Source organism: Eimeria tenella, genomic scaffold (genome assembly GCF_000499545.2).
Source record: "Eimeria tenella Houghton genomic scaffold, Eth_scaff9, whole genome shotgun sequence".
Lineage (NCBI taxonomy): Eukaryota > Apicomplexa > Conoidasida > Eucoccidiorida > Eimeriidae > Eimeria > Eimeria tenella.
The window spans coordinates 280,091-416,464 of NW_013543465.1; the positions used below are offsets into that span (position 1 = coordinate 280,091).

General features: G+C 49.4%; 25 protein-coding genes across 25 annotated transcripts; 12 read left to right on the forward strand and 13 right to left on the reverse strand.

Moving 5' to 3' along the window:
* Positions 1–1,177: 1,177 nt before the first annotated feature.
* ETH_00008695 (uncharacterized protein) lies at positions 1,178–2,611 on the reverse strand (the record flags this gene model as incomplete). The annotated part of the gene is made up of 5 exons (XM_013378552.1): positions 1,178–1,286; positions 1,429–1,629; positions 1,882–1,979; positions 2,184–2,288; positions 2,501–2,611. 5 exons carry the CDS (start codon positions 2,609–2,611, stop codon positions 1,178–1,180), a joined length of 624 nt encoding a protein of 207 aa, XP_013234006.1.
* Positions 2,612–3,697: 1,086 nt separating this feature from the next.
* On the reverse strand, positions 3,698–5,302 carry ETH_00008700 (SAG family member; the record flags this gene model as incomplete). The annotated part of the gene is made up of 5 exons (XM_013378553.1): positions 3,698–3,806; positions 3,954–4,154; positions 4,390–4,487; positions 4,629–4,840; positions 5,107–5,302. The coding sequence occupies 5 exons, from the start codon at positions 5,300–5,302 to the stop codon at positions 3,698–3,700; spliced, it is 816 nt and encodes a 271-aa protein (XP_013234007.1).
* Positions 5,303–6,773: 1,471 nt separating this feature from the next.
* ETH_00008705 (SAG family member) lies at positions 6,774–8,401 on the reverse strand (the record flags this gene model as incomplete). Its single annotated transcript, XM_013378554.1, has 5 exons — positions 6,774–6,882; positions 7,029–7,229; positions 7,465–7,562; positions 7,704–7,915; positions 8,206–8,401. The coding sequence occupies 5 exons, from the start codon at positions 8,399–8,401 to the stop codon at positions 6,774–6,776; spliced, it is 816 nt and encodes a 271-aa protein (XP_013234008.1).
* Positions 8,402–12,915: 4,514 nt separating this feature from the next.
* ETH_00008715 (SAG family member) lies at positions 12,916–14,500 on the reverse strand (the record flags this gene model as incomplete). Its single annotated transcript, XM_013378555.1, has 5 exons — positions 12,916–13,024; positions 13,169–13,369; positions 13,610–13,707; positions 13,826–14,037; positions 14,305–14,500. The coding sequence occupies 5 exons, from the start codon at positions 14,498–14,500 to the stop codon at positions 12,916–12,918; spliced, it is 816 nt and encodes a 271-aa protein (XP_013234009.1).
* Positions 14,501–15,990: 1,490 nt separating this feature from the next.
* Positions 15,991–17,608, reverse strand: ETH_00008720 (SAG family member; the record flags this gene model as incomplete). The annotated part of the gene is made up of 5 exons (XM_013378556.1): positions 15,991–16,099; positions 16,251–16,451; positions 16,697–16,794; positions 16,938–17,149; positions 17,413–17,608. 5 exons carry the CDS (start codon positions 17,606–17,608, stop codon positions 15,991–15,993), a joined length of 816 nt encoding a protein of 271 aa, XP_013234010.1.
* Positions 17,609–22,133: 4,525 nt separating this feature from the next.
* On the reverse strand, positions 22,134–23,734 carry ETH_00008725 (SAG family member; the record flags this gene model as incomplete). Its single annotated transcript, XM_013378557.1, is given in 6 exon segments — positions 22,134–22,242; positions 22,395–22,595; positions 22,835–22,932; positions 23,064–23,275; positions 23,547–23,673; positions 23,675–23,734. Coding segments are annotated over 6 exon segments (807 nt in total).
* A 1,196-nt stretch (positions 23,735–24,930) lies between these two features.
* Positions 24,931–26,523, reverse strand: ETH_00008730 (SAG family member; the record flags this gene model as incomplete). The annotated part of the gene is made up of 5 exons (XM_013378558.1): positions 24,931–25,039; positions 25,191–25,391; positions 25,611–25,708; positions 25,863–26,071; positions 26,331–26,523. The coding sequence occupies 5 exons, from the start codon at positions 26,521–26,523 to the stop codon at positions 24,931–24,933; spliced, it is 810 nt and encodes a 269-aa protein (XP_013234012.1).
* A 1,486-nt stretch (positions 26,524–28,009) lies between these two features.
* Positions 28,010–29,621, reverse strand: ETH_00008735 (SAG family member; the record flags this gene model as incomplete). The annotated part of the gene is made up of 5 exons (XM_013378559.1): positions 28,010–28,118; positions 28,268–28,468; positions 28,709–28,806; positions 28,949–29,160; positions 29,426–29,621. The coding sequence occupies 5 exons, from the start codon at positions 29,619–29,621 to the stop codon at positions 28,010–28,012; spliced, it is 816 nt and encodes a 271-aa protein (XP_013234013.1).
* A 956-nt stretch (positions 29,622–30,577) lies between these two features.
* On the reverse strand, positions 30,578–32,185 carry ETH_00008740 (SAG family member (sag21); the record flags this gene model as incomplete). The annotated part of the gene is made up of 5 exons (XM_013378560.1): positions 30,578–30,686; positions 30,838–31,038; positions 31,281–31,378; positions 31,520–31,731; positions 31,996–32,185. 5 exons carry the CDS (start codon positions 32,183–32,185, stop codon positions 30,578–30,580), a joined length of 810 nt encoding a protein of 269 aa, XP_013234014.1.
* A 1,831-nt stretch (positions 32,186–34,016) lies between these two features.
* Positions 34,017–35,589, reverse strand: ETH_00008745 (SAG family member (sag20); the record flags this gene model as incomplete). Its single annotated transcript, XM_013378561.1, has 5 exons — positions 34,017–34,125; positions 34,277–34,477; positions 34,719–34,816; positions 34,957–35,168; positions 35,394–35,589. 5 exons carry the CDS (start codon positions 35,587–35,589, stop codon positions 34,017–34,019), a joined length of 816 nt encoding a protein of 271 aa, XP_013234015.1.
* Positions 35,590–39,796: 4,207 nt separating this feature from the next.
* Positions 39,797–42,292, forward strand: ETH_00008750 (uncharacterized protein; the record flags this gene model as incomplete). Its single annotated transcript, XM_013378562.1, has 1 exon — positions 39,797–42,292. The coding sequence occupies one exon, from the start codon at positions 39,797–39,799 to the stop codon at positions 42,290–42,292; it is 2,496 nt and encodes an 831-aa protein (XP_013234016.1).
* Positions 42,293–44,407: 2,115 nt separating this feature from the next.
* On the forward strand, positions 44,408–51,752 carry ETH_00008755 (uncharacterized protein; the record flags this gene model as incomplete). Its single annotated transcript, XM_013378563.1, has 18 exons — positions 44,408–44,560; positions 44,743–44,869; positions 45,090–45,149; positions 45,526–45,754; positions 46,076–46,272; positions 46,456–46,697; positions 46,823–46,906; positions 47,277–47,394; positions 47,604–47,728; positions 48,305–48,523; positions 48,711–48,831; positions 49,316–49,531; positions 49,655–49,852; positions 50,119–50,312; positions 50,415–50,476; positions 50,597–50,883; positions 51,029–51,069; positions 51,201–51,752. 18 exons carry the CDS (start codon positions 44,408–44,410, stop codon positions 51,750–51,752), a joined length of 3,225 nt encoding a protein of 1,074 aa, XP_013234017.1.
* Positions 51,753–54,252: 2,500 nt separating this feature from the next.
* On the reverse strand, positions 54,253–54,976 carry ETH_00008760 (caltractin, putative; the record flags this gene model as incomplete). Its single annotated transcript, XM_013378564.1, has 2 exons — positions 54,253–54,480; positions 54,692–54,976. The coding sequence occupies 2 exons, from the start codon at positions 54,974–54,976 to the stop codon at positions 54,253–54,255; spliced, it is 513 nt and encodes a 170-aa protein (XP_013234018.1).
* A 923-nt stretch (positions 54,977–55,899) lies between these two features.
* On the forward strand, positions 55,900–56,656 carry ETH_00008765 (postsynaptic protein CRIPT, putative; the record flags this gene model as incomplete). The annotated part of the gene is made up of 4 exons (XM_013378565.1): positions 55,900–55,960; positions 56,127–56,184; positions 56,382–56,456; positions 56,578–56,656. The coding sequence occupies 4 exons, from the start codon at positions 55,900–55,902 to the stop codon at positions 56,654–56,656; spliced, it is 273 nt and encodes a 90-aa protein (XP_013234019.1).
* Positions 56,657–58,410: 1,754 nt separating this feature from the next.
* ETH_00008770 (leucine zipper-like transcriptional regulator, putative) lies at positions 58,411–63,626 on the forward strand (the record flags this gene model as incomplete). The annotated part of the gene is made up of 13 exons (XM_013378566.1): positions 58,411–58,830; positions 59,041–59,167; positions 59,366–59,512; positions 59,690–59,747; positions 60,018–60,195; positions 60,387–60,445; positions 60,609–61,090; positions 61,481–61,630; positions 61,823–61,955; positions 62,155–62,248; positions 62,482–62,577; positions 63,000–63,155; positions 63,429–63,626. 13 exons carry the CDS (start codon positions 58,411–58,413, stop codon positions 63,624–63,626), a joined length of 2,298 nt encoding a protein of 765 aa, XP_013234020.1.
* A 2,711-nt stretch (positions 63,627–66,337) lies between these two features.
* Positions 66,338–68,094, reverse strand: ETH_00008775 (sarcoma antigen NY-SAR-97, putative; the record flags this gene model as incomplete). The annotated part of the gene is made up of 5 exons (XM_013378567.1): positions 66,338–66,419; positions 66,908–66,966; positions 67,347–67,442; positions 67,677–67,778; positions 67,927–68,094. 5 exons carry the CDS (start codon positions 68,092–68,094, stop codon positions 66,338–66,340), a joined length of 507 nt encoding a protein of 168 aa, XP_013234021.1.
* Positions 68,095–70,708: 2,614 nt separating this feature from the next.
* ETH_00008780 (vacuolar proton-translocating ATPase subunit, putative) lies at positions 70,709–76,997 on the reverse strand (the record flags this gene model as incomplete). The annotated part of the gene is made up of 13 exons (XM_013378568.1): positions 70,709–71,260; positions 71,420–71,701; positions 71,882–72,284; positions 73,064–73,365; positions 73,769–74,233; positions 74,483–74,560; positions 74,737–74,826; positions 74,994–75,213; positions 75,460–75,701; positions 75,981–76,247; positions 76,312–76,419; positions 76,766–76,858; positions 76,977–76,997. 13 exons carry the CDS (start codon positions 76,995–76,997, stop codon positions 70,709–70,711), a joined length of 3,123 nt encoding a protein of 1,040 aa, XP_013234022.1.
* A 1,047-nt stretch (positions 76,998–78,044) lies between these two features.
* On the forward strand, positions 78,045–80,408 carry ETH_00008785 (proteasome subunit alpha type 1, putative; the record flags this gene model as incomplete). The annotated part of the gene is made up of 9 exons (XM_013378569.1): positions 78,045–78,176; positions 78,393–78,504; positions 78,723–78,821; positions 79,069–79,196; positions 79,400–79,496; positions 79,743–79,809; positions 79,974–80,029; positions 80,169–80,212; positions 80,355–80,408. 9 exons carry the CDS (start codon positions 78,045–78,047, stop codon positions 80,406–80,408), a joined length of 789 nt encoding a protein of 262 aa, XP_013234023.1.
* A 551-nt stretch (positions 80,409–80,959) lies between these two features.
* Positions 80,960–81,703, forward strand: ETH_00008790 (uncharacterized protein; the record flags this gene model as incomplete). The annotated part of the gene is made up of 3 exons (XM_013378570.1): positions 80,960–81,073; positions 81,272–81,319; positions 81,464–81,703. The coding sequence occupies 3 exons, from the start codon at positions 80,960–80,962 to the stop codon at positions 81,701–81,703; spliced, it is 402 nt and encodes a 133-aa protein (XP_013234024.1).
* Positions 81,704–84,144: 2,441 nt separating this feature from the next.
* On the forward strand, positions 84,145–86,426 carry ETH_00008795 (uncharacterized protein; the record flags this gene model as incomplete). Its single annotated transcript, XM_013378571.1, has 6 exons — positions 84,145–84,376; positions 84,479–84,797; positions 85,159–85,281; positions 85,434–85,602; positions 85,975–86,134; positions 86,254–86,426. The coding sequence occupies 6 exons, from the start codon at positions 84,145–84,147 to the stop codon at positions 86,424–86,426; spliced, it is 1,176 nt and encodes a 391-aa protein (XP_013234025.1).
* A 237-nt stretch (positions 86,427–86,663) lies between these two features.
* On the forward strand, positions 86,664–88,708 carry ETH_00008800 (uncharacterized protein; the record flags this gene model as incomplete). The annotated part of the gene is made up of 6 exons (XM_013378572.1): positions 86,664–86,873; positions 87,012–87,089; positions 87,285–87,419; positions 87,515–87,658; positions 87,751–87,858; positions 88,304–88,708. The coding sequence occupies 6 exons, from the start codon at positions 86,664–86,666 to the stop codon at positions 88,706–88,708; spliced, it is 1,080 nt and encodes a 359-aa protein (XP_013234026.1).
* A 124-nt stretch (positions 88,709–88,832) lies between these two features.
* Positions 88,833–97,283, forward strand: ETH_00008805 (uncharacterized protein; the record flags this gene model as incomplete). Its single annotated transcript, XM_013378573.1, has 21 exons — positions 88,833–89,006; positions 89,135–89,329; positions 90,006–90,380; positions 90,542–90,730; positions 90,938–91,127; positions 91,244–91,535; positions 91,710–91,887; positions 92,030–92,206; positions 92,400–92,549; positions 92,742–92,860; positions 93,024–93,181; positions 93,288–93,415; positions 93,528–93,791; positions 93,895–94,170; positions 94,319–94,531; positions 94,814–95,023; positions 95,333–95,404; positions 95,546–95,752; positions 95,979–96,178; positions 96,271–96,475; positions 96,552–97,283. 21 exons carry the CDS (start codon positions 88,833–88,835, stop codon positions 97,281–97,283), a joined length of 4,704 nt encoding a protein of 1,567 aa, XP_013234027.1.
* Positions 97,284–97,404: 121 nt separating this feature from the next.
* On the forward strand, positions 97,405–102,767 carry ETH_00008810 (uncharacterized protein; the record flags this gene model as incomplete). The annotated part of the gene is made up of 15 exons (XM_013378574.1): positions 97,405–97,826; positions 97,936–98,325; positions 98,426–98,627; positions 98,738–99,066; positions 99,260–99,476; positions 99,585–99,885; positions 100,069–100,218; positions 100,409–100,584; positions 100,778–100,917; positions 101,014–101,182; positions 101,337–101,696; positions 101,839–101,947; positions 102,111–102,204; positions 102,280–102,543; positions 102,638–102,767. The coding sequence occupies 15 exons, from the start codon at positions 97,405–97,407 to the stop codon at positions 102,765–102,767; spliced, it is 3,453 nt and encodes a 1,150-aa protein (XP_013234028.1).
* A 235-nt stretch (positions 102,768–103,002) lies between these two features.
* ETH_00008815 (uncharacterized protein) lies at positions 103,003–103,827 on the forward strand (the record flags this gene model as incomplete). The annotated part of the gene is made up of 2 exons (XM_013378575.1): positions 103,003–103,307; positions 103,506–103,827. The coding sequence occupies 2 exons, from the start codon at positions 103,003–103,005 to the stop codon at positions 103,825–103,827; spliced, it is 627 nt and encodes a 208-aa protein (XP_013234029.1).
* An 81-nt stretch (positions 103,828–103,908) lies between these two features.
* ETH_00008820 (uncharacterized protein) lies at positions 103,909–108,641 on the forward strand (the record flags this gene model as incomplete). The annotated part of the gene is made up of 12 exons (XM_013378576.1): positions 103,909–104,133; positions 104,275–104,523; positions 104,817–104,991; positions 105,167–105,435; positions 105,562–106,012; positions 106,056–106,519; positions 106,757–107,005; positions 107,140–107,340; positions 107,521–107,622; positions 107,781–108,005; positions 108,102–108,244; positions 108,374–108,641. 12 exons carry the CDS (start codon positions 103,909–103,911, stop codon positions 108,639–108,641), a joined length of 3,021 nt encoding a protein of 1,006 aa, XP_013234030.1.
* Positions 108,642–136,374: the final 27,733 nt, after the last annotated feature.

The following is a 136,374-nucleotide window of genomic DNA, read 5'->3' on the forward strand; positions in this document are numbered from 1 at the left end:
GCTTCTGGATATGTCGAAGCTGTACAAATTCCGTTTGGAGAGATTTCTAAAGCTTCCCGGATGGGTTTCTGATGTTTTGTTCTAGGTACTTTAAGTGGCTGGTGAGAAAGAGCTCCGGCAAAAGGGCAGAATACATCTCTCCCCCCACTACATCTTAGTACCACATGCAACTTTATCTGGGGTAATGTTAAGTCGTCAGATGCCTGTTGTGGTTGGATTCCCCTCACATGTATGCAAACAAACAACACCACAGGTCTCAGTCCCTCAGTAACATTCACAGCGGAGCCAGTGACTGTTTACGCCTTATGCTACAATTAATACATGCAAACAGTGAGCGCATCCATTGTTTTGGTGCTAGATGCTCACTATGGAGATTCGATGTACGCACCACAAAAGCATTTAGCGTCGCAGTGGAAGGCGCGGCATGTGTGAATGAAGTCGTTATATCCTAGACGCTAAATCCTGAACCCTTGGATATGCCGAACTTGTGTTCGACTCGAAGTTATAAAGTGCCGCTTTGATAAGCGAGTCTGGTCATGCAGCTGAGCAGCCAGCGGCTTTCTGAACTATATGCCGCTTGCTGGCGGTGCCGACAGTCACTCTGGAGCACGCAGGGGATCATGTTGAGCTGCCTGAGTGGAATCTCTTATCAAGCCGGCAATTTATATCACTTTGGGTCAAAGACATGCTCGACATATCTAAGGGTTTATGATTTAGCGTTTAGGATTTAGCAGCTTCATTCACATATGCCGCGTTCCCCACTGCGACGCCAAATGCTTGTGTAGTGCCTAGATCGAATTTTAGTAATGAATAACAAGCACCAGCACAATGCATGCTGGCGCTCTTTGAATTTACTAACCGTAGCAGAAAGCATAAACGGCCACTGGATTCAATGTGAACGTTCATGAACAACTGTAACCTGCGGTATTGTTTGCTTGCATGCACATAAACTGAGGGGAGTCCCACCACAACAGGCATCTTACGTATTTAAATTCTCTAGATAAAGTTACGCGTATTACTGAGATACAGTGGAGACAGAAACATATTCCACATTTTTGCTGGAGCTCTTCCTCACTAGCCGCTCGAAGTAGGCTCCAGATCAGAAACGAGCTTCCAAACAATTCAGAACTTCTTCAAACGCAATTTTTGAAGATCTTCTCCTTTTTCCTTGTTGAGCTCAATTCCGAATGACCAAAGCGAGGACAAGAAGAACGGTGGCGGCGCTGGGAACCGAAATGAACGCTGCGCCTGTTTCTAATCCCCAGAGGGCATTGTAAAGCTCGGTTCTGCAAGCGAAAGTAGTAAGTGTAATTATTTTAATCGCAGTTTTCAATTACCATTCTCTACCTTTTCGTGCTCTTGTAGCTCATTTGCAAGTGTGTTCTGCCGCTTGTGCTGCTGGCTAGTCACATGACTAGTTCAGCGTACGTGAAAGGCTTGTCTCCAGTTTGAAGTGGATCTATGAAGTAGCAGGATAAAACGTCGTGGCCAGCTTTGCAGTCTTTGGTGGCGGCGCATGAGACCTTTGTGCTTTTCGCCGACAGCAGAAACGCCACATTGCTGGCCGCTACGTTGTCAAATGGAGCATTTTCAGCGTTATATGTTCCTGTTGAGGGTTCGAAGTTTGATCTGCAGCATGAAGGCGATAAGATTCAAAACAGAGTAGCTGAAGCCAGGCTGTTGCCAGGAAGCTTTCTTTGGCAAATACTGCGACTGAGGCAAGCACCACCAACATGCACACCTGGAAAACAACTTGGACTAAGGGCATGATCAGCTACCTTGTGGACGCTAAAGTAAACACGGCACCCCGGCATACGTACGAACTAAAAGGTGTAGGCACTGTGCTGCCAGGCAAAGAAAATGAAGCAAAAAATAACGGACTGTTTGAGGTGGTCAAGTCCGGCTGTGTAAGTCGCCTGGATCAATGCGTTGCAGTCGAAATCCTCGTCATGGGCGAATGGAATAACGAGTCCGGGATACTGTAGCACAAACCAGGGTAGTCGCCATAGAAGCCTCTCTTATGCACAGAAGAACACAGGGTTTTTGCTTTGCCCTGCGGTGCTTCACCGCTTTGGCCGGAAAGCTGCTGCTGAGCGATACTCAAAGCCAAATAGCCCCACCTTCTTCGCATCCGCTTTCACGCCTAATTAACACTTTTCGACATCGGTGCCAGCGAGCGTTACTGCGATTTTAGCGGTAGTAAGGCTGTCTGGCTCCGTTTTCCCGATCTCTGTGAGGCTTTCAGTTGCCTCCCCGTCATTTGCCGCGGTTAGGGGCGAAAATGAGAACTAAGAAGAAAGGGGCTAGGAAAACAAACGGCGGGAATGCGTGGGACTGTGTGGCAAGGATGTGGGTTGTGTGCGCTGCGCTGAGGTAGTGGGGTGCTCTACGACGCCCTTATCCCGCAGTACAATTACTCAGGAGCTTGTTTCGACTCTTCCGGCGCATTCATCAACCTTTTAGAGATACGGTACAGCATTTGCTTACATTTTTAATGTACCTTTGACAAAAATTTATGCTCCGGTTGCTGCGATGGGAGGAGTGACCGGCGGTCAAGGCACTCCCTGCTCACGCCAACCAAATTAAGCAGACGGAAATGGGCAAAGGACATACATCTAATTAGAAACCCTTAAAAATATGAAAGTGCTGTAAAGATAAAGATTGTGAAGCCATTGCCTCGAAAGGAAATGCTATTCATTGTAGCGGGGTGCCGCGAAGGTCACGATGGCGAGCGGTGAGCCGATGGTGACCTGGCTACTCGAAGGGCTTCCAAGGCAAAGCCTCCAGTGTAAACTAAAACGCAAGTCGATATCTTTGCTCAAAATTAGTCTAGGAAGGCTAGAAATTGTGAAAAATTGGCACACGCTGTGCACGCTGGCCACAAGCCGTGTTCGCTCGCCTATTTCGGTGGCCGTTCACTTGTGCCAATACCACCGACGCTTCCACTGGCTCCGGTCAAAGAATGTCCTGGCTTCCTATTTGCATGCATTCTTCAAAAGCGAAAGCAGTACTTGTTATAAATGGCTGGATTAAAGTAATACCTGCCAATTTTTGTTCCGCTTCGACACACGTGTGTACTCGTGTCGGCACCGGAAGCAGCCGCACAGAGTTCTTGCTGCCTGAGCGGATTCACTTACCAGGCCGACAGTCTATTTCTTTGAGCCAGGGGCATGCTCGGCATATTGAAGGGTATGGGGTTTAGTGTTTAGGGTTAAGCGGTTTCATTCACACAAGCCGCTCTTCCCACTGCGGCGCCAAATTACATGCTTTACTGGTGCGTATATCGAACCTCAGTAGTGAGTAGCTAGCACAAAAACGACGCCTTGCCGCGCTCTTTGATTACATTAACGGTAGCAGAAGGCATAAACAGCCACTTGCTTCGCTGTGAGTGTTCATGAAACTCTAAAGCCTGCGTTGTTGTTTGCTTGCATGCATATTGAGCTGAGAGGCGTCCAACCACAACAAGCATCAGGCAGGTTAAAATTACTCTAGACAAAGTTTCGTGTAGTACTAAAATGTAGTGGAGAGAGAAGAATATTCCGCATTTTTGCCGAAGCCCTTCGCCAGCAGCCATTTGCAGTGTTGTGTAGGAGTAGCAATCCGAATTCAGCTTCTAAACGATTCAGCAATGCCTCCAAACGGAATTTTTACAGCGTCTTTACCTCCGAACGCTGATCCTTTGGCTGTTTATTTAATCTCAAGTCCGAATAATTAGAGCGAGGATAAAAACAACAGTGGCGACGCTGGGAAATGAGATGGACGCTGCGCCTGCTTCCAATCCCCAGAGGGCATTGTAAAGCTCCGCTCTGCAAAGCAAAATCAATTCATAATTGTACTTATTTTCACCGTACCTTGCAAATGCCGTTCTGCAGCGTATTATGCTCTAGTAGCTGATTTGCAAGTGTGTTCTGCCGCTTGTGCTGCCGGCTAGTCACATGGCTAGTTCAGCTTACGTGAAAGGCTTGTCTTCTTTTCGAAGTGGATCTATGAAGTAGCAGAATAAAACGTCGTGGCCAGCTTTGCAGTCTTTGGTGGCGGCACATGAGACCTTCTTGCTTTTCTCCGATAGCAGAAACGCCACATTGCTGGCGTTCACGTTATTAAATGGAGCGTTTTCAACATCATATGTTCCTGTTGAGGGCTCGAAGTTCGATCTGCAGCGTGATAGCGATGGGGGTCAACACAGAACACCTGAATGTCAAGACGTTTTGTTTGGCAAGTACTGAGCCAGGGACAAGCACCTGGACATCTGGGAAAACTCTTGGACTGAGAGCATGATCAGCTGACGCGCGTGTGCGAAAGAAAACACAGAACCCCGACACACGCACAAACTAAGTGTTGTAGGCACTGTGGCACCAGCGAACGAAGACGAAGTAAAGCGCAACGGACTGTTTGAGGTGGTCGAGTCCAGCAGTGTAAGTCGCCTGGATCAATGCGTTGCAGTTGAACTCCGTGTCATGCGGGAATGGAATAACGAGTCCGGGATACTGTAGCGCAACACAACAAAAGTTGCCATAGAAGTCTCTTGCATGCTCATGAGAACAAAGGCTTTTAGCTTTGTGCTGCGGCGATTCATGACTTTAGCAGAAAGCTGCTGCTGAATGATACTCAGAGACCCAAAGCCCTACCTTCTTCGCATTCGCGCCTTCGCCAGATTCGCATGTGTCTACATTGCTGCCAGCAAGTGTTACTGCAATTTTCGGCGCAGTAGGGCTTGCTGGTTCCTCTATTTTGATCGCCTTCAGGCTTTCAGTCACCTCAGTGCCCTCTGCCTTTGCGAGGGTTCCCAAGAGGTCCTTGAGATTTTCGCTCCTCAGCTTGTTTATGATGGCCAGGCAATCTGCAGATGGCATGTTAACACTGGTGCATTGCCAGTGCAACTACGTAGTGCCATGCATTTCTACATTACCGCCCACTAGCTACGGGTGGGGCTTCACAGAAGCGCCACCTGAATGTCACTCCTGAAGAAGGGGGGGATTTGCTCTTGAATTGCGTTTGAAGGAATAAACTCATGAGTACGCATAATGTCTGGAGGCCCGCGGATCTTCACAGATCTGTGGCTGTGGCCAGCGTAGCCCCATTCACTTGTTCACACGAGTAGTTTACCTTCAGTTTTCTCATCGGCTTGGGGAGGCGTCGGCGTCTGCGGCGAAACATCGCCAGATGCAAATATGTTTGTGCTGAGGCTGTTTTGCTGAGATGTCGCCGTGCTAGAGCGAAGGGAAAGTGCCGATGAGAAGTCTGGTGCGGCGGCGCCGGCGAGAAGGCCAGCATAACATGCCAACAACCCGACGTGAGTCATTGCCTGGCTTATCATAAAGTAAATTGCAGTAGCAGAAATCCAAACAAAATGAGCACGAAGGACACGAGGGATGGGAAAACAGAGAGCGGCAATGCGTGGGAGCTTGTGACAACGATGTGGGTTGTGTGCGCTGCTGGGGGGAGCTGTAATCCCACCATGCAATCACGCAGGAGCTTGTTCCGCTCGTTCAGACACATTTATCGACCTTTGGAAGGTACGCTACTTTATCTGATTACTGTGTGATATTATGTTTCTTTCACAGAGATATATTAGGGCGGTTGCTGCGATTGGAGAGTCACCGGCGGTCAAGGCACGACTTGCACACGCCGTCCAATCTAGGGGGACGGAAATAAGTAAAGGTCATAAACCTTTGTAGAAACCCTAAAGGATATGAGAGACTAGTAAAGGAAAACATTGTGATGTCACTGGTTCGGAAGAAAATGCCATTTTGGAGTCTGGCGAAGGTCACAATGACGTGGTGAGCGGCCGTTGACCGGGTTACTCGACGGGCTTCCAAGGCAAGACTTCAAGTGTAAAGTAAAATAAACGGCAAAATTTTTGTTTTAAGTTAATGTAGCAAAGCTACAAATTCCAAACGACTGGCGCACGTTCCGTACGCCGGCAACACGCCGTGTTCGCTTGCGTGCTTCCGACAGCACTTCCGTTTCTACCTATTTCACCGATGCTTGTACTGGCCGATTTCCCGATCAAAGAATTTCCCGGCTTCCTACTTAACTGCTCTCTAAAAACAGAGAAGCTGAGTCCTACAAATGGCGGGACTGAATTAACTTCTGGGAATCCCCGGTTCCACTTCGACGCACCCATGTGCTCCGGAGTGGTTGTCGGCTGCGGCAGCACTACTACATTGCTCAATAACTGCTAGCGACGCCAGATGCTGAACTGCCTGAGCGGAATCGCTTATCGAACCGAGAATTCATTAGTTTGAGCCAAATACATGCTTGGCATGCCAACAGTTTAGGGCTTAGACTTTAAGGTTTGGCAACTTCATTCAGGCATGCCGCTTCTCGCACTGCGACGCCAAATGCTTACTTGGTGCGTACATCGAACCACAGTAATGAGTATCTAGCACTAAAACAATGCAAATGGTCGCTCTTTGATTGCATTCACTGTAGCAAAACGCGTAAACGGCCATTGGCTCCGCTGCGAACATTCATTAAGGGCTGAGACCTGTGGTGTTGTTTGCTTGCATGCATGTGAGCGGAGAAGATTCCAACCACAGTAGGCATCTGACGGATTTAAATTACTCTAGGTGGAGCTACGTGTAGGACTAAGATGCAGTGGGGAGAGAAACATATTGTGCCTTTTTGTCAAAGCTCCTTCTCACCAATCGCCTGCAGTACGCAGCGCTAGAGGTCAGACACCAGCGTCTAAACGACTCAGGAAAGTCTTCAAACGTAGCTTTTACACCTTCTGCATCTCCAGCAGCTGCTCTGTTGTTTGTCTGTTGAGCTCAAGCCCGAATGATCAGAGCGAGGGCCAAAAGAACGGTGACAACGCTGGGAACTGAGATGGACGCTGCGCCTGCTTCCAATCCCCACAGAGCATTGTAAAGCTCCGCTCTGCAAGCAAAAATAATTAATGATTGCAGTCACCTTTATCGCGCCTTGAACTCCCTACTCTGTTGCATGTCGTGCACTTGTAGCGCATTTGCAAGTGTGTTCTGCCGCTTGTGCTGCCGGCTAGTCACATGGCTAGTTCAGCTTACGTGAAAGGCTTGTCTTCTTTTCGAAGTGGATCTATGAAGTAGCAGAATAAAACGTCGTGGCCAGCTTTGCAGTCTTTGGTGGCGGCACATGAGACCTTTTTGCTTTTCTCCGATAGCAGAAACGCCACATTGCTGGCGTTCACGTTATTAAATGGAGCGTTTTCAACATCATATGTTCCTGTTGAGGGCTCGAAGTTCGATCTGCAGCGTGATAGCGATGGGGGTCAACACAGAACACCTGAATGTCAAGACGTTTTGTTTGGCAAATACTGAGCCAGGGACAAGCACCTGGACATCTGGGAAAACTCTTGGACTGAGAGCATGATCAGCTGACGCGCGTGTGCGAAAGAAAACACAGAACCCCGACACACGCACAAACTAAGTGTTGTAGGCACTGTGGCACCAGCGAACGAAGACGAAGTAAAGCGCAACGGACTGTTTGAGGTGGTCGAGTCCAGCAGTGTAAGTCGCCTGGATCAATGCGTTGCAGTTGAACTCCGTGTCATGCGGGAATGGAATAACGAGTCCGGGATACTGTAGCGCAACACAACAAAAGTTGCCATAGAAGTCTCTTGCATGCTCATGAGAACAAAGGCTTTTAGCTTTGTGCTGCGGCGATTCATGACTTTAGCGGACCGTTGATGCTGAACGGTACTTAGAGCTCAACAGGCCTACCACCGTCGCATTTGCGCCCTTGCCCGATTCACATTTCTGGACGTCGGTACCTGCGAGCTTCACTGCAATTTTCGCAGCAGTAGATTCTGCTGGGTCCTTTATTTCAATCTTCTTCAGGCTTTCAGTCGCCTCTTCATCCCCTGCCTCGGTTAGGGTTCCCAAGAGGTCCTTGAGATTTTCGCTCCTTAGCTTGTTTATGATGGCCAGGCAATCTGCAGATGGCAAGCTAACACAGACATAATGCCAATGCAGCTGTATTGTGGCATGTGTTCAGCAGTCCAGCCCACAAGCCACGGGTGGGGCTGTACAGAAGCGCCACCTGAATGTCATTCGTGGAAAACGTGGGCTTTTGCGCTTGAGTTGCATAGAAAAGAATGGTTTCATGTGCAGGCATAATTTCTGGAGGCCCACAGAACTCCACAGATCTGCGGATGAGGCTAGCGTAGCGCTATTCACTTGTTCACAGTTCAGCGCTATTCACTTGTTCACACGAGTAGTTCACCGCTAGTTTTCTTTTCGGCTTGGGGAGGAGTTATCGTCCGCAACGAATCTCGACCGGATACAAATAAATTTGTGCCGAGGCTGTTTTGCTGAGACATCGCTGTGCCAGAACGAAGGGATAGCGCCGATGAGAAGTGTAGTGCGGCGACGCTGGCGAGAAGGCCAGCGCAGCATGCCAACAACCCTACGTGAGTCATTGTCTGAGAATTTTCTTGTCATAAAGTGAATGACAATGGCAGAAATCAAAACAAATGAGCAGGAAGGACGAGAGGGCTAGGAAAAACGAGGGCGGGAATGCGTGGGAGCTTGTTGCATCGATGTGGGCTGTGTGCACTCAGGTAGGTCGTCAGGGGAGCCCTTCGACGCCTTTATCCCATCGTATAATTACTCAGGAGCTTGTGTCGGGTGTTCTGGCACATTTGTCAACCTCTGGAGAACAGGGAACGGTATCTGATTACTTTGTTATATTACATTTCATTCACAAAGATGCATACGGATGTTGCTCAAATTGGGGGAGTAACCGGCGGTTTACGCCGTCCAGATTAAGGGGACAGAAATAGGTAAGGAACATGAACGTAGTTGAAAACCATTACTAATATAGAGGAGCTGTAAAGAAGGACATTTTGAACCAATTAGTTCGAAAGAAAATGCAACTCGTGGTAGCGGAGTCCGGCGAAGGTCACGATGTTGTGCGGTGAGCGGATGGTGACCTGGTTACTCGAAGGAATTCCGAGGGAAAACTTTCAATGTAAACTAATCCATATGGCAAAACGTTTGTTTAAAATTGTCGTAGGAAAGCTAAAATCTCTAAGAAATTCGCATACACTGTGTAAGCTGGCCACGCACCGTGTGCGTTTTGCGAAATTCGATGCCCTGCCACTTTTACCGCTTTTACCAATGCTTCTACTGGCCGATTTCTCAGCCAAAGAACTTCTCGGCCTATTAATTGACGGCTCAAACAGTGCTTATTATGAATGGCTGGATTAAATTAATTGCTGCCAATTCTTCTTGAACTTCGATACACCTGTGTGCTCCAGACTGGCTGTCGGCACCGACAGCAGTGTCACATAATTCACTACCCACACCGGCTGCTGAGCTGCCTGATCGAACTCGCTTTCCCAACCGGCAATTTATTACTTTATGTCAAAGACATTCTCGGCATATCCAAGGCCTAACAATTCAGGGCTTAGGGCTTCGCGACCCACACACGCTGCGACTCCCACTGCGACATCAAATCCCTGTATGGTGCGTAAATTAAATCTCAGGAATGAGTAACTAGCAGTGGCATAATGCATGAGAGCGCTCTTTGAATACATTGAGTGCAGCGAAAGGCGTAAACAGTCACTGGTTCAGGTGTGAACGTTCATGAAGGACTGAAACTTGCAGTGTTGTTTGCTTGCATACACATGAACTGAGACGAATCCAACCACAACAGGCATCTGAAGAATTAAAATGACCTTAGATAAAACTGCCTGCAGATAAAACTGCCTGCAGAACTAAGATGTAGTGGAGAAAGAAACGTATCTCGCACTTTTGCCCAAGCTCTTCCTCACCAGCCACTTGCAGTGCGTAGCACTAGACATCAGAAACCAGCTTCTAAAAGGTTCAGGAATGTCTCCGAAAGGGAATTTGTATAGCTTCGATATATCCAGGAGCTGCTCTGTCGTTTACTTGTTAAGCTCAAGTCCGAATGCTCAGAGCAAGGACCAAAAGGACGGGGACGACGCTGGGGACTGAGGTGGACGCTGCGCCTGTTTCCAATCCTCAGAGGGCATTGTAGAGCTCAGTTCTGCAAGCGAAATTCATCAATAATTGTAATTTCCCTTATCGCACTTTGCAATTCCCATTCTGTTACATCTCGTACTCTTATCTTGCTGGTTTTTTGCAAGTGCGCTGTGTTGCTTTTGCTGCCGGCTAGTAACGTGGCTAGTGCAGCTTACGTGAAAGGCTATTCTCCATTTTGAAGTGGCCCTATGAAGTAGCAGAATAAAACATTGTGGCCAGCTTTGCAGTCTCTGGTGGCGGCACATGAGTCATTTTTGCTTTTCTCCGAAAGCAGAAACGCCGCATTTCTGGCGTTTACGTTGTCAAATGGAGCGCTTTCAGCATTATATGTTTCTGTTGATGGCTATAAGTTCGATATGCAGCATGACGTCAATACAGTTCAAAACGGAATAGCTGAAGATCAAGAAGTCTTTCTTGTCAAATACTGAGTCAGAAGCAAGCACCACCAAGCTAAATATCTGTAAGAACTCTTGACTGATGACGAGACACCTTGTGCATGCTAAACTTAACATCAAACCCTGAAGCACGCACAAAATAAAAAGTGTAGGCGCTGTGGCAGCAGTCAAAGGAAATGAAGTAACGTTGAAAGGAAATGAACTAAAGAGCAATGGACTGTTTGAGGTGGTCAAGTCCTGTTGTGTAGGTCGCCTGCATCAAAGCGTTGCAGTTGAACACCGTGGACGGCGCGAATGGAATTACGAGTCCGGGATACTGTATCCCAAGACCACTATGGTTTCCATAGAAGCCTCCCGCATACACAGAAGAACACATGCTTTTAGATTCGGCCTGAGGCGGTTCATCCCTTTAGCAGAAAGCTGTTCTTGAACGATACCAAAAACGAAAAGCCCTACCTCCTTCGCATCCGCCTTTTCGCTCAATTCACACGTTTCTGCATTATAACCTGCAAGCTTTACTGCAATTTTCGCGGCAGTGGGGCTTGTTGGGCCCTGTATATTGATTGTCTTGAGGCATGCCGTCACCTCTTGGTCCGCTGCTTCGATGCGGGTTCCCAACAGGTCCTTAAGATGTTCGCTTCTCAGCTTGTTTATGATGGCCAGGCAATCTGCAAATGGCATATTAACACCGGCAAAGTGGCAATGTAACTACAGCATGGCATGCATTTCCACAGGACCGCCCACTAGCCACGGGTGGGGCTGCACCTGAATGTCATTCCTCAAAAACGTGGGCATTTGTGGTTGTGTTGCATTGAAACGAATAAAATCATGTGCAGGCATAATCTCTGGAAACGAACAGATCTCTACAGATCTGTGACTGGAGCTAGCGGAGCGCCATTAACTTGTTCACATCAGTAGTTCACCTGCAGTTATCTAATTGCCTGCGGGCTCTCTCCGCAGCGAAACTGTGCCGGATGCAGATAAATTTGCGTGGAGGCTGTTTTTCTGAGAGGTCTCTGTGCCAGAGCGAAGGGAAAGCGCCGATGAGAAGTGTGGTGCGGTGGCGCTGGTGAGAAGGCCAGCTAACATGCGAGCAACCCTATGTAAGCCATTGCCTGACAACCAGCTTATCATAAAGTGAATGACAGTAGCAGAAATCTAACAAACGTGAGCATGAAGGACGAAAGGGCTGAGAAAACAGAGCAGGAATGCGTGGGAGTTTGCGGCAACATTGTGTGGGTTGTTTGCGCTGAGGTAGTGGGAGGAGCTGTGATCCCACCATACCATTACTCAGGAGCTTGTTTCGATTATTCGGAAACACTTATCACATTTTTGAAGATACATTACAGTATCTGATTACTTTGCTGAAACAAAGATACACATGATGGTTGTTGCCATTGGGGAGTCACTGACGGTCAAGGCACGCCGTGTCCACGCCGTCCAATTTAAGGGGACGGAAATAGGTAAGGAATATGAACCTAATTAGAAACCGTTAAGGATATAAACAAACTGTAAGCAGGGACATTTTGAATCAGTTGGTGGGAAAGAATATGCTATTCGTCTTGGCGGGGTCCGGCGAAGGTCACACACAATAGCAGTCGGTGAGCGGGAGTGACCTGGTTACTCGAAGGGCTTCCAAGACAAAGCTTCAATGTAGACTAAAGCAAACGGCAAACGTTTTTCTTAAAATTAATTCAGGAAAGCTACGAATTCCAAGAACTGGGCACACCCTGTGTAGGCTGGCCACACGGCCTGTGCACTTCGACGCCTAACCGATTTTACTGATGCTTCTACTGGCCGCTTTCTCAATCAAAAGACCAGTCGGCATCTTATTTGACTGTTCTCTTCCAAACAAAAACAGTGTTTATTATAAGTGGCTGCATTTAATTAACTCCTGCCGATTCTTGTTCCACTTCGACACACATGTGTGCTCAAGACTGGCTGTCGGCACCGGCAGCAGTACCACATAGTTCAGTAACTACCAACGATACCGGTTGCTCACCTGCCTGAGAGAACTCGCTTATCAAGCGTACAATTTATTACATTGAATCAAAGGCATGGTCGACGTATCAAAGGGTTTAGCGACTTCATTTGCACACGCAGCGTTTCCCACTGCGAAGCTAAATGCTTCTTTGGTGCGTGCATTCCACTAAAAGAATAAATGTGGGAGCTATTTGAGTGTATTAACTGTGGCAAAAGGCGTAAACAGCCACTGGCTTCTCTGTGAACGTTAATGAAGGGCTGAGACCTGCGGTCTTGTTATCAGGCACGCACACGAGCTGAGAGGAATCCAGCCGCGACAGACATCTGACGGATTAAAATTACATTCGGTGAGGCTACGTGTAGCACTAAGGTGTAGTGGGGAGAGAAACGTCATCTGCGCTTTTGCCGAAGCTCTTCCTCACCAGCCACTTGTAGCACGCGGCGCTGGAGATGAGAAACCAGCCTCTAAACGATTCAGGAATGTATTCTAACATAATTAGTACAGCTTCGAGATCTCGAGAAGCTGCTGTATCAATTGTTTGTTAAGCTCAAGTCCGAATCATCAAAGCGAGGACCGAGAGAGCGGTGAAGGCGTTGGGAACTGAGATGGACGCTGTGCCTGTTTCCAATCCCCAGAGGGCATTGTAGAGCTCAGTTCTGCAAGTCAAAATAATCAATACTTCCAATAAACTCTACCGTGCCCTTCAAATCCCATTGTGTAACATTTCGTGCTCCTGGAGCTCATCTGCAAGCGTGTTGCCGCTTGTGCTGCTGGCTAGTCACGTGGCTAGTTCAGCTTACGTGAAAGGCTTTTGTCCTTTTTGAAGTGGCTCCATGAAGTAGCAGAATAAAACGTCGTGGCCACCTTCGCAGTTTTCTGTGGCGGCACATGAGACCGTTTTGCTCTTAGCTGATAGGAGAAATGCCACATTGCTGGCGTCTATGTTATCAAATGGAGCTTTTTCAGCATTATATGTTCCAGTTGAGGGCTCGAAGTTCAATCTGCAGCGTGAAGGCAATAAGGCTCAACGCAGAATAAATGAAAATCGGGAATATTTCTCTGGCAAACACTAAGACCGAGACAAGCACCACCAAGCTGCACAGCTGGAAAAACTCTTGACTAAGGGATGTTCAGCCATCTCGCCCATGCTAAAGTTAACACAGAACCCCGGCACACGCACAAACCAAACGGTGCAGGCTCTGTGGCACAGGCCAAAGACAATGAAGTAAAGCTCAACGGACTGTTTTAGGTGGTCAAGTCCGGCTGTGTAAGTCGCCTGGATTAAAGCCTTGCAGTCGAAATCCCTGTCGTGCGCGAATGGAATTACGAGTCCGGGATACTGAAGCACAACACCGGGACAGCTGCTCTAAAAGCACTAACGTGGACGTATACTGCGGTGGTTCATCACTTTGGCGGAAATCTGCTGCTGAATGACACTCAAAGTCTAGGAGCCCTACCGTCTTCGCATTCGCGCTCTTCCCCGATTCACAGCTTTGGACATCATTACCCGCGAGCTTCTCTGCAATCTTCGCCGTAGTAGGTTCTGCTGGGTCCTCGATTCCGATCTCCTTCAGGCTTGCAGTCACGTCATTTTCCTTTGCCTTGGTGAGGGTTCCCAAAAGATCCTTGAGATTTTCGTCCCTTAATTTGTTTATGATGTCCAGGCATTCTGCAGATGGTACGTTAACACGGCTGAAGTGGCAATGCAATCATGTCGTGGCATGTGTTTCCACAGGACTGCCCATTAGCCACGGAAGCGGCTGCACTGAGGCGCCACATGAGTGTCATTCGTCAAAAAACGGGGTCATTTGCGCTTGAATTACATTTAAAAGAATAGACTCGTGTGCAGGCATGATATCTACAGGCCCACAGATCTCCACAGATCCATGGCTGGGGCTAGCGTAGCGCCATTCACTTGTTCATACGAGTAGTTCACCTTCAGTTTTGTCAGCACCTGTGGGCGCCGTCGTCGTCCCCTGCAGATCTTGGCCGGACGCAAATAGATTTGTGCGGAGGCTGCTTTGCTGAGATGCCGCTGTGCCAGAGCGAAGGGAAAGCGCCAATGTGATGTGCGGTGCGGTGGCACTGGCGAGAAGGCCACCAAAACATGCCAACAACCCTATGTGAGTCATTGCCCGACAACTGGCTTGCCACAAAGCAAATGACAGTAGCATATATCCGAAATAAATGTGCACGAAGGACGGAAGGAGTGAGAAAATAGAGATCGGGTGCGCGTGGGAGTCCCTGGCAACGGTATGGGTTGTGTGCTCTGAGCTAGTGGGTGAATGTCTACGACGCCTTCCCCACCAAACAATCAATCAGAAGCTCGTTTCGACTGTTCAGGCAGATTTATCAACCATTGGGAGATATTTTACAGTATATGCTTACTTTGTGCTATTATGTTTCCTTCACAAAGAAACACGCCGGACAAAGATGTCCTGCTGCGATTGGAGGAGTCACCGGCTCCATGGACACGCCGTCCGAATTGCGCGGACGGGAATAGGAAAGGAACATAGACCTATTTAGAAACCATTAAGGATATGAATGAGCCGTAAAAAAGGACAGTGTGAAGCCATTGGTTCAAGAGAAAATGCAATTCGTGGTTGCGGAATCCGGCGCAGGTCACGATGGCGAGCGGTGAACCCAGGGTGACCAAGTTACTCGACAGGCTTCCAAGGCAAAAGATCGCATGTAAACTAAAACCCACGGCAATATACTTGTTTAAAATAAATTTATAAAGGGCACAAACTCCAAAAAATAGGCACACGCCGTGTACGCGGGCCATACGCCGTTTGCGCTCGCGTACTTCGATTGCTGTTCAGTTTTACCGATACTACCGGCGCTTCTACTGGCCAATTTCTCCGCCAAGGAATCTATCGGCTTCTTATTCCACTGCCCTTTTTAAAAACAAAAACAGTGTTTATTATAAATGCTTGGATTAAGTTAATTTCTACCAATTCATGTTCCACTTCGACACATTTGTGGGCTCCAGACTGGCTGCCAGCACCGCCAGCCGAAGCTCATAATTGAGCAATTACCAAAGATGCCGGATGCTCAGCGACCTGAGAGGACTCGCTTGTCAAATCGAAAATTTATTACTTCGAGTCAATGGCATGGTTGGCATATCAAAAGGTTCAGGGTTTAGGGTTTAGGATTTAGCGAGTTCATTCACACATGCCGTGCTTCCCACTGGGACGACAAATGCTTGTAGAGTGTGTACATTGAATCTCAGGAATGAATGCCTAGCACTAGAACAACACATAGGCTCTCTTTTTGAATGTATTGACCGTAGCAAAAGGCATAAGCAGTGACTGGATTCGCTGTGACCGTTCATGAAGGACTGAGACCTGCGGTGTTGCTTGCTTGCACGCATATGTGCTGATAAGAATTCAACCACAACAGGCATCTGACAAACTAACATTGCTGTAGAAAAGGTTATGTGTAGTACTAAGATGTTGTGGGGAGGGAAACTTATTCCACAATTTTGCCGACGCTGTTCCTCCCCAGTCACTTTTAGTACGTAGCACTAGAGATCAGAATCCTGCTTCTAAACGATTCAAGAATGTCTTCAAACGGAATTCGTATAGTCCTGGCATCTCGACAAGCTGCTCTTTTGTCAAGCTCAATTCCAAATCCCCAGAGCGAGGACCAAAAGAATGGTGGCGACGCTGGGAACGGAGATGGACGCTGCGCCTGCTTCCAATCCCCAGAGGGCATTGTAGAGCTCAGTTCTGCAGGCACAATTAATCAATGATTGTAACCAATTTCATCGCACCTTGCAATTCCCGTTCTGCAACATGTCGTGCTCGTGTCTTGTAGCTCATATGCAAGTGTGCTCTGCCGCTTGTACTACCGTCTAGTCACGTGCCTCATGCAGCGTACGTGAAAGCTTGATCTCCACTTTGAAGTGGATCGATGAAGTAGCAGAATAAAACGTCGTGGCCACCAGCGCAGTCTTCTGTGGCGGCACATGAGACCTTTGTGCTTTTCGCCGACAGGAGAAACGCCACATTGCTGGCGTCTACGTTATTAAATGGAGTTTTGTCAACATCATATGTTCCTGTCGATGGCTCGAAGTTCGATCTGCAGCATTGAGGAGCTAAGATTCAACACAGAATAGCTAAAGGTCAAGAAGTTTTTTTTTTTTTGCAAATACGGAGACTAAGACAAGCACCACCGAGCTGCACACGTGGGAAAACTCTTGGACTGACGGGATTATCAGGAAACTTGTGCATGCTAAAGGAAACACCAAATCCCGACCACGTAAAAGCTAAAAGGTGTAGGCACCGTGGCACCGGTGAAAGGAAATGAACTAAAGAGCAACGGACTGTTTGAGGTGATCGAGTCCGGCTGTGTAAGTTGCCTGGATCAAAGTGTTGCAGTCGAAATCTGTGGTATGCGGGAATGGAATTACGAGTCCGGGATACTGCAGAACAACACCAGCACAGCTGCTCTAGAAATATTAACTCGGATAGACAGAAAGGAACAGAGCTTTTGACTAATCCCATGGCGTTCTATCACTTTGGCGGAGAGCTGCTGCTGAGTGATACTCAAGGACTCAAAGCCTACCGTCTTCGCATTCGCGCTCTCGCCCGATTCACAGTTTTGGGCATCGCTGCCCGCAAGCTTTGCTGCAATTTTCGCGGTACTAAGTTCATCTGAGCCCTCGATTTTGATCTTCTTCAGGCTTGCAGTCACGTCACTTTCCTCTGCCTTGGTGAGGGTTCCCAAGAGGTCCTGTAGATTTTCCTTCCGTAGCGTGTTTATGATCTCCAGGCAGTCTGCAGATGGCACGCTAACACAGACGTAATGCCAATGCAATTATGTCTTGGCATGCGTCCAGCAGTTCAGCCCACTAGCCACGGGTTGGGCTGCACTGAAGCGCCCCCTGAATGTTATTCGTCAAAAAGGGGGTATTAGAACGTGAACTGCATTGAAAAAAATAAAACCATGTAAAGGCATAATCTCTGCAGGCCCACAAATCGCTACAAGCCTGTTTCTGGGGCTGTCCGAGTGCCATTAATTTTTTCCGGTGGAAATTCACCTTGAGTTTTCTCATTGGCTGTGGGCGCCGTCGTCGTCCGCAGCAAATCTTGACCGGATGCAAATAAATTTGTGCGGAGACTGCTTTTCTGAGATGTCGCTGTGCCAGCGCGAAGGGAAATCGCCGATGAGAAGTGTGGTGCGGCGGCGCTCGCGAGAAGGCCAGCATAACATGCCAACAGCCCTACGTAAGTCATTGCCTGACGACTGGCTTATCACGAAGCAATTGACAGTAGCAGAAAACCAAACAAAATGAGCATTAAAGGCAGAAGGGCTGAGAAAAGGGCGAGCGCGAATGCGTAGGAGTTAGTAGCAACGGCGTGGGTTGTGTGCGCTGAGGTATTGGGGGAATCTCTTCGACGCCTTGATCCCACCATGCAACAGAAGCTCGTTTCGACTGTTCCAGCACATCTATCAACCTTTGGGAGATACACTAGATTATATGATTACTTTTTGACATTATATTTCTTTCACAAAGAAATATACGCCGATAAAGATGTATACGCCGGTTGCTCCGATTCGAGGAGTCACCGGCGGTCAAGGCAGGAGTCGTGTACATAAAGGGGATGGAAAGAGGTGAAGAACACAAACATATCTGGACACGATTAAGGATATGAGCGACCAAGAAAGACACTGTGAAACCATTGGCCCAAAAGAAATGCAATTCATGGTAGCGGAGTCCTGCGCAACTCAGGATAGCGGGCGGTAAGCGCAGGGTGACCTGGTTATTCGAAGCGCTTCCAAGGGAAAAGTTCTCATGTAAACTAAAACACACAACAATATCTTTGTTTAAAATAAATTTGGAAAGAATGAAAATTCCAAAAGACTGGCGCACGCTGTGTACGCGAGCAAAGCGGGGCGGGCGCTTGGATACTTCGATTGCTGTTCAGTATCACCGATATTGCTGACGCTGCTCCTGGCCTATTTCTCAGTCAAATAATCTCTCGACTCTTTACTTCACTTCTCTCTTTGAAAACAAAAACATCGCTTATTAAAAATGGTTGGATGAAACCAATGAGTACCGATTCTTGTTCCACTCCCTGTGTTCCAGGCTGGCTGCCGGCAGTAGCATATAGTTCAGTTAACTACCATCAACGCCGGCTGCTAAGCTGCCTCATCGGACTCACGTATCAAACCGAAAAACTATTCCTTTGAGTCAAAGGCATGCTTGGGATATCAAAGGGTTCAGGATTCATCGTTCAGGGTGTAGCGACTCCATTCACACATGCCGCGTTTCACACTGCGACGCCAAATGCTTCTTGGTGCGTACATCGAATCTCAGTAGTGAATATCTGGTACTAAAACAATGAGTGCTGGAGCTCTTCAAATGTATTAAATGTAGCAAAAGCCTTAAACAGCCGCTGGCTTCGTTCTGAACGTTCACGAGGGACTGACGCTGTCTGCACGCATCTGGGCTGAGAGGAATCCAACCACAACAGGCATCTGACGAATTGAAATTGCCCTAGATAAGGTTGCGTGTAGTACAAAGATGTAATGGGGAGAGAAACGTATTCTGCATTTTTGCCAAAGCTCTTCCTCACCAGCCATTTCCAGTACATATCACGAGAGATCAAAAACCAACTTCCGAACGGTTCAGGAATGTCTTCAAACGCAGATTGTACAACTTTGGCACCTCCAGAAGCTGCTCGTTAGTTTGCTTACTAAGCTCAAGTCCGAATGCTCAGAGCGAGGACCAAAAGGATAGTGGCGACGCTGGGAACTGAGATGGACGCTGCGCCTGCCTCCAATCCCCAGAGGGCATTGTAAAGCTCAGTTCTGCAAGCCAAATTAATGCACATTTGCAGTTTCCTTTATCGTGCCTTGCCATTCTGAAACATATCGTGCTCTTGTCCTGTAGCTCATTTGCGGATGTGCCGCCGCTTGTCCTGCCGCCTAGTTACGTGGTTAGTTCAGCGTACGTGAAGGGCTTTTCTCCATTTTGAAGTGGCTCTACGAAGTAGCAGAATAAAACGTCGTTGCCTTCTTCGCAGCCTTCGGTGGCGGCACATGAGACCTTCGTGCTTTTCGTCGACAGCAGAAACGCCACATTGCTGGCGTTTATGTTACTAAATGGAGGCTTTTCAACACTGTACGTTCCTGGTGTGGGTTCGAAGTTCGATATGCGGCATGGTGGCCATACAATTTAGGAAAGAATAGCTGAAGGCCAAGAATTTTCTCCGGCGAATAATGAGACTGAGACGAGCACCACGAAGCTGCAGATTTAGAAGAACCCTTAACTAGGGGAGGACCAGCCACCTTGTGCATGCCAAAGTAAACATAGAACTCCGACACACGTGCGGTCTAAAGGGTGTAGGCACTGTTCCAGTGGTCAAAGAACAAAACAGCGGACTGTTTGAGGTGATCGAGTCCGTCTGTGTAGGTCGCCTGGATTAAGGCCTTGCAGTCGAACTCCGTGTCATGCGTGAATGGAATGACGAGCCCGGGATACTGCAGCGCAACAGCACAACAGTTGCCGTAAAATCCTCTTGCATACGTAGAAGAACACAGGGTTTCAGCTTTGCCCTGCGGCGGTTCATCCCTTTAGGGGAAAGCTGCTGCTGAACGATACCCAAAGCCCAATAGCCCTATCGTCTTCGCATTCGCATCTTTTCCCGATCCACATGTGTTATCTTCACCTGCAAGCTTTTTTGCAATATTCACGGTAGTTGGTTCTTCTGGGTCCTGTGTTCCGATCTTCTTCAGGCTTGCGATCACCTCATTTTCCTTTGCCGCGCTGAGGCTTCCCAACAGGTCCTTCAGATTTTCCTTCCTTAGCTCGTTTATGATATCCAGGCATTCTGCAGATGACACGTTACCTCGGGTGTAATGGAAATGCAATTATGTCCTGGCATGCGTTCGACGGGACCGTTCACTAGCCGCGGGTGAGGCTGCACTGAGGCGCCACCTGAATGTTGTCCGTCAAGAACGTGGGCATTTGCTGGATTTGCATTGAAAAGAATAAAATTATGGGCAGGCACATTCTCTGAAGGCCAACAGATCTTTAGAGAACTGTGGCTGGGACCAAGCGTAGCGCATTCACTTCTCCACACAAGTAGTTCACCTGTAGTTTTCTCAGTGGCCGTGGGCGCCGCCTTTGTGAGCAGCAAACCCTGGCCGGACGCAAATAGATTTGTGCTGAGGCTGTAGCTCTGAGATGTCGCTGTGCCAGAGCGAAGGGAATGCGCCAATGAGAATCGTGGTGCGGCGGCGCTGGTGAGGGCCAGCGTAACATGCCAACAAGCCTCCGTGAGTCATTGTCTGACAATTGGCTCGATCTTAAGGTAAATGGCAGTACCAGATATCCAAACAAAATGCGCTAGAGGGACGGAAGGGCTAAGAAAACAAAGAGCGGGAATGCGTGGTAGTTTGTGGCAACGATGTGGGTCGTGTGCGCTGAGCTCATGCAGCTCTACGACGCCTCGATCCCACCGTGCAATTACTCAGGAGCTTGTTTCGACTTTTCCGGCACATTTATCAGCCTTTGGGAGATAAGGTACAGTATATGATTAGGCTTTGATGTCATTTTTCTCTCACGGAGAAACGTACGCAAACAAAGAGGCCTACGCCGGCTGCTGCGATTGGAAGAGAGTCACCGGCAGTCAAGGCACGAAATGTACACGTCATCCAAATTAATGAGACAGAAATAGGTGGAGAAAATAAACCTATTTAGAAATCCACAAGGATATGAAGGAGCTGTTAACGCAGTGAAGCCATTGGTTCGAAAGGAAATCCTATATATGGTAGCAGGGTCCGGCGGAGGTCACGATGACGTGGTGTGCACGGAGGGTGACCTGGTTATTCGAAGCGCTTCCAAGGCAAAGTGTAAACTCGAGCTCAAGTCAATGCCTTTGATCGAAATTAATTTAGGGAAGCTAGAAACTCCAGAAAAGTGGCACGCTGTGTACGCTGGCCACATGCTGTGTGCGCTCGCGGACATCGACGGCTGTTCGCTTTCACCGATGCTACCGACGCTTCTACTGGCCGATTTATCAGTCAAAGAATCTGTCGAATCCTTACTTGACTACTCTCTTCAAAAACGGAAAAAGTATCTATCATAAATGCTTGGGTTACATTAATTGCTGCCGATTCTTGTTCCACTTTGACACACGTGTGTTCTCCAGACAGGTTGTCGGCACCGGCAGCAGTAGCACATAGTTCAGTAACTACCACCAAAGCCGGATATTTTGCTGCCTTCATTCCTTTGAGTCAAAGGCATGGTCGGCGTATCACAGAGTTTAGGACCCAGTGTTTAGGGTTTCGCGACATCATTCACATATGCCGCGTTTCCCACTGCGACGCCAAATGCTTTCGTGGCGCGTGTCAGTATTGAATGGGTAGCGCTAAAAGAATGAATGCGGGATCTATTTGAATGTATTAACTTAGCGGAAGGGGTTAAGGACCGCTGGCTTGGCTGCGAACGTTCATGAGCGACTGAAGCCTGCGCTGCTGTGTGGTTGCATGAATAGGAGCTGGGGCGAATCCAACCACAGCAGGCATTTGACGGGTTAAAATAAATCTAGGTAAAGTTACGTGTAGTACAAAGATGTAGGGGGGAGAGTAATGAATTCCGCATTTTGGCCGAAGCTCTTCGCCATCAGCCACTTGCTGTACGTAGCACCAAAGGTCAGAAACCAACTTCCGAATGATTCAGGAATGTCTTCAAACACAGTACAGTACAGTTTCGGTATTTCCATAATCTTCCCTGTCGTTTGCTTGCTAAGCTCAAGTCCTAACGATCAACGCCAGGACCAAAAGAACGGTGGCGGCGCTGGGAACCGAGACGGATGCTGCACCTGCTTCCAATCCCCAGAGGGCATTGTAAAGTTCGGTTCTGCAAATCAAATTAATCAATAGTTGTAATTTTCCTTATCGTACCCTGCAATTCCCATTCTGCAACATATTGTGCCCTTGTCTTATAGCTCTTATGCAAATATGCTCTGCCGCTTGTGTCGCTGGCTAGTCACGTGGCTATTTCGGCCTTACGTGAAAGGCTTTTGTCCTTTTTGAAGTGGACTTATGAAGTAGCAGAATAAAACGTTGTGGCCAGCATTGCAGTCTTTGGTGGCGGCACATGAAACCTTCGTGCTTTTCGCTGATAGTAGAAACGCCACATTGCTCGCCTCTACTTTATCAAATGGATCTTTCGTAGTATCATATATTCCTGTTGAAGAATCAAAGCTCGATCTGCAGCATAAGGGCGATAAGATTCAGAAGATAATAGTTGAGAGTCAAGACGTTTTCTTTGGCAAATACTGCGACTGAGACATGCACCACCAAGCTGCACATGCAGAAGAAATCTTGACTAGGGGATGATCAGCTACCTTGTGCATGCTGAAGTCAGCACAGAGATCCGGAACACCTACGAACTAAAAGGTGTAGGTACTGCGGCACGGGTGAAAAAAATGAAGTAAAAGAAAACGAACTGTTTGAGGTGGTCGAGTCCGGCCGCGTAAGTCGCCTGGATCAAAGCGTTGCATTCAAAATTGTCGCCGTGCGCGAATGGAATTACGAGTCCGGGATACTGTAGCATAACAGCATTCTAATTGCAATAGAAGCCTCTTGCACGCGCAGAACAACACAGGGTTCTAGCTTTGCTTAGCGACGGCTCATCACTTTAGCGGATGAACGATACTCAAAGCCAAAAAGCCACACCTTCTTCGCATTCGCGTCTTTTCCCGAGGCACATGTGTGTACATCTTCACCTGCAAGCTTTACTGCAATTGTCACGGCAGTAGCGTCTGTATCCTCCTGTATCTGGATCGTTTTCAGGCTTGCAGTCACCTCTTTGTCTTCCGCCTTGTTGAGGGTTCCCAACAGGCCCTTTAGATTTTCGCTCCTTAGCCTGTTTATGGTGGCCAGGCAATCTGCAGGTGGCAGGTTCACGCGGGAGAGATGGAAATGCAATTATGGCGTGGCGTGTGTTTCCACAGTGCCTCCCACTAGCCACGGGTGGAGCTGCACTGAAGCGCCACCACTGAATGTCATTAGTCAAAATCGGGGGCATTTGCTCTTGAATTTGCATTGAGAGGAATAAATTCATGTGCAGGTATAACATCTGGAGGCCCAGAGATCTCTACAGATATCTGTGGATGTGGCTAACGTAGCACGATTCGCTTCTTTTCAAAAGTAGTTCACCTTCAGTTTTGTTCTCGCCTGCGGGCGCCGTAACCGGCGAATCTTGCCCAGAGGCAAGTAAATTTGTGCGGAGGCTGTTTTTCACAGAAGTCGCTGTGCTAGAGCGGAGGGAAAGCGCCGATAAGAAGTGGTGCGGCAGCGCTGGCGAGAAGGCCAGCATAACATGCCAACAACCCTACATGAGTCATTGCCTGATAGTTGGCTTATCATGAAGTAAATGACAGTACCCGAAATTCAAACAAAGTGAGCACGAAGGAAGAATGGGCTAGGAAGGCAGAGAGCTGGAATGTGTGGTAGTTTGTGGCAACGATGTGGGTTGTGTGCGCTGAGGTACTTGCGGGAGCTCTACGACGCCTGGATCGCCCCTTACAACTACTCAGGAGCCTGTTTACATTGTTCCGACACATCTGTCAGTCTTTAGGGGTTTCCAGGGTATCTGAGTACTTTGTGATATTATATTTCTTTCACAAAGATATATACGCTTGTTGGTGCGGTAGGAGAGTCGACGGCTTTCAAGGCACGCCTTGCACACGCCGCCAAGATTAAAGGGACAGAGATAGGTAAAGAACATGAAGTTATTTAGAAACCTCTGAAGATATAAAGGAACAGTAGAGAAAGTCATTGTGAAGCCATTGGTTCGAAAGAAAATGCAATTCATCGTAGCGGGGTCCGGCGATGAGCGGAGGGTGACCTCGTTACTCGAAGGGCTTCCAAGGAAAAACCTCCAATGTACGCTGCAAACTACGCCAAAATTTTTGTTTTTAATTAATTTATGAATGCTACAAATACCGAAAATTTGGCCCATGCTGTGTACGCTACCCACACAATGCGTGTGCTGGCGTACTTCGACGCCTGTTCTACTGCAACGGATTTTAGTGGTGCTTACGCTGGCTGATTTCTCAGTCAAAGAATCTTTCGGCGTTTTACTTGATTGCTCTATCCAAAAACAAAACAATGATTATTAAAAATGGTTGGATTATATTAATATCTGCCGATTCTTGTTTCCCCTCGGCACACTTGTGCCCTCCAGGCTGTCGGCACCGGCAGGAGTACCACACACTTCAAGAAGTGCCAACGACAAAGGACGCTGAGCTGACTGAGAGGAATCAGTTAGCAAACCGACAATTTATTACTTTGGGTCAAAAGGCATGCTCGGCATATCAAAAGCACTAGGATTTAACCTTTGGGGTTCGTTCATTCAGACATGCCGCGGCTTCCCACGACGCCACCTGCTTTTGTGATGCGTATAACGAATCTCAGTAATGAATATCTGGCACTAAAACAATGCGTGTGGGAAGTCTTTGAATGTATTAACTGTAATGAAGGACCAAAGAAGCCACTACCGTCGCTCTGAACGTTGTTCAACTTCGACATATCCCGAAGCTCAAGTCCGAGTGACTAGAGCGAGAACCGAAAGAACAGTGGCGACGCTGGGAACTGAGATGGACGCTGCGCCTGCTTCCAATCCCCAGAGGGCATTGTAAAGCTCAGTTCTGCAGGCCAAATTAATGAACATTTGCAATTGCTTCAGTCGCACCTTGCAATTTCCAAATTGGAATATATCGTGCACTTCGTTTGTAGCTCATTTGCAATTGCGTTTTGCCGCTTCTACCGCTGGCTAGTCATGTGGCTAATTCAGCTTACGTGAAAGGCTTATCTCCTTTTCGAAGTGGATCTATGAAGTAGCAGAATAAAACGTCATGGCCACCAGTGCAGTCTTCGGTGGCGGCACATGAGACCTTTGTGCTTTTCGCCGACAGCAGAAACGCCACATTGCTGGCGTCTACATTATTAAATGGAGCACTCTCAACATCATATGTTCCTGTCGATGGATCGAAGTTCGATCTGCAGCATGGAATCAATAAGATTCAAAAAGGAACAACTGAAGAGCAAGAAGTTTTCTTTGGCATATACTGAGACTGACACAAGCAACACCAATTTGCATAACTGGAAAAGCTCTTGAACTGAGGGATGACAAGCCACCATGTGAACACAGAACTCCAACATATGCACAAACCAAAATGTGCAGGCACTGTGGCATCGGCGAAAGCAAAAACAACGGACTGTTTGAGTTGGCTGAGTCCGGCTGTGTAGGTCCCCTGGATCAAAGCGCTGCACTCGAAATTCGTGGAATGCGCGAATGGAATTGCGAGTCCTGGATACTGTAGCACAACAGCATTACAACTGCGATAGAAGCCTCTCGCATGCGTAGATCGCATGCGTAGAAGAACACAGGGTGTTAGCTTCGCGCTGTGGAGGTCTATCACTTTAGCGGGAAGCTGCTGCTGAATGGTACTCAAAGCCTAAAAGCCCTACCGTCTTCGCATCGGCGTTTTCCCCCAATTCACATGTTTCACTACTGCCTGCAAGAGTTTGTGCAATTTTTGCTGCAGTAAGGTTCGCTGGGTCCGTTTTTCCCATTTCCTTCAGGCTTGCAGTCACCTCACTTTCCTGTGCCTTGGTGAGCGTTCCCAATAGGTCCTTGAGATTTTCTCTCCGTAGCTTGTTTATGATGTCCAGGCCGTCTGCAGATGGCAAGCTAACACCCGCGTGATGGCAGTGCAATTATGTTGTGGCATGTGCCCCACAGGACCGCGCACTTGCCACCGGTGGAGCTGCACTGAAGAGCCACCTGAATCGTCTCAAACAGAGGCACCTGCACTTGAACTGCATTGAAAAGAATAAAGTCATCTGTTGGCATGATATCTGCAGGCCCACAGATCTCCGCAGATCTGTGACTGGGGCTAGCGTAGCGCCAATCACTTGTTCACACTAGTAGTTCACCTTCAGTTTTCTCAGCGCCTGTGGGCGCTGTTGTCCGCTGCAATTCTTGACCAGTTACAGATAAATTTGTGCTGAGGCCGTTTTGCTGAGATGTCGCTGGGCTAGAACGAAGGGAAAGCGCCGATGAGAAGTATGGCGCGGCGGCGCTAGCGAGAAGGCCAGCATAGCATGCCAACAACCTGATGTGAGTCATTGCCTGATAATTGGCTTATCATAAAGTAAGTGGCAGTAGCAGAAATCCAAAAAAGTAAGGAAGGACGAATGGGCTGGGAAGGCAGAGACCCGGACAGCGATGTGGGTTGTGTGCGTTGAGGTAGTGGGGGGAGATCTGATCCCACCATTCAATTACGCAGGAGCTTGTTTTGGCTTTTCAGGGACACTTATCTACCTTTAGGAGATACGGCACAGTCTCTAATTACATTATGAGATTAAATCTTTGACAGAGATTTGTACGCCGGCTGCTGCGATAAGCGACAGTGGCGATCAAGGCACGCCGTGCAGAAGCCGTCCAGATTTAGGGGATAGAAATAGGTGAGGAACATAAACATATGTAGAAGCCATCAGAGATATAAAGGAACTGTAGAGAAAGAGACTGTAAAGTCATTAGTTTGGAAGAAAGTTCCATTCGTTTTAGCGGGGACCGGCGAAGGCCACGATAGCAGGCGGTGAGCGGATGGTGACCTGGTAACCCGAAGGGTTTCTAGGGCAAATTTTTTATGTAAACTAAAATTTACTGCAATATTTTGTTTTAAATCAATATAGGAAAGCTACCAGTTCCAAAAAGGTGGCACACTCTGTGTGCGCTGGCCACATGCCATGTGCGCTCGCGTACGTCGATGAGGCGGCAGATTCTTTGACTGAGAAACGGCCAACCGATCTTGCCCATGCTTCTATTGGCCGATTTCTCAATCCAACCATCTATCGGCTGCTTACTTGACAGCTCTTTTTAAAAACAGAAACAGTGCCTAGAATAAATGCTTGAATTATATTAATATCTACCGATTCTTGTGGCACGCGAGTGTGCTCAGCTCCAGAATGGCTGTCGGCACCAGCAGCAGCAGGACAAAGTTCAGCAACTATCAACGAGACCGGATGCTCAACTGCCTGAGAAGATTTGTTTGTCAAAACGACAATTTATTCCCTTGAGTCAAAGGCATGGTCGGCTTATCAAAGGGCTTAGTCTTTAGGGTTCAGCGATAAAGGGCTTAGTCTTCAGGGTTCAGCGATTTCAGTGACACAAGCCACCGCGAAGGCAAATGCTTTTGTGGTGCGTAATTCGAATGTCAGCAATGAATACCTAGCAATAAAACAATGAATAAGGGGACTCCTTGAATGTATTAACAGTAGCAAAGGGCATGAACGGCCACTGGCTTCGCTGAGAACGTTTATGAAGGACTGAAACCTGTGGTGTCGTTTGCTTGCACGTATATCTGCTGAGAGGAATCGAAGCACAACATGCATCTGACGAATTAAAGTTAATCTAGAAAAAGCTACGCGTAGTACTGAGATGCACTGAACAGAGAAACGCACTTTTGCAGGAGCTCATGCTCACCAGTCACTTGCAGTACGTAGCACTGGCGATCAGGAACCAGCTTCTAAACGCTTCAGGACGTGTCTTCAAACGGAATTTGTACAGCCCTGATATTTCCAGAAGCTGCTCTGTCGTTTACTTGCTAAGCTCAAGTCCGAATGCTCAGGGCGAGGACCAAAAGGACGGTGGCGACGCTGGGAACTGAGATGGACGCTGCGCCTGCTTCTAATCCCCAGAGGGCATTGTAAAGCTCAGTTCTGCAAGCCAAATTAATGCACATTTGCAGTTTCCCTTATCGTGCCTTGCAACTCCCATTCTGAAATATATCGTGCTCTTGTCCTGTAGCTCATTTGCGAGTGTGCTGCCGCTTGTCCTGCCGTCTAGTTACGTGCTTAGTTCAACGTACGTGAAGGGCTTTTCTCCATTTCGAAGTGGCTCTATGAAGTAGCAGAATAAAATGTCGTGGCCTTCTTCGCAGTCTTCGGTGGCGGCACATGACACCTTTGTGCCTTTCGCTGACAGCAGAAACGCCACATTGCTGGCGTCTAAGTTATTAAATGGAGCTCTGTCAACATCATATGTTCCTGTTGATGGCTCGAAGTTCGACCTGCAACATTAAGGCGATAAGATTCATCATAGAATAGCTGAAGGTCAAGAAGGTTTTTCTGGCAAATACTAAGACTGGGACGAACAGCACCAAACTGCATATCTAGAAGAACTCTTGACTACGGGATGATCAGCCACCTTGCTCATGCTAAAGTTAACACAGAACTCCGAAACTCGCACAAATAAAAGGGTGTAGATGCTGTGGCACCGGTGAAAGGAAATGAAATACAAAGCAACGGACTGTTTGAGGTGGTCGAGTCCAGCTGTGTAAGTCGCCTGGATCAAAGCGTTGCAGTTAAAATTCTCGTCATGCGGGAATGGAATTACGAGTCCGGGATACTGCAAAACGATACCACCACATCTGCTCTAGAAGCAGTAACTCGGATATAGAAAGAAAGAGAAATTTTGACTTTTCCTGTGGCATTTTATGACTGTGGTGGAGAGGTGCTGCTGAACGATACTCAAAGCCCAAAAGCCCTACTGTCTTCGCATTCGCGCTCTTGCCCGATTCACAGTTTTGGTTGTCACTGCCCGCGAGTTTTTCTGCAATTTTCGCTGCACTAAGTTGATCTGGGTTCTCTATTTGGAGCTTCTTCAGGCTTGCAATCACGTCGCTTCCCTCTGCCTTGGTGAGTGTTTCCAACAGGTCCTTTAGATTTTCCTTCCGTAGCTTGTTTATGATCTCCAGGCAATCTGCAGATGGCAAGCTAACACAAAAGTAATGCCAATGCAATTATGTCGTGGCATGCGCTCCACAGGACCGCCCGCTAGCCACGGATAGATCCGCACTGAAGCGCCACATGAATATCATTCATCAAAGATGGGGGCACTTTAGCGTTAATTGCATTGAAAAGAATATAGTCATGTGTGGGCAGAATCTCTGGAGGCCCACAGATCTCTAGTGATCTATGGCTCGGGCTATAGGAGCGCTGTTCATTTGTTCACATTAGTAGTTCACCATCAGTTTTCTCAGCGGCTGTAGGAGTCGCCGTCGTCCGCAGCAAATCTTGGCCGGATGCAAATAAATTTGCGTGGAGGCTGTTTTGCTGGGATGTCGCTATGCCAGATCGAAGGGAAAGCGCCAACGAGATATGTGGTGCGGCGGCGCTGGCTAGAAGGCCAGCACAACATCCCAACAACCCTATGTGAGTCATTGCCTGAAAATCGGCTTATCATAAAGTAAGTGATAGTGCCAGAAATCCAAACAAGTTGAGCACGAAGAACGAATGGGCTAGGAAACAAAGGCCGGGGGTGTGAGGGAGCTCATGGCAACGATATGGGTTGTGTGCGCTCATGCGGTGAGGGGATCTGTACGATAAGTTTATCCCTCCAAACAGTTGCTCAGAAGCTTGTTCCGAGTATTCAGGGGCATTTATGAGACATTGTGATGGTGTATTTCTTCCACAAAGATATATACGGCGGTCGCTGCGATTGGAGGAGTAAGCGACCGTCAAGCCACGTGCACACGTCACCAAAGTTAAGGGGACAGAAATAGGTAAGGAACGCAAACCTAATTAGAAACCCTTGAGGATATAAAGAAGCTGTAAATAAAGGCATTTCGAGGTCACTGGTTGGAAAGAAAGTGCTATTTGTGATAGCTAGATCCCGCGAAAGTCACTTTGGCGTATGGTGGGAGGAGAGTGACCTGGTTACTCGAAGGGCTTCCATGGCGAAATTCTAATGCAAAACTAAAACCAACATCAGCTTCTGCTTAAATTAAATTTAGGAAAGGTGAAAACTCTAAAAAATTGGCAGACGCGGTGTACGCTGGCCATACTCCATGTGCGCTTGCGTTCTTCGATGGTCGTTCCACTTCTGCCGACTTTACCGATGCTCCTACTGGCCGATTTCTCGATTAAAGATTAACCGGGCTTTCTACTTCCGTGTTCCTAAAAATCCGAAACATGGTCGATTATAAATGGCTGGATTAAATTAATTTCTGCCGAACGTTGTTCCATTCCAACACAGCTGTGTGCTCCAGACTCGCCGTCGGCACCTCCAGCAGTCGCACATACAAAAACCAGCTTCTAAACAGTTCAGGAATGTCTTCAAACGGAACTTGTACAGCTTCAATATATCCAGAAGCTGCTGTATTATTTGCTTCTTAATCTCAAGCCTGAATCATCGAAGCGAGGACCAAAAGAACGGTGGCGACGCTGGGAAGTGAGATGGACGCTGCGCCTGCTTCCAATCCCCAGAGGGCATTGTAAAGCTCAGTTCTGCAAGCAAAAATAATTAGCAATCAAAATTACCTTTATCGTGCCTTGCGAGTCCCATTCTGAAATATATCGTGCTACTGTCTTATAGCTCATTTGCAACTGCGTTCTGCCGCTTGTGTTGCCGGCTAGTCACATGGCTAGTTCAGCTTACGTGAAGGGCTTTTCTCCTTTTTGAAGTGGATCTATGAAGTAACAGAACAGAACGCCATGGCCAGCATTGCAGTCTTTGGTGGCGCCGCATGAGACCTTTGTGCTTTTCGCCGACAGCAGAAACGCCACGTTGCTGGCATTTATGTTATCAAATGGAGCTTTTGCGACATCGTATATTCCTGTCGATGGCTCGAAGTTCGATCTGCAACATGAAGGCAATACGATTTGATACAGAACAACTGGGGGACGAGAGGTATTCCCTGGCAAATCCTGATACTGAGACAAGCGCCACCAAGCTGCACGCGTGAAAAATTCTCTTGACTCCGCGATCATCAGCCACCACATGCATGCCAAAGTTTAACACAGGACTCCCACACATGCACGAACTAAAAGGTGCAGGCACCGTGGCACCGGTGGAAGAAAATGATATAAAATACAACGGACTGTTTGAGGTGGTCGAGTCCGGCTGTGTAAGTCGCCTGGATCAAAGCGTCGCAATCGAACTCCGTGGAATGCGGGAATGGAATGACGAGTCCGGGATACTGTAGCACAAACCAGGACAGTTGATATAGGAGCCTCTTGCATGCGTAGAATAACACATGGTTCTAGCTTTGCTCTGCGGCGGTTCATCACTGTCAGCGGAAAGCTGCTACTAAACGATGCTCGAAGTGTACGAGCCATACCTTCCCCGCATTCGCTTTTTCGCCCAATTCACATTTTTGGACATCGCTGCCCGCAAGCGTTTGTGCAATTTTCGCTGCAGTAAGGTTTTCCGCATCCTCTATATTGATCGTCTTGAGGCTTGCTCTTACGTCAGTGTCATTTGCCTTGGTGAGGGTTCCCAACAGGTCTTTGAGATTTTCCTGCCTTAGCTTGTTTATGATGTTCAAGCAACCTGCAGATGGTAGATTCACACGGTAGTAATGGCAATGCAATTATGCCGTGGCATGTGTTCCACAGGACCGCCCACCAGGCACGAGTGGGGGTGCGCTCAAGCGCCACCTGAATGTCATTCGTGAAGAACGGGGGTTTTGCGTTTGAATTACATTGAAAAAATAAACTCATGTGCTGGCATAATATCTGGAGGCCCACAGATCTCCACAGATTTGTGGCTGGCGCTAGCGTAGGGTCATTTCACTTGGTCACATTATTAGTTCACCGTCAGTTTTCTCTTCGGTTGCAGGAGGCGTCGGCGCAGGATCGTCGTCAGATGTAAATAAATTTGTGAGGAGGCTGTTTTGCTGAGACGTCGCTGTGCCAGAGCGAATGGAGAGCGCCGATGAGAATTGTGGTGCGGCGGCGCTGGCTAGGAAGCCAGCATAACATGCCAACAACCCTACGGGAGTCATTGCCTGAAAACTGGCTTTCCATAAAGTGACAGTAGCAGCAAACCAGAAAAAATGAGCACGAAGGAAGAAGAGGCTCGGAAAATGGAGAGTGGGAATGCGTTGGAGTTTGTGACAATTAAGCGGGTTGTGTGCGCTGAGGTACTTGGGGGAGCTTCAGGAGGCCTTTATCCCCCCATACAATTACTCAGGAGCTTGTTTTGGCTGTTCCGGCACATTTATAAACCTTTGAAAAACAGGTTACCGTATATGAGTACTTTGTGTTACCATGCTTATTCACAAAGATATAAACACTGGTTACTGCGATGGGAGGAGTCACCGGCAGGCAAGGCACCGCGAGCACACACCGTCGACATTAACGGGACGCAAATAGATAAAGAATACAAAACTATTCAGAAGCCTCTAAGAATAATGAGGAGCAGTAGAGAAAGGCATTGTGAAGTCGCTGGTTGGAAGAAAAATGTCATTCGTGGTAGTGGGATCCGGCGATGGCGTGCTGTGAGCTGGGGGTGACCTGACTACTCGAAGGGCTTCCGAGGCAAAACTTCCTGTGTAAACTAAAACACAAGGCAACATTTTGGTTTAAAATTAATTTGGGAAAGCTACAAACTCTAAAAGATTGGACGCTGTTGACGCTGGCCGTACTCCGTGTGCGCTCGCGTATTTCAATGGGTGTTCTACCCCAAACGATTTTACCGACGCTTCTAGTGGCCGTTTCTTCAGCCAGGGATTCTTCCGGCTTCTTACTTGGCTCTTTGCTTCAAAAACTAAAGCAGTGCTTGTTCTAAATGATTGGATTAAATTAACTGCTGCTGATTTTTTTTCCCCTCCTGTGTTTCAGAGTGGCTGTTGGCACTGGCAGCACTAGCACATAGTCCAGTAACTGGAGTGCACGCGCACTGCAGTGGGTTCCCTTGAGTCTCCAGAGGCTGGAAGTGTGGCACAGGGTACTCTGTAGAATTAGCGTAGATTCTGTCCGGAATGAAATGTAGCAGGGGCACCCCGACTTGCCAGGCCGATCCCGTGCTTCGCACCAATCTCGCCAGCAGGAAACTACTCTCCGGACCTCGAGGCGCCAGCCTGTGAGGCTGGAAAGCAGGTCCACTTTGGTGACAAGCGATTTTGAATTGTTTTCAATGGGTATCTCTAAGTAGGACATGTTCCACACAGGTAATAGATCTCTTCCGCTGAGTCAAGACAGACCTAGTACACACACTGCCGCCCAGCAAACTACAGTAACTACCAACGATGCCGGAAAATAAGCCTCCTGAGAGGACTCGCTTAAAAGTCGGACAGTTTATTGGTTTGAGTCAAAGGCATGCTCGGCATATGCAAGGATTTAAGGCCAAGGACTAATGGTTTCGCGACATCATTGACACATGACGCGCTTCACACTTGAACGGCATATGCGTTTGTGGTGCGTACATCGAATCTCAGTAATGAATAGCTAGGACTAAAATATTGCATGAGGGCTCTCTTTGAATCTATTGACCGTACCAGAAGGCTTAAAGAGCCACTGGCAAACGTTCATGATGGGCTGGAACCTCCGTTGCTTACTTGCATGCCTAGGAGCTGAAAGGATTCCAACCACGACAGGCTTCTGACGGCATAAAATTATTCTAAATAAAACTGCGTGCAGTACTAAGATGTACTGAAGAGAGAAACGTATTCTGCATTTTTTGCCGAAGCTCTTCCTCACCAGCCACTTGCAGTACGTAGTACTTCCACTGCTAGACATCAGAATCCAGCTTCTAAGCAATTCAGGAATGTCTTCAAACGGAATTTGTACAACTTCAACATCTCCAGAAGCTGCTCCGTCGTTTGTTTGCCAATCTCAAGGCCGAATCATCACAGCGAGGACCAAAAGAACGGTGGCGACGCTGGGAGCCGAGATGAACGCTGCGCCTGCTTCCAATCCCCAGAGGGCATTGTAAAGCTCAGTTCTGCAAACCAAATTAATCGATAGTTGTAATCATCCTTATTGCAGTCTGCAATTCCCATTCTGCAACATATCGTAATCCTGCCTTGTAGCTCATTTGCATGAGGACTCTGCCGCTTGTGCTGCCGGCTAGTCACGTGGCTAGTCCAGCTCACGTAAAAGGCTTTTGTCCCTTTTGAAGTGGATCTATGAAGTAGCAGAATAAAACATTGTAGCCAGCTTTGCAGTTGTTCGTGGCGGCACATGAGACCTTTGTGCTTTCCGCCGATAGCAGAAACGCCACGTTGCCGGCGTTTATGTTGTCAAATGGAGCTTGTGCAGCATCATACGTTCCTGTCGATGGCTCGAATTTTGATCTGCAGCAGAAAGGCAACAAGACTGAACGCGGAATAAGTGGAGATCAAGAAACGTTCTTTGGCAAATACTGCGACTGAGACAAGCACCACCGAGGTGCACCCCTGAAAAATGTTCTTGACAGGGGGATAATCAGCCACCTTGAGCATGCTAAAGTCAGCACAGAACTCCGACACAAGTCTGCACCCAAAAATTTATGCACTGCGGGACCCGTGAAGGAGAGCGTAGTAAAAAGCAACGGACTGTTTGAGGTGGTCGAGTCCGGCTGTGTAAGTCGCCTGGATCAAAGCGTTGCAGTCGAAATTTGTGGAATGCGGGAATGGAATGACGAGTCCGGGATACTGTAGCACAAACCAGGATAGTTGCTATAGGAGCGCCCCGCATGCATAGAAGAACACAGGGTTCTAGCTTCGTGCTGCAGAGGTTCATCACTTTAGCGGAGAGCTGCTACTGAACAATACTCAAAGCCCAAAAGCCCTACCGTCGTCGCTTTTGCGCTCTCGCCCGATTCGCAACTTTGGATGTCGTTACCCGCGAGCTTCACTGCAATTGTCTTGGCAGTGGGGTTTTGTGGTTCCGTTTTTCCGATCTTTTTCAGGCTTTCAGTCACTTCACTTTCCACTGCCTCGGTGAGGGTTCCCAACAGGCTCTTGAGATTTTCGCTCCTCAGCTTGTTGATGGTGGTCAGACAATCTGCAGATGGCAAGTTAACATCTGCGTAGTGGCAATGCAATTATGTCGTGGCACATGTTTCTACCTGACTGCCACCTGAATGTGATTCGTGAAGAACGGGGGCGTTTGCGTTTGAACTGTATTGAAAAGAATAAAATCACGTGCAGGCACTATATATGGAGGCCCACAGAACTCCACAGATCTGTAACTCAAGCCGTCGTAGCACATTCACCAGTTCACATTCACCATCAGTTTTCTCTTCGGCTGTGGGCGGCGTCGCCGCCTGCGCCGAATCTTCACTGGGTACGAGTGAATTTGTGTGGAGGCTGTTTTGCTGAGACGTCGCTGTGCCAGAGCGAAGGGAAAGCGCCGATGAGAAGTGTGGTGCAGCGGCGCTGGCGAGAAGGCCAGCATAACACGTCAACAACGCTACGGGAGTCATTGCCTGACAATTGGCTCATCATAAAGTAAATGACAGTAGCAGAAAACCAAACGAAATGAGCACGAAGTACTGAAGGGCTAAGAAAAGAGAAAGCTGGAATGCGTGGGAGTTAGTGGCACCCGTGTGGTTGTGTGCGTCGAGGTAGTGGGGTAACCTCCACGACGCCTTGATCCCACTATACAATTAATCAGAAGCTTGTGTCGACAGTTCAGGCACATTAATCAACCTTTGGGAGACAAATTTCACTGTATTATTACTTTGTGATCTTATATTTCCTTCACAAAGAAGCATACGTCGACAATGATGTATACGGCGATCCCTGCGATTGCAGGAGTCACAGGGAGTCACGCCGTCTAAGTTAGCGGCAGAGAAATAGGTGAAGAACACAAACCGATTTAGAAACCATCAAGGATATAAACGAGCTGTAAAGAAAGACACTGTGAAGGCCCTGGTTCAAAAGGAAATGCAATTCGTGGTAGTGGAGTCCTGCGTAGGTCACGATGGTGAGCGGTGACCGGAGGGAGGGCTTCCCAGGCAAAACATCTCGTGTAAACTAAAACGCACAACAACGTCTTTGTTTAAAATCAATTTAGAAAAGGTGAAAACTTCAAAGAATTGGCACATGCTGAGTACGTGGGCCACACGCCGTGTGTGCTCGCCTGCTTGGATGGCTGTCCAGTTTTACCGATACTACCGACACCTCTACAGGCCAATTTCTCACTCAAAGAATCTTCCGGCTTCTTACTTTTCTGCTTTGTTTAAAAACATAAACAGTGCGTATTAAAAATAGTTGGATTAATTCAATTCCTGTCGATTCTTGTTCCACTTCCACACGCCGGACTGGCTGTCGGCACCGTCAGCAGTACCACATAATTCAGTGACTACCATCAAAACCGGATACTGAACTGGCTGAGAGGACCCACTGATCAAACGGAATATATGTTACTCTTACTCTATAGGCATGCACGGCATATCAAAGGGTTTAGGGCTCAGGTTTCAGGAGTTCGCGACTTTATTCATCGGCACACGCAGCGTTCACCGCTGCGGCGCCAAATACTCTTGTGGTGTGTGAAATGACTCTCAATAATGAATGCCATGCACTAAAACAATGCCTGATGGCACTTATTAAATGTATTAACTGTAGCGAAAGACGTATACGGCCACTGGCTTCGCTGTGCAAGTTCATGAAGGCTGAAGTATGAGATATTGTTTGCTTACATGCACGCGCGCAAAGAGGAATTCAACCACGACAGGCATCTGACAAACTGAAATTACTCTAGATAAAGTTACTTGTACTTATTGAGTGGCCATATGTGTATTTTACAGGCAGCATCCACCTGGCTAATGAAACCCACGCCTGGCAGGCCTATTGGCTGCCATGTTTGGTATTCTTTGCTGTTCCTAGCTCGAATTCTTCCTCAGGTACATAGGAACTCAGTGGTAAGTTGCATGCGCATGCACGGCCAGTGGCGCCAGAGAGATGAAAGATTGCATGCACCCCGGACAACCACCGAGCAAAATAGAGGGGAAGCTTTCAACGTGAATTTGGCTCTACGCCTCTGCAGTCCATTAAATCTTTTAATAGTTTTGGGCTCACTATGGTAACTTGCCATCGTCAGTGACATTAAAAGGCTGAGATAATCTCTGAGTGCCAGTGCCGTTGGGAAGTTCACTGCCACCTGAAGGCAATGTATCTTGCTGAAGACCAAATGGTTTTCCAGTCTTCCCGGAATATATTTTCACATCCAGTTTTAAGCATACAGGCGCTGAAACGTACGTTCGGTGTTGTTCATGTCAATCGTTTAGTTTTCTTTCCGAAATCTATGCCATTGACTAGCTGGTGAAAATGGACTTTTGCACGTATCGCATGTTCAAGTAAAGCTGCACTCCTGAGACTGCGAGTTCAAGGAGAAAGGCGCTTGTGCATGTGCGTGATTATTGATTTATGCCTGCATGTACATGTTCTGTGCATGCACGTAAATTGCGTCGGTGTATGTAGACACGTGTACAGAAGATTGTGCCTTTCATCTCATTTTTGTTTTCCTACACATGCGCTGATATGACCCGGGATTCTTTTCCAGTTTCGGAAACGTGTCCAGTGGCCGCTGCCCCTGCTCTTGCTGCTGCTGCTGCTGCTCTTGCTGCTGCTGCTGCTCTTGCTGCTCGCCGAGTCCATTTTCTGGTTCATTTGTGCACTAGGGCACATTGCATGCTGCAGTTTAAGAATTAAACCTTTCGTCTCTCCTGTTCTTGCTGTTGACGCCGTTTTCTTGCAATCCCTGTTCATTTTCCCCTGTATCCCACCCATTTATATCTCAGAAATATTTAGTGAACCCATGACGATTTGAATGAATGCAAGAGTTGATCTCAAATCGACGTGACAAATGCTAGCTGCTGTGCAGCAACTAAGACCCGCAGCTACAGGCAGTATTCGAGATCGCGAAGGACGGTAGTGCTTGGATTGGCTCGAAGGAATTCATTTTCTTTTTGGTTCTTCTAAAATTCAAGCTTTTTAACAAGAAAAGAGCTTCTGTTTCTGAAATGCATGTGTACAACCGCAATTTGACGAATTTGGTTTATTTGGCTTTAGGAAACTACACTAGAAGCATAACTGGAGAAAATTGCATATATATTCTTGTTTGAAAATGACCTAAGTTGGAAGAATTGTACTTTCGAAAGATCTGTTGAAATAATAGTTGACGAATAATCATGTTCCGCACAAATCGACACGAGCCTGTTGAACCCACACATTAGTGCTTTCTCAGGATTTCAAATATTCGATTTGATGTATACTAAAGCTATTTAGCGCCCACTGGAGAGGCTCTGGGGATGAAAATTAGGGTTTGGAATGAGAGGTTTTGAGGGTCTAGGATTTAGAATTAGGGTTTTGGATGAGCGCTTTCGATGCCCGAGAGGGGCGTTTGGCGCAGTCGGTAGCGCGTGGGTCTCATAATCCCAAGGTCGCGAGTTCGAGCCTCGCAATGCCCAGTTGGCTTTTTCTTCCTTAGGTTCTTTTTTCCCTTTTCTTTTGTTCAGTTTTCTCCTTTGAGGCTTTTTGTAATGCTTTTAGAGTTATTAGTGCAGATAGACTGAGAGCACGCTGCCGGCCAGGCTGCTCGGATATCATTCATTGCAAAACTTCGTTTGTCTGTATCACATCGCTTTTGTAAATCTACTCAAGCTGGAAATTACACAAAAAGGTAGGCCTTGCGGGATATTCAGAGTCTAGGTTTTAGGGTTTGGCGTTTAGGGTTTAGGGTTTAGCATCTAGGGTTTAGGGTTTGCATACCGAGCATTGCGAATGCACTCCACGGCCACGAAGAGAGGAACAAAGCGGCAGACAAGGCGAAACGACATTGAAAATAAATTGGAATAAAGTTAAGGAAGAAAATAAATAGACTTCTTCTCCTGAAGATAAAGACGTTTCAATTCGTGTGCAGACACGCCAATAACGCTGCATTTGACCAGTGTGCACATCGCGTCCGCCACCTGCAGTCGTTACCCCCAAAAATAGGGGGTTTTTAGCCCTTGAATTCGCTAAAATGGTTTTGATTTTATTTTATTTGTCGTCTAAGAGCTGATTGGAGAAGCAAAGGGAACGAAAAGGCTCCATTTTGCGGTGCTTCCTGAACCTGTGCGAGCTGAGGTCACTGCGGGACTGCTGCCGCCCAGCCTTTTGGTTGCTTTACACTGCATTTTGCCGCCTTTTAAATTTGTTTCCTTATTTTCGAATTTGTTGTTTATTATTTATCCTTTGTTTTATTTCTTTCGAAGGTGTTAGGGCCCAGGACTGCGGGTTTGTGCTGCTGGCTCGTGCTCTTTGCTGCAACGCCGCTGCGCAGTGGCTCTGTATATCTTTACGCGTTTAGTGCCCAGGGTTCTCTTTAAGGGTTTAGGGTTTAGGGTTTAGGTTTTAGGTCTTGGCATTTTGCCGCAGACACTGGCCGATGGTGCTGCAGCCCGCGCGCCCCACGGCGACTCACACACCCAGCGCTAACAACTAAATGAATGCCGCAAACCCCAAGCCCTAAACCCTAATCCCTAGCTTCCAAACCCCAATTTGAGCAGAAGACAACGACAGAAGCTGCCGCAGCAGCGTCCAGCACTCACCAGCAGCACCTATTGCTGCTCAAAGCTAACCTCCAGCCATTCCCTTTGGAGCTCCCTCTAGACTGCTGCTGCTGGTGCAGCAGCAGCTCCTCAGGCAATGGCTTCTCAAGCAGCGCTTAACTCTGCTTGCACTGACTGCAGCAACAGTAGCAGCAGCATCAACAGCAGCAGCAGCAACAACGGCAGCAGCAGCAGCAACAGCAGCAGCAGCAACAGCGGCAGCAACAGCGGCGTGAAGAGGTGTGGGGGCCATTGGAACTTCAGGGCGGCAATTAGAGGTCTTCGATGGGTGTACAACCGGCTGAGCTCTCCCCTGCTGCTGCAGCTGTTGCTGCTGCTGCTGCTGCTGCTGCTGCTGGTGCAGGAGCAGCAGCTGCGGCTCCTTTACCTCCACGGGAGCAGCGCCATCGACGCCCTCAACTCCTGCGGTGTACATACACCTCACACTGCGACTCAGAATCTGTGGGGTTATTCTCATCGCTGCGAAGCAGCTGCTGCAGTTCGGAGCGGCAGACAGCCTGCTGCTGCTGCTGCTGCTGCTGCTGCTTCCGGAGCTACAACGAAGAAGAACTGGTCACAGCTGCTGCTGCTGCTCCTGCCCGATTTGGCTCTGGTGCCTGAAAACCCACTGCACCGGAAGCAGCAGCAGCAGCACGACCAGCAGCAGCCGCAGAATGATCAGCAGCAACAACAGCGGCATCAGCCGCAGCAGCAGCCCCAAAAACTGCAGCAGCAACAGCAGCAGCGCCACTCAGCTACGCTTTTGCCATATGAGCAGCAGCAGGAGTGTTTGAGGCTTTGGTGGCTTTCCATGCTTGCTGCTGCTGCTGCTGCTGCTGCTCTTCTGTCACAGTTGCTGCGCCTTGTCTCCAGCTCTCTGTGGCTGCTCCTTGGTCTTATCTCCAGGCCTTTCCGTGTAACGCAGCAGCAGCAGCAGCAGCAACAGCAGCAGCAGAAGCAGCTGCAGCAGCAAATAGAGGACAGCCCCACCGAGCGCTCCATTTCCGAGAGCAGCATCGCTCCCTATTGCTCCCTCAGTGGGAAGCAGCAGCAGCAACAGCAGTCACAGCGGGCTCAGATGAAGCGGCAGCAGCAGCAAGAGTCCAAGCAGCAGCAGCAGCAGCAGCAACAACAACAAGAGCAGCAGCAGCAACAGGAGCGTAGGGCTCTCCGTCGTCGGCACTTCCGCCGCGAGCTGCTGCTGCGGTCTTCTCCTATAACTGTGTCTCCTGTGTCTCCTGAGTGCAGCAGCAGCAGCACTCAAAGTCCCTTTTCGGTGGAGCAGCAGCAGCAGCAGCGGCTGGGCAAGCAGCAGCAGACGGAAAGCCATCCGCAGCACGAACCGCCCCAAGAAAATCACCCGCAACATCAGCTGCAGCAGCAGCAGCAGCAGCAGCAGCAGGGCTGCAACGACTGCCAACAAACTGGCAGCTGCTGCTGCCCCAAATGCCTCGCCCGAAGGCAGGCAGCTGCTGCTGCTGCTCAGGGGACAGAAGCTGTGATTGGGAAGCTCGTTAAGCGGAAGAGCAGCAGCAACCTGCTGCTGCCAGAGTGCAGCAGCAGCAGCAGCAACTGCAGCAACAGCAGCTTCCCGAGCGGTGGCACTGCTGACACCGCAGCGAGCTGTCCATCCACTACCTTCGTCCCTTTTGCTGCAGGGCAGTGCTGCTCTTCTGCTGAGGCAGCAGCAGCAACAGCAGCAGCAGCAGCAGTAACACCACCAGCAGCTCCACCCTCAGGGGGCTTCAGAAGAAGGGCCCGTTATTTTTATATTGGAGACTCAAAGGACTCTTCAGACGTCGAATGGAGCAGCAGCAGCAGCAGCAGGAACAGCAGCAGCAGCAGCAACCGGCAACGGTACAGCGAGAGCAGCAGTGACAATGACACCAGCAACAGCAGGATCAGCAGCAACAGCAGCCGCAGCAGCACCAGCAGCAACGGCAGCAACAGCAGCAACAATAGCCGCAGCATTTCGCGCTGCAGGACTCCACAGGGTGGCAGCCAGCAGCCTGCAGCAAACACTTCTGCAGGCAGCAGCGCAGCAGCATCCCAGCAGCAGCAGCAGCAGCGGCAACAGATGCAGCAGCAGCAGCTGCACCAACATGACACGATGGATTTGTTGCAGCGGCAGCTGCAGCAGCAACGGAAACAGCTTCTGCTGCGGCTGCAGAAGCAAGCTCGGAGGCTGGGAGAGCAGCGGCCCTTCGCGCCGCAGCAGCTGCAGCGAGGGCCGCAGCAGCAACAGCTGCAGCAGCAGCAGCAACAACAAGAGCAGTGGCAGCAGCAACAGCAGCAACAGCAGCAATTGCTGCTGGAGCAGCAAGAGCAAAAACAAGAGCTAGAGAAGCGGCAGCAGCAGAAGCAGGCAGAGACCGAAGAACAGCAAACGCTGCAGCAGCAGCAAGAACAAAAACAACAGAAACAAGAGCAGCAGCAGCAGCCGCAGCAGCCGCAGCAGCCGCTGCAGCAGCCGCAGCCGCAGCAGCAAATAGAGCAGCAAATGTTGCAGGGTGAAGAAGCAGAGAGAAAGCGCGAGACAGAAAGGCTCAAGGCGCTGGTGCTGCAGCACAAAAAGAAGGAGCTCAGCTCCTAAGCCCTAAACCCTAAACCTTTAATTTTTGTTTATTTTGTTTTTTGCTGACGACTCCCCACGAGAGCTACTGCACTGCAGGCTTTAGCATCGTAAACCCTAGCCCCTAAACCCCCAACCCGACGCAACAGCCTACACCCCAAACCCTAAACCCTAAACCCTAAAATCGAGACCCTAAACCCAAACTTTGCGAGTGGGCATTGCGAGGCTCGAACTCGCGACCTTGGGATTATGAGACCCACGCGCTACCGACTGCGCCAAACGCCCGACGCTTGTGGGCGAAAATTCTAAACCCTAAACCCTAAATGCTAAACCCTAAAGTTCAAGCCCTAAACCCTATCCCGTAACTCTTCGCAGACCTAGTTTTTGCATCTGTCCACAGCGCCCAAGAGGCAGCAGCAGTCTTGTCCTTAACCTGAGCCCGCAGCGCCCACCATTCCGCGCTCAGGGAGGGTTTAGGGTTTAGGGTTTAGGGTTAGGTAGTCCCTTCGGGCGTTTGGCGCAGTCGGTAGCGCGTGGGTCTCATAATCCCAAGGTCGCGAGTTCGAGCCTCGCAATGCCCATTTCGTATTCTTTTTTTTTAATTTCTTTCTGCCTCCTCTTTGTCTTTTGCTGCCTCCCCTGATTGTTCACCAGCTAGCTAGCTAGCTAGCTGGCTCCCCAGCTGGCTAGATAGCTAGCTAGCTGGCTAGCTAGCTGGCTGCTAGGTAGCCGGTTAGCCCGGTGCGGTCCAGCAACGCAGCTAGTTAGCCACCTAGATAACTAGCTAGCTAGCCAGCTAGCTAGCTAGCTAGCTAGCTAGCCAGTGCATCCAGGGGCCTGCTTTCTTCTCTTTGCTAAAAGATACGATTTGGGTTTTGGCTTTCCTTGTCAGCTGCCACAGCCCTAGCTTAGAGCTCACTATATCTAGCTGTGGCTAGCTGTGGCTAGCTGTAGCTAACTGCAGCTAGCTGTAGCTAGCTGGGGCTAGCTGGGGCTAGCTGCAGCTAGCCAGATATGGCCATACCCGCGTTGGCAGCAGTCTTTGCCAGCTGCGCCCTAATGAACCCTAAACGCTAAACCCTAAACCCTAAACCCTTGCTCGAAACTGCCGGCTGTGCGTGCCTTCTAGGCTCAGCGTGGGGCTTCTGCAAGTCACTGTGTAGCCGTCGCTAGCTAGCTAGCTAGCTAGCTAGCTAGCTAGCTAGGTAACTAGCTGGCTAGGTGGCGGCGCGAGCAGCGAGCTACAGCTAGCTAAAGCTAGCAAAACTACCTGCGGCTAGCCATGGCTAGCTGCAGGGTTTAGGGTTTAGGGTTTGTAAAAGACGAGGGACGGGCTCTGCTGCTGTCTTCGTTTTCTTCAGGAAGGGGACCTAAAAACTGCGTTCAGGGTTTAGGGTTTAGGGTTTAGGGTTTAGGGCGTAGGGTTTTGGGGCGGGTCACTGACGCGCCGACAGAAGGGGCGTCGGCTTCAGAATTTAGGGTTTAGGGTTTAAGGTTTAGGGTTTGTGGGGTACTCAGTCATGTCTGGGCATGACGTTGCAGTCGTTGGGCCTTTGAAAAATTCAGTGAAAAACATTTTTAAAAGGATAATCTAGGGTTTAAGGTTTAGGGTTTAGGGTTTAGGGTTTAGGGTTTCGGGTTTAGACCTTAGGGCTTCCCAACTGATCACCACGGGGGGCCCCCTGTCGGCAGCCCCTCCCACGGAGTTGGCTGTGAGCGTGTAAGCCTTTAGAGTTTAGGGTTTAGGGTTAAGGGTTTATTTTTGAAAGTATGTGGATTGGTCGCTTTGGATTTAGGGTTTAGGGTTTAGGGATTAGGGTTTGTCGTCAGCCAGGGTAGGGCCCCCTCCGGTCTCAACGGCGCTGATGATTCTTCTCCTGCCTTCTCTTTTTTTTGTACCTGGGGTTAAGGGTTTAGGGTTTAGGGTATGGGGTTTAGGGTTTAGAGGTCAAGAGGACGAGTGAGACTCAAAGGCCCGCGGCCTGCGATGTTTCTGCCTAGGGTTGAGGGTTTAGGGTTTAGGGTTTAGGGTTTGTCTTTCGTTTATTTCGCCTCCAACCCTAGGCAGGCAGCGGGTTCCCCGAACCCCTGAGCCCCAAAACCCTAAACCCTGAACCCTAAACCCTAAACCCTAGAATGGATCCTTTCCGGGCGCTGCCCCTGCTGCAGCTGCAGCAGCAAGAAGCAATTCAGTGTTTAGCAGCATTTCAGTCGGGGGTTTTCGTGGGATGCGAAAAGGGTTTAGTGCTGCGGGTAGCGCTTGGGCCCTTGGAGGAGGATGCAGTGGAGGTCAGCCTAGGGTTTAGGGTTTAGGGTTTAGGGTTTGCGGGTAGGGCCTAGGGTTTAGGGTTTAGGGCTGTTAAGCGCTGCGTCTACGGCTTGCACCGTTGGCGGCGTTTGCCGACGGGGCAGCCCATGGGTGTCAGTCTAGGTTTAGGGTTTCATGTTAGGGTTTAGGGTTTAGGGTTTAGGGTTTTGGGTTTGAGGCGGGCATTCAGGCCACAGCCACCGTCACCGCCAAGCTGCAGCTTCCCACCAAAAAGCCTGTGCAGTCCGTGGCGCTAATTGAACGCATTTCCGTTGTAGTGGCTGTCTCAGGTGAGGGTTTAGGGTTTAGGGTTTAGGGTTTAGGGCGTAGGGTAAGGGGTTTAGGACTTCGGACCCAGAAGTGTGCGGCTTGAAATAGAAAACCGCACCACGCGAAGGGTTTAGGGTTTAGGGTCTAGGTCCTTTGACGAAACACTCGCACACCAGGACAGGGGGTGTAGGGTGTAGGGTTTAGGGTTTAGGGTTTAGGGTTTAGGGGTGTTTTGAGCAGACGGCTACGTGTACCTTCTGCCTTTTTCTCTGGACTCTCCCGGCCATGTGTTAACAAAAGGTGAGGGTTTTTTCCTAATTATAAATTTTAATCCTTTTTAATTTTTTAAATGTATTTATTATTATTTGCTTATTTATTTAAATTATTTATCCATTTAAGTTTCAATCACCCAACGAATTAGCTGATTTGTTTGCTCTCCATTTGCTGCTAGGGTTTGGGCTGCAGGGCGTAAAGTTTAGGGTTTAGGGTTTAGGGTTTAGGGTTTAGGGTTTGCACCAAGCCCAAACACGCAGCAAGAACCGCGCGCGCGTGGAACCAAAGCAAAGAAAAAACACCAAATTAATTAATTAATTAATTGAAAATAAATAAATAAATAAATAAATAAATAAATAAATAAAATTAAATTCATTTGAATGCGAAGTTGCTGCTGCTGCAGGGGCCTCTTGCGCCGCCGTTGCTGCAGCAGAAACCCTCGAGGGTTTGGCTGCGGTGTATGTGGGGTTTAAGGGTTTGGTCCGGGTGTACGTACACCGCAGCGTGGACTTCGTCTTGGCCAAAGAAGTTCCTTTAAATCCAATTAAAGATATTTTCCAGATCTTTTCTTTCAACAACAAACTTCTTCTCGCCACCCACCACGAATACCTCGTCCTCGACCCCGAAACCAAGTAAACCCTAAACCCTAAACCCTAAACCCTCGGGGGCCTCTGCTGCTGGCCTGCCGCGGCCTCTGCGAAGGCCTCTCGGGGCGCGGCTCGCCCGTGAAGCAGCAGAGTGCAGCAGCCGCGCAAGCAAACCCTAAACGCCAAACCCTAAACCCCGAACCCTAAACCCTAAACCCTCGATGGGGACCGTTTCTCCCCGGGCATTGCTGCGGGACGAATTCCGGGGCCCGCAGATTTGGCTTCGAATAGAGAAGGCGGAGAAGCAGCAGCAGCAGCAGCAGCAGCAGCAGCAAGGGGGAGTTGTTGGGGTTTCGGTGCATGCAGCGCGGCGCAAGACCTGTTTGGGCTGAAAGTGCCAAACCCTAATTTAGCGAGTTCCTGCTGCTTCCTCTTTTGCCCCCTGGGGGCCTCTGAGCTGCTGCTGCGGGGAGACCAGGGCCTTTTGATTTCCATTTGTCTCCAAACTTTGCTGCCAGCAAACCGCAGCACTTTGCTGCTGCCCAAAGACACTGCTGCAGCAGGTTCGTCTCTTTCTTTTTCGTCTCCTTTTGCTGCTCCTTTTGCTGCTCCATTTGCTGCTTCATTTTCTGCTCCTTTTGCTGCTTCATTTGCTGCTCCAAGGCGTCCCTTCTTCTCCATTCCTTCGTTTTCTTTCCCCCCCCAAACCCTAAACCCTAAACCCTAAACCCTAATTTGGCGTGCAGCGGCCTCGGGCCCCTACCTCGTGGCCCTCGAAAGGGGCGGCCGCGTCTGGGCCAGCAACTGGAGCAGCCCGGCGCTGCTGCTGCTGCAGCAAGTGTGTCTTGCTGCACCAATTGTTGCTGCTGCTCCCCTTCTTACGAAGCAGCAGCAGCAGCAGCAGCAGCAGCAGCAGCACAAAAACCCTATTATTGTTGCTGCTGCCAACACGCTCCAGGTGCTGCTGCCCGTGCCTTTCAAACACCAGGTAACTGCCAGCTACAGCGACGCTTCAGGGTTTAAGGTTTAAGGCCTAGGGTTTAGGGTTTAGGGTTTAGGGTTTAGGGCTTAGGGTTTAGGGTTTAGGGTTTAGGGTTTAGGGTTTGTCTGCAGCTCTGGAAACTGCTTATGGCCGGCCGCGTCGCCGATGCGCTGGATCAGCTCAACGCTAACTTCCCCGTAAACGACCCCAGACGCGTAAACCCTAAACCCTAAGCTCTAAACCCTAAATTTTATGCCAGGGGCCCTAACTCTTAGACCGAAGTTCTTCATTCTAAACCCTAAGAAGAACTCGACGACGCTGTTTCTGCGATTTACCTTTGAGCCCTTCTTACGAGAAATCAGAGCGAAGGGTTTAGGGTTTAGGGTTTAGGGTTTAGGCTTTGTGTTTGTGTTTGTTTCTTTTCGCCCTCCACCGTAGACTACAGCAGCAGTAGCAGCAGAGGCAGAAGCGGATTTGATTTTAGGGTTTGTTCCACCATCCAGAACCTAGACATGAGGGTTTAGAATTTGTGGTTTGAAACTAGGGTTTAGGGTTTAGGATTTAGGGCTTAGGGTTTGCGTGCAGGCGGAGGAGCTGGGCCAATTCCACCTGCTGGCCGGCTGGAGCCGTTTCAGCTCTTTGAATTTCTCTGCAGCTTTTCAGCACTTTGCACATGCGCCCCTGGACCTGGGTCATTTGCTTGGTGACTTCTAATCCCTAAACCCTAAACCCTAAACCTTAAACCCTAAACCCTAGGCAAAAGGGCCTGCAGCGGCAAGGGGCGCCCGCGTCAGTGAGCCCCACGGGGGCCGCCGGCGGCGAACAGGCCGCCTCAAGCGCGGCCTGGCAGAGCTGTTCTCAGGGTCTAGGGTCTAGGGTTTAGGGTTTAGGGTTTAGGGTTTGTGAGCGCAGCTTTCTGGCGGCGAGTGTGGCCCTCGTGGCTGCAAATGCCTTTGCTGGAAGAGACCAAAGAACTCTTCGCCTCCACGCCGCCTTCCCTGGTGCCTCCCCCACGCGGACTGGCTGAGTTCGGTAGGGTTTAGGGTTTAGGGTTTAGGGTTTAGGGGTTAGGAGGGCGCTGGAGGCGTAGGGATTAGGGTATAGGGCGCGATAAGTGCAGGCTTTGTTGAGGGCTTAGGCCTTGGGGTTTAGGGTTTAGGGTTTAGGGTTTAGGGCGCTGACTGCTGCTGCTACGGCGTGCCGGTGCACCCCAGAGTTGCGGTTCCTCCAGGGTTTGGGGCTTAGGGTTTAGGGTTTAGGTTTTGGAGCTTGCGATCAGTGACGGACACTTTGGTGAAAGATAGAAAGTCCACGGAAACCCCAGGCCAGGCAAATGCGTCTCAAGAAGTCTTGCTAGAGGCAAGCCCTAGCTGCAAACCCTAGCCCCTAATTCGTAAACCCTAGTCCCTTAACCCTAAACCCTCGACTCCAGATTTCAATCGGAGAAATGCCACTTCAGCTGCTGCTAGACTGGCAAGCAAGGCGGGGAGGTTCGCGAGCGTCAAAGCCTCGCCTTGAGGGTTTAGGGTTTAGGGTTTAGAGCCTAGGCTTTAGGCTAAGGGTTTAGGGTGTAGGGTGTAGGGTTTAGGGTTTAGGGTTTGGGGTGCGTGCAGATTGCCAACAGCGCCCTTTGCTCTTTCCTGCTGAAGCAGAGGCAGCTGCTGCGCTCGGACTACAACGGTTACTGCAAGTTCAGCATCAGCAGCAGCAGCAGCAGCAGCAGCAAAAGCAGCAGCATTGCTGCTGCTGCTGCTGCTGCTGGGGCCTCTGAAGACAGGCAAAAGCAGCTTTTGCTTCTGGAGGCCATTGACACGATTCTTCTCAAGCTCCTCGTAAGTCCTCTAAGCCCTCAACCCAAACCCTAAACCCTCAAACCCTAAACCCTCAATTTGGGCGCTTGGGGACCCTCTGTGTATTTTCCTTAGGGCTGGCCCTAAGGTTTAGGGTTAGGGTTTGAGTCTAGGGTTTGTGGTTTGGGTTTTTTTCTAGGGTTTAGTGTTGAAGGTGTGTTTGGTGTAGGTAGAAGCAGATGACCCTCGGTGGCAGCAGCTGCTGCTTCCTCCGGAAGCTCTGCAGCAGCAGCAGCAGCAGCAGCAGCAGCAGCAGCAGCGAGAGGAGCAGTTCCTGGGGTGCACTTGCAGTGTGGAAGACTGCCGTTTATTTTTGCTGTATTTGGGCCGCACAGATGCCCTAGCTGCGTTGTTGCAGGTTTGCTTCAAACCCTAAACCCTAAACCCTCAGCTTAGGGTTTTGGGTTTAAGGTCTGCTGCAAACCTTAAACCCTAAGCCCTAAACCCTCAGCAGAGTCTCAGCCTCAAAAACTGCTGCAGCGTATCCAAGCCAGTCCGCGCCCGAATGCCCAGCGCTAGCTGCAAGACTGAGCCCCAAACCCTAAACCCTAAACCCTTATTTCGGAGTGGTTGTGCTGCTGTGTCTCTGCAGCACTGTGGGCAAACTGAAGAGGCCCTTGAGCTCCTGACGCAGCAGCAGCAAGGCATGTCTCCTTTTGCTGCTTTTGCTGCTGTTGTTGCTGCTTCTTTTGGCCCTTTCCCGCCTCCCCCTTGCGTTATTTCGCGAGGGTTTAGGGTTTAGAGTTTAGGGTTTAGGGTTTGTTTTGCATGCAGACTCTGCAGGCTCTCCGGCAAAGGCAGAAACCGCATTGTCCCCTTCGGATCAGATGCTGCTGATTCTGCAGCAGGTGGTGCAGCAGCAGCAGCAGCAGCAGCAACAGCAGGAGCAACAGCAGCAACAGCAGGAGCAGCAGCAGCAGCAGCAACAGCAGCAGGCAGCGTTGCTGCGGCGCTTTGCTCCTCTCGTGCTGCTTGAGAATCCAAGGAAGAGTGAGACAAACCCTAAACCCTAAACCCTAACTCGCAGGTGGCCAGGCTCGCCAGCTGGTTAGCGCTTAGGGTTTAGGGTTTAGGGTTTAGGGTTTAGGGTTTAGGGTTTGTTTTGGTGTGCAGCGATAGAGCTTTTCATGCAGAAGAGCTGCAGCCCGCTGCCTGCTGCTGAGGTGCTGCAGCTGCTGCAGCAGCTCCCGCCGCAGCAGAAGCAGCTGCAGCAGCAGCTGCGGGAGCTCTACCTGGAGCATTTGCTGCTGCAGGGTTTGCTGCACGACCCTCAAATAGAAACGGAGTTAGCCTCCATCTACATTGATCGAGGTGCACAAATCAGGGTTTAGGGTTTAGGGTTTAGGGTTTGGTGGGAGCGCCCGTTTTTTGTTCGGTATTTTTTTCTTTGCTATTTCCCTTCAATGCCATTTTGAACTCTACGCCCTAAACCCTAAAACCTAAATCGTAAACCCTCAAGCTGCCAGTAAACCGCTCCTCCTCAGTCTGAGCTCTAAACCCTGAACCCTAAACCCTAAACCCTAAACCTTAAACCCTAACAACTTACAGTAGTCCCCAAAGTGTGCCTGTGTGCTCAGCGCTGGCAGCAGCAGCAGCAGCCGCAGCAGCGCCAGCAGCCGTGCCAGCAACAGGGACAGCAGCAGCAGCAGCAGCAGCAGCAACACCCGCAGCAGCGACAGCAGCAGCAGCAGCAGCAGAAGAGCAGCGCAGTCAGCTACGGCGATTCCTGGAGCAGCAGAGCAGCTACGATGTCCAGAGCCTTCTTAAGAAAGTAAACCCTAAACCCTAAACCCTCGATCCCAAACCCTGGTGCTGGAAGAGCTGTCGTTCTCTTATGTTGCTGTTGTTGTTGCTGCTGCTGCTGCTGCTGCAGGTGGCAGGCTCGGAGTTGGTAGAGGAAAAGGCCATACTGCACGGGAAAGCGGGAGAACACGAGTGAGCTGCAAAACCCCAAACCCTAGACCCTAAACCCTTGCTCTGTTGCGCCCCTCTGGCTCCGCAGCTACCAAGCCCCAAACCCTAAACCCTAAACCCTAGACTTCTGGGCGCATGCAGGTCGGCGTTGCTTTGCTTTGTGAAAGAAAGAAAAGACATTGCAGCAGCAGAACGCTACTGTGCTGCAGCAGAGCAGCAGCTGCTGCCGCTGCTGCTGCAGCTGCAGCAAACCGAGTATGAAGAGATGAAAAAAAACGAAGAGCTGTGGCGAATCCCAATTGCAAAGGCGCAGCAGCAGCAGCGGCAGCAGCAAGAGCAGCAGCAGCAAGAGCAGCAGCAGCAAGAGCAGCAGCAGCAACAGCAGCAGCAGCAACAGAAGCAGCAACAGCAGCAGCAGGTCTACGCAGGTAGGGCGAGGGGGAGGTTTGAGCTCCAGTGAAGCACGAAAGTTCAAACCCTAAACCCTAAACCCTAAACCCTAACAACTAGAAGAGCCCTGTGGCCGCCCAGCTTTAGGGTTTAGGGCTTAGGGTCTGTGTTTTGCGGCTGCAGCCAACAAGCGCTCTTGCGGGCTGCTGCTTTTGTTGCTCAAGGTAACCCCAAACCCTCGGGCAAACCCTAGGCCGCCAAAACACCAAACCCTAAACCCTCAGACCTTACTGTCAGCACTGGAAGGCTTGGGGTTTAGGGTTTAGGGTTTAGCGCCTGCAGGTGTGCGCTTCAGGTCTTGCTTAATTGCTGGAGGGAAGCCTCAGCCGACGCAACAGCAACAGCAGCAGCAACAGCAGCAGCAACACCAGGAGCAACACCAGCAGCAGCAACAGCAACAGCAGCAGCAACAGCAGCATCTGCCGCAGCGCCGACAGATGAAGGCTTAGGCAAGGCAACTTTGGCGGGAGAGGGGGCAGCAGCAGCAACAGCAGCCAGCGCTGCTGCCCCAGCAGCAGCAGCAGCAGCAGCAGCGCCTACAGCAGCAGCAGCAGCAGCGCCTGCAGCAGCAACAGCAGCAGACTTTTACTTGCAGAACGCTTTGCTGCTGCTGCAGCGGCATGCAGGCGCGCCGTGTCTCTCGCTGCGCTCTGTGTTTGGGCTGCTGCCGGGGGGTTTGCTGCTGCAGCAGCTGTCTCCCTTCATTCGTGTGTCGCTGCAGCAGCAGCAAAACGCAGCAGCAGCAGCAGCAGTTCACGAGAAGCTCTGCAGCGCAGACTACCTCACTGTCTACACGCAGGCAGCAGCAGAAAAAAGCAAGTGGATCGAGATCACCCAGGAAACGTAAACCCTAAACCCTTTAAACCCCAAACCCTAAACCCTCTAAACCCTAAACCCTAAACCCTAATTGCTGCCCAGCGCCCCTTCGCCTGCTGCTGTGCCCATTTGGCTCCCCGCTTCGGCGCCCTTCTGGGCCCTCCTCAGCGCGCTCCCCCAGAATCTAGGGTTTAGGGTTTAGGGTTTAGGGTTTGTGGTTTGGGGCTGCAGAGCCTGCCCGCAGTGCGCGCGGCGAATTGGCAGCCGCGCTTTTGCTGCTCTTCCCGACGGCCGCTGTTTGCATGTGCAGTGCTGCGCGGGCTACGAATGTACGCAAACCCTAAACCCTAAACCCTAGGCTTTCGAGGGGCCAGGTCTGAAGTCCGAACATTTAGCACGCCACACGCTGAACCCGCAACTCCCCAAACCCTAAACCCTAGACCCTGAAAAGGCCAAAGCCCAGACGCCAAACCCTAAACCCTAAACCCTGAACACGCCAAATCTAAACCCTAGACACGCCAAACCCTAAACCCTAAACGCTAATTGTGCAGCTGACAACGCGTCAGTTGCCCAGCTGGCCCCGAGAAAGGCACGCAGTCCCTGAAGCCAAACCCTAAACCCTAAACCCTAAACCCTTGTTTGGTGTGCGCCTCGCAGCCTTCACCGCCACCCCTTCCTCCAGTGTGGGGGGCTGCGCTCCCCCGCGCTAAACCCTAAACCCTAAACCCTAATCCTAGGGCTTGCCAAATCCTTGCCAGCTCCGGCTGCTTCACCAGTTCTCAAACCCTAAACCCTAGGGTTTAGGGTTTGAGAATTGGCGGCTTCACTCTAGGGTTTAGGGCCTAGACTTTTAGGGGTGTAAAGCTTGCTTGCTTCGGATTCCTCGAAACCCTAAACCCTAAACCCCAAACCCTAAACGTGCTCTGCATAGTCCTTAGAATTTAGGGTTTAGGGGCTAGCCGTCTCAACCCACAATACCTGCAGGGGCTGGCTAGCTGACTGGCTAGCTAGCCAGCTAGCTAGCTAGCTAGCTAGCTATCTAGCCAATTTGCTGGCTAGTCAGCTAGCTAGCTATGCTATAAATGAGGCTACGTTCCAAATAGCTGACCAGCGGAATGGCTAGCTAGCTAGCCAGCCAGCTAGCTAGCTATCTAGCTAGCCAGCTAGCTAGCTAGCCAGCCATTCCGCTGACTGGCTAGCTACGCAGCCATATCTATTATTTAGTAGGCCCAGGCCCAGCGCAACTGTGATGCCGACTTCTGGCCTGCTGGCTAGCTAGCTAGCTAGCCAGCTAGCTAACCAGCTAGCTAGCTAGCTGGCTAGCTACCTGTAAAGATGACTTTCCCTAAGTAGCTAGCTAGCCGGGAAGCAGCCACCGCCGGAACTGACAAAATACAAATGGCTGTAGAAACGAGAAAAACCAATCTGCTGCTGCTGCTGCAGCTGCTCCCCGCTGCAGCTGTTGCTGCTGCAGTTGCTGCTGCGGCCTGCAGCTGCTGCTGCAGCGGTTGCTGCTGCTGCGGCCTGCAGCAGCCGCTGCAGCGGCTGCTGCTGCTGCGGCCTGCAGCAGCTGCTGCAGCGGTCGCTGCTGCTGCAGTCTGCAGAAGCCGCTGCTGCTGCTGCTGCGGCCCGCAGCGGCAGCTCCTGCTGCTGTTGCTGCTGCTGCAGTCTGAAGCAGCCGCTGCCGGAAAGAATCCAGAACAGCAGCAGCAGCAGCAGCTGTTGCTGCTGCTGGAAGCATTGCAGCAGCACCACCTGCTCTCTCCCCCTGCAGCAGCAGCTGCTGCCTCTGCAGCACCTTGAAGCTAAACCCTAAACACTCTTCAGGCCGCAAGGCGGCGGCCCCAGTTCGTCAAGCCCGTGTAAACCCTAAGTTAGGGTTTAGCACAGGGGCCACCTAAAGCCCACGCAGGCGCTGTAAACCCTAAACCCTAAACCCTCATTGCATCTCCTTGGGCGGGTCGGGAAGGCCGCCGCGACTTTTCTCGCAAGCGGGCAGAAGCCCTGTTTCCCGAACCCTATCCCTTCGCATCAAACCCTAAACCCTGATTTAGGGTTTAGGGGAAATGGCTGTGATCGCAGTCACATACGCGACGTCGCCATCGGAGTTTGGTTCCGCGTGCACCCTCCGAAAACAAGAAGCCCTCGGATCTGGGGCCAAACCCTGAATTAGGGTTTGGAAACCCTAATTGAGGGCTTCGGGCAATGCCGGAAGGCTTAATTAAGGAGGAGTTCGCGCATCAGTGCCGCGTCTGTCGCGGGAGCCCCCGAGGCGCGCGTTTGGCGCAAACCGTAATTGAGGGCGTTTGGGCAAACCCTAATTTAGGGTTTGGGGGAAGGTCTTTTTGGTCATGATGGCGTAGAAGTCCTCGAAGGAAATCTCTCCGCCTCCGTTGGAGTCCGCCCTTTCCACAACGCGCAAACCCCAACTGCGGGCGTTTGGGCAAACCCTAATCTAGGGTTTGGACAAACCCTAATTTAGGGTTTGAGCAAACCCTAATTCAGGGTTTGCGCAAACCCTAAAATAGGGTTTAGGGGAAGGCCTTTTTGGTCATGATGGCGTAGAAGTCCTCGAAGGAAATCTCTCCGTCTCCGTTGGAGTCCGCTCTTTCCAGCATTTCCCGCAACTCCTCTTCACTCAAACCCTCGCCAAGTTCTCTCGCCACTCTTTTCAAGTTCTTGAGAGTTATGGACCCCGTCTTGTCGTCGTCGAACAAGTTGAAGATCTTCTGAATCCCCTCGCGACTCTCCTTGTCGCCCTGCGCGCAAACCACGATTTAGGGTTTAGGGTTTAGGGTTTGCGGCTTAGGGTTTAGGCTTTGCGGTTTAGGGTTTAGGGTTTGCGGTTCAGGGTTTGGGCAGCCTCAGGGTTTAGGGCTCAGCGAGGAGCGCTTGCTGCACACAGGCTTCAGAAGCCGCGTGCGGAGCCCGCTCCTCCCCAGGGTTTAGGGTTTAGGGTTTAGGGTTTACGAGTTTGGCGGTGATGGCGTCGAGGAACTCCTCGAAGTCGACGGGGCCCCCCCCGTCTCTGTCGAGCTCCGCTATCATCTGAAACACCGAAGGGTTTTTGGACTCAAACCCTAGGGTTTGCATGGCGGCTTTGAGTTCTTTAGGGTCTACAGTTCCGCTGCCGTCAGTGTCGAAGAGAGAAAAAGCCTCGCGGACTTCTTCTATTTCATCTGCAGTCAGTCCGGGCCTTTCGACCCGCCTGCGGGGCCCCTGGGGGGCCCCCCCGAGGCCTCCTGCGCGCTGCATGGCGAGGGTTTAGGGTTTAGGGTTTGGGCTTTGGGGTTTGGACTTTCGGGGTTGCGGGGCCGCACGCCGCGGGAAGCGGCAATGATCTCGCAGATGCAAGGGCGGTTCACAGTGCACGGAATAAAAGATTTAATTTAAACCCTAAACCCTAAACCCTAAACCCTAAACCCTCGAATCCGGCGCGCGCTTACACCGCAACCCGCGAGCCGGTCGGCCGCCGCTACCTGCGCACTTGGGGTGTACAGCCACCTCGATCGCACAATCTCGAGCTGATCAACAAATGCCAATTTCATTTCATTTCATTTCTTTTCTTTTCTTTTATTTAAAACACAAAAAGCGACACTTTTCAAACTCGAAGTCGCGCCAGACGCGCGGCCGCCCGCCGCACGCGCACCAGCCCAGAACCGGGGCCCTGCGCAGCAGCAGCAGCAGCAGCAGCAGCAGCAGCTGCTGCTGCTGCTGCTGCTGCTTATCTTTAAACAACTTTACTCTTTTTGATTCGCTTTTCTCAAAACCCTCGTCTTAAAAGCAATTCTTTTCCTCCAGTAGACTCGCACGCGCGAGCCGCCGCCAGGGGGGCCCTAAGCTGCCTTCCTCTGCAGTGTTCGGCTCCGCGGACGAGGGTTTAAGGTTTAAGGTTTAGGGTTTAGGGTTTTTCGCAGCAGCCGACGTCTCAGGCCCTCTCGACAGCTTCGGAAGCCTTAACAGCAAACCTGGAAAAACCCCAGCCCCAAACCCTAAACCCTGCTTCCTCTCCGCCTCGAGGGTTTACGGTTTAGGGTTTAGGGTTTAAGAGCCGCACCTGCGGCGCTTTGCGCTGCGCTTCTCGTCCGCCTCTTGTGGAGTTCTCAGTCGAGGGACGCTGTCTCTTTGGCGGCTGAGGGTTTAGGGTTTAGGGTTTAGGGTTTTAGTCATCGTAAGAAATGCCCTGCGATAAGTGTGAAGCCAAGTTCACAAAGCTCGTGACGCCCGACGTCAAAGAAGGTAGGGTTTAGGGTGTAGGGATTAGGGTTTAGGGTTTAGTTCTTTGGGCTTTCAAGAGGTGGTGCTAGGCAATGCATGGGTGTCTTTGGACAGGGCTTCACACGGTTTAGGGATTAGGGTTTAGGGTTTAGGGTTTAGGGTTTAGGGTTTGCTGCGTGCAATTCAGGGTCAAAGCGCATAGTGGGCGTCAATAAACTCATTGAAAAAGCGACGAAAAAGGACAAGTCAGCGATATAGGATTAGGATTTGGGGATTAGGGTTTAGGGTTTAGGGTTTAGGGTTTCGCAGCTGCATCCGAGGGTTCACGGTTTGGGGCTTAGGGTCACGAGTAGGGGTTTCATTCCAACCTTGCTTTCTGCTGCTTCACCAGCAACTACGCTTTAGGGTTTAGGGTTTAGGGTTTAGGGTTTGTTGTTTTCAGGTTGGTGATTGTGGGGTCTAAGTGCAAAATCTGCAAGACCGCGCTGCACATGAAGGGAAAGTACTGCGCTCCGTGGTAGGTTAGGGTTCAGGGTTTAGGGTTTAGGGTTTAGGGTTTGGGGCGTTTGCTGTGTTACTCTAGGGTTTAGGGTTTAGGGTTTAGGGTTTAGGGTTAAGGGTTTAGGGTTTGTCTGCAGCGCCCACGTAAACGGCCGCTGCTGGATGTGCGGCAAGCGGATTGTAGATGTGAGCAAACACAACATGAGCCTCGTCTAAACCCTAAACCCTTGTCCAAATCTTAAACCCTCGTCCAAACCCTAAACCCTCGTCCAAACCCGAGTCGTGACGGTTTGTCAGGGGCGTTGACTGTTGTCTATAGTCGGCGCTTTTCTGTAAACCCGAAGCCCTTTTGAAATCTCTAAACCCTTTTGTTGCTTTCCCAAACCCTTGTTTGTGTTTTTAAACCCTTGTCTTGACCCAAAACCCTCAACTCGGGCTTTGAAAACGAGGAACTCCCTCAACTCCAGTTGGCAAATTTTCCTGAAACGGCGCAAGGCTCTCAGGGCGTAGGGTTTACGACCGAGGGTTTAGGGTTTAGGGTTTGGGGTTTTGGTTTCGGTCCTCAAGGGCCTGTAGCCTAGAGTTCAAGGTTCAAGCACACAAGTGCTTGAGTCTAGGGTTTAGGGTTTAGGGTTTAGGGTTTAGAGTCATAAAGCCCGTGGCTATTGACCTTTTGAATGCGGAGCCAGCCTGCTCAAACCCTAAACCCTCAGCTGTCCGGCTCACAGTGCCCGAGGGTTTAGGGTTTAGGGTGCACACATGAGGTAATGGCTAGCCACAGAGCCGTGCAAAGGATTTAGGGCTTAGGGTTTAGGGTTTAGGGTTTAGGGTTCACACCCGGGGTAGTGGCTGGCCAAAAGGCCGTGCACCGGGTTTAGGGTTTAGGGTGCGGCTTAGGGTTTAGGGTTCAGGGTTTAGGGTTAGAGTTTGGGATTTGGAACTTAAGGCTATGCTTTAGGGTTGAGGGTTTAGCTCTAGGGTTTAGGGTTTGGGGTTTAAAGCCTACCCCACAGCTCTATGTGGGGTTATTGGCCTGCAAAGTAGGCCACCCCACGGAGGGGGTTTAGGGTTTAGGGTTTAGGTTTTAGGGTTACTAAACCTCCCGAGTGCCTGTGTTTGGCTGAGTTCCCTTTAACAGCTTTCCTAAACCCTAGCTCCTCAGGAGTGAAAACCCTTAAAGTCCTGAACCCTCGCTAAACCCTTGGTGGTTTGTTGTTTCTGAGGGTTTGCAAGCAGAAGAGTTAGGGTTTAGGGTTTGGGGTTTAGGGTTCAGTGCTTTAGGGTTTTGCGTTGTGTAAATAGCTGTTTTTCGGGTTTCCGCACTGGGATTCAGGTTGTAGGGTTTAGGGTTTCGGGTTTGCGGTAAACCCTAACTGCTGCCAGGCTGCCAAAGCCCCCGAGGTGGACCGTTGGCGCGCGACAGCCTAAACCCTAAACCCTAAACCCTCGCTTTCGTTTTTAAGAAGTTGCACTGAGACAAAACGTTTGGAGCAAATAGGCCGAAGTGAAGAGGGCTAGGGTTTAGGGTTTAGGGTTTAGGGTTTAGGGTTTAGGGTTTAAAGCTGGGGTTAGACGGGGGACCAGGGGGGCCGGCGTAGTCTGCGTTCGGCATCTTCCGTCAGCGTCGCTGTTGGATTCCGCGGCTTAAACCCTAAATGCTAAACCCTAAACCCTAAACCCTAAACCCTAAGCCCTAGAGAAGGCCTCAAGGGCTGCAGAGTGACTGCAGCAGCAACACTGCCCACTGGTGCTGCCGGTGCAGCAGCAGCAGCAGCGGCAGCAGCAGCAGCAACAGCAGCAAAACGCATCGCAGCGGGAGAAACAAAGGCAATAGCTTCAGCAGCAACGAGAGCTGTTGCATGTCTGACAGTGGTAACTTGTGCAGCAGCAGCAGGAGCAGCAGCAGCAGGAGCAGCAGCAGCAGGAGCAGCAGCAGCAGTGGCGCCGTCCCACCAGCCCCCTTGTACAGAATGCACGGGCGAGACGGTCAGCAGCAGCAGCAGCAGCTGCAACAGGAGCAGCAGCAGCTGCAACAGCAGCGCCTCCAGCAGCAGGAGGAGCAGCGGCACTCGAAGCAGCAGCAGCAGCAGCAGCGGCCGGGGTGTGTCCTTCCGCAGCAAAGTTCAGCCTCATACAGACAACGTGAAGATAGGCAGCAGCAAGACTGGCAGCAGCAGCGGCAGCAGCAGCAGCAGCACAGGCAGCTGTCGGCGCCGCAGCACGAGCAGCTGCTACAGCTCCAGCAACAGCAGCAGCAGCAGCAACAGCAGCAGATGCAGCAGCAGCAGCAACAGCAGCACCAGGGAACCGATGCAGCAGCAGGAGGGCCCTCAACCAAAACTCGCCCCTCGCAATCTGCTACATACAGCAGGGGCTGGGAAGTCATAGAGGTAAGCATCGAACTAGGGTTTAGGGTTTAGGGTTTAGGGTTTAGGGTTTCAGTATGTTGTGGCATGCGGCCTTCTCGTGTGACCTACTGTCTGCGAACTGCTGCTGCTGCTGCTGCACTGTGTGTTGGCCCAGCAGCAGCTGCTGCCCGCACGTCCCGCGTTCTTTTCCTGCTGCAGCCATCGCTGCTGCTGCTGCTGCTGCTGCTGCAGGTTTTGGGCAATTTGATCCCTGAGCGCCGCAGCGGCGCAGCCTCTTGTGTCTATAAGAACTGTTTGTTCGTTTTTGGGGGTTACGGGGGTTTGTCTCGCCTGGGGAACCTGTTCAAGTTTGATTTCAGTAAACCCTAAACCCTAGACCCTAAACCCTAAGCGCTGGGCCTGCAGGCGTCGGCCCGCCTCAACTGACAGAGAGCTAGCGTGCTTCGCAGTTTGGAGCTTCGGGTTTGTGGGCGGCAGCAGCAGGGTTTAGGGTTGGGGAGTACGGGCTCGGGCCTAGGATTTAGGGTTTAGGGTTTAGGGTTTAGGGTTTGCGCAGGCACGTCTCGCTGGCGCGAGATCAAAGCCCCCGGCTGCCCCAGCCCCCGCGAAAGCAACGGCGCTGTTGTCTTAGGCTCGAAGATGTTTATTTTTGGAGGTTATTCGGGGACTCACTGGCTGAACGACTTGCACGCTTTTGATCTCGGTAAACCCTAATTTGGGGTTTAGGGTTTGCGGCGAACGCTGCGGGTTGGGGGCCCGGCGGCTGCGCTGCGCGCACATGCGGCGCCCCGCTGCCTCGAACCCCTAGGGTTTGGGGCTCAGTGTTGAGGGGCTAGGGCTTAGGGTTTAGGGCTTAGGGTTTAGGGTTTGAGATCTGCAGAGAAGGAAGAATGGACCGAGGTCCCGCACTGGGGCATGAAGCCTTCTCCCAGATTCGGGTAAGCCCTAAACACTAAACCCTAAACCCTAAACCCTAACCGGTAGCTGGACTTGGATTTATGGAGGGTTCGTTCGTCGAGTCAAGGGCTGCAGCACCGCCTGCAATCGCCTAGGGTTTAGGGTTTAGGGTTAAGGGTTTTCTCGAAAGTAAACCCCAAACCCTTGACCCCAACGCCGCGCAAGCTGGGTGGGGCGCTGCACCCTCCTGGCAGCAGCGCCAAGCTCCTAGGGTTTAGGGTTTAGGGTTTAGGGTTTAGGGTTTGTTGCAGGTACGTGGCAGCTGCGAATTCTCTGAAACCCTCGATTTTGCTGTTCGGGGGCTACGACGGCAGCAACTGGTTAAATGACTTAAATGAATTTAATCCCCAAACCCTAATGTGGAGTCCCATAAGCCAGCGAGGGCTTATACCCTCGGGGCGCAGCTGCCCGGCCTCCGCCATGCACGAGGTAAACCCCAAACCCTAAACCCTAAACCCTAGTTTGGGGTTCCGCGCCGTGCCCTACACCCTCACAAGCACCGCCAGGGGCCGCAGGTTGCAGGAACGCTCCACGCAGCAAACCCCCAACTCCGGAGTGCTAGCGGTGGAAACACTAGTTAGGGTTTAGGGTTTAGGGTTTAGGGTTTGGTGCGGATGCAGCAAGGACTGTACCTCTTTGGTGGCTACAACGGCGTGGAGCGATTGAGCGACCTTTTTAGGTTAGCTGCAAACCCTAAACCCTAAACCCTCGGCCCTAAACCCTAAGCCTTCGTTGATTCTGCAGACAAAGCAAGACCCACTCCCTGCCGCGTGTGCCCCTACGCCCCAAACTAAGGTTTAGGGTTTAGGGTTTAGGGTTTAGGGTTTAGGGTTTGCATGCAGATTTGATTTGATAACCGAAGTATGGACTGTTATTACAACGTTCAGTGGGCCCCCCAGGGGGGCCCCCCAGCCCGGCCAGTTTTGCTGCTGGGGGCCCCCCACTGCTGCTAGCGGCGCTAGCGAAGCAGACGCAGCAGCAGCAGCAGCAACTGCTGCTGCTGCTGCTCCTTCGGTGGCAGTGCAGCCGCTGCAGCAGAGACGCAGCGCCGGCCCCAGCAGCAGCAGCAGCAGCAGCGGGGGTTGCTGCTACTGCAGCAACAACGGCGGATGCGGCGGCGGCGGTCGCCCGTACACAGCGTACAGCAGCAGCAGCAACAGCAACAGCAGCAGCAGCAGCAGCAGCAGCAGCAGCAGCAGCAAGAACACTGGGGGCCCTGCTGCTCGCTACTTTCATGCTGCTTGCGCCAAAGACGGAAAGCTTTTCGCCTTTGGGGGATATTCAGGACACGAGAGGCTGAACGACTTTTATGAACTCGACCTCGGTAAACCCTAAACCCTAAACCCTAAACTGTAAACCCTAGCGGGCCAGGTGAAGGCTGTACCCCAGCAGTGACTTCAGGCCCCCTTAGGTTTCACCAACGCGCACAAACCCTAAACCATCAGTCTGAATTCTTGAGGTAGCAAGCTTCAAACCTCTCCGCTTGCCAGGAACCCATCAGGGTTTAGAGTTTAGTGTTTAGGGTTTAGGGTTTAGGGTTGAAGGCTGAAGGTTTCGCGTCTGCCTCTCGACTATGTTTCTTGCATTTCTCCACTGTGCGAGTGGGAACTCAGTAGCCTGGACAGAAGTCCCCCCTTCAGGGTTTAGGGCGCAGGGTTTAGGGCGTAGGGTTTAGCGCCTAGGGTTTAGGGTTTAGGGTTTAGGGTTTGCGCAGAAACGTACGAGTGGCGCTACATCGACGGCGGGCGGCTGCTGCCTTCGGGCCGCAGCTCAATGGTGGGGGTTATTTTTAAAAACAGTTTTGTGGTGTTTGGGGGTTACGACGGGAGGGAGGTTTTGAGCGACTTCTACAGGTTTCCCTTGGGTAAACCCTAAACCCTAAACCCCAAACCCTAGGTGCCAAACCCTCGGGCCGCGCGCCGCGCCCGCGGCCGCCCCCCAGCGCGCCAAACCCTAAACCCTCGCGGGGCGGGGCCCGCGCAGCAGAAGGGCTCTGGGCGTCCGAGGCCCAAACCCTAAACCCTAACCCTAGACCCTAAATCGTTGTTTGCTGCAGACCCTCTCTCCCCACCCCCCTCGACGCTCCTCAGCAACCTGCTGTCTCTTCAAGGCCCAACTCCTCTTTCCGATGCGGCCTTTTTGGTTGAAGGCAAAATCATGCGCTCGTCCAGAGCCCTACTTGCATGCAGGTAATCCCTAAACCCTAAACCCTAAACCCTAAGTTCCTTGTTCTCAGCCGCTAGCCGCCGAAGCAGTAGTTATGTGAAAGCCGCTGCGGGCGGGGTTTGGGGTCTGTGCATGTCTCTTGTGGGGGTTTTCGCGAGGGGGCTTAGGGTTTAGGGTTTAGGTTTCAGGGTTCAGGGTTTAGGGTTTGGGGTTTGTCTGCAGGTCAGAACACTTTCGCGCTTTGTTCTTTGGAGGGCTGAAAGAGGCCAACGACAGAGAAAACAAACCCATACCCATTGAGGGCATTCGGCACGAAGTGAGAGCTCGGCAGTCAGGGTTTAGGGTTTAGGGTTTAGGGTTTAGGGTTTAGGGTTCTGGGTCTAGGACCTAGGGTTTAGGGTTCAGGGTTGAGGGCATGTTGAGTTCTCGTTTCGACGACCAGTAGCTTCACTGTTCAGGTAGTAGGGCTGAAGACCGAGGGTTTAGGGTTGAGGCTGTGGGGTGGAGGGTTTAGGGTTTAGGGTTTAGGGATTGGGGTTTGGGGTTTAGGTATTTGCGGCCCTGCTCGATTACCTCCACACGGATTTTCTCCCCGCTGGTCTCTCTTGGCCTGTCTTGGTGGAGCTGATGGTAGCAGCAGAACGAGTGGGTGTTGCTGCTGCTTTTGCTGCTGCTGCTGCTACTTCCGCTGCTGCGCTAGCTGCTGCAGTTGCTGCTGCTGCTGCCTTTGCTGCTGCATTTGCCGTTGCTGCTGCTGCTACTGCTTGTCTTAGTGCTGTTGTTGCGACTGCGGACTGGTTTCCGAAGTGACTTCGCGGCAGCTTTCTTAGTTGCTCCTGCTGCTCCTGCTGCTGCTCCTGCTGCTGCTCCTGCTGGTACTGCTATTGCTGCTGCTGCTTCTGCCGCTGCGTCAGCAAAGTCGCACTGCTGTTGTTGTTGCGCGAAACGCTAAACCCCCGAAAGCGTTGCGTGCGCAGTGCTGGCGGCGCGTGTCGCCGCCTCGCGGGTTTAGGGTTTATGGATTAGGGTTTTAGGGTCTAGGGTTTAGGGTTTAGGGTTTGCTGCAGGTTTGCGTCGAACGCCTGAAGCTGCTTTGCATCAAAAGACTTCGAGCAGCAATGTGCATTCAGTCGGCGGTGCAGCTTCTTTCAGCAGCAGACCAGTTGAGCATATTTGAGCTCAAGGAACTTTCTCTCGACTTCTTGGCCCTGCACGACGAAGAGGTGAGGGTTTAGGGTTTAGGGTTTAGGGTTTAGGGCTTGCGGGTTGGGCGCGCGGCGGGCCGCCGGGGTGGCGGGTGGCCTGGGCGCGATTGGGCGTCGAGAGGCGGAGAGGCAGAGCCGAGGGTTTAGCGCTGGGGTTTAAAGTTTAGGGTTTAGGGTTTAGGGTGTAAAATTTGGGGTTTACGGTTTGCAAGGGTTTGTGGCTGTCACAGATCCGCCTAAACCCTGAAGTGCTGAGGCCGCTCACTAAGGAGCTGCTGCTGCAGCTGCTAGGTCACCGTTGCCGCTGACGCGGCCGTGGGGTGTACGTACACCCCAGTGGTGCTGCTGCAGCAGCAGCAGCAAGAGAAACGGGAGCGACAGCAGCAGGAGCAGCAGCAGCAGCGGCAGCGGCAGCAGGAACGGGAGCAGCAGCAGCAGCAGCCACAACCGCAACAGAAGCAGCAGCAGCAGCAGCAACGGCAGCGCTAGCTGCTGCAGCAGCAGGCAGGGGGCGCAGCTGCAGCGGCGGTAGCAGCAGCGGGTTGCTGCTGCTGCTGCTGGCTTTTATTTCGTGCTGCTGCGGATCTGTGTACAGTGTCTGTACAGCTGCGTGTCATTGTCTTGTTTGGAAAAGCTTGCATGCATGCATTTGCTCTCAGATATATATATATGCCTATGTATAGGAAGTGTTGCAAAGTATATAAATACCTAAATATAAATAAATATATATAAATATAAATATATATATTTATATTGATGTATAAAGAAAGCCCAAATAAGTGCAACTCGGCGTGATGCGCATAATATGAAGAGTTCACAAATGCGCAAAAATACAAAAAGTATTCCAAAATAAAAATAAAAAGAAATGTAAATGTAAATGTAAATATAAATATATATATATGTATCTATATATGTATATATATATATCGAGGAGTTGAAGAAAAGGCACTTGTGGTTGAAATTTGTTTTTCGGAAAAGCTGCTGCAGCAGCAGCAGTGTCGGTACAGCTGCGCATGCATGCACTCCGCAGAGCAGGAAAAGTGGAGAAGTTTGCGGAAGCTCCCAGGAAATGGAAATACAAATATAAATAAAGGGAAAAGAACAAATTAGTTGAAATAAAAGAACAAAAGAGGGAAACAGAGGAGGAATATGAAGGTTTGTTTGCATGCGTTCGCCGAAGAAGGCGCTCCGCCGTGACTTCGAAAACGGCGGAGAGTTTGCGTTTGTTTGGAAGCTCGAGTTGAGAAGTTTGTGTTTCTTTCGAAATTAATTTCGAAAATAATCCAAAGAGTGCGCTTTTAAGTCCTTAGCAGCCCTAAATGATGAAAAATGGTTCGACCTCTCGCGCGCGAGACGGCCGGTGGATCAGGTGGAGTTGCGGCTCCAGGCCGGGGTGTACGTACACCCCAGCAGCGCGCCCGGCGGATCAGGTGGAGCTGCAGCTCCAGGCCGAGGTGTGTGTACACCCCAGCGCCGCCACGGAGCGCCCGCCGGCTGTCTGTACACCGCAGAAGCCAATACGTTCATGTGGAAGTGTGCCTCCACGTAATGTATTCTGCAGTGGGTGTGGGGTGTACGTACACCCCGTGGGGTGTACGTACACCCCGTTCGTGTCACGGCAGCAGGTCTCGTGCCCAGAGCTCCCAGGTGTACAGACACCTGCGGACTCGCCGCGCGCGCGACTCGCCGCGCGCGCCTCCCGCGCTTTCTGTCGCACTTTTATAGTTCCAAAGAAATGCATTTCTTCGGGGAATGCAAAGCTGTTGCAATGCATGCGCAAGTTCATGCATGCAAAGCCCCAACTCGCGCCTCCTGGCCGCCAAGTTGCACTTCGCTGCTGCACTGGCAAGTGGCCACAGACGCGCATGCACTGGTGCATGCAGCAGCACCGGTGGCTGGCTGCTTTGCTGCAGCTGTACAGACACCGGAAGGGCTGCGAGCGCCCAAGTTTTGTCTCTTGTCCCCCAGCTCCGACGCGCGCAGCAGCAGCGCAGCAGCAGCAGCAGCAGCAGCGGCAGCGCCGCTCGCAGCGGCAGCGGACGCAGCGGCACACCCAGCAGCAGCAGCAGCAGCAGCAGCAGCAGCAGCAGGTACCTGACTCCTCGCCGGGTGTACGTACAGCTGCCTCGCCAGCGGCGGACTCTCCAGGCTGCAGCAACCGCAGCTCGCAACGGCTGGCGAGGACTCTCCGTGTGTTTCGCCAGCTAGCTAGCTAGCCAGCCAGCTAGCTAGCCCAACAGCTAGCTGGCAGCAGGCCTGGCTAGCTGTCTGAAAGCCGCACGGCTGGCTAGCCACTTCAGAGCCAGCCAGACAGCTAGCTGCCCCTTGGGCGCGCAAGTCTCCTGCCTGCGTGGCTACCTCCCTGGCCGCGGCCCCAGCTAGCTAGCCAGCTAGCCAGCTAGCTAGCTAGCTAGCTAGCTAGCTAGCTGAGACCCCAGTAATGTGGGGTAGCTCAATGTGTGGAACAAATCCACCCCTCAATGTACAGCGGCCGACCGAGGGCTTCAACGGCGCGGGGTGTACGTACACCTCGCGCAGCAGAACTTGGTTTTCGTCATCCGCCAAACCCTTACCACTAAACCCTGTTTTAGGGTTTAGGAACGGGTTCGGCAGCCCTGAACAAGGTTACCTTTACTCTATCGTTTAAAACAGCAGCGAGGCTCCAGGGTTTAGGGTTCAGGGTTACAGCTCACAACATAGCTGCTTCCCAACCAGCTAACTAGCTGGTCTTCCCGCCTGGCTAGCTAGCTAGCCATTTTTAGCTCGCTGGCCAAACAGCTAGCCACCCACATTGTCAACTGGCCAGCTGGCTAGCCAGCTAGCTGGCTAGCCAGCTAGCTGGCTAGCTAGCTAGCTAGCGGTTCCGCGGGCTGAGCAGCCGCGTGGCTAGCTGGTAGCGAAGCTGGCAGGCAGCTAGCTGGCTAGCCGGTGCCTGGCCGTCTCTCTAGCTAGCTAGCTGGATGGGCTGCTGGCTGGCGTGCTCATCTAGCTAGCTAGCTAGCTAGCCAGCTCGCCAGCTAGCTTGATAGCAAGGCGATGTAGCTAGCTATCGAGGCAGCTAGCTAGTAAAGTGGCTAGCTAGCGAGATAGCTAGCCAGCTAGCTAGCTAGCTTGCTAGCTAGCGAGGTAGCTGGCTAGCTAGCTAGCGAGGTAGCTAGCTAGCTAGCTAGCTAGGTGGGCGGCAACTGTAGTCGGCCTGGTTACATCTGGATGTATTCTATTTTGCGTTTAATTGGCAGCTGAGGAGTTGACGCCCACATCGCAAACCCTAAACCCTCAACCCTGAAACCCTAAACCCTAAACCCTAAACTTTACGTCTGGCGTGTTCTGTGGCAAGGGGTTTAGGGTTTAGGGTTTAGGACAAGGACTAAGGGTTTGAGGGTTTGTACTCTGAGAACTAGAGAATTTGTCCCTGATATCCATTTGCAGCTTCCTGCTTCTGAGTTTACTGCAGCACAAACAGCAGGTCTTCAAGATTCGCGGCTAAGGGTTTAGGGTTTAGGGTTTAGGGTTTAGGGTTTAGGGTTTAGGGTTTAGGGTTTAGGGTTTGGATACTTTGGGTTCGCGCCTCGGGGTTTATATTATAGGCTTTGTTTCAACTTTCGCAGTGATGTGCGTTGCTGAATAATATAAATAAAAGTAAGCCTTCATTCTAAATTCATTTTCATTTAATTTACTCAATTTAATTTATTTTCATTTATTTACTTTTTTATTTATTATAATTTAATTTAATTTCTACTTTTCCAGTTTTCAGCTTTTTACCTGCGTACGGCAAAGGGAGGTTTAAATGGTGTTGAGGAGAATCCACCACCAGCCGGTCTTCCAGCGTCTGCACAAACCCTAAACCCTAAACCCTAAACCCTAAACCCTAAACCCTGAACGCTACACCCTAGATGTGAAGGCTATGTCGTGTTCAGGCAGGGCTACTAGGGTTTGTCTGGGGCCCAGGGCTGAGGGTTTAGGGCCTAGGGTTTAGCGCCTAGGGTTTAGGGCCTAGGGTTTAGGGTCTACGGTTTAGGGTGTAGGGTTTTCTAGGGTTTAGGGTTTGCCTCCAGGGATATCTGAGAATATGCAGCTCCCGGCAAAAACACCTGAGGAGCAGCGCAAACCCTAGACCCAAACCCTAAACCCCAGGTCCTCCGCCCTGAAAACCTGAAACGCAGCAAGGGTTTAAGGTTTAGGGTTTAGCGTTTAGGGTTTAGGGTTTACTTTAACCAGCAGGGTTTCACACTGGTCTGTCGTAGGGTCTTTGTCGCTCAGCCCCAGATAGACATCTTCCGCGCCAACTTTTTGAGAGAATAAAACCTGCAAACCCTCGAGGGTTTAGGGTTTAGATCCTACGGTTTAGGATTTAGATCTTGGGGATAAAGGTTTAGGTTCTAGAGTTTGGGGTTTCGCACTGTTGCTAAAGGGTTAAGAAAATGTCTGGGGGTTTAGAAAACCCTTGTAGGGTTAAGCTAAACCTCTAGGGCAATTAGTGCCAGGGGCGCGGCGAGGGTTTGGTTTCTTAGGGTTTAGGGTTTAGGGTTTAGGGTTTACTTCATATCTGGGCTCCGTCCTATTGTCTCTCAGCTGCTTGAAGGTGGCCCCTTGAACGAGGTCTTTTTCTTTCCAAATATCAAACTCTTCCTTTTGGCCTACCTGCAAAATTCTAAACCCTAAACCCTAAACCCTAAACCCTAAAGCTTGTGCAGTGTGCACGGTTTAGGTTTAGCTGAGTCGCTGCCGCTGAACTTTCCCCACTGGTTCTAAACCCTAAACCCTAAGCCCTTTCCAGGCAGCAGCTAACCTTCGCCTTCACTTTAACATTGGGTTTTGCTTTGCTTTTGTACTTCTCTGTTGGCGGCGACGGTTTAGGGTTTAGGGTTTGGGGCCCCCCGAGGTGACCTTGCTTCGCGGTGTCTGGACAGAACAGATCTGCCAGTGCCTGGATGTCGCTGACTCCAAAAGAGCCCATTTTGACTTCTTTTCAACCCCTCTAAACCCTAAACCCTAAACCCTAAACCCTAAACCCTAGGCTGCCCCGCGCGAGATTGAAAGCAGGTCACCCCAGCAAACCTTCACGATTTGAAACCCTGATCTCAGAACGCGAGTCCTTCCTTCTTCTTTAAAAACATAAAAATAAATTAAAATGAAAATAATTAATTAAATGAATTAAATTAATTATTTTTTTCAACTCAAGAAGCCTCAGATGCGACTGAGACCAGCACCACCCCTATGGGCTGGCCTCCCCAGCCGGCGCCGTGGCCCTCGCCTGAAACCCTAAACCCTAAACCCTAAACCCTACTAATGAATTAAATGCTTATTTAGCAACTTAATAAATAAAAGAGAATAAAATTAGTAAAATCAAACCCCATACCTTAAACCCTAAACCCTAAACTCTAAAAACTACCTAAACACTAACCACTAAAACCCTAAACCCTAAACCCTAAACTCTAAACACGCTGAAAAGCGTAAATCGGCTGTATAGACGCTCGGTCGCTAGTTTGGCGAGAGTCCAGGTGTATGTACACCCGCCAAGGCCGAGTGAACTGGCGGATAAAACGAAAAGAGAAAAAGAAGGAAATAAATCAAGGGTTTAAAAAGTAATTAAATCGAGGGTTTAAAAAGTAATTAAATCGAGGGTTTAAAAAGGTAATTAAATCGAGGGTTTAGAAAGTAATTAAACCGAGGGTTTAAAAAGTAATTAAATCGAGGGTTTAAAGAGCAATTAAATTAATTAAATCGGGAGTTTTGGAAGTAAATAAACCGAGGGTTTAGGAAGTAATTAAATCGAGGGTTTTGGAAGTAAATAAATCGAGGGTTTAGGAAGAAATAAATCGACGGCTTAGCATTAAGGTAAGTCGAGGATTTAAGAAAAAATAAATCGAGGGGTTAGGAAAAAATAAAGCGAGGGTATAGGAAAAAATAAAGCGAGGGTTTAGGGTTTAGACTTTGTTGTCCCTGCCGGGGACACAGCTGAGAAAGTAAGAACAGTTTTAGCTGCCGCTAATTCAAATACTGGGGCAGCTAGCCAGCTAGCCAGCGCACTGGCCGTGGCGAACCACGCAGCTAGCTAGCTAGCTAGCTAGCTGGCAGGCTAGCTAGCCAGCTGGCTAGCCAGCTGGCTAGCTAGCTAGCTAGCCGACGCGGTTTCAGTCTACGTAGACAGCTACTAGCCACCTGGCTAGCTAGCTGGCTGGCTAGCCAGCTGGCTAGCCGGCTGGCTAGCTAGCTGTCTAGCTAGCTGGCCAGCCCTGGGTAAAGGGCGCAGCGCCCCCCAGAAACACTTGTCGCGCTAATGTGTGTGCAGGCCAGCTAGCCAGCAAGCTAAATGGCCAGCCAGCTAAGCAGCTAGCTAGCTAGCTAGCTAGCTGAGCTAGCTAGGCAGCTAGCTAGCTAGCTAGCTGAGCTAGCTAGGCAGTAGCTGGCTGAGCCAGCTAAGCAGCTAGCTAGCTACCTAGCTAGCTGGGTAGCTAAGCAGCTAGCTAGCTAGCTAGCTAGCTAGGCAGCTAGCTAGCTCTACGAGTCCTCAGGGAGGCTGTTTAAATCTAAGGGCTGAAACGCCACTCCGTCTCCTTTGTAAAACTTGTTTTGGAACTCCACCCTGAAACCACATGCGCCCCAAACCCTATACCCTAAACCCTAAACCCTAAACCCTCGTTTCAACCACAGAAACACTGTGGAGCCTGCATCACTGGCAGCAAAACGCTTGGCCCTAAACCCTAAACCCTAGTGCGCAGCACACAAGTCAAGCCCGAACCCCGCAGGCCCTGCACCCCCGCAGGCAGCAAACCCCAAACCCCAAACCCTAAACCCTAAACCCTGACGAACCACTGCAGCCTCAGCGCATGCAGGAAGCACTCGAGGGCCTCCATTGCCACCATGACGAAAACAGTGACGCAAAAGAAAATGGGAAACAGGAAAACCAGCTGCAGCAGCACAGCAGCAGGAGCACAGCAGCATAAGCAGCAGCAGCAAGTCCTTTTTATCCTCTCACTTAGGGACAGCTCATTTGCGCCCCCTAGCTAGCTACCTGGCTAGCTAGCTAGCTAGCTAGCGAGCTAGTTAGTTAATTAGCTGTCCCTGGCTAGCGAGGCCCTAGCCTGCTTGGGGGGCTTGCTAGCCAGTTATTTAACTGCTTGGCTAGCTGGCTAGCTAGCTACCGACTTGGTTAGCTGGCTCAGCAGCTCCGGCGGCCTACGTCAATTCTCAGCTAGCCGCCTAACTGCCAGCTAGCTGGCTGGCGAGCTATTCGCGACCTAGCTGGCTACCTGGCTAGCTGGCGAGCTAGCCAGCTAGCTAGCTAGCTAGCTAGCTGACTGTCTCGCTAGCTGTCTGTCTCGCTAGCTATCTGTATCGCTATCTCGCTCGCCAGCAGGCTAGCTAGCCAGCTGTCTGGCTAGCGGGCAGAACATCTGGCTAGATAGCTGTGTGTCTAGCCAGCTGGCTAGCTACCCATCTAGCTGGCTAGCTGCAGAGCCAGCGCGCTCCCTGGCCCTTGCCATGCAGCGAGCTATCCAGCCAGGCAGCTGGCTAGCTAGCCAGCTAGCTGCCCAGCTAGCCAGCTAGCCAGCTAGCTAGCTAGCTAGCTAACTGCGGACCTTGAAGGCCATTTGCGTGACGGTTTGGCCCGGGAGAAAAGCCGCGCCCACAGTCTTGTCGAAGAAGACGAGGGCGAGCTGCTGGTGGGCGAGAGAAAGGGCCCAGAGCCTTAAGTAAGAAGCTGTGTTGCTGACAGTGCCGAGCACGAACTCAATAGCTTCCACCAAAGTGTGCAGCCACAGCTGCGCCAGCTCATCCTCTGCTGCTGCTGCTGCTGCTGCTGCGGGGGGGGGCGGCGCTGCTGCTGCTGCTGCTGCACCAAGTCCCACGCGCCCACGAGCCCGCGTTCCCGAGAACGACCCCGGCAGCTCCAGCTCCCGCTGCGCCGCTGCAGCGCAGCCCAGCTCCACCTGCTGCTGCTGCTGCTGCTGCTGCAGCGGCTGCTGCTGCAGCGGCTGTAGTTGAATCGAACTCGACTCCAAACTATTCAAAGACTGAAATCCTGGAGGCGGTCTTTTCTTCCGCCGTACGTACACCTCAAACAGCGGCTTCCCCAAAAACATCACAGGGAGGCATAGCAGCATCACCAGACGCAGCACCTGCAGCAGCAGCAGCAATAACAGCAGCAGCAGCAATAGCAGCAGCAGCGGCGGGTTGAACCCCAGGCTGCAGACAAGAGATTGTCGTTGGCGGGCAACCTGGTGCGTCACGGCAAAGCACGGCTCGCTGCTAAGCAGGGTTTAGGGTTTAGGGTTTACGCGTTCAACTTGGGGCTGTTGGTCGAAGAGTTTGAGCTCGCTGCTGCTGCTAGGGTTTGCTGCGAGGAGGAAGTCAATGAGGACTGCAATGAGGGAGGGTTTGTTGTAAAGTTGCGAAGGAGCTATCCATTTTAAAACAATTAAAAAACACAAAAACCCCACAAGGCAAACAAAAAACAAAAACTGCGGCAAAACCACCAGCAGCAAATTCCGCCAGTCCCGAAACTCCACGCAGTTCAGCACCGCCAGAAACAGCCCCAGACACATGTGCAGAAACCCCACCTGCAGCAGCAGCAGCAACAGCAGCAGACTGCAGCAGCAGCAGCATTGACAGCAGCAACACCAGCACAGGCAGACTGCAGCAGCACAGTTGTCAGCAACAAATTTAGCAGCAGCAAAGAGAGCAGCAGCAGCAGCAAAGCAGCAGCAGCAGCAGCAGCGGCAGCAGCAGCAGGCGCTCACGATAACAGCAAACTTCATCTTGAGTGAATTTAGAAACAGCAGTTCATTCGAAGCTCCTCTCCACGCAGGATCAACCCCAAACGGATAGGGCCCCTCTCTTGACTGGAAAAGGGGCCCCGGGGGAACCCCCGGGGGGCCCCCAGGGGATCCCCCTAAGGGGGCCCCCAGGTGGCCCTCCACGGGGCCCCCCAGGTGACCCCCCGGGTGACCCTCCTGGGGGGCCCCCAAGGGGCCCTCGTGGGGGCCCCCGGGGGGGCCCCCCAAGGGGCTCCCAGGGGGGCCCCCAGGGGGGGCCCCCAAATGGTACCAACGGGAATTAAAGAGATTTAGACCCATGCTAAAGACTTCGTTGTACATACAGCCGGCGAAGATGGAGTGTAAAGCCATTAGCAGCAAAAGGTGGCTGCAGAAAAGAAAAAGAAATTAGAAGAATTTAAAAAGAATTTAAATAGAATTTAAATAGAATTCAGGCAGAATTTAGAAGAATTTAAAAGAATTTAAAAGAATTGAAGTACTTTAAAACGAATTCAGAAAGAACTTAAAAGGAACTTTAAAAGAGTTGTCCTTTTGAATTTAAATTCGAAAGGCAGGGAAACATGAAAATGAAAAAGAAGTCAAAAAGAAATTTGAAAAGAGACAAATAAAAGACAAAAAGGAACTAAAAAGGGGAGAAAAATGAATCCAAAAAATACCAAAAAGGAGACAAAAAAAAACAAAAAGAGATAAGAGGGAATTAAAAAAGGGACGCATAAGAGGCAAAAAGGAGACAAAAAAGAATTAAAAAAGAGATGAAAAGGAATCTAAAAAGAGACGAAAAGGAGCTTAAAAAGAGACAAAGGGGAGACAAAAAGGGGTTTACTAAAATGTCTAAAAGAATTGAAAAAGAGACAAAAAGAAACATAGAGAGAGGACAATTAAGAGGAGAAAAGGAATGAAAAAATAAACAAAAAAGAAACAAAAAAGAAAAAAGGAAACAAAAAAGAAGCAAGAAAGAGATAAAAGGAACTAAAGAAGACAAAAGGGAAATAAAAAAGAAACAAAAAGGGGGCAAAAAGGAAACAAAAAGGAAACAAAAGAAATAAAAAGAAAAGAAATAAACAGAAACAAAAAAGACAAAAAAGAAACAAAAAAGGAACAAAATTAAAAAATAAAAAAGAAATAAATAAAAGAGAAAAGGCGGACCGGGCGTCGAAGAGGAGGCGCAGGAGTTCGTCGGTGAAGACTTTGCTGCTGCTGCTGCTGCAGCAGCAAAGTGCAGCAGCAAGGGCCAGCAGCAGCAGCCCGTGGCCCACGTCTCCAAACATAATTCCAAAGAGAAAGGGAAAAACAGCAGCAGCAAACACTGCAGCATTTAACTCTCTGTAGTTTGCAACTCCGTAAGTTTCAACTAAGTTTTGAAAAGGACTCATGAAGCTGCAAACTCGAAAATATGTCGGAGCCGAAACCACGCAGCCCCCGTGCACCAGCAAAAACGCCGAAGTGCTCTGCGCGCAAACCCCAAACCCTAAACCCTAAACCCTAAACCCTAAGCCTGAACCCGCGGGAGCGGGAACGCTCCCGAGGGTTTAGCCGTGTGCAGCAGCTGCTCACATTCACGCGTCATCAGCAACCAGGAGCTACGATTTGGGGCATAATCGAAGGCTTACAAACCCTAAACCCTAAACCCTAAACCCTGAGGCGCGGCAAATGCGCACTCACACCAGAAACAAACCCCACTACCACTCACAAACCACCACTAACCTACAAAAAAGACGAATGCCTCCAAACCCCAAACCCTAAACCCTAAACCCCAAACCCTAAACTCCAAACCCTAAACCCCAAACCCCACACCCTAAACCCCAAACCCCAAACCCTAAACCCCAAACCCTAAACCCTAAACCCTCGGACCTTTTCGGCCGCGACTTGCGCGAGGGTCTGTCGAAAGGCGGCCTCGTGGCTTTCTGGAAACCAACAATCTGCTTGAAGAGTTGCATCAGAAAAAGCAAAAAGATTGAGAGTTGTATATACAGCTCGTTCTCTAAAGACGAAGCGCTGCAGCTCGGTGATGAGGGGGCGGCGGCGGAGGCCTGCTGCTGCTGCTGCTGCTGCTGCTGCTGCTGCGCTGCGGTCGCCGGGCGCCGCCGCTGCTGCTGCTGCTGCTGCAGCAGCAGCAGGAACCAGCGGCAGGTTTACCGCAGGCACGGACTCCAAAAACACTCCTACTTCGTTCAAAAAGTACTGCTCATATGCTGCTGCTGCTGCTGCTTTGTCCCGCAGCAACTGCTGCAGCTGCAGCTGCCGCTGCTGCGCCTCTTCGCCGCTGTGCGGCCACGCGTACGTGCGCGCCCCCATCGCCGAACACACGCACTTCACCTGCGCAAAACCCTAAACCCTAAACCCTAAACCCTAAACCCTAAACCCTAAACCCTAACCCTAGGCCCTAAGGGACAACTGGGGTTTGAAGAATTCTCAAGTTCCCTTGGGGTTTGGTGCTTGTTTTGTCGCGGGGTGGGGTTTGTGCGGCTGGAAAGGGGTCGCAAGGGTTTACGCGTTTGAGGGTTTAGGGTTTGTGAGGGTTTGGGGTTTCCAACGCTCTAGGGTTTTCAGGCGTTTAGGGTTTACCTTCTCCATAAAGGCAGACCCAGTTGCTGCACCCTGGAAATAAGTTACGAATAAAGACTTGGGCTCCGACGAATTCGGCTGCTCAGCAAAGCCCCAAACCCTAAACCCTAAACCCTAAACCCTAAACCCTAAACCCTAGCGCCTGAGCCGTTTGCTCCTGACCTTCACTGCGCCCATGCACAGACCTACACCCTGTTGGATTAAGCGCTCAGGGTTTAGGGTTTATAGCTTAGGGATTAGGGTTTAGGGTTTACGTGGGTCGCAAGTTCTTCCTCATCTAATCTTTTGAAATGTGTAAATGCATTCCCACGCGTCGAGCGAAACATGGCCCGTGCAAACCGCTCCTGCGGAAAACCCTAAACCCTAAACCCTAAACCCTAAACCCTAAACCCGAAACCCCCTGCATCGTGAGAGTGCTACAGTTCTGCATGCGCCTCCAAGCTGCACCCAACCGCCGCCATCCGACCCCGCGGCGTGGGCCCGCAGCTAGGGTTTAGGGTTTAGGGTTTACCTGGTCTTTTGCAAAGATGATTCCCGCGACAGAAGAAAAGACCAAGTTGCTGATGTCTGCGTTTTCTAAAGGAAAACCCCCAGTGCCCAAAAGGCGCCTGGAAGCAGAGTAGGGAAAGTTTTGCTGCTGCTCCTGCTGCTGCAGCTCCGTCTGCAAGCTGCTGCTGCTGCTGCTGCTGCTGCTCAGCTGCGTCGGCCGCCGGCGGCGCGCTGAAGACGAGCTGTACATACACCCCAAAGCGAGCAGCAGCAGAGCAGCAGCAAGCAGCTGTCTATAGACCGCGCGCATTTTGTTTGGTTTCTAGCTCGCTTCCGCTCACGCCACCGAACCGTAAACCCTAAACCCTAAACCCTAAACCCTCGGCCTCAAGCCGGGGAACTGATGGCTAAAAGACTCGGCGTGCACCTGCAGCAGCAGCAGCAGCAGCTGTTGCGCACGAGCAGCAGCAGCAACAGTGGCTGTGTACCGCGCGTGGGAGTCAGCTGCGACTGCTCTGGGAGTGTTGGTTTGCTGCTGCTGCTGCTGCTGCTGCTGCAGCGTGTTGCTGCTGCTGCAGGCGCTAGTAGCTGCTATTTCAACATCCTCAGCAGCAGCTGCTGCTGCTGCTGCAGCTGCTGCTGCTGCTGACCCGGGATCAAGTCGCCACGGGGAACGAAGCGAAGACCTCAGCTGTGAGGCAGCAAATGAAACCACCGCCAGCTCCTCTTCCTGAAGCGCAGCACAGCAGCAGCAGCAGCAGCTACAGCAGCAGCAGCTACAGCAGCAGCAGCAGCAGCAGCAGCAGCGTCAAGGGGCAGCAGCAGCAACAGCCAAATGTTCGGCTGACTGGCAGCTGCTTTTGCTGTTTCTTGCAGTGCTGCAGCTGATGTAAACCCCACGAAGACAGCGCGCAGCAGCAACAACAGCAGCAGCTGCAGCAGCACGGGCGGAAGCAAGAGCAGAGGAGCTGGGGCTTGTACGGTTTAGGGTTTAGGGTTTAGGGCTTACAGCGGCGATTTTCTCCCTCTTGAGGTCTTCATTGTTTTGGGCAAATCTGAGGAACTGTCCGTACACCTTATTGAGCATGTCTTCTACTTTGTCGAGTACATACACCTGGGGCTTGGCTGCTGCTGCTGCTGCTGCTGCTGCTGCTGCTGCTGCGGGTCCGCCGCCGGCCTCGACGTCGCGGGGGTCTGCTGCAGCGGCGCTGCTGTGGACTGCTGCTGCTGCTGCTGCTGCTGCTGCGTCTGCTGCTCTGTCCAAGTCATGAGAAAGCTGAATTAATTTAACTCCAGATATTTCTTCTATTTTCTCTTTCAGAAAGCTGAATTAATTTAACTCCAGATATTTCTTCTATTTTCTCTTTCAAATAACGCAGCATCCTCTCCAGCTCTTCCAGCCGCTGCAGCTGCCGGCGGTACCCCCGGCACAGGCTGTGGCCGTTCATCTGCAGCACACGCACAAACCCTGCTGCTACTGCTGCTGCTGCTGTTGCTGTTGTTGCTGCCGCTGCTGCTGCTATTGCTGCTGCTGCTGTTGCTGCTGTTGTTGTTGCTGTTGCTGCTGCTGCTGCTGCTGTTGCTGCTGCTGCTGTTGCTGTTGCTGCTGTTGCTGTTGCTGTTGCTGCTGCTGTTGCTGCTGTTGCTGCTGCGAAGGCAAGCTCCCGAGGTGCTAGGGGCAACGCCTAGTGGTGCGCGCATAGGATAGGCTGATTGAAACCTTCAACTCTAAACCCTAAACCCTTACCCTAAACCCTAACCCTAAACCCTAAACCCTAAACTCTAAACCCTTACGTCTTGAATTTGCACTTTTACGGCGGTTCCGATGGCGGTGATGAAATCCCTCGCCCCCTCCTGAGGCAGCACCAGGGTGCCTAACCTCATTCGCTGTACGCACCCACGAACCCCAAACCCTAAAGCCTAAACCCTAAACCCTAAACCCCAAACCGCGCTCGGCTCAACGGCTATCTATTTGCACACACTATCTGCTCCTTGCGGTTCCTACCTCGGATCTGAAGATCCCCATCTTGGCTGCAAGTCTATAATGGCTGCTGCAGCTGCTGCTGCGGTTTTGCCGTTGCTGCTGCTGCAGCCGCTAGTCCTGCCGCTGCAGCAGCAGCAGCTGCCGGCGTTGTTGCTGCTGCTGCTGCTGAGCAGCAGGCAGCGGATTTCTGGGGCGTTTCCGATGACACTGCGACTACCTGTTGCGTTTACACTGCTGCTGCTGCTGCGTGTTCAGCTGTGAGGCCTGCTGCGCTGCTGCAGGCTGCACAGACATGGCTATGCTTGCTGCTGCTGCTTGCTGCTGCTGCTGCTGCTGCGGTTCTTGCGAGCAGGCGACAGGAACAGCAGCGGGGGGAAATCTAAGTGTCCCCGCTACATGTAAGGAAGTGTTACAATCATGTATTTCCGCCGTTGCTGCCGTTGCTGCTGCTGCTGCTGCCGCTGCTGCTGCTGCTGCCCGTCATATGCCTCACTCCGCCGGCTGGAGATACCGCTGCTGCCACGGCTGCTGCTCCTGCCAGCTCTGCTGCAGTTGAAAAGGTGTTTTAGTGCTAAATATAAAGAAACTCAAAAGTTTCAGTGCTGCTGCTGCTGCTGATGCTGCTGCAGCTCGCCACTGCTGCGAAAGGCACTGGAGCGGCAGCAGCGGCCACTGCGCCGCTGCTGCTGCCGCCTCCTAGCAGCAGCAGCAGCAGCAAGCTGTTGTCGTAGGAACTCCGAAGCCCCAAGACGCTCCCCTTTCCCTTAAGTTCGACAGTTGGTTTCCTTGGGTGCGAGCCCTCGGGTGTCTGTACACTTCGCGTCGTTCCCCCATTTGCTGCGGCGGCTGAACGCAGACAGCAGCTGCTGCAGACAGCGCAGCAGCAGCAGCACCGGCAGCAGCAGCAGCAGCAGCTGCCGACCCGCAACTCGCCTTCTGCTGCGCAACAGCAGCAGCAGCAAGCCCCCACTAGTCGCTCCCAGGGCAGCAGCTGGCTCGGGCGTGGCTCGGGGGCGCCCTCGACTGCACACCTAGCTGCAGCCAGAGCCTCAGCAGCAGCAGCGGCAGCAGCAGCAGCAGCAGCTGAAGATGTACCGCAATCTCTACGACACCGACTGCATCACCTGGTCCCCCCAGGGTCGAGTGTTTCAAGTTGAATATGCAAAGCAGGCGGTTACTCAGGGGACTTGCTGCGTGGGGCTGCGGTCGGACTCCTACGTGGTAAACCCTAAACCCTAAACCCTAAACCCTAGCAAAGCTTGGCTGCGCGCAGCCGCTCCTTCAAACCCTCGACTCCCCGAGGGTCCTCCTACTGAATGCTTCAGGGTTTAGCTATTGGAGAGTTTCGGGTGAACTTAAGCCCTCGTTGCCTCAGGAGGTCGAGTTGGGCGGTTAGGGTTTAGGGTTAAGGGTTTAGAGTTTAGGGTTTGCGCGCAGGTGCTCTGTTCCTTGAAAAAGAGCCCCTCGAAACTTGCTGGGTACCAGCAGAAGCTCTTCTGCATCGATGAACATGTTGGAGTTGCAATCTCAGGCATTACCGCTGACGCCAGTAAACCCTAAACCCTAAACCCTCGCCAAACCCTAAGCTTGTCAAACCCTAAACCCTCGCCGAGCTGTAACGCCTGTCCCCAGTGACCTATCTCCCGCATTTCTGGTTCTCTTAAGGCGTAAACCCCAGCACCAAAGCCCGCAGCTTGCAGCCTAGAGCCTGATGTCTGGGGTTTAGGATTTAGGGTTTAAGGTTTAGGGTTTGGGTGCGGGCTGCAGAGGTCCTATGCGAAATTATGAGGAACGCCTGCCTCCAGCACAAATTTACTTATGACACAGAGAAGCCAGCGGCAAGGCTTGCGTTGCTTGTGGCTGACAGTGAGTTTCGCGAACCACTACTTAGGGTTTAGGGTTTAGGGTTTAGAGTTTGTTGTCTCCGGCGGGGGGTTCTGCAGAGAGACCCTGCCCGTTGGTTTCTAGGGTTTAGGGTTTGGGGTTTCTGCTGAGACTTGGGCGTGCCTGCCGCGCCAAACCGCCGGGTGGTGGCGCAGCAAAGTGCTCAAAAGCCTAGTCCAAACCCTAAGCCCTAGCCCAAACCCTAAACCCTCGTTTGAGGTTTCTGCAGAGTGCCAAAGCAACACCCAGCGCAGCGGCAAAAGGCCCTACGGCGTGGGGCTTTTGATTGCTGCATGCGATGCTTCGGGGCCGCGGCTGTTTCAGAATTGCCCCTCGGGAAACTATTACGAATACAACGTAAACCCTAAACCCTAGCTTAACCCTAAACCCTAGCTAAACCCTAAACCCTAGCTAACCCCTAAACCCTTCAACCCCCCCAAACCCTCGGGCGTCGCTTCTTCAGCCCGGACTTTCGGAGGTGGTTGGCAGCAGCAAGCTGCAGGCCAGCTGCGGAGGGCTTCCTCTAGGGTCGAGGGTTTAGGGTTTAGGGTTTTGTTCAGGCCGTTGCCTTCGGCGCGAGGTCCCAAGCTTCAAAGACATACCTCGAGAAACACTTCGAGACTTTTCCCACCGGCAAGTTAAAAACCGTAAACCCTTGTAAACCCTATTTTGCAAACCCTAAACCCTTGTAAACCCTAATTTGCAAACCGTAAACCCTTGTAAACCCTAATTTATAAACCATAAACCGTTGTAAACCCTAATTTGGAAACCCTAAACCCTAGCCTGCAAGTTGCTGCCTGCCCACGCCCTGGGCAGAGCCTAGTGGGATCTCTCCACGGCCCACTGGCTCTTGTGTGGGCCGCGAGCCACTCATCTAGGGTTTAGGGTTTGGGGTTTTTGCAGCTTCGCTGGATGACCTGCTCCTGCATGGCGCGAAGGCCCTAAAGGCGTCTATGGCCGCGGACACCGAGTGAGCTGAGGCTCAGGGTTTAGGGTTTAGGGTTTAGGGCTGCCCACACACGGCTTAGGAAGCCCGTTGCCGGAGTTGAATGGGCATTCGAGTTGAGCGGTTAGGGTTTAGGGTTTAGGGTTTAGGGTTTAGTGTAAAGACTGTAGGGTTTGTGCTGCCTGCAGGCTGACAGCTGAGTGTCTGTGCGTCGGGATTGTCGGCCGCGGGCAGCCTTGGCGCGGTGAGGGTTTAGGGTTTAGGGTTTAGGGTTTGGGATCTAGGATCGCGCAAGTTTCACGGCAGCAGAATGTGGACATTAGCACACTCCCCAATCCGAGGGTTTAGGGTTTAGTGTTTGCGGCTTGACGGCTGTGCTGCAGAGCTCAACCATGAGGAGCTGCAAACCCTCGTGGATCGTCTCACGGTGCGGTGGTGATTTAGGGTTTAGAGTTTAGGGTTTATATTTTAAACTGGAGGATGCAGTATTCTGCAAAGGCATCATACTGATGAGGCCATGGCCTAGAGGGTTTAGGGTTTAGGGTTTGGTGCTTGCGGTGTGGCTGCAGAACGCTGAATCTAGCGGCGACGGCGGTTCTATGGCTGTGGATATGCCGGAGTAAAGCTTCGGAAAATTTGTTGAGGGTTTAGGGTTTAGGGTTTAGGGTCTGAAATTTCAGCCAGTGATACAGCAACCCAGAAAAAACTCTACCGCTCCTGAGGGAGCCGATTATGATGTCTCTTTCGAGACGAACTCAAAATCCCAAATACTTTGTTTTAGCGTTGACTAGTTTAGGTTTTGGATCTAGGAAGTACGGTTTAGGGTTTAGGGTTTAGCGGAGATCCAGCGTTCTCTTCGACCCAGATAGAAGTGTGCAGAAGGGGTGTAGGGTTTGGCGAAAGTTCACTTTCTGCAGCATGCGCTTAACGCAGTTTTTGCAGCGGCAATTTTTGTTTGGAGTAAAACTGCGGTAGGGTTTACGGTTTAGGGTTTAGGGTTTCAATTCAGATGGGACAGGAGGGCCCCTGTGGGGCCCTTTTGCCGGTGCTGGGGCTACTTCCGTCCCAGTGAGTGTTTGGCAGTTTGACCCGCTCTTTAGAAGTTTCAGCAAAAGTTCAAAAAGTTCATTTTAGTTTTTTTCTGGTCAGGGTTTTAGGGTTTAGGGTTTGGAAAATGGGGAAGGTGTCGAAGGCCCGCAAGCGAAAGGGCCGCCAACAGGCTCAGAAGTCCGACGCAATGGACGAAGACAAACCCCAAAACAGCGGAAAGCTTTCGGAAACTGCGAAAGTGAGCAAATTCAAATGCTAGGGTTTAGGGTTTGGCGCCTTTTTCTAAGCACTCCTATCGAGGCAGCAGCAGATCCATTGCTTCGATTGTGATTAGCGCCCGCGGGTCTAGCGGTCAGCGAGGGTTTACGTCTAGGGTTTAGGGTTCAGTCTGGGGTTTAGGGTCTGGTGACGAGGGTTTAGGGTTTGGAATCTGCAGGGCGAAGAGGAAGGAGCAGAAGGCACAAGCAGCCATGCCCTCTTCAAGGTGGGTACTTTGTTCCATTTCGGCTTCCCTGAAACCCTAAACCCTAATTTTGCCCTTTTTACAAAGCTATTTTAGCTGTAAACCCTAAACCCTCGCCTCCAAACCCTTTCTGAACCCTCAAACCCTGAGCGTGTTGTGGTTCAGCGCCACGCTTCTGAGAGAAAAGCAGTGAAGCAAAAAATCGCGGTTTTGAAGCAGCGGCGGAAGAAGCTGCGGAAGAAGTTCCCGAAAGAAGCAGCAGAAAAACGTGAAATAAACAAGAAGATTAAAAGTTTGATAAAAGAAATAACAGACAAACATGAAAAAGAATTAAAAGAATTGGGAATTATCAAGACAGCTGGCGCTGACGAACTCAAGGATGAAGACATCGACATCGACAACTAAAGCGGCACGTGCCGTTCCGCTGCAGCAGCAGCTGCAGCAGCAGCAGCTACAGCAGCAGCGGTAGTTGCTGCAGCGGCTGCAGCAGCAGCGACAGCGTCTGCAGCTGCTGCGGCAGCAGCAAAAGCAGAAGCGGAAGACTCTGCAGCTGCTGCAGCAGCAACAAATGCAGTAGCGACAGCATCTGCAGCTGCTGCAGCAGCGGCAACAGCAGTAGCGAGAGCACCAGCTGCTGCAACAGCGGCTGCAGCAGAAGCAACAGCAGCTCTGGGCGTTTTGTTTCTCGCCCCAGATCTGCCAGTGCAAGCTCTCACTTTTTACAACTCATACTCTTTTAGCAATATTCTCAAACCCTAGGGTTTTAGTTTTATGCTGTTAGATCTTGGCCTGCTCTTTTGTCAGAACATTTTTGCGGGGTGCTTGCTGCAACGCATGCCAGTTTCGCATTTTCGGCTAAGTTTCTAGACTATGCACTGTGAACTTGAAGCTTGAAACGCGGCAGTTTTCTGTAATCTAAATCATTTAAAGATCGCAGACCTAGAGAATCGCCTCAGGTTCCATTTAGAGTTTAGGGTTTGGGGTTTAGGGTTTAGGGTTCAGCCTTGCGGGAACTGAAGTGCTACGGAGTTCGTTGGAGGCCGAGGAGTTCAGTGGCCTTCAGTTCTTTTCATATACTTTTTCTTTTGACAAATTGCCTTAGGATTTGGGGCCTAGGTTCTTACTTCTCCGTGCAGTACTTGTTTACGTTTAGGGTTTCAATGGGCTGGCTTCTCTCTTTAAAGTGGTTTCGCGGTCGCCTTTCAATTAGCTCAGTGAGCCCTCGTCTTACAATATCTTTAACGGTTTACGAGCTCTAAAACTTGAATTACAAACTGCTTTCTTGCTTCGCCACTGTTCTTGATAAGAAACAAGGTGCTGCAATATGTACGAATGCTGCTACTGGCTGCATTCCCTGTGTTTTAGCTGATGCAGAGCTGTCCAATGTTCTGAAATTCATGAATTTCAAGCTAAGTGCTTTGGACTGCAGTGGGATACAGTTTTCATGTCTTTGCTGCTGCAGTGGCACCCAGTGTTCTGAAATTCATGAATTTCAAATTAAGTTCGTTTGTCAAGTCTGCAGTGAAACCTCCCCTGCAGCAATACAAGTGAAAGGAGAACCTTGGCTTCGGGATAAGGTTTCGGCGTCTGCAGCTTGCGGAAACGTGAAAACAGTCCTTGAAGACCTAAACATTTCTCTTTAATGGGTAGAATAGGCATTTCTAAGATAATGGTAGCTGTTGTTCAGATATTCAGGGCAGTACTTGCGTTGGCACATAAAATTGCAGAGAACTGAGGCATACAAGTATGACTGTGTAGGGCCATGCGCCTGAGCTCATACAGCTTTTGCACCTGTGTGCAGCCAAACTAGAATGTCATTAAATAGACATTCAGTTGCAAGTACCTTATTTTGGAGCCTAAAGTTGTCTTTGACTTGAGCTTTCCGCATTTTCTGGCCTTGGCTGAAAGCAGGCAAGTATGAGGGCCTGCCAGGCAAAAACGCGATTTGTCGCACTTTTGCCTACCGCCCTGTGAATAAGTTTGTAGTTCAGAGGTGCTGCTGCCTTTTCTGCTTGCCCTACATACCTGGCTGGTGCATCTTTGGAGTGGCCGCAGAACCTTAAAGTACACACTGGCCAAAATGACACATGGGAAGGCAAAGCGGTGATATGCAAAATCGGGGCAAGATGGCGGCAAGCCCAGGGCCGCTGGGCTGATATGAATGTTGCTAAAACGTTTATGCTGCCGGGTGTCTAACTGACTTGGTAAGAGAAATATCTGGGATCGTAACTGAGAAATGCAACAGCCTGCCACCAGACGAGCCCTACAGCTGCTACATGCGACTGGGGCTTGAAAGATCAGTGAATACAATTCTTTGAATGTGATATTTTCTCTATAAAATTCCCTAAAATCTCTTCAGGCTCTTCAGAGAGAGATTTTCGTTGGAAACACAACGGTGGCTTGTGACTATCGACCACCGACAACCAGGAGCCAACGTCAATGCACCTGAAGCCCTGTCCTGTAGCGTAGTTTTCACGGCAGTTGTCTTAGCTCAATATCATCTATTTAACAGATGAAGGGAGAAAATGTTGTAGTGATTCGAGAAGACCTGCGAATAGCGGCAGCAGCAAACGGACTGCCTCTGCGCATCAGCCGCTGTAGTCACGTAGGTGACCTTCATGCTGACAGGCATCCTTTTACCGCCTGGTTCTTTACTAGATCGGTGTAAACTGGCCGTACTTTTTTCATTGTTATTACAAACACAGAGCCAACAATTTGCGCTCCATGACTGCCTAGCATTCCCTGCAACACACTGGGGGTTGAAGTGTGTAGGCAGTCTGCACAGAGCGCTTCCTGTTTTTGCTCATCTCAACTGAAGAGCTCAACAATTAGTTGCTTCTCACACGATGGCTGCCCTCACTCCGCGCCACCGGTGGATGGTGGCTCAGGTGGTATCTTCGTTCAAACTGGCAGAGTATGAGCCCCTTGTCGAGGCACTATTTCGGGACCAGTTTGCAATTAAGATTGATCCTTTCCTCAAAGGCACATCATCCACGCAATATCTATTATTCTCTTATCAAGCCGGCACTCATCCGGCTTCTCCACGAGCGGATATTCCAGGCAAACTCATATGCTCAGGTTAGGTTATCGCTGTCTGTGTAGAAACCGAGTTAAAGCATCAGCAAGAACTTACAAATTAGTCGGCCTACTCTCCTGCAAGGCATTATTGGGTCCCTTTAGGAAGAGGCAACAGTGCGCAAGGCTGCAAATTTACAACTGTGATCACAAAGACCAATTGTAGCAAGTGCTGGCTGCCAGTTCCACCACAAACGGTAGTCACTAGCTGCATCTGCGCTGCAGAGGGCGTCTCGGAAGAGGCAGGCTCTAAATATGTTTACTTTCTTCGAACAATTCCGTTCGGGAAGTCTTTGAACTTGAGCACACCTGCCGATGCAGAGCTGGCCTTTGGAGAGCTTCCTGAGTTGCCTCTTCAAGCTTTGCACACCACATTGTCAGGGATATTTCTTCCTACTGTAGAACACTTCGATAAAGCGGACTGGTGAGCGAACTGAGCTTGTAGTGCCTGCAAGATGGCAAGAGCACGGCAGCGAAAAGTTCCAGGCTAAGGATGTAGGAAGCAAGCAGCAAGCCAAAAGCAAAGAATCATACAGGGTCATTTAGCCAGAGGAGCTTTAAACATGATAGTATCCATTCCGATAGTGCAGAGAAACGATAACTGTTCTATGTTTAATTTCTCCGGAGCTGCAGAGCATGCGAGTGGCGCCAATTGTACTTGTTCAAAGCACAATATGCAAGCACATAGTAGTGCCGGCATTGACAAAAATATACACTAAGAATTGGAGATGAATATCTGTAGGCGAGGGTATGCTTGCAAAGGTGAATGCTCACCTTTTTCTCAGGAAAAAATGCACAGACGAGCAGCGTAATGAGTTTCTCGCCTGCACGCGAACACTTTGCAAAGAGCTGGGAGAGGCGATTGATGCTCTAGCTCATGGAATTCAACTGAAACAAGCAGATCCGAGGTAAATAAGGCAGCATGGTTTGCAGGCAGTTGCGCCTCTCTCTCTATGTTATTTGGCGTCCTGTTTCTTCCGCCTTATGATTAAAAGAGTTGTTATTACGGTGATGGAAGCGGACGCGTCTAGCCCTGGTGCCACGCCGTTATCCTTCACAGGTTCTCTCTGGCAGACATAAGAATGGACTACATTGCAGCTGCCAAGAACCCTGACATTGTGGCTCATTTTGAAGAGCTCCTAGATGACTGGTGCAAGGAGATCGAACGGTATTTAGAAGCATCACTTGACAAAGGTGCAGCTATAGCCGACAATGGTCCCCGCAGCGAAGTAAGCATTGACGCATATCCCCTTTTGTTTTGACAGCCCCACTTATTTTGAAACATTCAAACGTCTCTGAATTAATAGAGTTCCAGATACACAATGCAGCCGTTTTCCACGTGCATGTTGAAACGGAATCGTAGATTGAAAACTGGAGGGGCAGAATGAGAAGGCTCAGCTCGATCATTCAGCAGCTAAAGAGCGACACCTGCCACACAGTGTTTCAGGTGCTTCATGCTGTTACAAAGGTACGCTAGTACTACACGACGAACTCTGAGCCTCTTCTCCCTTGAACTCCACGTTCTTTCTCACGGAGTGCCACTCCATGCTTGTTTTTGTTAAGTTCGCTGCGGCAATGCGCGGTGTTTTTCTGCACCACAGTTAGCCTCAGGTGTGTCGCCAAAGTCTCGACAATCCGTTTTCCACACGATGAGACGATGCAAGCAGTTGGACGTGGCCATCACAGAGGCCTTTAGCGAAGCCAAGGACAACGTGAAGTATTTGGCGACACTGGAAAGGTTTATAGACCCCCTTTACTCAGGTTTGCGCCCCCAGCTGCAACTCATACCTGCCTGGTTGCTTTTGGTCCTCTTGCCACGCATACTGATTGCCTTCAAGTAACCTTCGAATAGCAGCGGCATTTGGATCGCCTTCCTACAGGAAACCCGGCAAGCATCCTTGAAAGCCTCAGCGCGCTGATGAGTGCAATAACAATGATACATTCCATCTCGCGGTACTACAATACGACTGAACGAATGGTTTCATTCTTCACGAAGATAACCAAGCAGGCATGTTGCTACTCCTCAATCCTTAGAGTGCCTGAAAATTCGTAATGCAAGCAGATAATGCAGTAGTATGCACCTAACTTGTGATGACGGACTCTGTTTCAACCTAGCTGCTGCGTAGATTGCCTCCAGATGATTAAAAATTGCCGTTCATGGCTCACTGGTGGCGACCACCATGAAACATTGTGGGAAAGAGAGCCTGAAGTCATAATTCCAATGCTGCAGTATTGCTTGAAGTTGAACGACGCCTACCATGAACAGTATCACGTAACAAGGGAGCGGCTAATGGCCATTTCAAAAGGGAAGCAGCTTGAAGTTTCCGATCAAGATATATTCAGCAGGATGGACCTCTTCTGTCGGCGAATTCAGAAGCTGATATCTATGGTAGGTGTGCACTGGCCTATACCAGATGAAGGGATGAGCGCAACTCTGTCGCCGCGTAGGGCCAGCGACCTCATGTGCAAATGCTGCTCACGTGGAATCCTTCCTGCTTCAGTAAAGCTTTTACGTGTACTTGGCTCAGTACCTTGACACAAAATCTGGCGCCTGTTTTGCGTGAATGTTCTCAACGTATGGTTCTGTGTTTGTGATGGTCTAGCGATCGCGTTTGCTTGCTTGTGATGGTGTTGCCAGTATTCGACAATTCAGCAGTTCAACAACATTGCTGATCAGAAGTTTGAAGGAATGGATATATATGTAGACCGCTTCAAGGTGAGCTGCCCGTCTGTTTTGCCATGGTTGATTCAAGGGAAAGACCAAACACTAGCTGCACTTTGTGGCTGCGGCTGCTTGTAGCCAGGTTCCTAAATGCTACGAGAGTACTGCATCCTTGTTCGTAGTTGTATATTTTCAATGGAGTGGTTACAATTGCTTCCTGTGTAACGGCGTCCGTTCTTGCTCTTTCAGGGTATTTTTAATGATTTCAAGGTCAAGCGGCACGATCTCCTAGACTTTTACAACAACCGCTTCGACCGAGACTTTGTGGAATTTTCTGTCCGTGTTTCAGACTTGGAGAGCAGCATGATTCCGCAAATAAATGAAGTAAGTACACTCTTAAGCGACTCCAAATGCGTTGCTTGTTATCATTGGTTCGCCCTCCTTAGCGCGTAAACAGCCTGTGGCGCACTGTACTGCAGATTTTTGAGACCACGTCTTCAATCGACGAGTCGCTGCGGCTGCTCCAGAAGTTGCAAGAGACTGTATTCAGTGAGAATTTGAAAGCGGAGTTAAAGGGCAAAATAAGCCTCATCATCCACCGGTACAGCATTGAGCTGGTACAGGTACGCAAGCATGTCAGCCCACAGCTCGCTACTTTCCGCGGCCATCCATTGTGTTGAGTGTAGTGGCTAGTTCATGCTTAATGTGCGCCTAGATCCAAGAGGAATACGAACGGCACAAAACGAACCCCCCACCGAGCAAAGACATGCCACCGATTCCCAACAACATAATTTGGGCTCGGGATCTCTTGAAAAAAATTGAGGTAACTCTCCTCTGTCGGTACGAGAACCGGTGTTGCTGTCGCAAGAAGTACTTCAACGTGCATACGAACTCTACATGCACAGGCACACAGGCGCACTGTACTTAGATTGGAGGTACGGATAGCTACGTGAGCTGTGTGGCGTTCGTAAATGTACCGGCTCAATTTGCAGGACCCCATGAAACAGTTTCAACTGTATCCATCAGCACTATCTACGAAAGAGGGCAAACGCACAATCAAGCTATACAACAGAGTATGCCCCGCTCATTAAGTACTTTCAATTGCGCACACCAACCAACAAAGCCTTCCTGGCAGTCCAGAGGCTTGAATTCGGCAAGTGTCTCCTCATGAGTACATACATTGGTTTAAGTGACCTATGCTGGTGTCAACCATAGGCAGGAAAGGGGCCTAACAAAGTAGCTCGCTGAAGTTCCTCTCTTTTGTTCAGGTAGCTGAGACTTTAGTCGAATATGAACTGAGGTGGCACCAAGCTTGGACAGAATGCGTCCAAGCCACGGCTGCGGGCTTGAATAACAACATCCTCGTCCGGAACCCCAACACTGGCAAGTTGTCGATAAACTTTGATGGCGACATCGCACGGCTTATTCGGGAAGCCAAAGTACTGGAAAGAATGAGCATTGACATACCCGAAAGCGGCCGCATCGTGTTCCTAAGAGAAAAACAGCTGAAGGGATGCTTTGACGAGCTCAAATTTGTTCTTGATGTGCGCAAGTTCCGCTCCGGCCTCCTTTTGCACAGCCTGCTACGAAAACTCCATCAGTACCATGGGGCCCAGACGTGCTCCTCTGCAAGAAAACAAAGCTGTCAGAAGCAGACGATTTCTGCACACTGAAATGCTTCTTAGCTGCTGAGGCTGTTGCCGACAGACTGAAGTTGCTGCAGTGTGCTGCGTTGCGCTTCAGGAGTACCAAAGAGTATCCTCAGCAGTTCGTCCTGTAACTGCAGGCCTTCTACAAATGCATCTCGACGGCTTCGAGAAGCATCTGGCGCCCGGGTTATCTAATCTGACTTGGGCATCCCTTAATATAGAAGGGTTCTTGCGGTCTGCGACCGCTGCTTTGGAAAAGCTGGATTTGTTGGTGGTGACAGTCAACGACATTATAGAGAATAGAATAGAAAACAACATCAAGGTGGGATTAGAGCGTCGTCAAAAGATAAATGTTTCTGGATTTTGCCCACTGTTTACGGAGGTCTAAGGCACAGTGGTCGGGGTTTGCGTCCAACTTGTGAACTGTTTCTGCGCATGTCGTTAATGCAGTCACTTGCAGAAACACTCCTAGTAGACCTCCCAGCTGCGGGTGAAGTGATATCTCTAAATCGTTTCGTGGAAATGCAAGAACACCACGTCGCGAAGTGCACAGAGCTGCTTAATGCTCGCTCTGTAGAAATCGAAAACGCTGTTAGAGACCTACTTGAAGTCATTCAGAAACAGCCCTTGGAGCTGGCTAACTCTGTAAGATAGCGCATTTCGCAGCAACGCAACAGCGAGTTGCGTGCATTTATCTACAAAGCTGGTAGGAATTGTTGTTTACACCGAGAAAGCTCAGTTTTTTGGAATTTAGGGCTTTAGACGTGAACGGTGTAATGTGGTGGCAGCTTGAGCGGTCTGAGTGGCACTGCAGGCGTCTTTTACAGAGGAAGCCGAGAAACTTAACTCACAATACGAATGGAACCTGTATAAGGCCATTCTACTGGCCACTCGAAGATCGTTTGATTTCCTCAGGCGCCATATGTATTCAGCGCCAAACTGTAATCCTTTCAGCCCTTCCGCATCTTATCCGCACAGCTTGGCTATGATACGTTTTTATTATATATTCATAAAGATACATTTATGCGCGTATATACGTGTCTATATGCTCCTACATGGATCTACGAATAGCGTGGATCTACTAGCGTATGCACGTATGTACATGCATGTATATAAAATCGCACTATACTCTATATGTATGGTTTTTCGTCGGCATTTACGTGTGTTTACATAGTGTGTATTTATATGTGCTCATGTGTATACGTCTGTGTACGCAAACGCATCGTACACATCCATGCTTTTGCATGTATGAAAATATGAATAATTGCAGAGTGACTAAATGCATTGCAGCCCGAGGCTACTAAATGCATTCCGGCCAAAGGCAGTGGGCAATACTCCCGACCGTAACCCAACCTCATGTTTTGCAGGCTCAGTTTCATCAGGGTGCGCCGTTAACGCCATTTTCGAGGTTGATATTCAGTTGGACGGGACGGGAGTGAGGCTTCAGCCGTCGATCGACGACTTTCAGGAGGCAATAAACAGGTCGGCAGTGGCGATCTTAAATTGTTCAAAAGGTATTCGCCAGTGGGGTGCAAGTGATACAAGGGACGGGAGTGAGGCCGCAGCAGGCCCACGCTGTAACGGCTTCATTGACCGCATGACAGGGGAAAGGGACATCCAGAAAGTTCTTCTGTGCTTTCTCGGATCGATTCAAAATATCCGAGACGAGGTCGCCAAGTACCTCGTTAAATTTGACGTGAGACGCAACGTCACCGACGTACAGTTAATGTGTTTCGGTATATAAAGTTGATGCGTAGTTTACGCTGCTGCTTAGCACACTGATTAGACCATTTGTCAGAATCTCTGGCGAATCCAGAATACGCCAGCACAAGTGCCGCTCTGCTTCTCTATTTATAGGCTTTCAAGTGGCTCTGGATGGAGCCTTGCAAGGAGAACTACTTAGCCTTCGCGAAGCAGAATCCATCATTGGAAGACTTTGAAAAAAAGCTGAAAAGCTTTCGAGACGTTGAAACACAACTGAACTCAATGGAGCAGGCAAAACCGATTGGAATGCTTCTTATAAACAGTTCGGCGCTTTTCCCCCAGGTACTGCTAGCTCCACCGTCCTTGTTCCTACGCCCGAATATTACTTGTAATAGCGATTTGCCTTCGCGTGCTGAGATTGCAAGACACCAGTTTGTTTTCCTGCATCGCAGAGAGACAAAGGGGGCTCTAGTAATTGCAGTATGTTTTAGGGCGTGTGCCAATGTAGGCCGTTTGAAATTTTGTGTGACCTTGTTGCGTGGTAATCAGCTAATAGAGCTTGCCAGAAAGTGGAACGTATACTACCTTAGCCAATTACACGTCAGCGCGAAAGAACGCTTAGAGAGACTAATGGAGCAAATTCGACAGGGGTATAAAGGTCTCCATCGTCCGGTGGCCGACATAGATGCCTTGCGGCACGTCATGGACACACTCACGTCGATAACTCAACAGGAATCGGGTAGGGAAGCATCCGTACTATTCCTGTGAAGCAGAAGCTTGATTACCTGCCCAGTAACTCACTGCATATTTTTCCACCGCCCCTTAATCTGTACGCTTGTGCGCAACTGATTCCAGACATAGAGACACAGTTCGAGCCGGTCTTCACGATGTACAGCATGATCGACCGCTATCTTCCAAGCAATGTGGTACTTATTGACAAAGACGAACAAGACCAGAGGCTTCTTCTGCGTTCCTCATGGTCAAAGTTGATCGAGGAAGCTCAGGAAGCACAAGCGCGCCTGCAGAAAATGCAGCCAACGTACAAGAGGGAGCTCATTCTTAATATTAATGCCCTAAAGGCAGACTCGAAACAGTTCAGGGAAGAGTTTACGAAGAATGGGCCTGCATGCCCGGGCATTAGACCCAGGTGTGGAGCAGCATAGGCCACGCGCACCTTCAGCTTCGTTGTATGCGCCTATATTCACTTCTCTGCACAATGAACCGTATGTGAATCAAAGTTCTAACGCATGCATACACATTTGTTTCATCCGTTTTACGTATAGTTACCGGGTGCGGCGTGTGCGTGGCTGTTATTTTAAAGGGCTGCAGTGGAGCGTGTCAAACGGTTCAAAGCAGAATGTGATGTAAGGACCAGGAAACAGGAAGTCTACTACGCAGGGGAGGAACTCTTCGGCTTTCCCCACCAGGCGTATCCGGAACTCGAGCAGACAAAAAAGGAGTTAGCGAACTTGACTCTGCTCTATGACATTTACGTCCAAGTAAGCAGAACAACATTGGCCGTGACTTAGATTCTTTTACCCCAGAAGCATCTTTATGAGAAATCAATGAACTTGAATTGATAGAAAAAAATCAACCCATTTTGCCAGAGCCACCAAGTGTTGATTAGCTACCGGTGCGCAGGTCATAGATACTATCAAGGAGTGGAAGGATATACTTTGGGCAGAAGCTCCCCCGCAAATACCCTACATGACGGAAAAGATCCAGAACTTTTCAGACGCCTGCAGAAAGTTGCCCAAACAGCTGAAGACCTCTGACGCCTTCGCTGAGCTGAAAAAGGAAATAGACGACTTTACAGAAGTGCTTAAGCCTTTCTGAAACTGAAATTATCTATCAGGAATCGCGTATAGCCTATTCTGTAGAGCGAACACTGGGCCCCGAAGCCTTGAGAGGGCTACCTCAATTTGTATGCTGCACAAAGTACATCGTGTATGAATCAATCCCGCAAAAGAGCTCCACCTGCCGCTTCGTTAGCACCTGCTGTGGTGTTCAGGTTTTGCCGCTTTTGAAGGAGCTGAGCAAACCGTCAATCGTAGCACGTCACTGGAAGCAGGTAGAAGAAGTGATTGGGAAACCCCTTGGTACTGAGAACGAGATGACGCGCTTGCAAGCACTACTTGATGCAGATCTGCTTCAGTACAAGGTGCATGACGCTTCGGCACTGCCGTTTGAGGCAGCCAATCTCGGAAGATCACTGTGAAAATCTTGTTTTTTTGACTCAACATCAAGTGTCCACGTCAGTGTGACTGCCACGAGCACGTGGTTTTTGCCACTTCAGCCAGCAGTGGACCATTCGCCACTACTGCGTATTTTCTTTGCTATGATACCACTGTAGGATGACATTTTTGACATCTGCGAGTCAGCAGACAAGCAATTGGTGATAGAGGGAAAACTAAAAGACATTGAAAACATGTGGAAGACTAGCATGCTTGAATTCGGCAAATGGAAATCACGGTGGGCGGCAGCCATAGCGAACAGTACTTCTGATCCTGCCCTTTCAACTGCTGACCGTCTGGCTTGGAAGCCTTCCACGTGCTTGCAAGGCATTCATAATGTGTGTCTTCCAGCGCGGAAAGTGTAGTCACCCATGTCCTTTTGTGCAATGGCATTTCTTTAGAGATTACAACTGCATTCTGCAAGGAGGGCGCGTGGCAGAGATTCAGGAAATGCTTGAGGAGTCTCAGATGACACTCAACACAATGAATGCCATGCGCCATGTCGCACCTTTCAAAGAAAGGGTAGTCAACATGCTCACCACACTCTCAGATGTCGCAGGTTGGTCCCAAGAAGCAACCATTAGTATTCTTGTGTTTCTGTTCCGATTGCACCAGAAGCCAACGTCCCATGTCTTCTTCACGGTAGAGTAAGCACTGTGTTGCAGACACAATCGAAAGCTGGACAAAAGTTCAAGTATTGTGGACATCACTGGAGCCTGTATTCACTGGAGGCGATATCGCTAAGCAGATGCCTGGGGAGGCCAAGAGGTTCCATGCCATTGACAAGGACTGGGTGAGGCATTTTCTGCACAGTGGCATTTGCTGCGGTTGCAGTGATCACCAGAAACTGGAGCTTCATGACAACTGTCAGCTACCACCCAGGTGTCTTCCGGCTGCGTTTGCAGACGAGGATTATGGCAAGAGCATCCGAGACTCTCATAGTAGTAGAGTGCTGTCAAAATGAGCTTCTGAGACAGCTACTCCCTACGTTATTCTCTGGTCTTGAGAGCTGCCAAAAATCGCTAGAGTCGTACCTTGAGGGCAAACGCAATAAGTTTCCGCGCTTTTATTTCGTGTCTAATCCTGTACTTCTGAAGATCTTGTCTCAAGGATCGGACGCAGAAACTGTTCAAGATGACTTGGGAAAGTTATTTGACGCCATTTCGAGAGTAGGGAACTGTAGCTTCTTTTTCGTGTGCTTTGTTGATTCCTTCAAATGAGGGCACCTAAGCTACACCTGGGGAGGCGAAGTGTAGAGATACTGGATGGCAGGACTGTCGGGCGTTCGAGCGTGTGATGAAGGTTGAATTTGACAAAGCGGATCGAAAGAAGATCACAGCTATTAAAAGCGTAGCCGGCTCAGCAGAAGAAGTAGTTCTTCTGAGTAATCCTGTGAAAGTGGAGGGAAACATAGAAGAGTGGCTTCGTTCGCTGGAGTCCCAAATGCAAAAATCAGTTCGAAGGGAATGTAAATACGCTGCTCATGAGTCTGGGTCCATATACACGCAAATGACGTTGCGGGAGTTCTGCGACAAGTACATTGCCCAGGTGGGCTGCTGACCATTTCGATGTCCAGTATGAAACAGCCTTTGTTCCTACTTATTTGGGAAGTCCGATTCTGTCACGTGTTAGACGATGCTAGCTGGCTTTCGGACTTAGGATGGAGACGGTTGTATGCACTTGGTGCAAAGCTCAGGTCTCGCTACTAGGGCTTCAGATGGTATGGACAGCGGACTGCCAAGAAGCCTTAGACAAGATGTCTAAAGAACGCGACCGCACAATAATGTCGCAAACAAACAAAGTCTTCGCCACTATGATGGCAGATCTGGTGCAATGCTGCTTGTCGGACCTTGGGACTAGCCTCAACCGCACAAAGTACGAAACGCTTGTTACGATTCATGTTCACCAGGTAAAAATGCTCAGAGAGGAGACTTTTTCACTAATATTTTAAGCGTTTGGGCAAACGTTGCAAATTTCTCTGCCTCGTACCCCACTGCCCAATACAGCATCTCCAACGAACTCCGGTTTTTTCCCTGACGCACCGCAGTAGTCTGCAAGATAAAGGAACGAATTAAAACTTGGCAACAGCGAAGGATTTGTATGGCCAAAACGCAAAGGCCTACTTTGTTGTGCCCATGGAAACGGCGCTTTGAGTCGCGGTCTTGTTCCTTCCGGTTCGCCAAATGTGCAGCGAGATGTGTTCGCCGACATTTGGAAGAAAGTCAAGGAGCACCGCCTCAAAGATTCAAGTGACTTTGAATGGATGAAACAAACCCGCTTATACTGGAACAACGAGTCAGAAAGTGCAGTTATCTCAATTGCCGATGTCGAGTTTTCGTACTGCTATGAGTATCTTGGGGTCAAGGAGCGGCTGGCGATTACTCCGTTGACAGATAGGCACGTCTGTTAGGATGCATTTGTTCGCTAGTAAAACAGCCACGGACTAACATGAGGCATGTGTGTAAACTAAATGGACAAAAGCAGCTGTTATCGAGAAGCTGCTACTGTTCTAAAACTCAGGTGCTACCTTACGTGCTCCCAAGCGCTGGGCATGTTTTATGGTGGAGCTCCTGCTGGCCCTGCGGGAACGGGAAAAACTGAGACAGTAAAAGATATGGGAAGGACTCTAGGTGTTTTTGTGGTCGTCACCAACTGTTCGGACCAACACCGTTTCACTCATATGGCGAAGATCTTTAAGGGTCTATGCCAGAGCGGTTTATGGGGCTGCTTCGACGAGTTCAATCGAATCGACTTGGAGGTCTTATCAGTTGTTGCAATGCAGGTCTGTAGGCATGCGTAAAGCAGCGCACAAAGACTATCGATAGGTTGATTCGCTTAAGGCTTCAACAGATGCTATACAGCATCATGCGGACCACAATTTTTCTCATCACCGTTATAAGCGTATGTGCGCTTGTGACCTCAGATAGAGTCTATAACCATGGCAAAAAAACAAGCTCTAAAGTCATTCTTGTTCCCCGGAGAGTCGGCGCCCATCAAGCTAGTGCCAACCACAGCATACTTCATTACCATGAATCCGGGGTATGCGGGAAGGCAGGAACTGCCGGAAAACTTGAAAGTTTTGTTTCGAAGTGTGTCTATGATGGTCCCCGACAGACAGATAATCATAAAGGTGGGTTGCATATGACAGCTTCATGAGCTTCATGCATAAGTCTGGCAGTCGATTTGAAGCGCCCTACAGGCATTAAACTCCGCTCCTTCGCAACTGAGAAGTGTGAACTTTTCTTTGGATAGGTCTTCTACGTTTGTGCACTGTTAATAAAAGTAGTAAGGCCAACTCGTCGTAAGCGTTTAAGTATAGTCTATTAGGACAAAACCGTATGTTGGCGTTCCTGCAGGTCAAACTGGCTTCGGTAGGGTATATGGATATTGACAACCTTTCAAATAAGTTTAAAGTGCTCTATGGCTTGTGCGAAGAACAGCTTTCAAAACAGAGACACTATGACTTTGGTCTGAGAAACATCTTGTCCGTGCTTAGAACAGCGGGAGCTACAAAACGCAGCGAGCCGGATGCGGACGAAGAAATGCTGCTCATGAGGTATGTGGTAGCTTGCACCCTGGAATTAATTTCTGGATCGCTGACGATCCCGCAAAAAAATTATAAAGTACTTTGGGGAGAGATGCGTACAGAACTCTTCGTGATATGAACTTATCCAAGCTGGTTGCGGATGATGTTCCCCTCTTTCTTTCGCTCCTCTCCGACATTTTCCCTCGTCAATCCAATCCGCCAAAGACAGTATATCAGGAGATCGAAAACGCAGTCGTGCAGGAGCTACAGAAACGTGGGCTCGTTCGTACTGATGAATTCTTTCTCAAAATTATGCAGCTTTACGAGGTACGAAAAATATGGAGTTTGGAAAGGTTTGCTGGCCATCTTCAGAGCCCCTTTTTAGGGTATCGGTTGTCCGCAGTACACTGTTGCGTTCCTAATGCAGACGTCTGTCGTCCGTCATGGATTCATGCTGGTTGGCGACTCTTGTTCCGGGAAGACAACAATTGCAAATACACTCACAGCGGCACTAACCGCCACAGGGCAGCAAACACGAATTGTGACGATGAACCCAAAAGCAATCACTGCCCAGCAGATGTACGGCGTCAAGGATGCAATATCCGATGAATGGACACCAGGTATATTTGCCTGGATGTGGTCCCGTTACAACAATCGGGCGTTGAAATTCAATACCTGGATAACGTGTGACGGGCCCGTAGACGCCATTTGGATTGAGAACCTCAATACAGTTCTGGACGACAACAAAATATTGACCCTAGCAAACAATGATCGCATCCCAATGACGGAAAACACTAGGTACAGATGCAGGGTTCAAGCCTTCGTCACTAACAGCTACCCAGTGCCGAACGTGCCCGTCAGTTCTACAGTTTGCCCTATAAAACGCTCCCTGGCAACAATGCAACGCACAGTTGTCCCGTTGTGCCACTTTTTTACTGCATTCAGGATCGTGTTTGAGGTAGAAAATCTTAACAACGCATCTCCAGCTACTGTGAGCCGAGCTGGGATTATCTTTGTTTCTTCGTCGGATTTAGGATGGAAGCCATTAATTCAGAGCTGGCTGGAGCGCCTTTCTGTAGAAACGGCTGAAGGACCTCAGAAGGCGAAAATAATGAGAGAACTTTTTGACAAGTGAGCAGCTTTTTTACAGTGTCTTTATCGTTGCACTTGCGTGCAGTTGTGTCACACTGCGAAGTGGGACCAGGACTTGTTATTCCACAGACTGCTTGAAATCATCCGTGTTTGTCTCTGGCGGCATGGTCAGGTACATTTCCTCATCCCAAGTGTACGACTTTACCCTTCGGGAGTGTACTCACGTGATGAAGATCACGCCGGCTGTGATGACTGTTCAACTGTTGAACTTGCTAACTAGCATGCTGAATTTCTACGAGACAGCCAGCGAAGGGTTGACCCCACAAGATTATGAAAATTTCATGGTGTACGCTGTAGCTTGGTCTTGCGGGGCACTATTTGAACCCGATGACAGACAGAAGTTCAGCACATTTTTGCATGACCAAATGCTGTCGCCTCATCAGTGCGATCCGGGACTCACAATATTTGACTATTTTGTGGACCCGAAGACAAAGAAGTTTCGGAGATGGAAAGCACCTGATTGGACGCCGCCCAAAGGCCCTTTTTCCTTCTCTTCCATACTGATACCGACTCTAGACTCGGAAAGGTTCGGCAACCGGGACACGATAAGCAATAACCACGTTGATCAGGCATATATATGTACGTTCTCCCGTAATGAATTTCGCTTCTACCCAGCATTTGTAATTTGATCACAGGGCCGAATATATCATGAATCATATGACGAAACTGCCTCAATCAAGGAACCCTCCATCGTTCCAGTCTGTTCTGTTGCTGGGTGGTCCTGGGACGGCCAAGACATCCACAGCGCTCATGTTTCTAGGAAAGCTCGATGCCAACGAAACCTTGTGGAAACGGGTCAACCTTTCGTCCGCCACGCTTCCAGAGCGATTTCAACAGACTATTGAATCGAACCTAGAGCGCAAGACAGGAAAGACTTATTGTCCTCCCGGCGGAAGGCAGATGATCTTTTTCTTGGACGATATGTCCATGCCATTCGTTAACAATTGGGGTGACCAAGTGACGCTTGAGCTACTGCGTCAACTGATCGAGCAGGGAGGCTTTTATTTCCTAGAAAAAGACAAAAGGTAGCTCTTTCCCTTATTCTCAGCGACCGGACGCTGTTCCGCTCTACCAGAAGTTAGCGCATTTATACAGGACCGATGCTCAGTGCCGGTGCGTTGACAGGGGAGATTTCAAGTCAATCATTGGCCTCCAATACATTGGAGCGATGAATCATCCAGGGGGTGGTCGTAATGATATTCCAAATCGCCTGAAGTCTAAATTCTTCTCGCTAAACATGATTTTACCTTCATTAGTATCAGTGGACAATATCTACGGGTCGATGATCCGAAGCAGAATAACCCTCAAGAACGGTGCCACTCCTCTGGTGAGTATTCCCATGCCTTCATAAATTTGGAAACGTCATTTCGTCAGTCATGCCTTGCAGCTGATACTACGGGCTCATTAAGTCCCAGTGACCATCGGCATGTCGTTCAGGTCATTGAAATGTCGTCGAAGCTCACTCAGGCAACAATAGATGTATGGCTCGAAGTCAAAAAGTCTCTTTTACCCACACCGAGCCGTTTCCATTACATATTTAACTTACGGGACCTTTCGCGCGTATTCCAAGGAGTTTTGAACTGCCCTCTGGAAGCTGTGAACACTTGTGAACGCTTCCTTGGCTTGTGGAAGCACGAATGCACCCGTGTTTTGGCAGACAAACTGTGCCGGAAGATCGATAAAGACCTTGTGGAAAGGGCGATTAATGATGCTTGCACTAAGCACTTTGGCGTCACGCTACAAAAGAGCGTCTCCGAGACACTTTGGTAATTCTAAGTCCCAGCCTCACTGCCCCCAATGCAGGCATTTACAAAACCCACCCGGAATGCAGCCCAAGGCCTGAATAAATGTAATTCAAGTATCATCAGGACAGCTGAGTAGCTTTCCGCGTATTTTAACCTCTACACAACCTCCAGCAAGCCTCCAAACAGCAGCGTTCACCGTCTGAGTTGCTTGCAGGTTCGCTGACTTCCTCCGGGAGCCGCAGGAAGATGAATCTGGGGAGCTCATGCCTGCACAGAAGGTCTATGAGCCTGTTCCTAATCTGCAGTTGGTCCGAACACGAGCAATGGAATACCTACAGAGATATAACGAGCAAAATCCCGCCAAGGCAGCCAATTTGGTTTTATTCGATGATGCCCTTGCTCATCTGATGATCATTTCACGAATCATCCAGGTGGGGTAAACATGTTTGGCAGATAAATAGGCTGAATTCCGAAATAGTAGACATAGTGTTTGTTCTCTTGCTGCATCAGGAACAGCCTAGTGGTAATGGTGTTTTCAGATGCCGCGTGGATCAGCAATGCTGGTAGGCGTTGGAGGCTCTGGAAAGCAGTCGCTGACTCGTTTGGCCTCCTTTATCGCCGGTCATGACCAATTCCAAATCGCAATTACCAAGACGTACAACGACAACGCCCTATTTGACGATTTCCGGAGCCTGTACATAAATACTGGTCAAAAGAACTTGCATACGACATTTATTTTGACGGACCTTGAAATAAAGAGCGACGGATTCCTCGAATACTTCAACTCTTTCTTGTCCACTGGGGAAATCTCAGGTCTTTTCGCCAAGGACGAAATGGATGGTATGTTCTGCGACATCTACAATAGCTTTCAAGCCCCCAATCTGCAATTTACGGTTCGAACCTTCGCCTCCACGTTTATCTTCCACATTCATGGCCTTTGAGGTGATCTCTTCCCTGGATGAAAGGGTGCGTTAAACATATCATGTGCATGCATCTAACTGGCATTTTTTTTGAGTGTCTCAGCGATGGTAGCTGACAGAAGAGCAGACTTCGTCAAAGAGTGTCCCCACTTGGAAGAGACCATGACAAATATGTACAACTTCTTCCTAGACCGCGTTCGGGCAAACTTGCACGTCGTTCTTTGTTTCTCTCCACTCAGCAAAAAGTTTTCAGGTCAGTTGTACTGCTGTCTGTTAAAGCAGAAAGTAGAAAGTGGAAGCAGACAGCGGATGGTTGCGTCCTGGCAAAAGTTCGTTTCAGTCTCAAGCAATACTGTTCGCAGCCTGGCCTCATATACCCCATGAAGCAAGATGTGTTTTTTTAACTTTAAGGCTTCCTAATAACTTCGTTTTGTGGGTGTCAGAGAGGGCGCAAAAATTCCCTGGGCTTTTCAGCTGCACAACAATTGATTGGTTTCTACCTTGGCCGGAAGCAGCCTTAGTTGCGGTTTCATCAAGCTTCTTGGATAAATTTGAAATTGATGCAAGTTCTGAAAAGAAGGGTGTTCTGTACAACGTCATGGGCAATCTGCACAACAATGTAAGCGGCAGTACATCAGTTCCACTGTGAGGTTGTTCCTAGGGCTCTGAGAGGACAACTTCCGCCTGGCGTCACTTTATCTTAAAGTGTAGGGCTTGCGCTTACGACATTAGTCTCATGGGCAATCGCGGACTCTTTTGTACAGAGCACTCAAGTGAAGTTGTGCATGCATTTGCTTGCTCCGGGGTTTTAGGTTAATAGAATTTGCGACGAGTATTTTAGGCGCATGAGACGGCGAGTATACGTCACGCCAAAGTCCTACCTCTCCTTCATTAATTTCTACAAGAAGGTTTACACTGAGAAGTTCTCTGAAGTTAACAATCTCGAGCGCAGGTAGGAGCTCAACTTGCTCGTACCATGATCACTGTTGGTGCGACTTCTCACCGGATGAAAAGTCGCGTTATTTGAGTTCTTGTAACGACGATTCAGCGTCAATGTCGGGTTAAAGAAACTCAATCAAGCTGCTCAAGACATAAAGCAAATGAAGGTGCAGCTAAAGGCTGAAGAGAAGAAGCTTCAGGAATCGGAGGTTCAAACAAATCAGCTTTTGGCCAAAGTCCAGAGCGAGTCTGCAAAGGCGGAGAAGAAGAGCCAGGGAGTACGTCTCAGCAAATCTGGGGTGGCAAAATAGTTTGAGTATGGGTCCGCCGATAAGTTGCAAAAGGTTGTTGACCTAGTTACTTCTGCAGGAGTCTGTTCAAAAGGAATTTTGAGGTGCCCATGAGAGTTATATCTGCGATAACCTTCTGCAGGTGGCAGCTTTTCGTGATGAATGCCTTAAGAACAAAGAGGAGATTCAAAGGGAACAAGAAGAGGCTAACAATGACTTGCAGGCGGCTTTGCCCTATCTTCGTGAGGCTGAAGACGCAGTCAAATCAATCACTGCAAAGGATATAGTTGAGCTAAAAACGATGAAGACACCCTCAGATATTATCCGCCTTGTTTTCGACGGAGTTCTTATCCTCTTACAAAATCGGCTGGCAGACGTTAGGGCAGAGTCGAAGGTGATAAACAAGAAACAAATTGACTTCATCCATGATTCCTTTGACGAAAGCGCAAAAGCGATGATGGCAGATGTGCACTTTCTATCCAACCTCTTTGATTTCTCCAGGGTCAGTTCACTCACGTCCTTACGCGCGTCTCCGCTGCCAATAATGTGCTGTAGACGGAGACCAAAAAAATTACCTTGGGGAGAAAACGAATCTTTATGCTTTCTTTTTCCGCTCCTGCTCATTGTGCGTTTTGTTGGAATAGAAAGAAAAGGACAATATCAATGACGAAACATGCGAGCTGTTGTTACCCTACCTAGAAGTTGAGCATTTCAATCCAGCAGTAGCTAAAAAAGCCTCTAACGCTGCTGAAGGTGAGAATTAGATTGCATCCCTCGGGAAAGGATGGCGGTGCTGATGGCCCAAAGAATCTCTTAAGTTGAATCACTGCCTACTTGAAGCACTGGCCACTCTGAACGTGATACCACCTCATTTTGAACTTCAACAATGTCTCCGCAGCTACATTATTCTATTCAGGTTTGTGCAAGTGGGTTGGAGCCATGGTGATGTATCATGAAGCCGCGAAGATTGTCAAACCTAAAATGGATTATTTGACTGTCCAGACTGCAAGGTACATCACTTCAAATGCGCACTACCGAGCTTCAAGCGTTCAGTGATTGAATGAGGCTCTCTGGCAACATTGAAGGGCAAAGCAAACTCTAGAGCTCCAGATAACTTGGGTTTGGTCTCCGTATGCGTCACTGGGCAGAGTTGAGGCCGCTTTGCGCCAATTAAGCGAAGCAGAAGAGGAACTCAGAAAGGCTCAGGCCGTGTTGGATGAAATCAACCGTCAGTTTCAACAGGCTCTTGCGTCGAAACGAGAACTGGAACAAAGGGCCCAAGCAACTAAACGTCGTATGGAACAGGCGAACAAGCTCATCAACGGACTTGCAGGAGAGAAGGCTCGATGGTTAGTACACACTAATGAAAATCACTTGCAGTGCTCTTTACTCACGAGTAATTCCTGTCACTGACCTCGAGCAAAACTCCTGCAATGTCTGCAGGACCGAAGATTCAAACACGTTTGCAGAGCGGAAAAAAAAGCTGATTGGTGACATCTTGGTGGCGGCAGGTTTTGTATCTTACTGCGGCCCGTTCAACGCTGAGTACAGAGAGCTGCTCAGAAAGCAGTGAGTCCGCGGAATTTGCACTACAAAAGTTCGCCTATCACAAATATGCAGGTCTTCCTGTAGTTGTCAGAATTTGCACTAAAAAAGTTCGCTGGCGACAACTATGCAGGTCCTTCCGTAGTTTCCTTAAGCGCATCGATTAGGCGATGCAAAATTGTAGTGGCAGGAAATATGGGGGTCGTCTCCTTGTGTTTTGGAGATGCATGGAATAGGTATGCCTCGATTCCACGAATCCTGCCATGCTGCACGAGTTGTTGTACGCTGTCAGGATCATATTACAAGATGCCAAGAACAGCGGCATTCCATGTTCTGACTCCCTCGATATTGTGGATCTTCTTGTAGACGAGGGGACACGCGGCGAATGGAACTTACAAGGGCTGCCTGCAGACGAATTATCGGTGGAGAATGCCATCATCGTAACCAGGTCAGACAGATACCCCCTCTTGGTAGATCCTCAGGGACAGGCTCACAGCTGGTTAAAAAAAAAAGAGGAAGAGAGGATGAAAGGGTCTCGTCAATGCATAACAACTGCGACAGATCCCCGGTGAGCTGGGTGGGCAGCATTGTGCTCCTGATACTTTCGTTGCACAGGCAAACACATGCATTTTGATCACCATACGAGCACGCTGTTTTTCCTCAAGTCACTTGACGCTGCTGGCGTAAATTTTTGTATACACATAGTGTTCAGGAGCCTAAAAGTAGGCATAACCGCAGTGTGTTTAGTATTCTCAATTTTGATCAGGTTTAAGGATAAGGTCGAATTCTGCATGGCAGAAGGGCTGCCACTACTTGTCGAAAACCTTGGTGACGCTGTCCCGGAGGTTCTTGACCCGATCCTTGAGAAACAACTCATTAAAAAAGGCAAGAGGCTTTATGTGACATTCATGGACCAGCAAGCGGAATACAATCCAGCTTTTGTCCTCTACATGACAACAAAGCTCGCTAATCCTCATTTTCCTCCAGAGATAAACGCGAAGTGCACGGTGATAGACTTCACTGTCATGCATGAAGGTACGTTTACAGAGGTGATCGCAGCTCTTTTCCCGAAAGTCCGCGGATTCTAGCTGACGTCACGGAATTGCACACTTGAGCGAGGATGTTTATACACAGGTCTCGAGCAGCAGCTGCTTGGGCGTGTTTTGTCCATGGAGCAGCGCGCACTAGAAGAATCGCTCAATCAACTTTTGGAGTCGCTAACGGCAAACACAAAGGCATTGAAAGAATTAGATAGCCAGCTTCTTGATCGTCTTTCCCATTCCTCTGGCAATCTGTTGGATGATCTGGAACTGATTGAGGTGCTTGCGAATACCAAGGCAAAAGCAAAAGAAGTCGAGAAAAAGCTCAAGGATGCACAGGAAAAGAAAGCAGAGGTAACGCTTAGACGGCAGGAAAAAAAATCACAACAGGTTTTACCCTCGACAAAACAAAATAACGTGCCGAGGACATACAACATTTTATTTGGAACCAACAAGCAGGAATGCGTAGGATTTTGTGCCGTCTGGTGAATAGAGATGTACAACAAAGCCCTCAGGAGGCACTGTTCTGTTCAGATTAACGAGAAACGCGAACAGTATCGCTCCGTGGCAACAAGAGGATCCGTACTATACTTTTGCATGGTGGAGGCCTCTTTGATATGCTGGATGTACAACAGCTCCCTCACGCAGTTTCTGGAGCAATTCGATATCTCTGTCTATAGGTCTGAAAAGACGCAGCCAACCCATAAGCGCGTGGAGAAGATAGTTGAGTACCTTACTTACCAGGTGAGAACGGCATGCAAGCCTAAGTTGCCAAGATAGCTTGCTGTTGTCTTCTACAGCTGATGGTTATTGCTGTAGTCCAAAGGGTGTCTCTAAAGCGCCTTTTCGCTTCTGTTGACTCTCATAAGCTTGAAGCTCTTCGGATTCCGTGGCACACGACAAGACGTATGCGCAAGACTCCCCTGTTTTTGATACGGTTGTACAGAAACGTCTGTAAAGGATTTTTCAAGCTGCACAAAGATACGTTTCATATAATGCAGGCTTTGAAAAGTTTGTGCACTGATTTTGTGCGTCAGTCGTTTCGCATTGCCTGGCTTTCGTTACTTTCGACACAGGTCTACAGATACGTCTGTAGAGGACTTTTTGAGCGGCACAAGCAGACTTTTGTCATGATGCTAATTTTAAAAATATTGCAAACCGATGGTATTCTCCAGTCTTCAGATATTTCCTTTCTTCTAAGCGGCGGCGCAGGTGAGCTTTACGTTGTTAAGGACTGCCAAAGTATTGGCACTTTCGTTGGCCGCTTGTACTTGACACTCGCCACGGAATCGTCTGATCCTTTTGAGAATTTTCGTTTCATTCATCCCTACAATTTTACCAAGAGTATACGGAACTTTCTTGCGACCATTTACAATACTGTATACAGGCCTTGATGAGAAAGCAGAGCCGCCATGTCCCTTCAGATGGCTAGGGCAAGACTCAAAGGCGTGGCTCAACGTCTTGCAAATCTCCAGGACATGCTTCGGCCGAGACCAAATTCAGCTCTTTTGCGAACTTCCAGAGTCCCTCGGGAAAAATGAATCAGCATGGAAAAAGTGGATGGAAGACAACGAACCCGAAAATCTTCCCATTCCAGATTATGAAGACCGACTGAAATGTTTAAAAAACCTCGGGCATGTTCTGAGGCTGTGCCTAGTAAGCTAATGCGAGCATTGCCACCAGTATAGCCAGCAGGTATTCACAGTAGCCTCAAATTTATCAATGTGCAGCATCAAACACGACGCCTTCAAAACACTGACGTTCTCCAGAATGTATTCGCAGATTCGCTCCATGAGACCCGATCGAACCGTGGTGGCATCGGCGCGTGCTATTGATCAGCTGCTGGAGCCAAAATATACAGAGCCTGTTACAGATTCCGTGGAATCAATATGGCAAGAATCATCGTGTCGCGTCCCCGTTATATTTCTGCTGTCCCCCGGCACCGACCCCACATCGAGCATTGACGAGCTTGCAAAAAAGAAGCGAAAGTTTCCGACGGACAAAGTTTCGATGGGTGAAGGACAAGACGTCGTTGCACGAGAAAAAATCAAGTCCGGTTTCCTTTCCGGCAGTTGGGTTGTTCTGCAAAATTGCCACCTAGGGTTAAATTTCATGAGCGAAATCGAGGACCTTCTTCTTAGGGTCACTGATATTAACAAGGCAAGTTCCCCAGCAGGTACCCACGGGAAAGCAGGCATAGTTGCTGCAGGCAATCCCCTCCCGCACCATTCCTGTGAGATGGGGAAACACGCATCTTATGGCCTGCCGATACCTAGTTTATAATCACTATGCTCGCGATTTCACTCCAATTTTCTTCCAGGACTTCCGCCTATGGATAACGTGCGAGCCTCACAATAAGTTTCCTATAGGGCTTCTACAGCTGGCGATCAAAGTCACTAACGAGTCACCCATCGGACTCAAGGCTGGGCTTGCAAGAAGCTTCACGACAATGATAACACAGGAAACGCTGGACAAAGTCAATAATGAGAAATGGCGCACTATTGTATTTGCCCTTGCAATGCTGCATAGCGTTGTTCAAGAAAGGAGGAAATTCGGCCCACTGGGTTGGTGCATCCCGTACGAATTCAACTACTCCGACTTGGAGGCATCGCTGTTCGTTGTGGAAAAGCATCTCGCAGCCACAATTTTAGTAGGGCAGCCGCTTTCCTGGTCCACTATAGGGTACATGGTTGGGGAGGTGCAGTACGGAGGACGCATCACAGACGACCTGGACAGAGAGGTAACGTTTGTAAAATAGCTGCGTCTAAAACCGACGCAACATAAAAGAGCATGACGGGACGGTTTCGCTGGTGGCCAATGGAATTGTGTGTGTGTGTGTGTGTGTGTGTGTGTGTGTGTGTGTGTGTGTGTGTGTGTGTGTGTGTGTGTGTGTGTATGTGTGTGTGTGTGTGTCTGTGTGTGTCTGTGTGTTTGTGTGTCTGTGTCTGTGTCTGTGTGTCTGTGTGCCTACGGTCAGATGTTCAACACTTACACAGGGAAATGGCTGACAGACGACTTATTCAAGTCCGGTTTTTGCTTCAATAGTGCGACTTCCAGTGCTCATGATTTCATGTACAAAGTTCCTCAAGGCACGGATATCTCAGTCTTCCGTGACTACATCAACACGTTGCCTTATGTAGATCAGCCGGGAGTTTTTGGCCTGCACGTAAATGCTGACCTGACATTTCGCTTACAGGAGTCGGCCTCCATGCTCGATACTATACAAGTGGGTCAGATTGTGCAGGGCATAACAATTAACCTGCGCTTTTGCGGAAGGTCCTCAGGATTCATGCTAGCCGAATGCATTGGTCAGCATTTATCCGAGCTCATAAGGCATGACCTGCTTAATATTTTGCTCAGGATACACTTCCAAAAGCTTCTTCGGGAGGCAAAGGAAAGTCACAGGAAGAGACTGTGCGCGAGAAATGCGTTGAAATGCTAGGCAAGATGCCGGAAGACTTTCAAGAAAGGGTTTACAGAGAGCAGGTGTCCAAGCTTTCTGGACCTCCTGCGCTGAACGCAAAGGGATTTGCTGCGCCTTTAAACATTTTCCTTTATCAAGTTAGCTACGCTCCCTAGACATGTTTTGACCGAAAACAGTTCTAGCATATCTAGAAGTTGTGTTTTACTTCATAAAGCAATCAATATTTACCTATGCCGAAAGCGTGTGATCTACTTATACTTTAGAGTCATGGCGGCATGGAACTCGCAAAGCTGTTTTCAGAGGTGCCGTATTCTTAGGAAGTGCAGCGAATGCAACGGATTTTGACTATCGTGCGCGCCAATTTGTCCTCGATTATCAATGCGATTGACGGTACTGTCATCATGACTCCAGATTTGCAGGTGCGTATGGTGCTTCGTCGGGCAACTGCAAGCTGCCTGCAGAGCATCCAATCTCCAAATAAAGTGTGTTCAGCTTCCCGCATGCAATGCTATTAGCACGAAGCAACCGGAGGTCTTGCAACGAGATCGTGTATAGAAGCATTGCGATTGTTTTTCAGGATGACGTGACTGCCATTTTCGATTTGCGGGTGCCGCATCGCTGGATGAGAGACCCAAGTGGCGCGGAAATATCGTGGCTGTCGCCCACGCTCGGGAAGTGGTTTTCAGGCATGCGGCTAAGAGTTGAACAGCTATGCAACTGGCTTGAAAAAGGCAGACCCAAATCATTCTGGCTAGCAGGCTTCTTCAACCCCACGGGTTTCCTTACAGGAATGATGCAGGAAGTAGGTAACTGCGTCTTTAGCACAGATTGCTGCCAAAGTTCTAAAACCTATGCTCAGACATTAACAACTGCCATGTCGTTGCGTGCAACTGCTCAGGTTACACGACAACACAAAAAAGACCAGTGGGGACTTGACGACGTTGTCCTGCACTCCGAAATGCGGACCGTCGATGTTGAAAAAATCAAAGACATTCCAGATGAAGGGGTCAACATTCATGGTTTGTATATTGAAGGATCCCGGTAAGGAACTTGCCTCCGGCAGCCGTTGGCGGCCAACAGCAGTCGGATAACTAATCACAATCGCATGGATATTTACAAGCGAAGCAGACTGAGTAGTCATATGAATGCATATTCACTCTCCAACTGCAGGTGGAATTGGCACGAGGCCAGGCTGGAAGAGTCTTTGCCTAAGGTCATGGTTGACAGGATGCCTGTTGTACATGCTACGGCAATTACTTCTACTGAAAAAAGGAACAAGGGCCTAGATTACGGACAGTTTGAGCCGTATGACTGCCCAGTGTACAGGTATCCAAGTAGGACAGATAAATATTTGGTCTTTCGTGTACAGTTGCGCTCGGACTTGCACCCATCTCACTGGAAACTCCGAGGTACTGCCCTACTTTGCTCTACAGAGTGAATGGCACGACTGACTTTCCCGAAAATCGATTCACTTTTTTGTACCACTGATATACAGCTGTGGCACATAGTTGTAGAGGCTACGTGCCTGCTTTACTATTTCCTGTGCGGCTAAGCTATTTTAGCAATGGCAGTTGCCTCAGTATTATGAAATAGACCGTCTAAAGCTTCCTACGAGCTCTTTAGCTCATGATATTCTCACACTGATATGACACCTCTGTGGATTACAGCAGAGACTCAACCATCGTGCTCAGTGCAACCGCCACAGGTAGCTAACACGATGTCTTTCACTAACACGTGCTTGAGGTCTTTATATGGATAACAGATGAGCTAATGAGGTAAAGGAAGGTGCAGCTCTCTGGAATTGAAGCCTTTCAGGCTGTGAGCCTGACAATAGTTTGCAGTAGTGATTCCCCTCACAAGTACTTGAACAGTGAGGTTGCACACTAATCTATTGTTATTTCCAGCGCGAAAACATTACCGTAAGCAAGTTAGTTGGGTTCCCACGGGCTATGACGCTAGGAATCTTGGCTCCCCGCTCATGCGCAGGCGCCTGAGTTGTATATCTGAAACCTTTCGCTAGCATGTTAAAAATGTTCTTCTATAGGTTGGAAGCCAAAACTTTCCATTACAGAGCTCTTAAGTGCACATATGTACCAAGGATTTTCTGCCCATATGTCTACACTGCTTGGCGCAGCTCAAGCACTGAGTTTTGTAGAGCTGTCGTCAATATTGCCTTTGCTTCAGGTGCACGGTTTAGCAGTATCTGAGGTGTTCTCTCCAGATCATTACTGCCTGATTGCACTTGCCAATAGCCCCACATGAATAGTGCGGACCCTGCTAGGCCGTATGGTATCCTGTCCCGCTAGATTGGAGAGATTTAATATGGAAGTTTGGTGTTTAGGCGTTTTTTTTCGGTGAAAATGATTGTACAAATTTGGTATTCGCACAGCCTGGATTGTGAAAATTTAATTTATAGGTTTCCAATTTCGTCTTCAAGCAGAAAAAGAAGCACAACCCCCCAGAATGCAGCCGGTCTAGAATCCCTTCGCCACTGGAGCACATGCTAGTGAACGGCAGCGCACCGTTGTTGCAGAACCCATGAATACCAGTGTTAATGTGTGATATTCTGGCATGAAAATTAATTCCCGCAACTATAATGCACCGATGAAGAGTAATAAATAACCGCTGCGTCGATTACCGAAGTGCTGCGTTTTTCAAGATGCAAATAATTGTTGCAGTTCGACAACAATTTCACCGTAAAATAAATGCAGCAGCCCGGTGTTAGAGGAGGTAAAACAAGTTTCTCGTTCCTTGACTGTTGATACAGAGCAACTGAGCGTTCTGCTAAGCCGAACCCATACTCAAGTAGCGCAATACAGCAATGGGACTGCAGTTGGCTATTTCACTTGAAAGATACATAGATATCATCGGGCTCATGCGAGGGAAGCTAAAAAGCACATAGGTGCATGAATGATCTCTGCTTTTGTCATGCAAGGTCATCTAGGTGAGCGACAACGGTTTAGCCAATCACATATAGTCAACCGTATATGCAGCACAGTCATATGTGTTTTCTTTTGCCTTTGTCATCGGACCAACAAAAGAGGACAGTTGAAAGAATTCTTGGCAGACGAGGAATAAATGCGAGCAACTGGCCGATACAGGAATATTTAGGGAGGGAAAATGGCAGCCGTTGTATCTGCAGTAAGCTTAACTAAACAGGCATACAATGGGGGAGCTTTCAGCCATTTTATGGGGCTAGCTGGGGGGATATGTATAACTTCATGTGGGAGGTCTACCAGCACCCGAAATGGAGGGGCAGAGTACCTGAAGGCTACTTCATGATGATTTCCTGGGTGTTTGGCTATGGCTCTTGCTTATAGCAGAGCTTCGCGTTCGGTCATCAATAGGCGTTTGAAGCTCATGAAATACACTCATTGTGGCTCTGTGACTAAAGGAAATCCTGACCTCCAATTCTCGCCTAGAACAACTAGCGCTTTCGTATGCATGCAAATGTAGCGTCAAATGTACCGTCCTTATCCGTGGAATAGACGACAGCTATAGCTTCATTTTAACATTGACATTTCAAGTGTGTAGAGTCTGGTGTGCTTATACAGAGTACATGGGTTATGTTCGAGCCACGCACCCTTAGGGATTCCGCAGTGCAGGGACACTGGGCGCAAGGGACACCGCCAACCGCATTTTGTAGTAACAAGAAAACTTCATGAAGGACGTGGAAAAAGAGCATTTGCAACTCTCCGGAAATCTCCTAGTTCCCCGAAACAAAGTCGGGAGAAAATGCTGCATGAAGGCCGAGGGCCTCCGTGGGGTCCACTATGCCAGTGCGTAGCATTTTCACGCAAACTCATGCCACGAGTAACAACAGACATCAAAAAATCCTCGCCACTGCATTCGACTGCTATGCGAGGCAGCCATAGGTCTCGGCGTTCATGGCAACATGCGCAGCTTGTGGGACCTTGGAGAGCTGTAACAGAAGCTGGCACCATAGTGACAGCAGCATATCTTGGAGTCTCCGGAGAGGGAGCGAGTTGCATTTCACCGCAATGTATGGAACCACAGGCTCACCCCAAGTGCAATAGGTGTTTACAAGTTCCTTAACGGGCCGATTCTTCCTCGTTGGATGCCTCACCATCATGACTCTCCCGTGCGTAAAGGGCCCGGGATGCTAAACAGTTTAAGAGAACGCAAGAGAGCTCCATTACCAGAAGACTTTGCATCGTTGGGTCATTTGAACAACAAAATGTTCTGCATGCACCGCAGGGGGTACACAGCAGAATAGTTAGCAGAGCAGCTCAAACTCTGTGGAGCTATTTGGTGCGCAACTAACACAATAGGCCGTCAACCCGTCCTGTGCAGCTGTGTCTGGAAGCTCCTATGGCAACATTAGGGTTTGAGCCAGCCCAAGGAATGAAGAGCACAAAAATAAACTCGTTGAAGAAAAGTGGGGAACTAGTGGTGAGCACTGCGTTTACCTGGTTGGGTTACCCGTGTGCCCTGGAGTGTACATCTGACCTCTCATTGGGAATACCAAAGTAAAGTGCGTTCTTTTAATTGTTTTCATTGACTAGGGTTTCGAGTCGCGGGACGAGCAATAGTTAGACTCAAGAAGCCCAGCTCAGGCAATGCCGCCAAGCAACCGCGGCTGGATTGTAACCTATTTCTTTGGGGGGAGCTAGCGCGGCTCTCCTTTCACTCACCGTAAATAATTTATTGTTATTCGTCTTTTTGAAACACTAGAAGTTTACCGCATTCACGCCAGAGCATTTCTGTTTAGCTGAACGTAAACCCGAACACTAAAGGCTGAACACTGAGCGCCAATACTTGATTCGGCTGGTTGAATTTAGTTAACGGCCTAACTTACTACGTTCTGTTGCGAGCACACAAAAATTTTGAGCAGTAATACTTATGCAATGCATATCCAACCTATATTGTTTGGGGTTAGAGTTTATGAACTCAGCAATCGTGCACGGTCATGTTGCTTACCGCTGAAATGTCAGGGCCAAAGCACTAAACCTCACACGTAAGCCATGCGACTAAACAAGAAACCTTCAAAGCTATAGCCAAGACCCTCTAACCATAGACCCTACACTAGACTCCGGGACTCCAAATTCCCAAACCTGAACACTAAACCCTCAAACTCACATGCTGAATTCACAAACATAAACCTTAAGCAATGTAGGTTGGCTACGCAATGCAGATATTTGACCGCCCGAAATCTGTGTCTGCTCATAATAAGTTAGGACATTAACTAAAGTCAACAGGTCTAATTCAGCATTAGTCACCTACCGTGAACAATAAATTGCTCGTTAACAACTTTATAATGAGTATATGCGTGCAATATGCATATAATTCCCAGAATGCACGTCTAATAATTGCATGGCTGAGCCGTCGAGGGCCAATGCACGTTGCGAACGCCAGATGGAAGCGTCAGGGCCACATAAAAGCTCACCATATTCTGAAAAGCTCAAATCCCTAATTTTAGCAGCGAGAAATTCACGAGAGTCTGCAGAGCCCTCAATGCGGCAACTGCATGTGGTGCCCCAACCACTTCGCGCTAACAAACAACGAGCTATAAACTTTAGCTCGTTGCAGCATCATCGGGGTGTTCATGGGGTCAAACGGGAACCGTGTATACAATGAATGGAAACTGTGAAAATCAGCTGGCTCATAATTTAGCTTAGAATTCGTGGTTTGGCTCAGATGCCAACGGGGGTTCGTTTCGAATGTGCAGCTTCAGGCACCATGACAAATCAAAGGGAACTGTAGGTAACATTTTATCAGCTAGTCAGCAAAGGACATGAAACGCAGCGTGAACAGGAATAAATATGTTAAGTGTCACAGGTGCAGCAGCAAGACTAATTAATTAACTGTTTGGCAACTACTCCTTGGTAAATGGAACGTTGAGCGTACCAATGTGGGAGAAAACTGGTACTCAGTGTTCAGTTAATCAGTTTTCCAGTACTGAAGAACTAACAAATGAAATAACTGATCAGCTAAAAATATTATAGTAGTATCTAATTCATTTTTCAATTTATCTGACAGCTTTACAGCTCCTCGAATTTGTGAGAAGTAGGGAGGGATGAAACAGACAATGCAGAGCAAATGCAAAAGCGAAGAAGCATGTAACTAAAACGAAATCAGTGTGGATAAAATACGTAGTCTCTGCCTCCTTTTGGTTCACTCCTCTTTCTTTTGCATGAAGTTTTGCCCCTGTTTTATTTTTTACCTGCTACGCCATCAGTTGTTTCGGTTTTATCTTTTCTATCCTTTTCCCTTTTGATTTACTCTTGCTTTTTCCTGATTCAGTTTTTCCCCTTCTAGTTTATTTTCCGCTGAAGGGACTGCCATTTGTTTCTTGTCTTGTGTCTCCTTTTGATCCATTGGTTTTTCTTTTTGATGTACTTTCGTGCCCGTTCGCTGCACCTTTTGTTTCGTTTTCCATATTGTTTCTCTTCTGCTTCAATCGTCTGCACACATGAAGCTTGACGCAGACGAAGAAAATAAAAGGCGGAGAAAAAGACAGGTGAGAGGAAGCGGAAAAAATCTGACTGCTGTCTCACGGGCGAAGTGGCAGTTTAGGGAAAGGGTCTGTGATCTGTCGATTAGACATCAGGGATGTGGATCTAGGATTGAAGATTTTGGATATTAGCATAAGATTTGAGGGTTTCAGGGTGTATTTTTTTAGTGTTTTGCTTAATGCCTTTGGCCATGGCTTGAAGTTCAATAGCAGCTTCTCGTCGGGTCTTCCTTTTTGCTCCGAAAGGCTCCTCTGTACGTAAGGGACTATTTATATGCTATTTTTGTGTTTCGTTCGTATTTTGTAGCATTTGCTTTGATTTCGTGGGGGTAATTGGCCTCCTGAGACGCAATTTTTGTATCTGCGGTCGCTTTTCCTCGTCTTTCTGCTGCTGCTTGGTACCGGAAAACGGTGCTCATGATGCTCTCTGCAGTCTACTGCCACTACTGCCACTACAGTGTTCTCATACCAGGGCTGGCGTAAACAATGCGCGATCTATTGCAAATATATGTACAAACACCTGAATCTAGCTATACTAAATATGGGAAAACATAAGTGAACCGAGAAGAAATAAAGTTAGAGACGCGGACACACGTAAGTGTTTTTTGAACCGAATACCTTGCCCTCGCGGCAGCTGAATTGCTTGCGGCATGAATGAGGTGAAGTGCCACAAAATGTATGAGAAGATGAACAAATTTCAAGAAGAAAAGTTGAACACTTCTGTTTTTATTCTTGCTGCTGCCGCTGCTGCTGCTGTTCCTGCTGCTGTTCGTGTTTCTAGGGATGGGAAAGCTCCTGCTGGCTTAACGAGCTTGCTGTCTGCTACTCGTAAGGGACGGGATCTCTCAAAAGTAAGATGGACTGCTTTCACTGTTCAACACCCATTACCCATTGCCCGAGGCTTCGGTACTACTGCTGCTTTTGCTCATAATAGGTTAGTCGGTGCTGCCGCGTCTGTTGTAGGAATTCTCCCTCCTCTGAGTTGCTGCAGCAGCAACATAGTTACTGGTGTAACGCCAGAAGAAGATGCAGGGAAAAATTTCCAGAGCATTCTTAAAGTCGCGACGAGTGTAGGCAGCTAAGTAGCTAAATACTTCTCTGTCCACAGCCTTCTTACTGCGAATTATCGGTGGATCTTCGAAGTGCAGCAGTCGTTGGAAACAGCAGCAGCGCAGGCATGGCAAGGCATGCATGCTACGCACTTGGGAATTCGTGTGAACCCGGATATGCTAGTGTATCTGAAAAGAGAACTGCAACGTTAATGCGCGATGGGTAGTTTCGCCTTCCCAAAGCATGGTACTGAACTGACTGCCCATAAGATCGAAATAAAGGAAACAGAAGAGCACGGATAAAGCAGCAAAAAAGCAGCTATGAGCGCAGCAAACCGACCTGGATATACACCCAGACCACTGAAACAGCGGCACATCGCGATAACGTAGAAAATGACAGTTCGAAACGAACTCAGATGCTTTACAGTGCTCTTGTCATTTGAAAACAAGTGATGCAAAGAGGGTGCCAAAAAGACGAAGATAAACTAAAGTGTGCAAAAGTCACAAGTCTCGCGTGGTGTATGCACATCGTACAGTTACACGCAATAAAAATTATCTGATTTTGACCGTTCCAAACATAGTATAAAGACACTGGGAAGGTATTACTTGGTCGCCTAGTATTCTGGGGACAACAAATTCAAAGGGGAGATTATTGGATTCTGGGGTCTGGCCCACTAGCTCTTGGGGCAGTGGATGCTTATTCTGTTGCACGCATGCGTTTGATGCTGACACAAGCAAAAAGAATAGTTCTCATTGGTTTTGCTTTCAAAACAAACGAATCAACTCTTAAATAGATGCAAAAATGAGTGAACCAACTAGAAGGAGGGTGGTGAACATAAATAAACAAACCCCAAAACAGTTTCCTAATGACGCTATCTATATTGCACCGCAGATACTTTCCTGACTAGCCTATGCTACTGGCTAGCTGTCGGCATGAATAAGTGGGCGAGTATGCTGCTTGTCTTTGTAATGAGCGATCTATCTACACCCTAGCTAATCATTTGCTCAAGTATCCACGTAGATTTCGATCTAGCTGCTGAAGTTGCTAACTAGCTCCTTAATAAGGTGCGAAGAAGCACTGCAGCTTCATACTAACAGTGCATCTGCTTGGCTAGCTCTAAATGCCTCTTCAGCGGCAGCCCGTAAATGAATAATTAAAATATACCAGCAAATCAGGCTTTAAGTAGCAGAGTCAGAAGTCCTCGATATTTACTGTTTCTGTCTCTGCGTCTGCTGTCTCATGTGTGGCTGCTGCTGTTGAGTCTTCTGCTGCTGCTTTGGTTGCCGGTGCCGTAGCCTAGAGCAGAGCTGCTGCAACTCTGTAAGCAGGTTTCTTGCACATCAAGCATGCTTTTGGAGGCAAATTAATCCTGCTTTATCTTTCGTTCTCCTCACATGCTGCGACTGCATAGGCTGCCTCGTTTATTGCGGCTGTGTCTGCAGCACTGTGGCAGCAGCACCAGATTCGCCGGCGGTCAAAATACCGTACTGCTGCTGTTGTTACTCGCAGCCTGTGGCCATCCAACTTGATTTTGATGAAGGTTCGCTAGTTACTGCCCCTCCTTCTGCTGCAGCGTCTGCCACTGCTGCCACAACGTCTGCCGCTGCTGCTCGCCGCCGTTTCTGCTGCTGCTGATTTGCTGCTGAAGGTGTGCGTGGCCCCTCCTTAATCATCTCGCCTCATCACAATGATACTTCCAAAAGATGCAGCGGAGCTTCAGCAGGAATCGCCGCTACTTGCCGCAGCATGCAGAGGAAAGCGGCCGCAGCGTTTAAAGCTTCAATGACTCCTTGTCATCTTATGCTACTGTCACGTGCTGCGGCTGCCACTTGCTGCTGTTGCCATGTGCTGCTGCTATTTTCTGCCACGTGTGGACAGCTTCACCATCGCCCAACTCACGGCCGCTGCCGGCCCACCATAGCTTACAGCTCCAGGCATTTGGGGCGGACGTCTGCTGCTTCGTCTGTGGCTGCTTTTGACTTTGCAGCAACAAACAAAGGGGTGGTGGCGACGCTGCTGCTGGTTTGAGGCTGTCACAAGGCTGCAGTCGTCAGTACCAGACGTTGATCCGTGTGCACTGACAGACCCGAAGTAACAGCACCAGCAATGCGTCCACAGCGGCAGCTGTTGCTGCAGTAACAGCAGTCGCGTCCCGCTTCTGCTTCCAAAGCTAAACGTCGCATCTAGTTCTGAAAAATACATCCCATGTCGAGCCCATTTATCTAGTTGAGTCTATGAAAATAATTATTTGGAACAAGCAGAAATTGACCCCCAAAATTCAAACTAAAAGCAATAAGCAATCCACACAAAAAACAGCAGACTAGAAACACGCAAGGATATCGATGCCATGAAATATCAATCAGCTTAGATACACGTACTTTCACGTATTCCACAGATAACGTTCCCGGCGAGGGAGAAAGCTCCACGTTCGCCAAAATTTGTTAGTGCGTTTCAAAAGCACGTAAATGTTGTTTGAGGAGAATCGCAGTTTTATCTGTGTAAGCATAATCCAAGCCTTGAAGGAAATTTAAACGTGAATAACGACCATATAACCGAGGCGTGGCGTTTCTACGGAATTTCAATTGGAATATCATGTACACAGTGCATATATGTGCCCTCCCTCGGATTTCTAGAAATATTGAAAAATGAGGGGTTACTAGAATAGCTAATGGTGCCTTCAATGCATTTTCGCATACAAGAAAAGTGCATATACTTTCGAGCATGCATCACTGACTCTTCTTCAAGGTTCGCCTTACGTGGCTGACAAGTCTGAATACGAAAAATCCAAGGAGAAATTCACAAAGTATCTCTCGCTGATCCGATGCCGAGTTAAACTGAGGCATTGTGGTGCTGAAGCTCTACTAAATGAGCCGCAATAAATTGTAGGTGTTCCAGAAAAGCGTAGGATAAGGCGCATTTGGTAGCTTACCACGCTATTGGGGCTCTTATGCTTCCTGCGCTGAATAATAGGTTCCATGCAGCATCCTAGAACTACCTAAGCCTAGAATCATGCTTGTACAGAAAACCTAAGAGAACCGTTTTGGCTAAAAGGCGGTCGTTTTAATCATTGGGAGTGATATACCTTCAGTTCCAAGCCGTGCTACGTAGTAAACGGCGATCATGCGCGTAAGCAAAAATCCTCCGAGACAAAAGTCACGGATTGAAAATTGGTGAGGCCAGAGGCCCAGTGAGAGGAGTTTGCATTCTCTATCTGAGTGCATTCTCTGTGTTGTAGACGCTCAGCCATTCATAAAACAAGGACATTACTCTGCACCGAGAAAACCGAAAATACCATGTGGATTTTTTCGTGGAAAAGTGCGACGATAGTCTGAACGTGGCGGTCTGCGCGGTGAAACACTTTTGTTAACTCCTGATCCAGGAGACCCTGCTGTTTCGTCAGTGTCCCCTAGAAAATAGGATAAGCCCGTAGGTCTAGCTGCGCTTCTCCAACATAAGCCGCTCCGCTAACCATGGAGCACCGGCATTCAATCAATGAGCTAGCGTACATTCTGCAGGCGGGCAGGTCTTATCGAAAAGTTCGGCTGCTTTTTTAGACTGCAAACAATCACGTCAAAGCTTACTTGATGAAATTGCTGTTCGACGATGCCTAGCAGATGGAATACCCTCCCCAGATAAGCATATGCGGCATTCAACATAGTGGAGGGGCTCTTGACGCTTTAATTACTGCGTTTTCCCCTTCCATTGAGGCCCTTCAAAATCGACCATGAAGCTCTTGCTGGTCCAGATCCCTTCTTTATTTTAGTGCTGTTTATCACTCGAACATGAAGCCCTAGCCATTCATGTGCACCTTTGACTACGAAGTTGCAAATTCACCCGTTCAGGCAAGCCCACACCAAACATTAGACGTACAGTTTGTTGCTGTCATGCGGTAGAGCAGGCTTCGCACTTCTTGTTTCTCGCAGAGTGCGACCAGCAGTCTCATCGTACGGGCATTTTGAACGGAATTTTAGAGTCTGTCGTTAACAATTCAGGCAGAAGCCACTGGCCGACCGCAGTCTACATCTACAGACCAGGACTTGGATTGCCTGACAAACAGGGCAAACTGTACTTCGACGCGCCGCAATTGTCATGATCGTTAAAAAGCCCTCTCGGTCTCCTCGTTTCCGGCTTCAGAACGAGCATGGCTACGAAGCAGTGTGTAAGATGTTATTTAGCTCAACTACTACCACCACTTATCGAACGTATCTTGAATTGTCATCAAACACTGCTTGGAGTACGTGATACGACAGAAAGCATCGAGGCATTTTCCAAATAGCGTCACGAGAAAGCGCATGAAGATTAGGACGCCTGCCTCCTTGCATAAGTAATCGACAGAATTTTATTCCTCAAGTAAGTACGCTGGCAAAGTTTTCAACCAGCCAAATAAACGTCAGTGTCGTCTGACACCGTAGGCCATATTTTGGCAGCCTCCACCCGCATGTGTGTGCTCGCTGCAAACCATAATGCTTCAAAGAGATGTCTTGAAAGGGCCACAAAAGCCCTCTACTTATCGACGAGGCCGCAGAGCATTGCACGTCGGCGCCGGGGATGTACAGCCCAATTCTCAAAACACTGCAAGCAACAAATTAGTGCTCGTTCGAATGCTTTTTCGCCTTAGCTCGCAGAATGTCCGTAATTTAACATCCAACCGGATACTAATACCATGGTGCAAATATCTCAACGGCATTATCCATTAGACAAGCATTTGACGTCTTGACAGCACGCACTGATCGTCTCGCACACAGCGGAAACGAACAGGTGAGTGGCAGCCTAGTCGACAAGCTGAGCAATGCTTGGCCTGCAGGACAAGTAGTGCTTCATATAGTTCAGACACTTCGTCACACTTTGCATTCAGAAGCCGAATATTTCTGCTGTCATCGAGTGCAAAATCATTGTGTATGCGCAGATAATTCAACACCGCGTATAAGGGTGCTTCATACAACCGAATTATCTGGTGAATACCACGTGTTTGAGCTGCTGTTGGTTCCATAATTCGCAGGATTCAGCGCCTTAGAAGAGTGGCACAGTTTGGAGGGCACAGCTCGTTTGTGACCGATTGTGAGATGCTGTGGGTAAGGCCTTCTTAGGAAGCGTACTCAGGTACCACCGCCGCTCTACGGTCAGCTCAAAGATAAATGCCGCAATTGGGCACGTGTCAGCTTTCCACAAGATACAGAATGGAAAGGAGAAACAAAAAGCGACGGCGAATGTACCAGTCAACGACCCGTGCAACGCGTGTAGGGTCCGAAGCCTAGCAATTAATCCTGGTAAGGTACTTCATAGCATCCAACACGGCAAATGTTTCCAATGAACTATTCAACCATCAATGCCGATAAACATACCGAACAATTTCTCTGCAATTTCCACCCACCAACATATAAATCAAAATATTTCAGAGAAACGCTTTTACCTGAAGCAGCACAGGGAGATTTTTTCTTCCTTTGCACATCATGCTTATGAATCTTCATTAGCATGCCAATGCTCATTAGAATAACGCATGAGCTTTACAGCGCAAGTGTCGTGTTCTGACTGCGGTTGATCAGAGAATGCTAACTTGGTTGATATCAAATATAGCATTCGGTATTTTCCCAGAATGGTTCGAAATATCGATCCACGCTCATATAAAGCTGCTTTCCTAGGCACTTGCGAAAACTACCCACTTTAACACAAAATGTCCTTGACGCAAAGAACAAATATCATTTTATAATTTGACCATCATTTGAAACATTTTTTGACTACAAACAAATCAAATAAAACTATTCCAAAGTTGCTACTGACCTCCTTTTAGAACCTGGCACCTACAAACCCTGAGAAACGCCGTATTGACGATTTTTGAACTCAACGACCAGCTCAAACTTCATTAAGCAACGGCACACTTTGGGATCAACAGCGGTATACAGCTCGCAAACTGTGTTATGGCGGTGCCCAATGCAACAAGGCCGAATGCGCCACTACACAGGGCAGCGCGCTCTTGATTAGCGAATAGCTCTATTAGTTCAGTAGGTTCAAAATGTGCCTGCCGATATATTGCGATTACCGATAACTAGTACATACATAAAGAGCGGAGTAGAACAGGGGAACCTGCCGTATACTTGGTCCACGATACGAGTCACGTATAAGAAATTGTAGTGCGACGCTGAGCCCTGTCATGAATCTCGCAGATTATAAGCAAAGCTATTGACACGCACGACCAAAACATAATGCGAATAAAAGCAGAACAGATACGACAGTGAATTGCAGGCCATCACCTCACAAAAACTACAGCAAAAATCCCCAAATGCTTGTTTGGACAAGCGGTCACGAGTTAAGCTGATTACTCCCCAAAAGGACTACCTGACGTCTAAAGCCATGGATATTCATACATCTTCTTGAAAGAAAAAACCTCGCGTAATGCGAATAGATCAAAACCAATCAGACCCTGATGCCCTGAAGGGCGATATTTCCCTACGCAGCGAAGTCCTCCTCCTTCACTCATCTCGCTACAAACCACGGTAAATGCCAAAGATGAGTTGCCACTCCAACGCATTTCAAACCTGCCAAGCGACGATGACGGGTCAAGAAGCAGCTGAGGCAACAACAGTGCGGCACCCATTTTGCAGGGCACTAACGCAAATAACGCCTTCCGCGGCGCAGACGTACGGGCTGCACGAGAAATAGGCATCATATGCTAAGCGTCACTAGACTCTCCGCAACTGCACAACGGCTGGCCTTTGCAGACCCCTGAACATGGCATGTTACAGTGCGACCAGTAGTGGAGCGTGGACCGCCGCCTGGGCGTGGCACGGGGAGTTTTCAAGTGCACTGAGAAAATTCCAAAAACTGCAATTGGCATTGCTGAACATTGGCGGCTCTCAAGAGAGGCCGCTTTAGTCGCAGCTCGCAGATACTCCCCAGGAGAGCCTGTCATCGTTCCACGACGTGTGTGATATTTCCATTGCCGCAGCAGCACGCGCTGCATCAGAACCAAAAGCGCCACTCCGCACAACAGCGAGACGGTGGGCAGCGAATAGTTTCATTTGTTCAGTCCGCTCAAAAGTGCTTATCGACGTGTTGCGATCACCGATAAATGCTATATGTACAAAGAGATGCGTAGAATACGGGTCCTGCGGTGTGCGTGTTTCGCAAGATGAGAGGAGTCGTGAATGGGAAGGCGGCGCACGGTGCCTGTGCCCTGCCACGCGCCGCGCAGTTTTTTCTCTTGGAGAATGATACTGACGCGCACGCTCAAGCATTGTTAAGTACAGGAACGAGGGAAAGCGCATACGGCACTGAGCGGCAGGCCACCATCTTAGGCAAACTTCACCAGCAAGAATGCCCGCATCCGTGCCCAGACAGACGCTTACAAGTAATGCTGCTAGGGATACGGAACCCATTCTGACGTCTGAGGCCAAGAATATTCACAGACCTCGAAACAAAAAGCTCGTGTATTGCGAATGGTTCAACAGCGATACAGCCCTAGTGCCGTGAAGGGCGCTACTTCCCTACGCAGCGAAGTCCTCCTGCTTCACTCATCTCGCAACAGACCACGGCTTAGAGGAACTTGCCGAGGCTGAGTTGCCAGCATAACGCATTTCAAACCTACCAAGAGACGTTTCCGAGTCAAGAAGCAACTGAGGCAGCAACAGCGTGCCATCCACTTGGCTGGGGAACCAACGCGAGTTACGCCATCCGCGGGGCAGATTCACGATCTGCACGAGAAAAAAGCATGACATGCGAACAGTCTCTGGGCTCTTTGGAACCGCTCAACGCCTGGCTTCTGCAGACTTGTGAACACTGCCTGCTACAACAAAGCGAGCAGCACAGCGTCCACCGCCGCCTGCCGGCGGCAGGCTGACATTTCAACTGCATTGTGAATGTTTTAGTAGTTGCAACCCGCATTGCTGAACAGTGACAGCTGCCGAGAGCAGCTGATCTAGCCACATTTCGCAGATTCTTTCCAGGAGAGCCTGTCATCGTTCCACGACGTGTGTGATACTTCCAGTGCCGCAGCAGCACGCGCTGCACGAAGACCAAAAAGCGCCACTCCGCACAACAGCAAGATGGTGAGTTTCTTTTGTTGAGTACACTTAAAATATGCCTGTGCAGATGTTGTGGTCACCGATAGTCACTGCAAGCGCGAAGAGGTGAGTAGAAAACGGTGGCCTGCCGTGTATTTGTTGCGCAACGTGAGTCGTGTGCGAAGGAGTATAGCACCAGGCTGAGACCTGTGACGCAGCGTGCAGTTTTTCTGTTGCTAGGCAACGCTATCTACCGCCAAACCCAAAAAAAATGAGTAAAGAAACGAGACAGATAGGACAGTTCATAACAGGCCGCCACGTTATATCGTCTTTACCAGAAAATATCCCCAAATACAACTATAGGGAAAGCTTCACAAGTAAAGTTGACTAGCTTTTGACAAGCGCGACAAACGTTTGGAGCTGGTAATATTAATCTATCTAGAAATGAAATACTGCGAATCGATCAACAGGCACAACAGCCTAATGCCGTGGAGGGTGCTACTTCCCTACGCAGTGAAATCCTTATCCCTCACTCATCTCACTACAAACCACTGCCTAGCGGCAATTGTCGAAGCCGATTTGCCAGCACAACGCATTTCACACCTGCCAATAGACGCGCCCGAGTCATGAAGCTAGTGATGCAACAACAGAGGCCCCCATTTTGCAGTGCACAAAGGCGAATAACGCTTTGCGCGGGGCAGACGTACGAGCTGGACGAGGAAAAGGCATCGCCCCGCCCGGTGCCGATGAGCTCCTCGCAACTGCACAACGGTTGGTTTCTGCAGTCTGCTGAACATGGTGACCTAAAAACAATCCAGCAAAAAGGGCATTCGCCGCCTGCGGGCTCCTGGGTGGTATTTCGTCATGTAACAGTTTGTGCGGTGTTAGTTTAGGGGGAAACAGTCTGTTTGTACTTGAGCGCTCAAGGATTTGCGGATAGTGTAGACTGAATTCCTATAGGTTATGCCAGTATCGCGAATAAATAAGGGTGGGCGTTACGTGACGATGTTTTGCTCAAACGCCGCTACTAGAGTTTCTGGTACAGGTCCGAATAATGAGTATAATTCAATTTGATATAATGAAACACGGTGAATACAATTCCTCACTCGCGCCTTTAAATGCGGACCACGTCTAACGTAACATTTCTGCTGGTCCACATAGCAGGACTCCACATCGCCTACGATACGCTACCAACTCACTAAGCAACTGATACAAAAAAACGCGTGCCGCTCATTGTTGCGATGCGAGCACGTCAATAATTTCTTGCATGACGTACGATTAGAGGTTGCGTGAGAAAGAAATGGCACATCCAGAGTCGCTTCGAAATAACACAGCGGCTAGCTTCTGCACACCGGAGATGACTATCTAGCATCTGGCTTCTGCACACTGGAGATGACTTTCTAAAATCAAACCAGAAGGAGAGGTGACTGGGTCGTGCTGGTTGCGGAGCTGTGAAGCCAGTGCATCAAAAATATCTCTGTAGCCTCAAGCGCGACTGCCGCTATTGCATTTCTTCCAGGGTAGGCTTTTTTCTTGTATATAGCAGCAAAGCCACAAGAAAGCATTCCATCGACTTCAAACTCACGTCATATTTTTAATAACGCAATAGAGTGAAAATTAACAAAACTTGCGTACAGTGGGGAACTATCTAGGCCTGCCAGTAACCGCATGCCTACGTACATCATAACGTGAACAGCAATACACATCTTCCATTTATTCATACGTACTTCCTTCAGAATCAGCACCGTGGGCTTTTGAAGACCTTATACGTGGGTGCAGTCCGACGCCCATAGGGCTGGACTGTGCAAACAAAATGCCACAAGGCACACAGTCCTTCGAAAGAACTAACGGTTGGCGTCATAGCAACACTGTATTCAACGTTGAATCTCTTAGCAGTATTTCAGCTACGCTGCTCACGAACTGAAGTAACACAGGTCATCGTGCGGTAGACGCACGCACGCTCAGAACGGAGTGATGAATAGGAGGGTGAAATCGGATGATACAGGAGCGAATGACGAGTACAACAAGGACTATCAACTGAAACGTGACAGCAACAGCTCATACATAGCTGAGAATCTATTAACGCTGAGTGCGAGGATAGCCGTACGATGGGCTTTAGCTGGGATCCGCATCTCAAGCAGCTATCGAAAAATGCCAACATGAAGCACACTACAACGACGCACAATCTGGGTAACAGTTCGATTTTGCGATGACAAGCGCACAAAAGGCCTTTGGAAGACTCTTGTAAATGACGCGTGCATTTGACGCTGCCTCGAGGCTGTGTGGTGCATTCACGTAGACTTAAAGCAGGTAGGCCCGTTGCGCTCACGAGTTCTCCTTCTGCCCCTGTTGGGGCAGCACCAGCTCAAGGAAGTGTACAGATATGGAAAGCATGGATGGCAGCGATCTAGTAGCACTACGTTGAAGGCTCGTTTGCGGCTACGGTTGCTAGACGCTGTGAGATGCATTTTGTAAGTGGGCTGCTCAACCTGACAGATTCGCGCAGGCCACTTATTAGAATGCGAAGGGATATGGCGCCGTTTCAAGTGAGAAAATGGGTCGAAATAGGTAGTGAGTAGTCGCTGAGGTGCCTTCAGCACGGGAAACAAGTACATAGCGATTGCACGTTTTCAGAGGCTGCTAGCCGAGTCCCTGCGAAGTTCTGTCAAGAAATGCAATTTCTGCACATGGCAGAGGTCAGCTCTGAACATAAATTTTCTACATGTCAAAATTTCAGCAAATCAATTTTGTATTCATTTACAGTGATTAGCATATCTGCCGGCAAGCCAGTGACACAACGCAGTCGCTGAGACAATCTTGGCAACCGCTCGCAGCCCACACTGGCCTTGAAACTCAGCAAAACGTACCTTCTTGAAGGTAATGTCCAACAAATCTACCCACTTTTGTGGTCCCCTGTAGCTACAAGCAGAGACGATTCTCAGAGGAAAACGCGGGCTGGCTTTTGCCGAGATGCTTTTGTTTCCCCACAAGTTATGTAGCAATTAGTGTGAGACTGTTGTACCCATGGAGCTTACTTTGCAGCATTCAGTGACACGATCTGATCACTGTGCTTTGATCTTCGCACCGCTTTTGCACAGACGCGAACAGCGCATGACGTGTCATTAACGGCCGCGACTCTCCAAATGGATATAACTGTCGAAAAAAGTGCAAAGCGGAAACATTGCGCTGAAGCCTCGATATTAGCATCTGGACGAAGAAACAAAACCATGAAAGCATACGGCCTCTATCCGCAAGGAGTACAGAAGGCACTTAGACTCTGCGAGGAACAAATTGATCATATGTAAAAACTTTCCACGGCAAAGTAATGAATTGGCAGTTTTCGCTACGTGGCCATGACGGCAGTAAAGTCGCAGAGGCCAAGCACCTGTGCGAGAGACTCCATCTTCAAATTAAAAACAAGAGTATTTTATTATGCATGGCTCTGGTTCTCATCTGTGGGCAGCTGCACACAATGACAAAGTTCAATGGTCCTGCTTGGCTTCGTTCCTCATCTGTGAACAGTTGCATGCAATGAACAATATCAGTAACCATTCACTCAACATCAAAACTGAATTGCTTACCCGTTTTGCAACTTTGTACAGTGTGCTGCATCTGAGACCAGGCGGAAATACGCACACACAAACAGCTGCTTCTATGGGCGCAGTGCATACGAGTGAAAACGTGCGTTGAAACTACTTTTAAGAGTATTTCGTAAGATCTGAATCCACCCTCAACAGAGCAACGCAAGTGCACTGAGAAAAGAAGAGCTTTTCTCGTTTTTATCTGCAGCTCAAAATCAGTAAATCTCGTCCTTCGCGTGAAAATGCCAAATCGCTGCATGCGTTTTCAAGATAATGATGACACGGATATCAAGGCACAAAGCGCAGTATGAGAACATATGCAAACTGCAAGCTACATTATTTAAATCTGTAACAAGCCAAAACCAAAGAGCAATTTCGTGTTGCTCAGTAAATCTAAAAGAACAGAACGTACAGTGCAACAACACACGTATATATTACGTGACAGAGGGAAAGAAAAAAGCATCGAAGACTCGATAATCGTTCTGTTACGTGTACAACTTGTCAAAGCCACGAAGCCCTGTAAAGTGCTTGGAAGTGCTAAATCGTAAATGCGAGCTGAACAGCACAGGTGTTTCTTACATTTGCCAGATTTTGCCTTAATTAAAAACGCGCGCTTAATATTTCGAGCTGTGTGACGACGCAACCCGCATTGTAACCATAAAATGCTACACAAAGACAACTGCCTACTTTATTGCAAACCCCAGCACTATGGCCTGCCATATTGTTCAAATAATCCGCTGACGCATGAAATGCTATACAAAACCCATTGCCCGTTTTATCGCAGACCCCAGTACTATGGTTCGTCATGCTGTTAACATAATGCGCTTGCGCTTCACAAATATATTTTAGAAGCACGCATAATCTCTCTAGAGCTGCTCAGCACAATTTCCTTGCTCTACTCACGAGCTGAGCAAAATACCATGCCGCAAGACGAAAACACGCTCAGAACGCAGTGATGAGTCAAAGGGTGAAATCGCGTGATATACATGCTGACGAGGAGCACAACAAGCGCTTCCCACTGGCAAGTGACATCAACAGCTCGTATGTAGCTAAGAATCTATCAATGCTGAGTGCGAGGATAGGCGTACGAGTGACTTCAAACAGGTAGGCCTGTTGCGCTCACGAGATCTTCTGCCCCTGTTGGAGCAGCATCAGCTCAAGGAAATCTACGCATATAGAAAGCACGGATGGCAGCGATCTAAAAACACTACGTTGAAGGCGCGTTTGCAACTATGACCGCTAGACGCTGTGAGGTGCTTTCTGTAATTGGGCCGTTCAACCTGACATATTCGCGCAGGCCCATGAAAGTGAGAGCATGAAGCTATTGTGCTGCTTAAAACACAATTGGATCTGTCGTTAGGTGGCAAATAAGAAAAAAGATAATCTCGCCAGAAACGGAAAAGGTGTAGAGAGTGCAACAGGCTGATGGCGGACGGGCGTCGAACGAGGCATAGTTCTACTGTGGGTGCATCAAACATCAGCAACTGAACACTCGTGCTGCAAGGCCAGGACTAAATGCCAACTTCCCTGCCGTTTGATTTATCCTTCGCAAAAAGCGTAAAGCAGGGGGAACTATGAGAGCGTGGGAAAATTTGTTCACAGTGCAGCGAAATACACTTAATTGCATTGTGGAAAAGTTTAAATAGCAGGAGAATACGGAGATGCATTGCACTAGTTTTGTTGCAGTCAGACCGGCATTGTTAGAAGGGCCTCAAGAATTTTCGTGCACCATGAAGGAAACGTTCACAGTTTTTGAAATACCGCTGCAAAAGCACCAATAAACAGGATTACCGACAAGCTGATACACATAAGCAAGGCTGCATGGACACTAGATGCTGTTTCTCTGCTGGTCACGTGAATTTCGCTCATCTATAATTTGATGGTTTCTGCATGATTACACTTTTAGCTCGCCATTGAGGCACAGTCTATATAGAACACTGGACGAATTACAAACGTACTAACTGAGAGTTCGGGCTCAAGAACGGTATCAGTCACCGGGTTCACATAGAGTACCTGTTAAGCATTCATAGCATAGGTGACGGGGCAGGAGGCCGGATTTCCTTTCTGTATTACATAAGCATGATGTAGATAGCACGCAGTTCATGTGTTGGCTTGGCGTACTTGGAATACCTCATTCCGCATTTACTTGAAAATAAATAGAAGCCCGTTCTTGCACAAAAGTAAGCACACTATCGATCACTGAAGATAAATTTGTGGCGTCCAGGGGCGAGATTTTGTCTTGACTTGCCTATGCATGCGGCTATCGGATGTATCTAACGCTTTCTTGTGTCTGTTGCAAACAAGAATATACGCTTTGAGAGTTAGAGATGTTAAATAAGGGACAAGATAACTTTGTTGCACTGACCGGTGCGCTGGAGCGCTTATTTAGCGCAGTTTAACTGGCATTGTTCTACTCAGAGACCTAAAAGCTGTCCCCCGAAAAAGGAGGCTCTATTAAATTCGGCAGAAGAAGCTTGCGACAGATGTATCAGCTTGCCCTTCGATGCAGTCTACTGGAATACCGCAACCAAAGACCAGAAAGTTGTTTGCAGCGCAGTCGGGCTCCAAATACCGTCATCCCAACTCGAATGCACATCATGGAACGGCCACACTTGGACGAATCTCTTGTTTCTCCTTTTGTTTAAAGTAGCGTTGGACTCTACACCCACAAATGGGTGGCTGTCGTTTCGAGATATGCATGATTACAGAACAATGGCAGTGTTTGAAAACCATGCTCAAGATTCTCTCAGCCTTCCAACGCGCTTCAGCTCGCGACTCACGATCTGAGGTGATTGCGGAGGGAACCTGGGTCGTTGCTCCTTTGGAGCCGATTGACGAAAACAGTGCCAATGCAAACGACACCTTGCATTCCGGAATCCATGTCAACATCTGGACAGTAGCATGCTAGGTTCCCAACATTTTCGCCCCCCAGTATAATACGCACGAACTGAATCACTCAAGCCAGAAAAAAACCTTTGTACCGTTAATGGGACTGTACATGCTCATCCTGTTGGCAGGAACACCTGCGTGTCTTTCGAAGCTTTTCCCCAATTTTTAGAGGACCTGGAATAGACTGCCATTGACCATCGTCTCAACTGCCTTGCCATTCGAAAACAAAAAACACGCACGACCTGAATCACTCAAGCAGGAAAAAAGACCTTCGTACCCTTAATTACGCTATGCATGCTCGTCCTGTTGGCAGGAACACCTGTGCGTCTTTCGAATATTTCCCTTAATTTTTAGGGGGCGCGGAATAGACTGCCATTAACCATCATCACCACTGCTTTGCCATCCCAAAACATACAAAACGCACGATCTAAATCACTCAAGCAGGGGATAAGACATAAGTCCCGTTAATGAGGCTATACATGCTAGTCCTGTTGGCATGAACACCTGCCTGTCCTTCGAAGATTTCTTTTTAGGGGGCCTCTAGTAGACTGTCTTTGACCATTGTCTCCACTGCTTTGCCATCCCAAAATTTTGATGCTAATGGAAACATACGAGCTGAGTTCGCCATAATGCAGTCTTTATTCCACGCCTCTTAAACCCAAATATAAATGATAACCCCAAAACATCGCTTTCCAATAATGCTAGCTCTGCAACCCTTCCATACCAGTCTACCATCCGCTCAGGTAAGTTTTCTGTTATTGCAAAGCCCAACGTGCCGTAGTGATATAGAGGTATGACTGTTTCTTTGCTTTTCCAGATCAGTTATAACGTTAATCACTACATTACCAAGTCTCTTTAGACAGCGGTAAACGTGCATTCAAACTATCTATTGAGAGCCCAAACTTCCCCCGCGAATATTCGCAGCTTTTCGGAAAACGCACCAGCTGGGGTAATTAGGATGAAAATGTTTTCTAATTCCTCTCCACTTAGACGGAAATAGGCATCTCGCCAACAAATATATAATCGTGTGCTCCTGTTATCTATGATAGCAAAATTACGGCAAAAATAGTCAGCCACAAACGCCGTAGTCATGACTAGACAGATCGTCCACACACTTCAGATAATATTCGGAACGTACGAACTTCGGTAAATGCACAGCAAAGCAATTCGCTACCCTCTGCCTGCAGAAGCACTCACACACACACGTCCATTGTACACACCAGCATGAGGCCTAAGAGATTTTTGTGGTGGCGTTGGAACAAAGGGAGACAGCTGCGTGTCAATCGCTATCATGAGTGCAATAGTTACCGGAATATCTGCATTGCAACTGGGAACGCACGACCTACAGTGGTTATGTTAATAATGCACTCGTCCCAAGTCCTCTTTTAAGATTAGGCGTTAAGCAGAAGGCGCAGCTCTAGTCTGTCAGGCTGCCGATCGGAAGCCGCAACATACGCCCTACGAAAATCAGGAAAGAACAAAAGCTCAAAAACTCCTGCGGCTCAAAACAAGAACAAGTATCTTAGCAGCAAACGAATTCACGTTGCACTCCTCTGCCAACATTGCGAAGAAAAAATAGTCACACATAGTTTTACTTTGAGCCATCTCAAATGCAAAAAAACCTCTTACGAAAAAAACGCACGAACTAGAAAGTTGCATCGTGAAAGCAGATATTTAATCATTGCGCTTTGCATCAGGGATGGCCAGTTTATAAAGCAAAGATCATTCAGGAAACCTGCTTCCGAGGTGGCCAAGGGAAAACCCGAGGGAGGGTGCCATCCCCAATGCGCCATTTCGTCAAATGCTCTCTCTCAGATCGTTTAAAGCGCACGAGCTGATGTGATCAATCTAGAGAATAGAAACGGCATTGCTGGCCTCATGAGGGCAACTAAGGGCGCCTTTTCGCGCCGGCAGGAACGTAGCCATTGACCTGACTTGCTACTGTACTTTTGCCCTTACGCCGTGATGCACCGAACCAGCAAGTCCAGAGTTATGCCGCTTGACCCTGTCCGTATTGGGGATTGACGGTGTTGGGGATTGAAGGCGGCAAGCGCAGCATACTACTCGGAACGACAAGGCCAACATTCGCCCCAGGCAAGTGCGACTCCTTACAGCCTGCGCGTTGCTCCTCGATACCTACGAGCAAGCGTGTCCTGTCCCAAGTAAGGAGCGTACACTTGTATGAAGACAAAAGTAATGCATGCAGAAGCCGCAAAGCCTTGTTTTCCAAATCACGGATAACCTTGCAGAGGTGCATTAAAATTTCACACCGTGGCACAGGGACTGCACAGTCAGCTCGAATAGTCCTAGTGGCATTCCGTGCCGTATAACGACCTCAAAGATAGGTTTTACCCGTTGCTGGTAGCCTCTATGTCCCTCATACGTTTTCCTGTACCCAGACTCCTGGACTAGGCGAGGGGCTTGTGCGGAACTCATACGTGAGTGTTACACTGCTCCTACGGAGCATGTTCGTAGCTCATAGAAGCTCTGCTTGGGTGGAAACTTTGTTTCCAGACCGAATACTGCACACGCACCAGATTCTAAAACTATTTTATTCGGATCAGCGACGCACTTGATACTCTCGCAAGCGGCTTAAAGTTCATTGTTTACTTCATCACGCCTGCAGATACTATCGAGCATTGCACATTCGGCTCCACGTTCCAAGATATATTAGTGACAAGCGAAAAGCCACCCAACTATCGCTGCTTGTTTTAGTCACCGACAAAATTCTGTTGAAAACCTCACCAGGTAGACAGCACGACAAAAGTCGGAGAGAGCGCCCTTAAATTAGTCCACATGGAAATCTCCAAACCATTCAACCATGTCTTTCGTGATGCACAATTAACCCATGAAACGGCAATTTCTAAAAACCTTCAGTCGCTGAAGAGACCGGCTTTCAAATTCAACACATAAATTAAAAGGATAAAAGCTTGTGAGTTCCTTAATCGGCAGAAGAATGCTTAGCATGACACGAATGGTAATAGTGGAAAACTAACAGTAGGAACATCACAGCACACACTAGAAGCACAAGGTTGCCTTTAGCGGGGAAAGGATAACTTTTAAAAGCCAGTCTGCTGAAACGCATCGTGGGTTGAGAATGGTTGTGGACGTTCTGCTCAATGGTGTCCACAGTGATTGCGCCCAGCTTCAAATCTCCTGCTTAGATGTGCTAACAGCTAACAAAACGCTGAAACAGCTGAAACACATGTTCCATTGATGTTCAAATAGTTTTGCGACAGACGCTGCCGACTGAGAGTGGGTGGCGCTGCATCTTGCCTGCAGCACGCTGCGGGCCTAGTAATTATTAAACGCTTCGTTTCCATGTCGCAAATATGCAAAACGATGTATAATATGGGCTTCTGTTGCCTGTGAAGAATACGCCAGGCATCAACCGTACCGCAGACTGCATGGAACGGACCTCTCCACATGCGCTGTACCGCTGCAGCAGGAAAAGCATTGAACAAAACATTGACGTACAAAGGACGTTTTGCGCTGATTGGGATCTTTCTTGCGTATTCTGAAAAGTGCGCAATTCCTTTTCTTGCTGGTTTCGCTGAGCTAGTGTACATGTAACGTGTAACCAGCGATGTAGCTCGAAATATGTCACACTTAAGCCTAATCATGAATCTGACGAGCGGACGCCCACTGGATTTGACCAAGCACCGATATACAATAAAGCGCACGTGTTCATGCCCGTATGTCACAGTCCCCTGCATTGACAAGGGGACAGCTGTTTGTCGTCGCAACTAACACGCCTCCACAACACGGAATTACACTAAGGCAGGCAGTTGCCAGGCTACGTATGTGCCAGATATCAACGCACGTTCTGAAATAGCCAACCATTTGAAATATAGTAATGCTGAGTTTGCATAACTTTAAGATCAGTTCTCGCACCGTCTGCTAGTGGGGGCGAGAAATATGCGAGGCATTCGACAGGAGTCGTCAACTGAAGTCGACGACTAGTTCACCACGGCCATGCTTTTTGAAAGGAAGGAATGCGCAATCTGTCGCCGCAGCTAAGGGCAGATCAATGGAAACAGATGGAAAACAGCAAATTCAGGCTCACTAGAGAAAAGCGATTTGGTTTTGCTTTCTGGCCAACTGGCTCCTGTTGCCTTGCCTCTTTTGAATCATGTGCACACCGTGAAGCGCCTCAAAAGAGGTAGGCATGTGCACCTGGTGAAGCACTTGCCCACAATCGAAATCGTTGGGAAAATACAGCGGTTGTCTATTTGACCTAGAAGGCGACCATTAACTGAAGAAAAAGACAACAGAACTACCTTAGACTGGTTTTGTCAACACACCTTTTGTGAGCAGCACCATGCTGACGTTCCATGGTGGCATAAGCACGAAAATATACGAAGTCGGAAACCTGCCGAAACATCCCGTGCTAAAAAGGAGCAGAGGACAAAAAGCATGTGAAAAAACATAGCCTGTGAAAGCAAACACCTTTACAGCCCTGGCACGCTTGAGCATCCTTCGTGAAGTAACAGCATTAAACCTGGTAGATAGTCCAGCCGCTTTAGCTACACCCACATTGCCTTTCTGCTCATTTCAAGTGAATGGCATCAAAGCTGTTCATTTGCTCGCACTGGAAGCTCAAGCAGCGTTACGGCGACAAACACTTGTTAGTACTCAATAGACGGGAATAAATGCACAGAATAGTTTTACCGCCAAACGAATTTGACCCAATACTTGCAAAATGCGAAGTCCCTGTGTCTGCCGTCACCCACACGCAGAACACCACGCTTGGCTACACACCCTGCAGGACCTTTATCAAGTGCCGCCTTCACCCACCCTCTCCCGCTGTGGCTCTTCGTATTTACTGCATTCATCTGCTTCCATCTGGAACAGCCATCAAATTGCCTTCAAAGGAACAAATCGACGCAGCAATTTAAAAAAGCTCGGCAGCATCGCAAAACCTTCAACCGAACACACGCACTGAGATGCTCGGCACGATACTTGCTCTCGTAGGAAGCTGCTGCATCTATCACATTTCCTACACATTTGAGATATTCTGTGACTGTGGACTGTGACATAATTTTCCCACCGATACCTGACGAAATGCTGATCGCCTTATTCAAATCTCAAGGAACAAAAGTTGTTCGAACGAGCAGAATATTATCCACTGGAAGAACGACCAGTGCCCACGAGTTCTTGCCGATTCTGGCAGGCGCCATTCTCCGCCTCACAGCACACACAGGAGTGCTCGTTCCAAGAACCATAGCCACCTTGCGGGCCATCGCCTGAAAAGCTCTATAAAAAAGCAAGCAGTGCACCACGTCATGGAGATTCAAACGCACATCATATGTAGAGAAGTTCTGCGGGTAACAAACAGAATATCAGTTCTCTTGCACATAGCTCGATATTGCTATGTATATAATCAGTGGAATGGCAAGGAACCCCTTCTAACTCGTATTTTTCCGAGAAGTCGATGTAGTACAACTGCTTCTAGTTTTGTGGAGCAAGGGCACCATTCGAAATGTTAATCGTTGCGCGGTGAAGCAAATGCAGTCCTGTACACTTCATCGACCGGCAGTTGAGCAAGCAATAAAATGCGAGTTTGCCGTTTAATTCATTTCGATTTGGTATGCCATTTCGTTCGTTCAAGAGGAAAGCTAGAAAATCACTCAGGAGAATACACGAAAACTTGCTTGGCTTAAAAAGACGGGTAGCAGCAAATGCCAGCGCGCATTTAGCAGCGACAAGATCGAAATCGCGTCTGAGCAAAATGCCAGCAAGACTGACGAAAAACTGTATTCCAGTGTACTCAAGGCGAGATTGCATCATCGCAGCAATGTGGCAAAGAGTTGACAATAATCCCCCACGCTGTTCATTTGCAAGGAATTCAAAATGAACCCTAACTCTCAACGCCACACAAAAAACTGCAGGTGAATCGGAGGACAAGCATAAATTAACAAAAAACGTAAATGTGCGATTTATCAAGCCGCACACGGCGAGACACCAGCAGGCTTGTATGAGCTGGTACTTGCCCTGCGGCAACTATCGGAAAGTGTTCAACATGAGTTTCACCTACACAGCCAGAAAAACGCAGTTAGCTCCTGAGCCGACTTGTCGTGTCAATAGACTACGTCACCACTTGTAGAAGACCCGAAATAGCGCTCGGCAACCTGCACCAGGCTGCAGGCACTGCAAATCGATACTTCCAGACAGGATGCTCCTTGCGTGCTGGGCTGCAGACTTGCACTGACCCTCGCGGGGCTTTTCTATACCCCTCTACCGCTAGTACACAGTGCTCAACACTTTAAGCAGTTGGGCAAAGCGTTCCGGCAGTCAACCCCACGCTCTACGTCTACAGGCACGACATTGCCACACTCTCGCGCAAGACGAGGTTTCGCCTCAGCGTAGGGCTTCATTGCACTTCACTGCTTTGCTTTCACCTAGAAGCCTTTAAGGAGCGCACACAGCGCACGGCACATGGATAGAGCGTCCATGTTGTGGACGCATTTGGTTTGCCTCTAAAACATTACACTTGTCCTCGTGTAACCAAGGAAGAAGCACAAACGTTCTCCTGGGCGCTTCATCTCAACTACGCTAGTGAGACCGTCTGGCGGCCGCCTTGACATTTGATCTCTTCCATATTCTATGGCGCTCTATCCTGCAAGAGTCCGCAGCAGCCAGCGAACCACAGAAATTGAAGTTATTGTGGCCTAGATTTTAGTTCTCTCCAGCTTCGCGGCCATGCATTAGTAGCGCTTTCCCCTGCGCAGCCCACTTCCTGGTTTCCGTAGTGCGGGCAGCGCACCTGTAACCACAGTGGAAACATACAATTCTAGAGCTCAAGAGGCGAATTATTTACTTTTTCATGATTTTATAGGTGCCCACGCGGACTGCAGTTGTATGTTTTGGATGAAAGGGTGCCCTAGGGCCGAAAGCATTTGGCAGTAGTTACAAGCCCCCGAGAATTCCACTCGATTTCTACAACGTTTCGACAAAAACAGCAGCCGGCTACACGTCTCGCAGCCTCCATAGTTCCTCTGAATCAGCTGCGCTTTGTTGCTGCATGGCCCTGAAAACACTGACACGGTATAACAAGGCCAACAACCGATGCAGCACGAATTTTGAATGTGGTGGTGCCACAGATATGCGCCTCAGATGAAGAAGGCGACAACATCCTAAGCTCGTTCCTCCGGCTATGCCTGCTAGTTACAAAGCTAG